At 39.1% G+C, this 144,179-nt stretch overlaps 1 protein-coding gene across 1 annotated transcript; it reads left to right on the top strand.

The window, feature by feature from the left end:
* The first annotated feature begins 25,255 nt into the window (after nucleotides 1-25,255).
* LOC146312656 (retinoic acid receptor beta-like) lies at nucleotides 25,256-143,140 on the top strand. Its single transcript, XM_084738376.1, has 8 exons — nucleotides 25,256-26,268; nucleotides 52,617-52,765; nucleotides 81,863-82,004; nucleotides 103,473-103,633; nucleotides 115,771-115,947; nucleotides 126,544-126,748; nucleotides 132,515-132,673; nucleotides 139,234-143,140. The coding sequence occupies exons 1-8, from the start codon at nucleotides 26,112-26,114 to the stop codon at nucleotides 139,530-139,532; spliced, it is 1,449 nt and encodes a 482-aa protein (XP_084594502.1). The 5' UTR covers nucleotides 25,256-26,111; the 3' UTR covers nucleotides 139,533-143,140.
* Nucleotides 143,141-144,179: the final 1,039 nt, after the last annotated feature.

Here is a 144,179-nt window from a genome sequence, read left to right as displayed (position 1 = left end):
TGAGGATCTATTGTTAAAATGGAATTCCATTTGAGACTTGACAGTCAAGACTTGGGACTTGACTTGGAACTAGTCAGTCTTGGCTTTTGACTTGAGCGCAAAGAATGGCCAAACAATGACTTGGTTTGTCACAAAATCTAAAAGCCAGGTTGCCCTCAAAATGCAGTGTGACATTCAACAATGTTCATCAGCAAAAGTCTTAGCCTCAGCCTACTCTCTCACCTTTGCACACCCAGCCAATCACTGCATGAATCGGGGATGCTGTCAGTTTCAAAAAATGATCGGACACACCACCAGTTCTGATGTCAGAAAGATGATCTAAAATGCAATGACAAAACTGCATACTGATGAGTTTTTAACTGCATCTTATGGTCTTCATTGATGATTGGAATATTTTCTTTGACACCTGCCATCTGCTACATCTCTCTGAGAAGAACCCATCCTTATGATTCTAGACTTCTGACTCCTTTTGAGTCTAAACATGCCCAAATGAAATGGAACCCAACTATGAAACTTTAACAACGTTTTCCACATGATGCATTTTGAAGCCCCAATTTAAAGTTAATGTCTTCCGCATGCTATATCCATCCCATCCATCCATGCATTGCTTGCTCCTTATCTGGTTCTTGGTCCACTTATCAAAGTAGTCCAGACGTCCTTCTCCTCAGCACCATCCTCCAGCACCTCCTCGGGGAATCCCAACTTGTTCCCAGGCTAGATGGGATTTGTTCTCCCTCCATTGTGCTCTGGGTCTGTCTCAGTATCTCCTCCACAGGGAGCCATCATCCATCTGATTAGGCTGTCTGAACCTCAACTGGCTCTTATATGAAGGAGCCTAGAGGTTCTGCTCTAAGCTTCCAGCTTTCCAGATATCTGAGCTCCTCACGCGTTCCTTATATCCATACTGATTTTTTTTTTTACCTCTCCGATTTACAGCACAACAGAAAGTGACATGGTGAAGTTCATATGCCTGTCCTTGTGAAATGACTGCAAAACATGACGTGTCTCTTTTTTAGAGCAGTTTCAGAAACATAAAAGTGTGAGGCCACGGTGATCAGAGAACAGGAGGACTGTGCACACCAGGTCGGAGTGAATTGCTGCCCCAGATGTTCAAGTATGTTTGGGTCTTGTTCACAAGTGATATGAAGATTCAACTTGACACTGACAGGCAGAAAGATGCATCAGCTGCCGTGATGAAGCTCAGAAACCTAGAAAGAACTAGAACTGGAAATGCTCCACTTTTTTGTTGAAATGTTCTGGTTGAGATTGTACGGGCATTTGATTTGGTGCCTTCTAAAAACCTCCCTTTGGAGGCTTTCTAGGCATGTCAAATCAGAAGGCGATCTAGGAGCAGACCCATAACATACTAGACAGCAATACAGCCTGGGAACATCTTGGAATCCCCCAGGAAGGGATGGAGTGTGGGAAAGAGAGGATCACCTTGCTTGGCTTGCAGCCACTGTGAACTGGATTTGGATAAGCAACAAAAATGGATGACTGGTGCACTGCAGCTCATAGGACAGCGTGCTTCTTTTTTGACTCTTCACTTCTCTCCATTCCTTTAAAGATCAGCACTGTCAAGTCAGTTTCAAATCTGTTAAACTCAAACTTGGACAAAAGTTGTGTATAATTAAAGAAATCCACCCACTTAAGTGACTCACTGATGGATCGCTCAAGGGCTGTCCACGCCAAGAGCGCTAACTATAACAATAACTACAACAGTGTGTGCATCCACACTGATGAATGATAATGTTCTGTAAAAAGTGGCACCAAGCCTGTGCTGCTCAAGCTGTGTCAGCAACTTAGGAAGATGAGTACTGATGAGCTGTTCCTGCTGTATGTTGCTCAGAGAAAGAAAAAGAAAACCAGAGGGATATGACCTCAAGTTCTTCAAAGACAAGTAGGGGTTAGAAGAACCCAACACTGTTACGAAAGTTATCATCTGTGAAGACAAATTTCATTCATACTTCTGTATGACTCAACATCATCAGTAAGGGTCAAACAACCTTCAGAGACCTAATCAGCACCAAAGACAGTTTGGCAGTATATCTAAGGTAAAATAATTTATCTTTCCATCCTGCAGTTTGCAGCCTAAAGTTACATTATAGTAACGTTTATTCTTTGTCTAAAGTTATGCTATTAGAAATGTATGGCAGAGACCTCAAAGTCCACAAAGGAAAAGAGAGGGAAAAAAATGAAAATAATTGCTGAAAACTGAGAACTATGTAGTACTGAACTGTGGAGTGTTGGACTATTGGTCACGATTTCAGTGTTTTGGGATTTTTTAGACGGACCAGAAACATAGTTCGGTGATGCGGAGCCATGGTCCCCCAACACTATATAAGGTCAACAAAACCAAACACAATCTACACCGCCTCACCCTCCCTAATGGTCAGTTCCAAAGTCCAGTCCAAATCAGCCCCGCAGTTCACTTCAGCTCACTTCAGTTCCAATAACCTGACACAGAAGAAAAATAAATACCATCCTGTCACAGTCCTGTCACGGTCTCTGGTGGTTCAAACATGTCTGGACATGCTGCTAGACAGACTGTCTATGTTTCAGGTCATCCTCAGGTTGTAGCAGAGCGGACACACCCCCAGCATTTCAGAGCAGAGAAAACTGCTCATTTTTTCAAATTTTTTAGACTTAATTTTATAGACTTAGTGATTTTTTTAATCATTCAAATTTGTCTGGGTGGTTAATAACAAGTTTCTGTGATGTGACAAAATCAGAACACACATTTATCGTCACTATACCCAATTTTTAAGATCTAAATAACACTGTGTTTCACACCAGGTTGATGTCAGGTTGTGTCAGGTTTGTAAAGATCTGATATGCCCCCATTAACATCACATCACTGTCAGACTATTTGACAGGTGATCTCTGCAAAAGAGCAGAGAGTGTAATGAGTAAAAAGTTGAGTGCTTAGCACCACAGATGGAGACAAAATACATATATTAAAAAAGAGATTAACTACGTTAACAAATGTCCAAGACAATCTTTTGCTGTAAGAGAGCAAACAAACAAGATTGTGTTAAACTGATGATGACATTAACATTATCTTTGGTACAATACGGAGGAAAAAAAACACACCCACACACGACACGCACACACACACACACACACTCACAGATTTGATTGGAAATGAAAATGATCCATCAGCCAGTGTTTTGCAGGAGACAGAAAAGTAAACAATGGAGGCAGTCACATTAAGACACTTAGACAGAAGTGTAATTACTGCTTCTCCATCGACCCAAATTTCCAGCAGGGGACCCATTGCTGAGGGTACTTAGGCTGTTAGGAGTAAATGAGCTCACTTTATTGCCTTCTAGTTTGTAATGGGTCTCTCTTCCATACCTCTGGCCAGCGCTACACGTCTTTAACCAATCACAGTCGGCCCGCACAGTCAATGTTTATTAGCTATTGTCTTGTACAGAGCAGACAATAATGTGCACTTGACTTGAAATGCCCTGTCATGGCCACGGGAGGCTGGCGCTTATAACTTTAACTTAGCACAGTTCAATCTCCGACCGTGCAGCTGAGAGGTGGAGGTGGTTTATTACACCGCTTGATCCATGTCCTCCACCCAGCTGCCAAATTAATCTACTCATGCATGTGGTGGGTTTTGTTTACGGATTTGCAGGTCAAAAATCAACAAAAATGAATCTTTTATTAAAGGTGCTGTGTGTAGCGTTCTACCATCTATTCATTTATTCTTATTTGAGTGCCTTAGATCATTTTAATTAGCTTTTTAAAATAAAGCTTGCGTCAAACCAAAGATGAAAAGTGATTTACACAAAACAAAACATGATTATGATGTAAAAGAGGCCATTGAAAGTGTAAGGATGTCAAACAGTGTGACAAAATATGACAATAAAATAAATAATATGTAGTTATTCTAGATCGAAAACAGTACAGATCATATCCAGTGGTCTCTATTCAAGTATAAGTACTGTTAGATTACTAAAATATTACTCAATTAACAAGAAAAAGTACTGGTGTTAGAAAACTACTTGAGTAGAAGTACAAAGCATTCCAGTCAAGAACTACTCAAAGTATTAGTTACTTTTTCATCAGTGGCACTTAGTGAATTATCAATAGCAGCATTCAGCTCAAACTCCTGCAACATTCTGCTCAGTGATCTCACTCACCTCTCCAAACTAGGGTTTCAAATTTTGTGCTTCATCCTCAACTGATAGCTGTAAATGCTAACATTAATTGATTAGTCACAGATCATTTCTAAGATACAAAATGCATGTTTGCATGTTTTCTTCTTCTTCTTTTTTTTTTCAATTCAAGTTTCCTTATTCAACAAATCAGTTGCGATTATTGCAATTTCTCAATATTTTTAACTGGTCAAATTCCAAACAGTTAGTCAATGAATGAATAATTGTTAACATCTGTATTCCAAACATGTGCCTGCTGCAGCATTCTGGGGGGGTTTCATCAGTATGTCCTGGTTTTCATTGGCCCGTTTGTGATCAGATCACCTTATTGGCTACAAAAATTTAGATGAAAGGTTTGAATATTAATTTAAATTATACCCAGTACTCAATTATGATTTTAAACTAAGTAGATACATAGTGTAATGAATACTTAAGTACAAGTAAAAGTACAGACTTGAAAATCTACTCATAAAAGGACAAGTACCCCAAAAAAGTATTTAATTACACTAATAATATTTGTAAATAGTTACTTCCACCCCTGATCGCACCTTAAAGTTAAAAAATAAATTTTAACTCATAGGTTTTTTTTAAAAAAATAGATCAAAATATGATATCAATATGATGACAGCCCTCATCAGCACTGTACATATTATAGTTACCATACAGTTCTTAAATAGGTGCACTGAACTTCATGCTCCGGTGAGAAAGGTTGGTCTTGTCTCATGCTAGGACTGTGTATCAGACTCAGTACTTTTAAGGTATTGAATTAAACAGCCCAGTACCAAGCAGTATCAAAACTTCTCCAGTCAGTCTCCAGTCACACTTCCAACTGATCCTTTTTTGTACCCAGACCTAGAAAAAAATAAAATAAATTTTGTGAAATTGTATAAATGCTTCCATTCACATGATGGGCATCACATGGAGTATTTTACTGTTGTGTACCGCGCACACAAATTAAACCCTGACATGGGAATGAACTGTATCTCATGTACACACATTTTGAGCGTAATGAAGTAAAACATGGCCTTGATATATATTTTCTTATATTTTATATATCTTATATTTTATATATTGTCTCTTTGGTCCGTGGCTTCGTACTGCCATGACTGAATAGAGCTGAGCCAGAAGTAGCACAGCTGACTAGCATGTTTGTGATCAACACTAGCTGTTGGTCTGTAGGGAAGACAGTCATGTTTGAGAAACTGCTAGCATGGCTATGAACTTCTAGTTTTGTTACTTGGGTGTCATCATGTTGGGTGTAGTGGCACATTTTCTGCTTAACTTTTTGCTGCTAGACAAACCATTTTACACTTTCTGAGATCCCTTTGTCACAAATGAATGTGTTTATTTATAATAGATGTAATGTATGTGGTTTATATTCACTTGTGCTTCCTCTCTGCTGCTGCGACACTTTAATTTTCCTGCATGGGATCACAGATGCTTAGCTCAGCTTCTCTCACCTCTCTTCTTGTCTTTCTGCTCTTGAGAGCAAACAGAAGCTACAGAGAGCAGGGGCAAGCAGAAGGTCAGTGAATTAACTAAGGATAAATGTAAATCTAAATTGTATTTTGGTGTCAGGACTCTGTTTCCTGTCACCTCCTATGAAGCTCAAGTCCAGAAAAAGTGAAAGCTGGAAGAGATCAATACCATCCTGCCATGTGGATGGATGTCGGTGGTTGGAGATGACAACCAGCAGCAGCAGAGACTGGACTGTGGGCACGAGAGTAACAGATTTACTAAACCACCCAATGGCAGCATGTGGTCTCAGCTGGACCGTCAGAAACACTGGAGTTGTCTGCATGAACCAGCTCCCTGTGTCTGCGTCATTACTGTTTAGCGTCGCCAGATGGGAAATGTTAAAGCACCGTACCAGAGGCTTATAATGATCGTATTTTTAGGAAAATTATCGTACACGAGTCATAACCAAGAGAATAAATACGTAATTTCAAAGGACATGGTCTGCTGCTACTGCTTATGCTGGCTGTAGGACCTGCTGCGTTCAGGGACTTGCCTTAAAGTCCCACTTTGAAGATACTCGTTCACAAATACAATTCAAAAAAACAGCAATCGTGCAACTTGTGGGACGTAGCACAAAAGGTTTGCCCTATACTAAGTGTTGCAAAGTGATCAGATTATTGTATATCAATGGACTTTTGGTGTTATTTACCGTACATCATACAGAGTTCAAAATGATCATACAACTACGATAATTTCCTACATCTGGCAACACTGTTACTGTTCTTAAAGACAGTAGGTTCAAATGCGGGTTTAAGTCACCCGACACAGGTTCATTTGTTGACGCAGAGGTTAATATTTTTAGCTATGCTAGCAGCAGATGTGGTCCTAAGTGATTTTTTCAAGCAACTCTTCTCTAGTGCCTAGTGCTTTTTATATTTCATGAATTTATTTTTCATGTTCCATATGAAACAAACCAGATATTTCGTGATAATTGGATAATTAGATGTGTTGGTAGGCATACTGCATGTGTTTCACTTTGGACAGAGCTCACTGTTAAACCTGCTTCCCTTACTTTACTAGTGCTGAGTTGAACATGTCATACTCCGGCTCTATGCTGAACACAGACATGAGACTGATATCAGTGTTAAATTTATCAAAAGTTTACAAGCAAATTCATCGTGGTGATCTGTATGGTCATCAATATTTTGGGATACTTTTAAACTTTTCATATGGAGCATAAACTCTGTGTGTCTGTAGAAAAGCAGGGTTTAATAATGCATAGACGTCCTGCTTCTCTCTATTTGAACGTTACCAGCCTGATCAGTCGGCCTCGTCCTGGATCCAGCAGCCTCATGAATTGCTCATGTTGGTTGTTGTCGCTTGTATTTGCTCATTAAAGAGATCATTTGCATTTAAAGTTTGAGATTCAGAGAACTGACAGCAGTTTGAACTGCTGGAAACAGCTGAGAGTGGAAATGATCGATCTGATTCAGGACAGCAGTGACTGCAACATAAATCTAACTCACATCACAATCAAACACATTCATGGAGTTTACATGGTCTAATTGACTTATGGCACTTTAAAGGATAACTTTGGTATTTTTCAACCAGGATCCTATTTTCCCATGTTTTTGTGTTTAAGTGACTAATGGTAATAACAGTTTTTGAAACTGGTCCAGTATTGAGTGACAGTGCTGTCACGAAACAGACTGCAGTGTAATCATTTCCCAAAGTATGTTCACTAAAAGTGCTGGTTTGTGTTTGACAGCATTATAGAGATGATCCCTACACTGCAAAAACAAAAAAGTTGAGCAAACTCAAAATTTTGAGGCAGTGGACTGCAATAGATTTTTGAGTTTTGAGCCCAACTCAAATTCAGAAATTTTGAAAAAGTTTAACCAACAATTGGTCTTTTGTTGAGCTGATTTGCTTTTCTTTTTTAGATAAATGTAAAGCTTTGAATTTTCTCAAAAGACTGTATTAAAAAAACATTGAATAAATTCACTGAAGTGAGAGTGAATGTTAAAATGATGATATTTTCTATTGTTACTATTACTATTAAATTTTTCAGGCACTTAAAAAAAAGAGAAATCAGACCAATTTTTGATTTTTTTTTTTTTTTTTTTTTTTTTGAAACTCAAAGATTCAAGTTATCTATCTCAACTAAAGATTGTAGGTCAGCAAAACCTTTTCAAGATAGGAGATTCTCTTCGGTCTGAAAAGTTGAAGCATTTATTGAGTTGTTGTCATGTTTTGTACGTGTAAGGTTTGTATTGCACAGCAGAAAGTATAGCGCACATTTCAGCAGCATTTAAAGTGTGATTTGACGATTGTAGGACAATGTTTAACATTATAAATTAATAAATTCTGCTAAATTTGAACTGCTCTCTGAGTGTTTTCTTAGTGTTAGACTAGTCGACTAGTCTTAATTAAATTTTGCGTTTAACTGACAGGGAAATTAGTCGTTAGGAACATCCCTAGTCTGGACAGACATGGATGTAAGCTGCAACTTGAGGTGTGCTGTTTTCTGGTGAATAAACATATTTCACAAAATATCAAACTGTTCCTTTAAGGAACCAAAGAGCCATGGAGTCCATAAAAGAAGGAGCTATTGTATTAGCTGTTTCAGATGAGGGCTGTACCAAACTCTGAATTCTATCAGTTAAATTGATTATTTGACAATTCCGTTACCTTGAATAAACTGTGTTATCATGCTCTCTGGTTAGCAACTGAGACTGAAAGCAGTCACCACATCATCAAACTTGAAGCACCACCGATTTGATGAGGACGTATGAATGAAGGTACTTGTGAGTGGACATTTAGACCGGGGAAAATATACACCACACTATGATGCACCAAAGCCAAAACAAGAAAAACTGCCATTGCAGCATCTTGCATCACTTCATTTTTGCTCTGTATGCACTATATCATCCTGCTCTGATTGTATAAAACACCTCACAAATAATTCAGACCCACAGATTCTGATCTGTGTTCTGATTCTTTGTATCATGACCTCAAAATGTGAGTCCATAATGACTCTTGTTATGACTCAGTACACTGTGAGAGAAGCATTTCATGTTAGTGCTGTAAAGAGCTTTATAAGGTTACCTTTCATGTCAAAGAGCTTGAATATGCTCTGCTCAATCACAGCTTGCACCATTTTACAATAAAATAGTAGTTACAGAGGGGAAATAGCTGTCCATAAGACATCAGCTGAGAGCATTGAGTCTGTTTTTATGATTGTTGAAATGTATTATTGTCTCTGAGTCCTCTGCTGAGCGAGAAGGAAGGGGACACAGAGGGTCAGGGGGTCACAAGGGGATGGTGAATTGCGCGACTGGAGCTGACTTCCTATGTTGTTATCAGACGGTACCTAAACCAAACACGCACACACAATCAGTGGAAAACAGTTCACAGTGCAGTCTCCTGACAATTAAAGGCCCACAGTGTCAGATTTAGGGGGATTTACTGGCAGAAATTGAATATAATATTCACAAATATGTTTCATTAGTGTATAATCACCTGAAAATAATAATGATTGTGTTATATCATGTGTCATTATATGTGCAGTGAGTGTAGTTCCTCTTCCGTGGAGGCTTTCTACAGTAGCCCAGAATGGACAAACCAAACACTGGCTCTAGATGCAGCCTTTCATGCTTTGCAGGTTTCACAGTAACCGTAGTTTCTCCCACACACTTGGAAGAGAGGGTGAGGTGATGTTTTTGCAGTCTGGAAGATCATCACTACATGAAAACTCAGTCATTATCTGCTTATCCATGCCAACAGAAGGTCAGGTTTAGTTTTTCAGTCCACAAAACTCTGCTGGAGTTTCACAGGAAAATGGTGTTGCAGAATCTCCCAAACAATGGAAGTGAATGGTGACCAGGTTTCAAACAAACAAACAAAAAAACATAAAATGCCTCCATACAGCTCGTCTGGTGTAATCCAAGTCTCCTAAAGCTCCAACATGCCAAGTTGACTGAAAGTCATCATTTACACCATGTCTTTAGCCTGAATCTTCACTGCAGATTCTAAGCTCGGAGCCACATTCATGTGTGCATGCGCACTACTTGAACTGTGTGTGTAGGTGAGCGTGCAACAGTGAACAGCATGTCTGGGCTTCAGGAGGCTTGGATTACACCGGTTGAGCAGGATGGAGGCATTTAACGTTTGTTTGTTTGTTTTTTTCTGTTTGAAAACTGGTCACCATTCACTTCAGTTGTTTGGTTTTCCCGTGAAACTCTAGCAGTGTTTTGTGGACTAAAAAACCTTCAGTCTGCATGAAGGTGAGTAAATAATGACTGAATTTTAATTTTTGGGTGAACTATGTCTTTCAGGCTTGTACTCTGTAATCTACACCTTAGGTACGTCGTAGCTGGACGAACTGGAAATGTATCTTGATGTCGCAGTGAAGTAGGCTGCAGTAACTGTGATTGGTTTGTTTTGTAGCACCACATTTCCTCCCAGACATTCCAGACTGCAATTTCATGAGTTTCTTGAGTCTGTGAATACGTACATTTGTATGACTCCTCTTTGCCACATTATAAAGACTGCCAGTGACAAACAACATTTATAAACTCCAGCATGATCCCCTCAGTTTCAGCCGTCATTGTTTGAAGTGCCAGCCCGTTCTCGTCCAATACCGATATTTTGTCACCGCCCCTCTGCATCAAACGCTGCAGGAAAGCCTTTTTGGAAATGTGGTCAGCGTTGAGAAGCAGTTGCAGTTTGGTTAGGTTTAGGAACAAGACTACTTTGGTAGGTTTATAATAAAACCATGTTTGAGGTTGCAATAACTAGGTTATGTACGTTGAGACAAAGGGGATGAATGTAATATTATCAACTTTACAACCTTTACAATTTTTGTGTGAAATGGAGAGAATTAGACCCAAAAGTGAGACCCAGACAGCTGTTCAGTTTTAAGTGGCTTTTATTTGAAAAAAAACAAAAAACAAGAATGGATGTCTTGAGTTGCTGCTGGGCTCTCAGGAGAAACAGGGCAGGCAGGCAGAGCGAGGCTGGAAGCAGGCAGCAGGCTGAAGTGGCAGGCAAATGTGTGTCGAACTAAGGCAGAAAAAGGACAAGCTTTAAGCAAAAATCCACAAGGGGGAAAAAAAGCAATCAGCAACAAGTAGGCGGTGGTTAGTACCGCGAGGCAGACTGAACGGTCTGGCAGAGAACGGACTGCAGAGCCGGGGTGTTTGTACTGCTGGAGCTGATTGGTGGATGGTTTTCAGGTGAGGAGGCAGATTGGCAGCAGAACTGGTGAGCCACACCCAGACACAGAGACACAGAGAGAGACAAACAAGGAACCACAAGAAACAAAGGGGAGGGGAAAACAGCTGACGCATGAGGAATGGAGGAAAAGGCAGACTATGACACTTGTAGCACTATGGAGCAATATTTTGATGCGTGGGTCCTTTTCCTGCTGCCAGTTCTGCAAGTATTCCACTGACTGACAGTTTCTGATGGTAACCCTGGAAAAAATGTTGCAATGTGCCAGGAAAGGCAGAGAAGAAGAAGAAGACTGTGAGCAAGTAAACAGACATGAGAGGATTCATATTAATGAGAAATGTTGAATTTAAATATAATTTTGTTTACAAGAAAACTCTCTCTTCAAATTTGAGGCCAGTGGAACCAGAGGTGTGGACTTGAGTCATATGACTTGAACTTGAGTCAGACTTGAGTCACAAATTAGATGACTTTAGTCAAATCAAAGCACCACTGTTTTGTGACTTTACTTGGACTTTTGATTTGAAATGATGAAAAAACAATTTCTTTAGAAACTTTGAATCCACAGTTCATTTCATTTCCCTTCATGTCCCGAATCAATAAACATAAACACTGTTCATTCTCAGCAAATACACACTTGATTCCCCAGATTCACTTTGAATCTGAATCTTTAATCTGACTATGAAGGGAAGAACCGTGAAGAACTAATGTTACGTGACCGGCCTCAAGTTGGGAGAAAATGATACCAAAGATAATATCAGCCTTGTGCAAACACTATGTGGTTTTCAACAAAAAGATGCAAAGACAATTGTGCACAGTATGTGCAGATCGAAAATTACAGATGGAGACGCAACAACTTTCAACTTAGTTTGACATTTGAAACATCTGGTAAAGAGCGAATTACGACTTGTTCAGGACTCGAAACTTCAAACTTCAAACTTGGGACTTGGGTTTTTACTCCTAAGACTGGTGCACTGATCACCATAAAAGATGCTGATCATAGTTTACATTAACTTTGAAGTTTCTCTTTGCTCATGCACAGTTCAGAATATACTTTCAGTATCTGTAAGTGAAGACAAAAATAGAGAAAATGCAAATAACCTGTTAATTAGCTGTTAATCAAGTTCCTCTGAGAAATGGTTGAACTACATTTGTACTGTCAATTCTATATTTACTTTTTCACTTTGGGATTATTGGTTTTCTAAAATTCAATTTTCTCTTTTTAACATGAAATGAAAATACTGTCTACTTATTACCTTTTTTAAATTTATATATATATATATATATATATATATATATATATATATATATATATATATATATATATATATGTATATATATATATATATATTTACCTGTAATGAAGTCTGAGAGATGGGATTGAAACCACAAGGACAATCTAGAAAGTGTACCTTGAGTTAAAGAATATTTACTCACTTTGGTTATGTTTCTTTTCATAACAGAAAAGTTTTACTGAAAGTAAAAATCACGCTGTATTAGTCAGCCCAATTAGTCAGAGTTGAAGGTAAATCCTCTCACTCTCGGCCCACTTAATGTTCTCAATTTCTTCAGCATCTCAATGTCGTTTTTGTGAATCAGGTTATCTTTTCCTGATGGGAAAATTGACTTTTTCTCGCTTTTTGTGCAGGCGGCAAATACGCATGCAAACGTGTCTTCATTTCACACAACTTTTGAGAGACTGTTTGACAGAGTGAGGACATGTAGTCAACAGATACAGTATATACTGTGAAGAAAAAAAATGTAGTGAAGGAATGATAAATATTTTTCTCAGGCCTTTGGGCTTACTTGGGTTGTGATTTTCAGAATAAAGCGCCGCTGTGTTTTCTCTCCCTCTTCACACGCTCTGCCTTATTCTGGCTCGCAGCTTTGTTCATTCTGCCTACAGAGGAGGAAGACCTCTTTGAATGAAGGAGTCACACCAGAATAAAACAACACTTTATAAAGAGATTTCTTCTTTGTTGTGGATTTTTCTTGACAGTATTAGGGGCTAATATAGCACATGTACTTATCACAAGTGCTCCATTTATTTTGGAAGAATGTTAATATTTCTTACAAGATCATATGCAAAAAGAACCTGCTTCAAATGATCCACTGATCAGTGCTTTAAATACAACCTGATAGAAGCTGTTGATCCTCACACCTCTGCATTTACTCTACACAAACAGAATATAAACATGTTTAAACCTTATATGTGTGTGTGCAATTCATTTTAATAAGATAAACAATTTCTGAAATTGGAAGGTATTTAAATCCGTGAATGCTCCCTTTACTCTTTGAATATGAAGAATTTATGCTAATGATGCAGACCAAAATTAATCCTAATCTTCAGTTTCACTCAGTGTATCATGTTGCTACACAAAGACATAATTCCGATGAACGCTTTGGCATGATACACAACCCGAGTGGAAAATATATTTGCTTCTGCCACGCAGCTTCAATTAAATTACCAATAGGCTAAGTGCAAGTGTAACTAAATATAGCGGTTTGAACGCGGTTTGACCCACCGGTGAATTCAGCTCTGCTCATAAATACGACATAAAATAAGGGTTCCGTTTGGAGAGGAGATGGGAATTAAAAGTGTACCTGAAGCTGCAGATTAGGTGGTTAAGTTATCCACTTAATGGTCGTGCTGGAGCTCAGTACAGAGTGAAAATAGCAGGGGCTGCGTGTGTGTCGTCCTCGGAGCTGTCAGGCTTTACCCGGCCTTATTAAATGATCAGCTACGCTGTGTATTGTCACAGCCTGGTGAGTTTTGGCAGCGGCGGCCATGAGCTGCGGAGCACTGATGCCAAAAAGCGGCTTATCTTGATGGATGGGTTCATTATCACCTTCTAATTACAGGTGGATTTTCAGGTGTATTCATTACCTGCGCTGACCGAGGTTGTGTGTATGTGGGTGTGTGTGAGTCCGGGGGTTACTGTTACACCGGCTGAACTGCGGGGGGTCAGCTGGTGTGTGTCGGGGGGGTCCAGGGGTTCCTGTTTCAGCTCTGCTGTAGGCTCCCTGCAATATTCATGAGCTCTGTGGGGATCAGTGTGCTGTGCAGCGCTCAGACCGCCTCTCCCTCTCAAACTGCCTTCTTTACTCCATCAAACACTATCACAAGTGTGAGTGTGCATCTGGCTTTCAGCACACTGACGACTGTGACTGCTCTATATATTCAGTGTATATGAGACTCCAGCTCTGTCATCATCATCATCTATGAGTTCTTCTTCATACATGAATTTCTGAGTAGGATTCCCGTGTGAATTTTGAAGTTATATTATATTTATATTTCTGGATTGAAGCTGTGAATATTGGAACCCCCTTTAAAATAAGCTAGTATATCTCAGGGGGGTGATCCAATGCAATAAACTTGTCAAACAATAGGAAATAGTTTCTGCTAGTTTTCCTTTAAATAAAAAGTTAATGCCAAATAAAGAAAGTATAACCAGAGTGTCAAAAAAAAGCCTCTTAAAACTGCACAAACTGATTCAGTTTTTTTGGCCACTTGGAGGCAGTGGACACCAGTTATGAAGTCTATGCTGACACATAATCAACATTTAATACGTCGAAGTTGTGAGAGAACAGTTGCTTATTTACACATTGAACAGTTAGAAAGCAGTTTTCTGTCTGATCACCTGATAAATTTAAGTCTAGTATTCAATCTCTTTTAGCTCTGTTTTTGGTCTCTACCAACTCCTGAGGGAAATATCTGGCTCTTTATCTCCTAGGCTCTACTATGTTTACCAGCTAGTGGGGTAATGCTGACATAAATTTTCTCCAACTGGCTCAATATTAAATCAAATACTGAACCAGTAATATCAATGTTCACCAGTAGGTGTTGCACATGACTCAAGCGTGCCTGGTTGGAGCTTAATGAGAGACATTTAGCCACAACACGATGTGTGCGATTAGTTGACTACATGATTAAATGTTGCCACCCTCGCTAGTCGTTGCCTCTAAGGTGTTATTCAGCTGATCACCACTAGTCGGGGCTGTGGCCCCACTGGACAGCAGTGGTTTGGCAGTGTTTTAATCTACAGATTTGAAAATAATGTTGAATGTAGGCTGTGACAGAATAAACTGGTATATAATCACTTGACTGGAGCAACATGTGACCACATTCAACACAGACACGGACATTAACCTGCAAGCAGAGCAGCTGCTGCTGCTAGCACTGCTAATGTTAGCCACACTGTGTAGCAGGCTGGCAGCTAATATCAGCTCTGGATTGTTTACCCCCTGACACTGTGATCCTCTGTGGTCTAAGATGAAGCATTTAGTGAGCTGTTGTCGTGTTTTGTAAGTTAATGTGTAATATTTGTATTTTCACACATTTCAGCAGCTTTTAAAACACGGTTTGGTGATTGCAGACTGTGATTAATGGCTTCAAAGGGGTCTTAATACATACAGTTTTTTTTGGACAGTGTTTAACATGATCAATTTATAAATTTTGCTCACTCATAACTGCGCTGATTGTTTTCTTACCGTTAGACTAGTCAACTAGTCTAAATTTTGATCAAGAGGGAAATCAGTCATCAGGAACATCCCTGGTAGACACCACTCTAAGAAGTCACAAGATAAATCTGAGGTGTCATGATATTAACAAGACACATAGGAAATAGGGAGAAAAACAAACATTTATGCTACACAAATTGGTCATTTTTGGTGTGTTTTTACCTTTTTGGGCCTCTACAAACTAAAAACTTATACTAACCTAGTCTGAGAAGTGAACATCACTGTTAAATTAAACTGCTCCAAGCTCACAGACATAGGCAGCATGTGACCACTGCTCATAAGAAAAAAAAAACAATTGGTTATCAGGGGTCACAAGCCAAAAATGGAACCAGTAATCTAAACCACTTATTTGGAAAAGAAGCCCAAGCTGTGGCTGAAAATTATTCACTCATTCAAACCTCACTGAACACTGGGGAGTTTTGTGCAGAGAGCTACAGGGGTTTTACTGAGTTTTGATTGGCAAAATCTAAAAACACTTTCGGACACGACCCGGGTCAGTATTTGTTGAAGGTTTTTAACACCGACACCACTGAAGCCACTGAGGACACTCAATTCTGAGAAAATCAAATTTTGAATAAGGTTGATGTCGACATATCGATATCACTTCTCTGCATTAAACCAAGAACATGAAATAAGTTCTGAGGTCCCTGATGTCCATCCTGTGAACATAAAAAAACAGAAAGATGTCTTTCTTAGCTCTATTAAAATGTCCAGCTTATTGAACATTCTCAAATGGAATAACTGTATGAATCAATGAAAGCATGTTTAAGTCAGTGGACATTAACTTGACAAAATGCTCCCTAAGCAACTCAGTTAGCCAAGAATGAATGTCTTTTTCCTCTTACTCATGTAGCAGCTGAAAAACAGCAAGGCTCATAACGTCAAGTATAATTCTATATCATGTTTCACCAACACAGAACGATGAACACTGATGGTGTAATTTATGGATCAAGGATGCTAACTGTGTTTGCAACAGTTTGCTGTTAAACTGGACTACCATTTAGCTTTGGATAATATCACTGGGTGTATGTAGTCAAACCTTACATACACTAAAAAACATAATGGTTTCTAAAGCCCTTTTTGAAGCATTAAACATTCAGTGTCTACAGGGATTTATTGGCAGAATGTGGCATAAATGGAATATAATATTCAGAAGTAGGTTTTCATCAATGTATAATCACCTGAAAATAAGAAATAGATCTCCTGACTTTTCATCTATCGTCATCATCAGGTTGAAATTTTGGTACCTGCAAAAATTATATTCCCATGAGCCTCTGCTGTGCTTAGTGCTAAATAGCAACTAATTAGCATGTTCAAACTCTAAAGCGAGATGGTGAAAATGGCAAACATTACTCACTAAATGTAAGCATGGTAACATTTTCATTCTTAGCACAATGCCAAGCTGCTGTTAGCATTTAGCTGAAGTGCCGCTGTGTCCAGGCAGCTACAGTCTCACAGAGCTGCTAGCTTGGCTGCAGAGTCCTGTTTGCACAGTGCCTCATTCCAGTTGAGCTTGTAAGTTGGAATTTCCATGTTCCCACTTGGAAATTTCAACTGGAACAAACCCTGAAATTGGATTTTCGACTCGGGAATTAGGAGGAACCTCTCCAACCCTGGCCTCAAATCCAAGATGGCTGCTGCTGCATGTATCAGCAGAAGTGAAAGCTGAAGTAGTATACCATTTGTTAGCATTTCTATCTTTTGTCTATTTAAATCAGTCATACAGAGTGCTGTACAACTTCTATCTGTGGGCATCTTGCTAAGGTGTTTGTATGCACAAATTACCTCATAACATTAAATTTTTCATGGTGCTGTTTATTTGTTCTTCAACTGGTTGTACTGGAGCACAGTCAGCTCAAGTGTGATGTCTTTTCCACACCCAAACGCCTTAATAGAAGGCAGCTTAAGTTAATCTAAGAGACATTTAACTCAAACAAACAAAATGTGTTTAAAATCTCTCAGACTGTGAACATAATCCGTTTGTCAGATGTTTAATCCTACATTCAGGACATCCCAGACAAATAAAATATTCCATTGCCACAAAATCATCTCAAAACACTTTCACTGAAGAGAAGCATCTGAATGAACTATGCTGACATGACCTTTTTCTTTTAAAATGAAAACAAAACACTTGTATGTCATATTTGCACAATGTCACAAACACATTAGTTCATGTGTGTGAAACTTGGAAGATGCTGCACTTAGTTGAAAAGTTTTTAAAAATATATTTTCATATTGTTTTGGCATAATTTAAATGTGTCCCATGTTGACAAGTGGAAATGAATAATTGAGAAACGTTTCTCCGAGCTCATTTTTGCCCCGGGGTCCCCTAAAGGATTAATCCAGCCCTGGATGTAAACTTGACAGGCGAGTTTCTGTCTACACCGAAGACAGAAACTCAGAGTAATAAAGATGTTAGAGGAGGTTTAACAGCTCCATGAGGCAGAATTCGACAGCTCTGACAGCAGGTTGGCACCGTTAAAAGTTTTCCCATCTGTCATAATGCTGATGGGAAACTCTGACCAGCTCCTATCTGATATTTCAGTAAAAGTTGTGTTTCAGCAAAAATGCATTGTTTGTGTCATTGTTTGATGAATGTTTGCTAGTTGTTTCTTAGTATGACCTTAGCTTAAAGGGATAGTTCACCCAAAAATGAAAATTCAGTCATTATCTACTGACTCTTATGCTGGTTGACGGTCAGGTTTAGTTTTTTAGTCCACAAAACACTGCTGGAGTTTCACAGGAAAACAGTGTTGTAGAATCTCCCAAACAACTAAAATGAATGGTGACCAGTTTTCAAATGTAAAAAGCAGCTGGAAAAAAAACATATATGCCTTCAAACTGCTCCTTTGGTGTAATCCATATTTCTTAAAGTCCTGACACGTGTTCGCACACCATCACAACACACACACAGTTCAGACAGTGTGCACATGAACGTGGCTCCAAGCTAAGGATCTACAGTGAAGATTCAGATTAAAAACATCGTGTAAATGACATTTTTAAAGTCAACTTGGCATGTTGGGGCTTTAGGACACTTGGATTACCCCAGACGAGCAGTATGAGTATTGAAAACTGGTCACCATTCACTTCCATTGTTTGGGAGATTCTGCAACACTGTTTTCCTGTGAAACTCCAGCAGAGTTTTGTGGACTAAAAAACTAAACCTGACCTTCAATCGGCCTGAGCGTAGGTAGATAATGACTCAATTTTTGGGTGAACTATCCCTTTAACCTAACGCACACATGGTTACATTTACAAATGCTTGTCAAAATAATAAGTATACAAAAGCAGAATTATGATAGTTCACCTGTAGTGGTCCTAATAAGTCATTATATATCATCACCTAGACATGTAATGCATTATGAGTTCCTGGTAATTGGTATAATCAGGTGATGACCACAGTTATAATAAGCATAATGTTCATAGTGTGTAGGAGGTTGAATGTTTAATGGAGCAGCTGAACAGTTAATGATAGGATAGGATATAATTAATATAATTTTCTGATGATTATATTCAAGGAACTGATCTTTGGTACTAATGGGCATATCTGTTTGTAATGTATCACAATGTGAGTCATATGTAAATGAAAAACAGTAAATGATAAAATGTCACAGTTAAACCATATGTGTATATTATCATTTTGCTGACTTCCAGTTCATGGAGCTCACAATCCTAAATAATGTGTCTCACGCTGTTGTGAATCAGTGTGCAGCAGCAGCTCTCAGTCAGACGGTTTCCCAACATATATTCATGTTTTCAGCATCAGCAAGTGGAGCTTTTCACTTGAGATGTGACAGCTACATGTAAACACACACTAAGTCTCAATGCAAAACCAATGGCAGCCAAACATAGTGTTTTAAGATATGTTTAAAGTGATTGATTGCTTGAAATGGCAGCTGCATCGCCTCTTGACGGCATGTGGACTTCATCTCTGAACGTGTAGTCTCATCACTGTCAGTGATGAAAGTAAATGCAAGTATTTGAGAAGGTGAATTGGAGGTTAGTGTGTGAAATGAGGTAGAAAGGTACCTTTTTTACTTTTGCAATGTGTACAACCCCAATTTTAAAAAAGTTTGGATGTTGTGTGAAATGTAAGAACAGAACGCAATGATTTGCAAAAACTTTTCAATCTATATTCAATTCAATACAGTACAAAGACAAGATATTTAATGTTCGAACTGATCAGCTTCTTTGTTTTCTGTGACTAACCAGAGGGAAGTAAAAAAAAAAACAAAGTTCACAATAAGATCTTGTCTTTGTCTAGCATCTGTTTCACAGACAAAAATGAGCTCAAATTACTTCTCAAATTTGGCTCTGGAGAAAAAGCCTTTGTCTCATCTCAGTCTGAGACTAATCTGAGCCCAACAGAAGATCTTAAAAAGTTCTTTTTTTTATGTCTCAGTGCACTGATCTTATATATGTCTTAAATAACCAGCTCTTTAGATAATACTGAAATTTAAAAGAAAACTCTTTAATCTTAAATGAGATCTTAACTTTGTCTTGGTGGTCAAGTGAAAGACTTGCTGCTCCTTAAAGTTGTCAAAGAGAAACATCTCAAAGAGAGACACCTCTGAGCTCAGCAAAAGATCTCCTGCTTTTTCTTTTCTTTTGCTCCTTTTTTTCTCAGTGAGTTCAAAATAAGAATCTCATTTATTTTTCATAAGACAAAGAAAAGACAATTGTGAGAAGTAAAATTTTCCTCTGGATATACCTGCAACACATTCCAAAAAAGTTGTGACAGCAGCAGGTTTACCACTGTGATACATCACTTTTCTTTTAACAACACTCAGTCAGTGTCTGTGAACTCTTTCACTATGAAGACATGCTGTTGGGACACATGTACAATGTGTCCAGGCATCGTCTCACTGAAATAACCAGGGACGTCTCTGAAAAAAACATTGTCTGGATGGCAGCATATGTCGCTCCAAAACCTGTATGTACCTTTCAGCATTAATGGGGTCTTCACAGATGTGACAGTTACCAATGATGCCATGGGCACTAACACACCTTCATACCATCACAGCTGCTGTCTTTTGAAGTTAATGCTGGTAACAATCTGGATGGTCCTTTTCTCTTCAGCCTGGAGGACACAATGTCCATGATTTGTGATAACAGTCTGAAATGTGGACTCATCAGAACACAGGACACTTTTCCACTTTGCGTCAGTCCATCTCAGATGAGCTCAGGTCCAGAGAAGTCTGCAGTGTTTCTGCATGTTGTTGATATATGTCTTTCTCTTTGCATGGTGGAGTCTTAACTTGTATTTGTAGATGTAGAGACAAACTGTGTTTACTGACAACAGTTTTCCAAAGTGTTCCTGAGCCCATGTAGTGTCCTTTATACAATGATGTGGGTTTTTAATGCAGTGCTGCCTGAGGGGTCAAAGGTCACAGACATTCAGTGTTAGTTTTCAGCCTTGACCCTTATAGGCAGAGATTTCTCTGAATCTTTTCCTTCTGTTTTGTTTTTAGAATTGTTGTTCTTAAACTGTTGGACTGTTTGCAGCTTTTCACACAAGTGGTGAACTTCACATTCATGCTTGTGATTTTTCAAGGACGCCGCTTTAATACACAGTCATGATACTGTCACCTGTTACCAGCTCACATGTTCACCTTTGGAAGGTTCCAAACAGATGTTTTTTGAACATTCAACTTTGACAGTCTTCAGTTGCTCCTGTTCCAACTTTTTTTCAAACATGTTGCAGACATCAAATTCACAGTGAGCGTATCTTTACAAAAAACAATAAAGTTTGACCATTAAATATCTTGTTTTCGTCCAGTATTCAGCTGAGTACAAATCCAAAAATGATTTGCAAACTGTTGCACTGTTTTATTTACATTTTACACAAAGTCCTAAGCATTTCTGAAACTCAAAGTTAAAATAACTCAAATCTGTACGTATAAATATATAAATATAATAATACAAATCTATAAACCATTAGCTGCCAAACTTTTCTTTATCTTTCTTTCTTTCCTGTAGTTAAAGTATTGCTGTCTCATAAATACATGTATCAGTAGTATTGGTGCTGTACATGTCAGTTACCTCTGTAGGAATGAACCATTTTCCTGTCACTTTGCTTAAAAAGCAGCAGCCTCAGAGAGCAGACAGTCAGAGCTGTAGGAAAACTTCTTCAGCCTAAAATAATAATAATAAAAAAAATCTTGTTTCAATTTGCGGACAGTAGTTGTAGTTTGTTCTTCCTGCTTTGAAAAGTCGAAGTGCTCACCTCAGAGATACAATATTTTCCTCTGAAACGTGGAGCAGAATTATTTCCAAAAGAATGGAAATACTCCAGAAGTACAAATACCTCAAAACTGTACTTGAGTAGTATCAGAATAAATAATAAGTTATTTAGTATCAATGTTTCAAAGGAGTTGAGCCACAATAAAACATCAGTATCAGTTCTTACAGCAGTCACACACATTTTACACATGAAATGCCTCCATAGTTTTTCAATCCTTGACTTGTAAGTATAACAGAATGTTATGTAAAATAATCAGTAAACAGGTTTTTCTTTTCAGTGTGTTAGAACTGTGTGACATGTTGATCCAAATCTAATCTTGTAATCATTGTATTTAACAACCAACCAGGACTGTCAAAATAAAGTTCAGTCCAAATCTTAAACAACAACAACAACAAACATTGTAAATCTAAATCTTGTCATTTTTATCATCATTTTGTGTCATTTCAGTGAAGAGCAGAAGCCAAACAGGAAACTCCAGAAGTGCCTAAATAAGGTTCCCTCCAGTAAAAAACTGAGAAAAATACTTCTCTGACCTCATGATCAATCACACTGCTGCATGTCGACAGAAACAGGGCAGATGAGATAAGATGCAGACTTTTCTTTCATTAGTTCTTTCTTTCTTTCTGTAGGACCGGGTCATGGGACAGACAGAGCTGTAGTTAAACTTCTTCCATATTCACACACACTCTATGAGGGACGTGCCTCCTTAATAACACACTTTTATATAAGAAGGTAGCATGTTTTTGCTGTAAATGTATTTGGTGTGATATGTTGATCCAAATCTGATGTTATATATCCATATATATATATTTATTATTATTGTAATAGACAGCTAAAACCAAGCAGGAATGTAATAACACAAATGTGTATGACCAAAGTTGTTCACATATTTTTCCTGCAAGTTTGTGTGTTGTGGAGTGGAATTTTCATTCAAATCTAAACTTTTTTTTAATTAATACAACTTAAAAAATTACATCAAAATAAAGTTCAGTTACATCCAACTATTGCAAATCAAACAAAAGCTCCAGAAATAATAAAATACCATTAAAAAAACATGTAATGTTTCCTTTAAAATGACACTTCTCTGACCTCATGATTGACATGTTGTTCAAGTCAGTCATCAGTCTTCAGTCACTGCTGCAGTTTGTCACAGAAATATGGCAAATGAGATCAGATAGACTTTTACTTCTTTCTTTAAAGTATTGTTATTTTATAAATACATACATACATACATAAATTGTTACTGTTGGTGCTGCACACAGTCATTTATCTGTCTAAGAATTACTGTCAGTGTGTAAAAACACCTTCAGAGCCGTGATATTATTCCTCCAGCTTAAAATAAAAAAGCTTGTTTCAAATGTTGGGGACCGTCGTGTATTTTGTTCTTTCCAAGAGAGAAAAACATATATCTTTATTATTTTTCTTCCTGCATTTCTTCTCTCTGTGTTGGAAAAAAAAAGAAGTGCTCACCTCAAAGGATACACAATTTCTCTGTAAAATTCTGCAGAGTATAAATATAAAGTAGCAGAAAATGGAAATACTCAAGCTATAACATCAGCAATTTTTCTTTGTTGCAGTTGTTTGGTGCAGTGTGATATTCTGATTCAAATATGATCTTGTATGGTTTTCTTTTAATTATTGTTATAAATAAACAACAAGCAGATAAAGTTCAGTTGAGTCCAAATCTTGTTTTTATCAAGACTTTGGTTCATTTTGATGAGTAGCAAAAGCCAAACAGGAAGGTCCACAAATGCACAAATGCTAAAGTTTCCATTAGTAAAACATTCAGAAAATGTAACCTTTCCTTTAAAATGACACTCAGCTGACCTCATTATTGATCCCACTGACCAGATAACAACATGTCAGTCACCTGACACTGCTGCAGTTTGTCAACAGAAATGTGGCAAATGAAATGAAAATGTACTTTATTTAAAGTGTTGTTATTGTGTTGGTGCAGTTATGGTCATTTATCTCTGTTGGAATGGGGCATTTTCCTGTCACTGTGGGTAAAAACACCCTCAGAGCAAAGACACTCAGATACTTCTTCAGCTTAAAATAGAAAACAAAAAACTTTGTATGTTGTTCTTTAGGATCTTTATTTTTTCCTCCTCTCAGTTTCTTCTCTCCACCTTCAAAAAATAGAAGCTCTAACCTCAAAGATGCAAAATTTGCGTGACTGCAGCAATCCCATGTTGCCTTGCATGATTTATATTCTTATTATGTGTCTTCTTTTTGCTCACGAGGAACTCAAAACTCCCACTGACTCTCATAACTCAGCCAATTAGTTTTCATATTGTTAGAAAGTCATCAGTCATAAGTGCTCACAGCATTCACATAAATTTCATGTGAGATATGCCTCTTTTTCAACAAGAATCTAGATACAGAATATACAGAAACTTATTTTCTATATTTTGTTTGGTATTATGTGACAGACTGATCCAAATCTTACATTTTTTTTAATCTTATATATATTTAATTATTGTAATAAACAGCCAAATGAAGCTCGCCTCAGTCCAAACCTTGACAAATCTTCTAAATTTTGCCATTTTTATCAACACTTTGTTTCATTTCAATAAGCTGCACAGGACGCTCCAAAACTGTCCAAATAAAGTTTCCATCTGTGAAACATTCAGAAAAAATTTTTTTTCTTTAAAATGACTCTTAACCGACCCGATGATTGATCCCAATGACCAGATAATAACATGTCGTCTGACACTGCTGCAGTTTGTTAACAGAAATGTGACAAATTCTGTGTTTCTTTCTTTTTTCTCTTTTTCTCTACTGTGAGTAAATTATTGATAGTTTATTAATTCTTCAGCATCCGTGCACATTTCAGAAGGGAACTGCCTCCCTAGCTTTTTGTTTGGTGTGGTGTGATACGTTGATCTAAATCAGATCTTGTATCATTTTTCATTACAACAAGCACAAATATCACAACAAGTACAGTTCAGTCCAAATATAATAAAATCCTTGTAAACGACCAGATAATAACACGTGAGTCATCAGTCACTGCTGCAGTTTGGCAACAGAAATGTGACAAATTAGATCATATACAAGCTTTTCTTTCTTTCTTCCCTGTAAATAAAGTATTGCTATTTTATAAATCACTCCCTCAATATATTTATGTTGTATATATAATACTAATTCAAGTGAATATAACATATAATAAGCAGTTAACATGTTTTTGTTGTAAGCTGTATGGTATGGTGTGATATAATGATCCAAATCTGACCATTTTCATTATTGTACCAGAAAACTAAACCAGGCAAAAATGAGAAAATAAAGTTCAGCTGAGTCTAAATCTTGTAAAAATATTGTAAATCTCAATCTTGCCATTTTCCTCAACACTTTGTGTCATTTCGATGAAGAGCAAAAGCCAAACAGAAAGCTCCATAAATGTCTTTTCTTTTTTATCAGTAAAACATTAAATAATGGAGTTTACTTTTTTTTAAAAAAGACACTTCATGCTTGACCAGATACAAACATGTCATTTATTTGACGCTGCTGCAGTTTGTCGACAGAAATGTGGAGAATTAGATTAGATACAGACTTCTTTTTAAAAAGTATTTTCTATTTTCTAAATCCATAAATCAGAACTATTTGTGCTGTTATGGTCATTTATCTCTGTCGGAATGGGGCATTTTCCTTTCACTGTGCGTAAAAACTGCCCCAGAGCGCACAGACTCAGAGCTTTACTGATACTTCTTCAGCTTAGAATAAAAAAGCTGGTCTCAAATTTTGGGGACCGTCGTGTATTTTGTTCTATCCAAGAGAGACAAAAAAAAAGATCTTTATTATTTCTCCCCCTGCGTTTCTTCTCTCCGCCTTGTTCCGCGCTGCGGAGCTGCAGTGATGTCAGCCTGCCTGGGTCATTTGAAGGTCAGCAGCCTCGGAAGGGTTCATACAAAGTTCACTCGCATATATTAGGCAATTCAATCTTTCATTCTCTGTGGCAAAACTAGTTGGAAATGAGCTGCACGGGGGGACGGAGAACCCATTCGTCATCGGAGAGGAGAACGTGTGCTTTTAAACGCCGTCCGTGTTATTTTTGATAAGAGGAAAGCGAGATCCTCCGGTTCAGGCGGGCTCTGCCGCTGCGTTCTCTGCTGTCGGTAACCGGGACGGGGCTGACTGAGAGCAAACACGTCGGGATATTACTGTTGTTATGATGGAGGAGTCCCGTTCACACGTCCGCGGCAGCGCGCTGACCGGACACGGAGCGAGAAAATGGCAAACGAGCATTTAAAAGAAGCCGTGGAGCGTTTTTTTGGTCCGAAATAATTCATGATTCCGGTGCGGGACGAAGGAGAAGAGCGAAATCTGCCGTGCCAAGAAGAAGAAGAAGAAGAAGACGAAGGAGAAGAGGAGGCGGAGGAGGAGGAGGTGGAGGAGGAGGAGGGGGGAGAAAACAGAGGAGTTTGATGGAGTTGTGCGCGCTTATGCCGGCGATTTTTATCCATAACGCACAAGAGTTAAGTTGAACGCTCATCATGTTTGACTGCATGGACGTGCTGGCCGTGAGTCCCGGGCAGATGCTGGATTTCTACACGTCCAGCCCGTCCTCCTGCATGCTGCAGGAGAAGGCTCTGAAAGCCTGCATCAGCGGACTGGCGCACAGAGAGTGGCAGCACCGCCGGAGCGCACACTGTAGGTCCAACTTCTCCTCATCATCATCTGTTGTTATTGCTGCTGCTGCTGCTGCTGTTGTGGTTATTACCTCACTGAGAGAGAGGTGTGTGAGGATGAGCTGAGTCCATGATCCACACCATTCACTACAAGTTGGCATGAGGGGCCTCCAGGGCTGAGAATTAGAATGAAAAGTCTTTCATTTTCTAGGATTTTTCCTTTAAAAGTGGTAGGAAACTGTTGGAAACTAGGGCGCATGACGCATCAGCCGTTTCATAAAAATTAGGAGGAATAAGCACATATAGAGAATATTTATCAACATCTTGGTGACATGATAAATGAGCAAATTTTCTGGTGCTTGTCTGATAAAAAGTAATTATATTTTTGATGTTAGGTTCAGGGGAAAACTTCCCAAACGTCATTTTTCACTCCTACCGTGCGCCCTCATAAATTGTCAGCAGCGTGGATTGGAAGCAGCCCCCGACCTGCTGCTGATGTATGGCTCGTCTCAGATGGGTTCAGTTCAGAGAGCAGCAGAGCAGCAGCAGGCTGGAGGAATGCGGAGAGTAAACACAGGCGGCGTTTCCACACCTCCTCTGCCCGGCCGCCGTACATGACAGGAGGGGCGGCCTGACGAGCTGCGACCTGCGCTCCTGACACTGATTTAGATAAATGACCCCCGCGCACTTTTCAACCAGATTAGCGCGCGGAGGCTGACTATCGAAACATGTCAACCCCTCGCGCGTTTTGAATGTGCCGAGGCTGATGGATGGACTGCTGCTAGTTTTAGTCCACCAGACTGAGTGCAGGCTTTAAAGGCAGCTGCATTCCCAGGAATTTTACGAACAATTCCTTTAAAATTCACCTTAATGTTTAAGGTGACACTAAAAAAATATGAAGATAAAATCCTCATAATTATTATATTAAGAACAAAGAAAATGCAGGCTGGTGAACAGTTTGTAAAATGATAGAATTAAGATTATTACTGCTAAACAAAAATCAATTACCTTAAAATGCAGTGCTCGAAAAAGTCCCTTTAACTTCAGCAAAAGTTCTAATAACACTGTGCAAAAATACTCAGTTACAAGTAAACGTCATGCATTCAAAAGTTAAAAGATACAAGTATTACCATTAGAAAATAATGAAGGTAGCATAAGTAAAAGAACTCATATAATAATAGTATTAACAAATAACATCAGTGCTTACAGCATTCACACGCATTTTCCATGAGAAATGTCTCCCTGGTTTTCTATCCTTCTTCATAGTGTGGTGATTAGTTTATAAGGAAAACTGTAATTTTATGACATGATGTGAAATTAAGATTATTTATGTAAGTAAAAAATATATTCAGATATCTGACTAATGGTGTTAGTTCCCCCAGTGTCAGTGGAGTGTGAAGAAGTATCTTTAACTTAAGTAAAAGTGGTTATACTGCGGTGTAAAAATACTCTGTTACAAGTACAAAATTAGCGTTGAAATATAACTGAAGTAAAAAGTAAAATTCAGAACTCATTATGTAGAATGGCCCATTTGAGAATCATATGTATTATATTACTATTATCCATTATAATCAGTGCTTACAGCATTCACACACATTTTACATGCAAATTGTCTCCCTCGTTTTTTTATCATTATTGATAGTGTGGTGATTCATTTGTAAGGCAAAATGTAATTTTGTTACATTATTGAAATTTCGATTATTCCTGTAAGACAGATGCATTCGAATATCTGACTAAAAGTGTAACTCCAGTGTCATTAGAAACTCTAAAATGCAGTGGTCGAAGAAGTCTCTTTAACTTCAGCAAAAGTTGTATTAACACAGTATACAAATACTCCGTTACAGGTCGTTTGTTCAAAATCTTACTTAAGCAAAAGTAAAAGTAAAATATACTGAAAGTAGCAAAAGTAAACATGCTCATCATGCAGAATGCTCCATTTCAGAATCATATGTGTTACGTTACCAGTTAGTACCAGTGCTTACAGCATTCACATGCATTTCACATCGGAAATGCCTCCATAGTTTTTTTTAATCCTTATTTGGTAAATTAGATCAGATACAGACTTTTCTGTCTTTGTTTAAAGCGTTGCTGTTTAATTAATACATCGATGAGTTGTATTGGTACGTGGTCATTTAGGGGCAGCTGCATAACGTGTGATTCCTAGAAAGAGACAGAAATATTGAATCCATATTAACATAAAGGTAAAAAGAATGTTAATAACACGAGGATAAAATCATCACCATTATTATCATGAAAGCAAAGAAAAGGCAGACTGGTGATTACTTTTTAGGGCAACTGTAATTTTGTGATATGATGTAGTTTTACATTAAGATTATTCCTTAAAGAAAAATGTGTTAAAATACCCGACCAGCCCAGTGTCATCAAATGTTGTGTTCTCAGATCTCAGGTCTTTAACTTAAGTAAAAGTAGTAGCACCACGGTGTAAAAATACTCTGTTACAAGTACAAGTCCTGCTTTCAAAATCTTACTTTTGGTATTTGAAGTACTCACCATGCAGAATGTCCAATTTCAGAATCATATGTATTATATTACTATTAACAGTTAACATCAGAGCTTACAGCATTCACACATTTTTTATCCTTATGTGGTAAATAATATTAGATACAGACTTTCTTTGTTTAAAGTATTGCTATTTTACAAATACATAAATCAGCAGTATTGCTACATGGTCATTTATTTTTAAGCCTGAAGGACAGCTGCAAATTTTGACTCCAAATAAACATTTTGGTAAAAAAAAAAAAAATGCTCATCATATGAAGACAAAGTCATTAAAATTATCATATTAAGTGCAAAGATAAAGGCAGGGTGGTGCAGGGTGAGCTTCTAAGGCAACTGAAATACTTTGACATGGCGTGAGATAAAGAAAAGAAAAAAAAATGGTTTCAGGTGTCTGGCTTCAGGTGTCATTAGACACTCGGAAATGAAATGGTGGAAGAATTACTTAGAACTTTTCCTTTTACGTATAAAAGTAGCAACACTACAGTATGAAAATACCCATTTGCAATGTTATATTGGCTGATATATATCAAAAATGACATTGCAGCACTGAAACAGTTAACCTTCACTTTTATTTTTATTATATCTATGAATAAAAACTAAAATAGAACAACATGAATAAAGACGAGGGATCAAATCTACATAAAATGCTGTCTACAAAACAAAAAAATAAAATAAAGAATGTATATTATGTTCTTCCGCTGTAACATATACACTGATACTTACATAGACCAATATAACTACTAGGATAAATTGAACCTATAATATTGGCCAACCTATATATCTGTCTGCCTCTAATTATATTGCTGGATTATAATTAGTGATGCATTAATGTGTTAATCTCTGTAATGTTGCCGCTGGTAAAAGTGAAGCTAATTTAGCTACTTTATATACCGCGGGGTCAACGAATTTATAATGATACGTCAAGTTTTATTAGTTGATTTATATTTGATTTATTCATCGTCTGAATCAGCAAAATAACTGATGTTGTAGATAAATGTAGTGAAGTAAAACGGATAATATTTGCCTCCAAAATCTAGTGCAGTAGAAATATAAAGTAGCAGATACTCAAAGTGCAAATACTTGAGTAAATGTAGTTACATTCCAGCAGTGTAAAATGTGTAGATGTGTGTGACTTTGATCCACTGAGTGCACCCATGAGGCACTTGTCACTGTTTGTTTTTCTCTGTCACCCTGCTGCTGCTGCTCTGTGATTTATCCCCATCTGATAATGACCAGCCTGCAGCTGTCATCCCTCACCGACTGTTTGCTCAAGGGCACTCAGTCACAAGACCGAGGAGCCTCTGCCTTCCTGTCAGCGGAGGAGGGAGAGTGAAGAAGTGACAACTGCCACTTTTAACCCCCTCCTCTCTGCTGAAGAGGCGCCCGGTAGAACATTTTGACAGGGTTTTTTTTTTTTCTTTTCTAGATTTATCCCTAAAATGTCAGAAAATGGTGAAAAACACCCATCATTACTCCTATAATTAACTTATTTAAACATAATAATGAATATATTGGTTGGTTAATGAGAACAGTATAAGATCCCAGAGTTGTGGAGCAGCTTGTTAAAGGTGTGGACAGACTTCAGCTTTAAAAATTTGCTGCAGTGGCCGCTCTATAACAGGGTCATGACCGGGATTCTAACAATACTGATTATTATTTACTCGTTTTTTATCTCTTAATCATCAGAAGAAAGTTAAAAAACGTCCGTGATAAGTTCCTGGAGGGCAAGATGGCATCTTTACATGACTTTTGTCCAAGCAACTGTCCAAAATCCAAATATCTTCAGTTCATTGTTGTGTGTGACCGCGGTCTGAAGTGAACTTTTTGTTCTGAAGTGAACTTTTTGTCCTTACTTGCCACTGTAGCAGGAGACTGAACATTTTTACCGAGCACTCAGTCCTTTTGAAACCCATGTAGAACACCTTAGAAATGTAAACACTGAGCCAGAAGTATGGACTATAACATGCAAACTTAACCCCTGACCATTTTTTCACATAGGAAAAACTTTTATTATATAAAAAAAGGTATATGCCACGGCAACAGGTAAGCTGACATGTTTTACTTGTCACAGACAACATTGAGCCTGTATTCGGCAGGTGACAGGTGGATAGTCTTCAGTTAAGTAGCTGGAATCTTCACATTATTTGAAGGATTAATTAACAAAATAGCTGCCTGTGGATGGTCCACTCATTTATTAATCATGTGATCTTTTAAGCTTTTCAAATCAATAATAATTTGATAATAACAGTAAGTGAGCTGTGTTGTTTCTCACTTTTAAACTTGGTGACTCTTGTGCGTAAAAATAATATAAAGCGAAGGGAAAGTTATTTCTTTAACATAAAAGTTAGATTTAATTGTACGTCATGCACAGTCAGAGTTCTAAGTAAAATTGGACACATTTTTGTAATTTTCAAACTAAAGGAAACTTTGATTTTTGCCAGTAAACTTGTTTTGTATTACTGTCCATTTTCTCACACACTCTTGTGTCCAGTTTGAGGATCTTTGACAGGCGGCGGTGGACATGAGTCCTCCAGTGCACCTGTCCGTCCCCGCAGAAAAGTTTGATCAAACGGCAAAAAGAAGGTCTTTAATGTTTTTCCTTAATCATTTCTTTATGTGTTGAACTATATCATCTTTTTAGAATTCCTCATGTGAAAGCGTAAATGCGGCCAGGCATCATAGAATTGTAGATAATTTTATTTACTTCATGAAGTTTTACAGAGCTTGTTGAATTATGAATCGCTTATTGTTCATTACATCCATAGTAATCAGGTAGAAACTGTGACATTTGTGGCAAAACATCCTTTAAAAATGTCCTTAATCATGTGAACATTTGTGAATATAACTTTAAGTTTCTTTAAATGCTTCGAAGGAACACTTAAATAAAAGATCACGAAATGAAATTATTAAAACATAATGAAGGAATAAACAGACAGAGGAGAATAAGATTTAGAGTTTGATTTTGGTCTGTTAAAGATCAATTTTCCAATCCTTACATAGATTTATTCATGTGCAAAGTGTGTGTAAATGACCTGTGACTCCTCCGTAGGTGTGAACAGTTGTAGAGCGGCTTGTTAAAGGTGTGGACAGACTTTAGAAAGCTGCTGCGGCGGCCGCTCTTTAACACGGCCGTGTCCAGGATTATAACAATACCGAGGTCAAGACCAGGTCCCTCCATGCAGCCCTCACCCACCTCACAAAATACCAACCAGATACCAACATGAAGCTTTTTCTGCTTTTCTTTTGTTGTACTCGCATAAAGGTCGAGGTGGTGCAGAAACTCTTACTTCTTTACTGACAAAATGAAACGAATTGCAAAAAAAGAGATAAACTCCCTATTTAATATCAATAGAACCTGATACTGGAGCTTGAGGGCCAATAAATCAATATTCTTTACTTGTGTATGAACACATTTTTTTTGCAGTGATCCCTCAAATGTGGTCATCAAACACAAGACATGATGGAGGCAGGAAATTTTACAGTTTAACAATAAACTTTAAGGTCCAGAATGACACTTAAACAGTAAACTCACACTGGTATTTTAAATTATTATAAATAACTATATATTTTTTAAAATTCAGCGCTTATCTGACAACATATCTACCAATAACAGTTGCCGATACAGCTGTGATAAACCAGTATCATCTGTCTAAAATATATCAGTCGTGATTAAAATTAAAAATTGAGACAACACCAGTTTAATTGATATTGATACTAGAGTCTGACCAATACTTATTTTGGGGTTGATCCTGAGAGAAAGTTAAAAAAAAATTCTGATATCGCTGTTTTGGATGATATTTTTTTACATACATAAACAGATATACAATGGAGGCAGGATATTTTACAGTTAAATAAGGAACTTTATTGTCAAAAATTATTTCAGGGCACTGAAGCAGTAAACTTTCACCGGTATTTGATAATTAGAAATTACTATGAATTAACAAGAACGTATACACCCATACTAATATGTTATGTATGTAGATGTTATAGGCTAATATCCACCAACTGATATATTGGTCAAGCTCTAATAGATATTCCCCTGATTGCACAGTAAAAAATGAAAATAAAAAAATGTTGGATTGGAGTGCACCAAAAACATGATTTAGGAAATAGATAAAAACAGAGATATCTATTTTTGCCAATGAATTCTTCAATTGACTCTGAAAACACTTTCCACAGGTTGTTTAAAGAAAAAATAATAATTTAATATAATAATAATAATGGTCATTGATCACTGCTCGTTCCTGTTGCTGCTGTTAGATCAGATTTTCTTTATTAACTAAGTTAATTCAGTAAAAGTAAAAGCCTGAGTTAACTCTCAGGGCATTTAACATAATGTTTGGTGTACGCAGGTTAACCCAGTGGTTCTCAAAGTGGGGTTCTGGGACCTCCAGGTGTCGGTGGCTCTCTGCCAGGCGGTCCATGAAAAGTCTTATTCATTTAAATTATCATGATATATATAAAAAAAATATTTTCACAGTTCAGTGAACAATATTTTCATTTTTAAATCTAAAATTTATAGATGACATCATAATCTAACAACCTATAACTCAATATAAATTTCTTTCTAGTTTTCTTTCAAGCACATGTCACCTATTAATACTAGAAACCAGCTCTCTGTACATTATTCTGAATGCTGTGCTGTCATGGTTTAAATATTATGTCTAATATCTTTATATTTCTCTTGTGTTCTTCCACATAACTAAATAGAAATGTATAAAAAAAAACAAGCTACATGAAATCCTTCTGAGAGACACACATGAGGGGGCCCCTGTCTTGTCAGGGGTCCTTGGCTTTGAAAATTGAAAACCTCTGGGTCAACCCACATGAAGTCATCTTCCATGAGCAGCACGCTGAGGTGTTGTGATTGGCCACGTAATTAGACAATCAGTGGCCTTTAACAGAAACGCTCGCAGTGGCCTTTAAGACAGGACTAATGAAGCACTAAAAAGGGGACAAAAGCAGATTCTGGTGATTTTCTTTTCACCTATTCTCACCATGACTTCGTCCTCGGCCCCCGTAAAGCCGCGCGTTGGCCTTTTGTGTGGCGTCGGACGGGACGCCCCTGCTGCCCTCGCCCCTGTTTGAATAAGACGCTGTTTAAATAAGACTTTGATTTGAGAAAGCCTCTCGCAGGGTCATTGAAATGTTGCTTTATTAATTTATTTGTTCGGGATAATGGAAACCTCCTGGGTGTTAATTAGCCGCGTTGACAACGAGCCGACCATTAATGCACTTCCTCTTCCAGTTTAGATGTTAATTAAGAATGATCAAGGACCTTCTTTACACAGATAAAATGGGCTTTGCGGCTGCACACCATCCCCACGCTGTGTAAAGAAACACTTATTTTATCTCATCATAACAAATCCAGAAGCTATCAGACAAATAAGAGCAAATAAACACGGCTGCTATTGTGACTTAAAAAGACTGAGTGTGATATGTGCTGTACAGCTGATGTGTGTTATGGGATAATTGGGGCCTTTTTGTCTTCAAGGCTGAAGCGCCTCTGATATGGACATGAAAGGCCATTAGCACAGCTTGCACACCAAGCTAATTTAGTGGGCGTGTGAAATGAAAGGCGGACGGGGGGAAATAAAGAGCGGTGTACAACAGTGAAATGAAAGGAGGGCTCTCTGATGCCAGGCATGTTTAATCGACATGATTAGGACAGTGTTAGGGTCCCACCAGGGTTACACTGATACTCCGGATCTGCAATGATACTGGCCTTTAAGAAACATCGGATACCATGTCCTGCTCCACCACAGCTGCACGAAACAAAAACCTTTTCATGTTTCGCTTCTCGAAGAATGACTCAGCCTTTAAAAAGCTACTGGACTCTAAAATATATATTTTTAATCTGGCTCCCATGGAGAACTTTACTGTCTCGTGATGGTTTAACTGCTGTTTCAGAGGCTTTCTCAACCTCATAAAAATAAAACACTTCATTTTTTGGCATAAATGCAAGGCGAGTTCATTTGTACAGCACCGTCCGACCACAGGGCAGTTCAAAGCGCTTTATGTAAGACATAAAAAGGTATTAGGACAAGACGTAAAAGAAACAAGAGACAATGCAAAAAGATGCATTAAAATACAGTTTAAAACAAATATTTAAATCAAATAAAAATACAGAGAATAAAGATAAGTTAGAAATGAATAAAACAGAATTATTAGAAGAATAAAAACACATACTGCAGTAGAAGATAAGAATAAATAACACCAGAATGAAACATTTAATTTAATAAATGGTTTAAAAGGCATTAAAATGCAGTTGTAAATAGGTATATGAGCAGTGGAAGAATTATTTAAAACCTTTACTTGAGCAGTGTGTCTGCAAGGTTTTGAAAAGTATTTAAAGTTGATAAATAATAAAAGCCCTCAAAAAATATCAACAAGTCTTAAACACCACTTTCCAGGAAATTACAATTTGTAGCTTGGTTTCAATATGTGTATTTATCCAATGAGGTTGTGCGCATGATTAGATTCTATGAAGTTTGTTTAAGGTTATGGAAACCTGCTCATCTTTAAAGGACAACGCTGTTAAAAATTCACAGAAGAATTTAGTGATTTCAGCTAATCTTTTCTAAACTTAAAGGTCCAGTGTGTGAGATTTACGAGAACGTATTGGTAGAATATGGCAGAAAAGGAAAATATTCATAAATATGTGTTTATTAGTGTATACAGTTATTAATAACCTATGTGAAAATAAGAATTGTATTTTTTTTATCTTGAAAAAGTGATTTATATCTGCTGAGGGTGTGGCTTCTCTTCCATGTAAGCCGCCCTGTTGTGCCACCATTCTACAGTAGCCCAGAATGGACAAACCAAAAACTGGCTCTAAATACAACTTTTCTCATCTTCTGAAAGTTTTTTGGCCACCATAGCTCCTCCTATACATGTCTGAAAGGGACGAGTGAAACAAGGTGTTTGCAACTATGCAATGCGATGCTGTTAAATCCTACCCACTGGTCCTTTAATGTAAATTTACAAATTTTATTTATTCAAGTAAATTATACTTAAAATTTCTAGTATTTCTTTTCATAACACTTCAGAACTTATAAAAATGAGTTCATCTAACTCGAAGTCTTTTGATGTGAAATGTTGAATGAATGAGCTGTACAGAGTTCAGTCAACTCATTAAGTTAACTTCCTACAGAAACATAATCAGCACATTAGCAGACTTCCCAGCATGCATTGTTCGCTTGTAAAAGAAATAAAATGCATTTGTAACATTCATCAGTGTGACCGAATCTTACTTAAGACATTTTCTCAATTACAACTAAATTAATATCAAGTTCATTTGACTTTAAAATTTTGTTACAAAATTATTTCAACTTGTCTTTTCAAATTCAGTCAACCTAAAATTTTAGGGCAGAAAAGAAACAAACTTTTTAAAGTTAAAACAATTATTTACAGTTTATTTTTACACTGAATGTGTCAATCATCAGTTGCAGCTGGTAAAGATGTAACTCATTTATACATATTATATTATTATAACTGCTGGGTAGCTTCTATAATTTTGTATTAATAAACAAAATCTGTAAAGCGGCTATGACTAAAGCTTTAAAGTACATGTAGTAGAATAAAAAGTACAATATTTGACTCAAAGATGTAGTTGAGTAGAAAATCACATAAGTAAAGTACAAGCCTCACCTCTGATTGTCATTAATTATCTGTTTATACTGCTTATGAATGATAAACGGGGGTTTAAAGTGAAGTCTTGTCATATAATTGCTGGCAAGCAAACAGAGAAGTTTTGAGCCTCGACTGGAGGAGTAAACTTCCAGTTTTCTGTGAGTTTGATCCAGATACTGTATGAGGCGTGTGTGAAGTGAATGCTGGAGACAGTAAGCAGACGTGACCCAGAGCAGCTGAGAGGGTCTGGATGGATACGAGCGCAGCAGTAACACAGGAAGCCGGAGCAAAGATCTGAGAACTGGACTGATGTGTTCCACTTTTCCTGGACGAGCCTGGCAGCAGAGTCCTGTATGAGCTGCAGAGTCCCGAAAAGACATGCTTAGTGTATTCAGCTTTACTGAAGATCAAAGCATGGACAACTTTTACAAGTCCTGCTGAGACGTGTCCCTTAATACTCACTCTATTTTTCAGTCACAAGGACAGGTCAGTTTAGGCCACAACAAAACCTTTCTGGCCTGGGTTGCACTCTTTATATTATAGACTGCCGTTGAAGAATGACTTTTATCATTTTTGTTTGATACCAAATTTAATTCAATTTTAGTGCAGTTCACAGTAAAAATACAATCATATAAGACTGTGAGAGTTTGAGAATAGGGGTTCAGACTGTACTTGCCAATCCTCTTGATTTCCCTGGGAGAGACCTGTTTGTCTTTGTCCTCCCAGGACCACAATTCTCCTGTATTTCTTCCCATTTATGTCACATTTTCTCACTTTTACTTCAACCTTTTCATGATTACAACCTGTTTCTGACACCGTTCGGTGCGTATAAGCCCTGTGACTCCACCCAGACTACAATACAGCTGCACCAAACCAGACTTCCTGGAAAGAATTTGTGTGTCTTCAGGAAAGTTTTAAAAGAAGGGGGCATTTTGTCAAAGTCAATTTTCTTTTAGAGACAGGGGCAAAAAAAAAAAAAAATAATGAAAGAAAACTGATGACTAATAGTTTATGCCACAGCGAGTTCACACCAGAGGGCAAATCATTCTGCATTCTATCCTGAGAATTAAAAGTTTAATTATGTAACAATAAAACTATGTTGCAGTCTATCTATAACTTTTTTTATTTTCATTCTTTAAAAATCACCAGAATGCAAGAAACAAAATCTTTGAAACTCAGTCTTCCCTGGTTTTAAGGTCTCGAGGTTTGCAAGTATGGCCCAGACACTAAGCAAGTAGTATTTAAAATATATGCTCACTAACATGTTGTCTGTATTTTTACAGTAACATTTATAACCTACGAATCACCAAAGACCCTAAAAAGACTAACTGATACATCGGTTGAAGATACCATTAACAGAGACATAAAGCAAGTGGAAGTAACAGTACTAGTGGTTTAAATGGATTTAGTTAGTTTAGAAGTCCCCAGTCATTTATGAGTATTGAAGCTTTAAAGGGGCAGTTCGCCCCAAAATAAAAAAAATACACTTTTTTCCCTGGCCTGTAGTGCTATTGTGCTTTTGTGAGTTGCAGAGTTTTGGAGATCGACTGCGGGTCCTGTGTTGCTCAAATCACCAAATAAAAGATTAAAATTAGCCTATGTTTCCATAAATCATGACCCAGTTTCAGTTTCCTGTTAGGACTACTTTCTTTCAAGCAGAGAAAGTAGTTCATGTAGATTCTAAAGTATTTATGTTAGGTTCTACTGCAGATAGAAATATGGATGAGTAAACAGGGATAAGTAATAGCGAATTTCCCAGGTTTGGGATCAATAAAGCTTATCTTATCTTATCTTATCTTATCTTATCTTATCAAGTAGAACTATAGGCAAGAGGAAAACTATGTGATTTTGATTTTAGGGTGAACTGTTCCTTTAACATATTTTAACGGTAACTACTATCTTGAAGGCATAGTATGCAGGATTTTCCTGAAATCATTAAAATAATCTCTTGCAATCTTCATTTGTGACCCACTAGAATTGTGTTCTACTGTCTGGATCTGCAGAGAACCTGCCTCTTGCCTGTGTTTCCTTATTTTCTCATATTTCGCTTCTCGGGATGCTTTACAACCCAAAACATCCGTATCTGACACCCAGTGAATGCAACTATTTTATTGTGCGTTTATAAACAGCAACTGACAAATCCTGCATATTCTACCTTTAAGTTTTTTTTAACAACAGACACAGATAATGATGATTTTTATCATGTTATCAACTTCATTCTTATACCTCTGGACCTGTGCAAAGAACACCAGAACTCACACTCTTCAGTTTAAGATTTTTACCCTTTGTAAGACAGATAAACTGAAAATTACAATCAGTTGATGAGGTTCACTGTATGATGAAGGTCAGGGAGGAGTCTGGTCCTCAGCTGCCAAAAAACACTGAGAAAACCTGCTAAATGTCGTCCCCACATCTTCTTTAGGCTTTACACCAGGCAGAGTAGTGGCCAAACGTCCTTTAAAAACTATTGTACACTGTAAAAATGAAACAGGTGCAACATCTTTTTGAGCAAAAAAGTTTTATCAGTTTAACTTTTGTTGGGATCATTTACTTTTCTTCTATATATGAACTGGGACCAAATTGAACAGACCCAATTGAAATTAAAATTAAAACTTAAATAATTATTGAGTAAATTTATTGAAGTGAAAGTGAATCAAAATAATGACCATTATAAAGTTGTAACTGATGTTTCTAAGACTTTATGAATGGTTAATAAATACAGTATAGTTCATTTATTAACAGTAATTGTATGGCCATTACGAAGTTGCAACTTTTGATTATAAAACTTCAGTTGCTTAATTAGTGGTTTATAAAACATATAAACGTTGAGTTTCTAAAACTCAAAGATTCAAGTTCATCTTAAGAGTAAAAATAAATTATCTCAATTAAAGATTATAGGTCAGAAATTTATTATTTCAAAACTTAAGATTTCAAGTTGGGTTCAGAAATCTACTGCAGTACATTACCCTGAAATTTTGAGTTGTTTTAACTATTTTTTTTACAGTGTATGAGGCAGATTTCTGCATTCATATTTAAATAAAAATATTTACAAATTGTCTTCAGCCACTCCATAAAAATATTCTCTACATCTGTGTAGGTGAAAATAAACAGTTTTCCAAGTATTTTTTTTATTTTCCTGCTGTCCCTCATCTGAAACCTTTTCATTGTTGAATTGGATTTTTGCCACGCCCATCCCAGAGCTCCCAGCTTTGGTTCTTTTGACTGTTTTCTAACAGAGCCGCCGCAGAGTCCAGTTACATCTACGAGTGCTGGCAGAGGGAGAATAAAATCATCCCGCCGCTCTGCTTCTAAAGCCAGGAATTCCTGCGGATTAAAAAAAAAAAACCTCTCGCATTTCAGCCACCTTATTTCTCTCCTTCCTGGAGCTTTCTCCCTCTGCGTCTGCTTTCATGGCGCTCTTACTTTCTGGGCAGCTCGCTTTTTATGAAAGCTTTGAAGTGGCGTGCACCTGTTGTGTTCGGCGCTGCTGCTTCCCGTCAACGTGCAGTCTGACCCCGGCGCTGCTGTCACCCCGGGGTCGCTGCCAGGGCACGGAGGGGGTCAAAAAGAGAGGCTGGGGGAGGGTTTGGTCACATGACTGCCTGGGAATCCCCAAACCCAAACACTAGTTACCTAATAAGAGCCTGTCTGTACCCACAGTGGTAACACTTAATAATAACCAGCATCCTTAAATGCTAAATTGATAGTTAATTAAACTTTATTAAATAGTTATTTTACTGTCAAAACACATTCAGATAATATTAATAATAAGTAATAACAAAAATAAAGTATGTTTTATTGGTTTATAAACACTTAAATGCTTATAGATGCACTAGATACCATTTAAAACCATTGACAAAGTATTATAAACCTCAGTTGCATGATGTTTATTGATAAAAACATGTTTTTACTTCCAGCTCATCTAATATATCAGCTTGGTTAGTGACCTTAGGTTTAATGCTATGGATTAAAATAAGTTAGTATTTAGTTATGCAAGTTGGTTTTACATTGATTAAAATAAGTACATTACTTGCAGTCTGCCCTTATCAGAAAATCCATCATTTAGGTCAAATGTTCAAGCAGCTTATTCCGACTCACATTTCTGTTTATTGTGAATCAGTGGCCTCTAGTGGACGTAGTAAGTATGACAAGATAAGTACAAAGAGCGAGGAAGTCAGCATATGAAGGATATAGTGGAACAAGCAAAGGACTTTAAAATTATTGAGTTATTAGTTTATTATCTAAAGTTTTGTTGAGTACGTCTGCGTCACTTACATTACGTGACGTTCGTAATGCACTAATTTTAACCAAAACCATAACCTTTTTCTAAACTTAACCAAGTAGATTTTTTGCCTAGACCCACCCCCAACTTGAACAAGTGTTTCGTTAAATTGTCAGTTATGTCATGTGATTTATGTAACGTAGTTAAAGTAAGAAAAGCCTGTCACTGCACTCTTCAGCGGTATATGTTGTTTGTCACGTAATTGGCAGTCGACCTATTAGGTCAGTAGGTATGAGGATGTGTTGGTTACATAAGTAATGTAACATAAGTAACATACATAAATAAGGTATTGCAATCAGAAGTAGCAACTTTACAATAGCCGTCCAAATAATCACCAGTATGTAGACAGTTTGTTGGGCAATAGTTTTTTAAAGACTCACAAATAATTTGTCAATCATTGACAAATACTTTAAGGCAAACTATGCAGCCCCCCCCTCAAAAAAAAAAAAGGCCCAGACAAATGATCCTCCTAAATCCTCACTCATGACTCATTAGAGCTGTGTGGCGATGCCTGCATCTCATTATTTTGTTGCCTGGAATGTTTTACCAACCTAAAATGTCCTGGAAATGAGACTCAACAATCAGCTCTCTCTCTGGTGTGTTTTTACACAGCAACTGACAAATCCTGCTTATTATACCTTTCATATAATATGTAAAATGTAAAAACATGTGCAACAATAAACTTATTTTTCTTATTTAATCAGAATTGCGATCATCTCTTATCAGCTAAAGGCTGCGTATTAGCAAGAATGTCACAATACAATCATGATACAGAGGTTACAATTCAAGATATTGCAATACATTGTGATTGCACGGTGATGTATTGCTATTTTTTTAAAATCTAATTTAAGGAAACCTGTCAAAATATAAAGAATACAACACCATATGCATGAAAGTGAAAGTTTCACTTTTTTTTGCAATTCAAACACAATGATGATACAATGATATAATTGACAAAAGAAATTATTTTATATTACACAAACTAATGATAAAATATCAAATTATAGCATTACTAATCTTTATTAATGTAATAAATGATCATTTTAATGTTTGTTAACAGTGAAATAATTCATAACTAAAGTTGAATGAACTATCAATTTACCATTTATTAATGATGGTTAGTATAAAGTGTTACCTGTACAGTAAAATCTAGGAACAAAGTCAGAGTTGGGAGTTTTTTCTGAAGCCCTGATGAAAAGCAGATCCTCACCTCTCCTCTTCCATTTCCCCAGCAGACATGAAGTCAAATGAGCGCTCCTCATTGTTATTTTCTTTTCCTTGAGTGTTTAAAGCTCTTCTAAATATCCCTCTCCATAAAACGCATCGGAGAGCGGCACAAAGCTGCTTCTAATTTGGTGTACTTTGGGTGAACTTTGACCATTTCCTCTGACTGGGCCTGCTGTATGTGAGCTATGCGCTTTGCGCTCCTGCAGAGAAAACCTGGAGGAAAAACACTTCCAGACTGGACGGAGCGTCAGCTGAGTGCAGGAGGAGGAGGAGGAGGAGGAGGAGAGGGGACGGGGAGTAATATTCCTCTAATCCTCCCAGGCTATGCCCACCGCTCCACACCCAAATCACCACAGCTTTCTCCGTAACACAAACCAAACACACAAATACCCCGAGGAGCTTCAGGAAATGCCTCCCTTTCTCCTCCCCCCTCCTTCTTTTTGCTCTTTTTCTCCTGTTTCTGGGGATGTGTTGTAATTTGTCAGCTTTGATTCAATCACTGATTTATGCCTCTGCTTTCAATTGATTTTTATTTCAATTAAAATTAAGAACTGAAGTGCACCCTTTCCTTCCATTACGTGCAGCAGAAAAGCAGCTTTGTCCTCATTTCCAATGCGGCATCATTGTGTTAAATTGCCTGTGTGCAGCGACAGACTTTGCTTCAGGTTCTTTGCCATCTGTTGGTCATGTGGACCATGTGGGCAGAGTTTTACATGTCACTGGTTTTCAGACTGGAGGAGCTGGATGTAAGGACGTAGAGGGCACGGAGCGGATGGATGACGCTGCAGCTCTGCAGGTTACCTACGAGTAAAGCGGTTTGGGCTGAACCAGCGTCAGTGTTCGGGTTTTTCAGGCTGTCTGTGGAGCCAACTGTGTGTCTTTTGGGGGCTGCTGCCAACAGCCCAAAGACAATTTACTGGTAATGACCATTTTCTGTGGCATTACATTTGGTGCAATGGCACATTTTGTTTGCACAAATAAATTATAATTTGTAGAGAAATTATTATCACACTATTTGTGTTATAATTTCATTTGAGTGCAAACAAAAGTCCATTCTGTGTATTTGCTAGTATTCTCTTTTGTTGGGTGTCAAGTGGCTATCATTACTATTAGTAATAATAACATGGTACTCATTAACTTAATTGCTGATTATATATATGAAACATTTTGACATCAGAATTAAAATGGGCTTTGTTGTCTATGTGTACACACAGTGGAAGAATTACACTCTGGGTTTTCAGTAACAGACATGAAGCTAAGAATAGGATAAAAAAAAACAAAAAACTGAACAAATAAATGTAAAGAATGGTAGAGAATAAAGAGTGGTCAGACCCATCAAGTGCACAAGTATGTTTTTTTAAAAATAAGAAACGGTTAAGCTGTAAAGATGCCGTATAATGGTGCACATCGCATCTATGAACCCAAAATTTGCGCAACTCTCCCAAGAGCTTTTTTTAATGTTTTCAGTTAAAATGTTCACTCTCGCAGGATCTCACAGCTCTGGGGTTACCTTCTGTTGCCTGATAACAGTGACAGATGGATAATTGGACCGACAACATTAGACAGCGGCCCTCAGTAACTGATGAAGATACCTTTAAGGATGGCAGTGTTAACGTTCTTCAGATTTTACATACATAAAAGACAAAAAAGACATAACAATATGAAAAATACTTAAGACGAAAACAGCGTAAAAGTTGGTACAAGACCAAAACAATTTAACAAGATGAAAACAATACAAAAGACATAACAAAATAAAAAGGACATAACAAGACAAAAACAATGTAGAAGACAGAACAAAAAAGACATAACAACAAACAACATAAAAGACATAAGACAAAAACCTCATGAAAGATGTAACAAAGACAAAAACAATGTAAAAGACGTAACAAGACAAAAATGACATAACATGACACAAAATACTTAAAAGACATAACAAAAACAAAAAGATATAACAAGACAAAAAAAGACGTAACAAAAAAAAAGACGAAACATAAAAAGAGGACAAGATATAATAACACAATATCAGTGTAAAAGATGTAACAAGACAAACAAGAAATAACAAGACAAAAACTGATTTAAACACATAAAAAGACAAAATAGTAACAAGAATAAACAACCTCGAAGACGTAACAAGATGAAAACAACGTAAAAGTTGAAAGTAATAAGATGAAAAAAGACATAACAAGGCAAAAGTATAAAAGACGTAACAAAACAGAAACTGAGGTAACAAGATGAAACAGTTGGAAGAAGACAAACAAATGTAACAAAGAGAAAAGGACACTTGAACATGGAGAAAAGGTTTGGTTCAGTTAACTTTGCACAGAAACCTACTGATGAACCTTATAAATATCTTTCAGATGGCAAGTTTTTACTTTTGTACTTTGTGTAATTCAGAGCCCGTACTTTTCACTTTTATTGAAGTAGAGAAACTGAAGTGTAAAGAACGTGTGGACTTTTGCCACCTCTGAATATAAAGAGCAACACAGTCCACTTATTGAGGAGGTGGGGTGGATGGACGGATTAAGCGAACACAGGACTTTGACTCAGGAAACCAGGGATCATGTTCTGTATAAAACCAATAATCAATATTGACTTCTTTTTAAATGACATGCCATGCATAACTTAAGTAATGTATGTGAATTAACATCCTAAATTTAACTCAAACTGTGATCCAAACCTAACAGAGTTAAGTACAAAGTATTTTTGCAGCCTGTTGGAGTGAGATTGTGGTGTTGTAAAAGGTTCATTGTGTGATTTCATCATTCAAAAGTTACATTGTCTCTCTTATTAAATATTGAGCCTGTAGTGAATGTCAGTAATTGACACGACCGACTTGATGAAGTCACACCAGTGTCCTCATCTGATCAAGACATGATGAGATGATGAAATTGTGTCTTAATGTGATCAGTCAAAACAAATTGTAGTTTCAGAGAAAAGTTCATCAGTTGACGCAAAGTTTCCTTAGCTGGGGTTATTTCTGAGCTCATCCCTCACACTGACGGGCTGACACTTCATGAAAGTCTGTGTTCATCTGTATCCTTCTGGTGTCAGGAGGCTCAGTCCAGGCAGACGGGCCAATCAGAGGAGCTCTTTTCAGAGGTGGCAAAAGTACACACATTCTGTACTCAAGTAGAAGTACAGATACTTGTCTAAACAAGGACTCTGGTAAAAGTGTAACAGTAGAAAGTATCTCTGTGAAGGACATTTCTACTGTCTGTCTCTGTGCAAAACTAACTGAACCTCACATTTACTGCACAGCTGAATCTCCCTCTCTTGTCTGTTCTGTCTTGTTACGTGTTTTATGTTGTTTGCATCTTGTTACATCTTTTACATCGTTTTAGTCTTGTTACATCCTCGCACAATGTTTTTTTTCTTGCTATGTCTTCATTGTTTGGATCTTGTTACATCTCTCACATTATGTTAATGTTGTTTTGTCTTCTTACACTGTTTTAGTCTTGTTATGTCTTCACTGTTTGCTAATTGTTAACCTATTATATTGTTGTTGTCTTGGTACTTCTTACGTTGTCTTTTTCTTGTTATGCCTTAGTTGTTTGCATCTTGTCACATCTTTTGCATCGTTTTAGTCTTGTTACATCTTTATACGTTGTTTAAGTCTTGTTGTTTGGGTCTTGTTACATCTTTTACGTCATTTTATTCTTGTCACGTCTTTTTATATTGTTTTTGTCTTGTTATGTCTTCGTTGTCTGCAAATTGTTCACCTTTTATGTCGTTTTAGTCTTATTACTTCTTGTTAAGTAGATTTTTTTTCTTTTCTCCTATGTAACTTTGTCTTGTTACCTCTTTGTTGTTTTCATCTTGTTACGTGTTTTCATCGTTTTCATCATGTTTTACATCTTGTTACGTCTGCATGATATACACTGATAGATACACCAATCAATAATCTCTTCTATGTGTTACTGTCCAATCCATTTAGGTTGAAATTGCACACAATAACATGAAATAAAAATAATCAATAATTTCCCTCAAATACATTAAAACTAAAGTAGCAAGCCTGCTTTGCAAATTTAAGGAGAAAGAGCACATATTTTTGTTCAAATATAGGGAGCAAAAGTAAAAAGTTGCCGGAAAAATAAATTCTCAAGTGAAGTACAGCCCTGGAAACTTAACTCAAGTATTTGTACTTAGTTACTTCTCACCTCTGGCTGTTTTCTCTAGTCTTTCCCCTCATTCTGCCCACAGCCTCCAGCAGGGAGCGTATGCTTTCCTGTTTGACCCCAGCGGCAGGTTCAGCCAGAGGCTAAGGGTTCAGCAGCCTCTGCAGCCACAGATTCTTCTCTGCCTGCTCTTAAGCCAGACTGTCGGTGCGCCGCGGTGCGCACTTGTCTGTCGCCAGCCTTTATTCCTCTAATGGAGCTTTCTGTGTATGTTAACATGCAGGGAAGTCGACTCAAAGTTTAATCACGCAGAAAATGGAAAAAGGCTCCCCTGCACCTGATAGGGCCCATACACCACCGTACAGGTACCCATTGACCACCCCCTCCTTCCGCCTCCTCTCTCTCTCTCCCACACACACACACACACACACACTCTGAGGGGTGTAATGAATCTACGTTTATGCGTCCCATCTGTCTGCAGGTGGTCACACTGCCTCCCAGACGCAGCCATGAGTTTCAAATAGGCAGCGGGGTTGAATTGTCGGCGCTGCCTGTCCTCAGTGTGGGACTACCCAGCCGTCACAAATGCTCCGAAGGCATATCAGTAGCAAAAGTATTTTTCCTCTAGATGTATGTTAAAGTGCGCCGCACCACCTGGGGAAGGCTAATATACATTGTTTCTGTGCTCCAGTAGTCGTACATCCTCATCATCATCGCAGGTGAACACCTTGTTTCACTTATTACATGTTTGATAGAGGACGAGCGGTGATGCGACTGTTTCTCTGTGGAAAGAGGAGAAAGGGACGACTGCTTCTTTTATCTGAGCTACCTATCAAACAATGAATGACTGTATGAGACCAGAGATTTGGGAGTTAAGGATTATCATAAATCAGTGATGGAGGAGAGCACACGAATAAAGTGCTACCTGTGAATCATGCAGAGGAGGCTGTTGTTGTGTCAATATTGAGTTACACTTAAAGGAGCAGTTTGTCGCAATTGCAAGCAGAAATGAGTACAGTGAGTTGGAGCCACAGACTGTATATTAAATAGGTTGTAATCCTATTTAATATACAATCTGTGGTTGAAGCGATCGCTCCTCCTCACACTCAAAGGAAGCTCAGGCAGGCTGCAAGAACACTGCAGGAGTGCAAGACATGTACAACATCGTAAAATTGACAATAACAAGCGAAGACAAGTCCTCCGCTGTAAGCTGATCAGCTGTGAATTGTCTGTCAGTGTCGATAAATGGCTGCCTGTCTCACCACCTGCCAAACTCGATTTAACCGTGACAAACATCTACTCTAAGATTATTAATGATTTCTTACAACTCATGAACACACACTTACTCGTTTGGTAAATATTTGGCAAGTATTTCAACATGTTTCCTTGATCTGATGACACAACATTTATTTCATTAAATATATTACAGATTTCTCCTTAAAATTTTTAGATAAGTAATATTTCAGGTTACAAAAAGCTTTCCTTTGAATATTCCCTCAAATTATTAATTGATTATTCAGTTATATAAAATTGGCCACATTCTGGTTGAAGGATTTGAAGGATTTCTGTCCCTGGCAGTTTTGTAAATTGAATGTCTTTGGATTTTGGACTGTTGGTTCAGTAACATGAAAGTATAGATACACTGTACTGTCCATCTCTTAAACCCAGAGATGGGATGTAACTAAAAATAAATACTTTGTTCCTGGACTTCAGTAGTTTTTTTTTTAGGTATCTGTGCTATTTACTTTTACTCAAACATCTGTACTTTCTACTCCTTACATTTTCAAACCATGTGTGTTACTTTAGCTTTGATGCATTTGAGGGAAATTATTTATTTATTTATTTATTTACATCAATGTGTGCTGCCTTCCAACATCAAGACTGATTTCAACATAAATGGATGGAACAGTAACACAGAAAAGACAGTTCACAGGTGTATCCATCAGTGCATATCACATATGAGACACAAGATGAAAACAGCATGACAAGACAAGAAACATGTAACAAAATGAAAAAAGACAAAAGACAAAAAAGGTGGAACAAGACAAAAGATGTAACAATGTAAAAGACACGACATAAATAATGTAACAAGACGAAAAAGTTATACTTGTCAAAAAGACAGAAGAAGACAAAAAAGATGTCTTGTTCTGTCAACAAGACGAAAAAGGCTTGAAAGATGTAAAATAAAAATTGGATAGTGATGATATACAAATGAAAAAGATGGAACAAAATGAAGATAAGAAATTCCTTTATTATCCCACAGTGGGGAAATTTTCAGTATTACAGCAGCAAAGTGGATAGCAAAAATAGAGTAAAATCAATAAAAAGACAATAAATGGTGGGGAAAAAAAGACATAAACGATGTAAAGTACAAAAAAAGATGAAAAACAACATGAAAAAGACATAATAAGACAAAAAAGATGGAACATGGCAAAAAAAGATGCAAAAGACAGCAAGATAAAATAAATGCAACAACGTAAAAGACGCAACAAGACATAAATGATGTAATGAGATGAAAAAGACAGAACATGACAAAAAACAATGCAACAAGATGACGAAAAACATTAAGATGAAAAAGATGTAAAAATGAAAAAAGAAAAAACAAGGTAAAAGACGTCACAAGATGAAAGAGACAAAAGAGGAGGACTCAACTGCAGAAAAAAGCTGAAGTTCACTTAACTTTGCACAGAAACATATGGTAGAAATGTCCTTCAGAGGACGACTTTTTTTACTTTTATACTTCGAGTACAAGAAGTTCAGTCAGTACTTCTATTTTGGCCACAAGTATCTGTTCTTTTACTTGAGAACAAATTGTGTGTACTTCAGTGTACTGTGCAGAAAAGTGGATGAAATTGCATCTTGCGTTGACATGTTTAAAGAGGGCCTTGGTTATCTAGACAATTTTTTTTTGAGAAAAACATGTTTCTATTCTGTTTTACTTTTTGTATCAGTACTGAAACTCCAGACCAATTTGTACTTGCACTTGTATATTTATGTATTAGTTAGACATGCACACAGTGCCACAGCGTCCATGCTCCCTGTCCTCCCCTATCAGATGGCTTTGTGTGTCGGTCCACTGGCTCCCCTCCAGTGTGGTGTCTCTCCATACATCTGCTTTATGTGCAAGCTGCTTCTGACCGCTCTCTGCCAGCGACAGAGGGAAACCATTTGGAGCATTTGGAGCAGTGAGATGACCTGACTTCAATGAAAACAAATGTCTGTCTGTCTGTCCTCATCAGTGGAAGCAGGTCGCACTGCGGTTGTTTAAAAGACGGAGACGTAACATGGCCAACCCCCCCCACCCCCTGCTCAAGTTGTTTACTCTCAGATGAATAGCACTTGAAATTCAGACCAGCAAAGTTTTCTAAATCCTAACGCAGCACCATTATGTCAGCTTTATGCAAGTCTACTTAAAGATTCCGCAGAACTTTTTAAAGCAGTTGCTGCTGTCACTGCTTCATAAGGAGTCACTGAGACTTCTCCTTGCTGCTCCTCAAAGCCAGATAAGAGTGAGAATCGATAGATTTATAAATCATCTCATTCTAATTAACCTTGGTGCTCGTCTTACTTCCTCATCCCTTATTACAGAGGTAACATTTATCCTCACGTACGGCGCGGGCCTGTATGTGCCGCAGACTTGTTAAGTCTTCCCTCGAGCCACTGAAGTTGCCGAATGCAAAGCTGCAAATTCGACATGCGCAAAAAAAGTCACACAGGGTGAATGTAGCGGAAGATTAGATTAAACCGCCAGGGAATTCCATGCAAGGACGAGGGTCCAGTAATTATAAGAGCTTGTCCCTTACCATCAGTAATTGAGTTTACTCTGATGAAGTACGGAAGAAAGTAATCTAATCAGCAGAGATGCTGGAGAGACTGCTCTCCATTTTCTATTCAGATAGGTTCAGTGGATGTGGACAGAGGTTTGGTCTTGGTACATTCAAAGTCTGCTACATTTTCACTTCAGTGTGCTAAGTGTCCTATGATTGCTGCTTACGTCCGTCTTGAAGTACAGTTAGTGCTTTTGTGTCTGCAAATCATGAGCACACGTCCCATTAACAACTGTCTGATGTCTCCTACCTGCTTTCTGGAGAGACTGCTTTTCACCAAAGAAAAATGTTTTGTTTTTTTCTTCCTTTTTTTACCCCAGCGGCCTTTTACTACTTTTTCCACGTCTTTGCCAGAAAGCTTTGGCTCGGTTTATGCAACTAGCGTGGCACTGTCAAAATAATTCACAAATGCAAATTATCAGAATCAGAAATACTTTATTGATCCCCAGGAGGAAATTGTTGATGTTACAGGTTCTCCCGTTCCAGAATAGAAAATATATGTAAGCGTTATAATTATAAGAATTATAAGAATTATAAAAAGAAAATAAAAGAAGTATGTAAAAGTAGTGTTACGACCCCCAAGTTTAGCTAAAGGATGAGGGGTGTAACAATAAATAAATTTAACTGGGAGAAAAAGAATGAAGGAAAACTGACACAAAAATGCAAACAAAGGTTCTTTATTAACAAATTATGTGTAAAATTAAGTTAACAAATTAAATAAAACAAAAGGGTTAACTTAATTTACTAAAATAAACAACACCACCACCAACACACACACACACACACACACAAACAAAAGACAATGAGTGTCCATGCTAGCCAGCAAGGCTAACAAAACACAGAAGACAACAAGTGACTTCACTAACTGTGAGAGCTGGGCAAAGCACTTATCACTCAACCACCACAAGTAGTCTAACCTGCCACTGCAGGACCAGACTACAGACCTGCAGACTGTAGTCTGTCGAATGGCCCACTGACCCTGACCGGCTGCACTCTCCAGGCTTGTAACACCCAGGTCCTGATTGCAGAGCAGCTGCACCTGCAACTTCATTTCCAAGTTGTGTCATCAACTGGCGCAGACCAAAATCCCTCTGCCAACTGGACAGACCTACAAACAATCCTTCCAGGAAGTTGTGATCGTAACAGCTAACGCAAAATTCATCCAGTCCCCATAAATTCTACAATTTTGTCCAATCAGTGCAACTTTTCCACAACTTTTTTATCACCAGAACAAGTTTTTTTAATGAATTATAAAAAATGAAAATTAAATAAAGACCCACACATTTTTCTGCAATTTCATTGTAAAAAAAAACCCCATCTAAAATCACTGCAACGAGTAGCACAGTTGTTTAGAAAAGCTGCCATGAAATCAGACATTTTAGGCCACAACAATCACAAAAAAGGGGCGGTACAACTAATCAGGACAATGAAACAGGACGTGCAACCAATCAGACCAATGAAATGTGTGCTGTGGCGCAGAGGTACACGAGAAAGTTGGGGCCAGTGCTTGATGCGCTTTCAAGATAGTTGAGGTGAGAAATAAGCAACGCTATGACAAACTTTTGATCCATGTTTTATCAGCACCTGCTAGTTTGACAGTTTGATCAGAGTTTCATGAGCCTGGTGCGCCTGAAACATGTGACGTGTGATTTTTCAAGTCTCGGCCGGTATCACTCCTCATTCAGTTATCGCAAATAAACAGTTGTGATTGGTACAAAGAGATCCAGGGAATTGGGGAGGGCATCATTTATGATTAAAGTGTGTACTTCAGAAAACGTAAGGCTGCACTGGTTTGTAAGCAGCTCAACTACCTCGCATTTATTAATCCACAGACAATTTGGGGTTGGGTTGGGTACCAAACTCGTTACCTTTTAGGGTACTGACCAGATTACGTCAGGATTCCTGTACCAATTCACATTAAATCAACTAGTGCCAAATTTTGGTACCTGGGAGCACACAATTTAACTTTTAAATATCCTATCAACCACTTTGCTAAGAAATGTAAATTTACTCTTGGTCGTGTTTTTTTCTTTGGCTTCAAGAAAGCATGTAGTCGTTGGCCTCTTTCTGACTCAACTCTGCCTCAACATCCACCTTGTCCAAACTCGACCCCCTGTATCACTCAGCCTTGAGGTATGTGACTTTAGAACCCATCACTGTACCTTATGCAGAAGGTGGGCTGCTCAATCCTCACTTTGCGTGGCCTACAACACTTACTCATCTTCATCGCCAAGATTAGTTTTGGCAAGTTTTCATATATAATCTCAGGTCACAGAAATGGCTTCAGTCCCTTGTTCCCTCTGCCAGATCAGAGGCCTGCAAATCAAGCCTGTTCTACCTTGATCCTCGGGCCTGGATCATCTGCAGACCAGGCTTAAACTTGATGCCTGCATCTTTAAATGCAGAATAATGAAAGTGATAACCACCAGTTGCCTAAATATTGTTGCTTTGATGATGCACTGTATTCTGAAAAGTATTTTTATACTTACTGCTGCTGTTGTGATTTGATTTGGTTGTTTTTCTTGTCATGTCCTTCATGCTGCTATTTTGACCATGTCCTTGATAGGTCTCGCTTTTAAAAAAGGTAAATAAAGGTTATATATATGTAATACCATGCAGTGTCTGGGCCTATAAATTGTGAAGGCAGTTTTAAATCCTGCCTTGTTTCCTGGTTGAAATGTGAATGTTCCAGATGTCTAAATGAATCATTCAGTCATTTGAAAACAAGCCTCTTCATCTTTTCTTCTCTTGTTTGCATTCCCGGCAGCCATTGAAACGCAGAGCACCAGTTCTGAGGAGCTCGTCCCCAGCCCGCCGTCCCCGCCGCCCCCTCCCAGAGTCTACAAGCCCTGCTTCGTCTGCCAGGACAAGTCCTCCGGATACCACTATGGTGTCAGTGCTTGCGAGGGCTGCAAGGTAGGACTCCCGTACCTCCTCAGACTGAGTGACACGCTGTGTTTTTTCTCTGTGACGCTCAAACAAAGGCTGTTTTCACTCCGAGTAATTATTAAATACTTAGGTGGTTTTCACACAACTGGCTTCGTTTAGCCTTTGAGAGTGTCACGGCTGAGTGAAGCTTTGTTTCTGTCACGGTTTCTTCAAACTTTTTAAAACCAAATTGTGGATTTCTCTCTGAAACTGATCTGATCATCAAGACTCAAGATTCAAATTTCTGATCTTTGAGGGAAATGACTGCTTTTTTTTGTTACTTTTACTAATAAAGTTTCCTTTTAAATGTACAAAAGAAACTGCTCCTTCTCAGGTCCAGGCCATTGAAAACAGACTTGAAGTATAAGCACAAGTTTACCACCATGAAAGATCCAGGAGTTGCATTGAAAAGGTATAATCGCTCCTCTCTGTGGCCCTTTGTACCCCAGTCTTTTGAAATGTGGTGTTTCATGGTGGCTCAGTAGTTTGCACCGTAAACTCACAGCAAGAAGGATTTAAAGGACCTCTCTGTGTGGACTTTGCACTCACTCTGTATCTAAACTAGAGCCTGATGGATACACTTGCCTGGCCGCTGTTAGCTTATAAATGTATCATAGTGTATAGCTTCAAATAATGTATAAATATGTTGTTGATATATTCCAAAAAAAGTGTGATACAGTTTTCACATCTAAAAGTTCAAACCATAGACTGTATATACAGAAATGGACAACATGGAAGCTCCCTAAAAGTGAAGATACAGCATCCTGATCGCCCCCTAGTGGCTGGCTGCAGTACAGGTCATAAATCCTGCCTCCCCAATATTGTATAAGTACCAATAAATATATGTCAGATTTTTTCCCAAAGATGGTTTCTGTCATTTTAGGTTGTTCTTATCACACTGATGTTTGTTCAACTGTTCAACTTTTCTGATCAGTTTGGTTTTAATGAGTTATTTGATGATATAAAAATACAGCTGGCTGGCTGTGTGGTGAGAAACCCACGCTGGTCACTACTGCACAGACCCTTGCTCCAAATTACATTCCCAGCCAAAGATGACTTCAGTTTTTTACGGTTGGAGGAAGTGGAGATGTGTTGTCCATCTTCTGGTTCAAACCATGGTTCACATGTTATGCACTGGTTTCACATTTTGGTTTCACACTGCAATTAAATGTGAGCACACTAAAGAAAAGTACACAACATACCTTTGTCTTGTCATCACCTACTTCAATTTCATTCCTTTCTCTTATCCTCTCGGAAGATAAATGAAATGTGTCTGAATTTTCTTCTAATTGCCTCTGTATAAAGTTATCAGACCAAATGCTAATTAAACATTTGGACTCCTCCTGAATTTCCCATAGGTAATACAGAGAAATGTTATCAAATCTTTGAGTTAATAGCATAAATACCTTCTCATTTGAGTCTGATTTGAGTTACCATCGAAATGAATACAAGTCTGTAATAAAACAGAACAGATGTGTGAACTTTGTCAGTGCGCTTATGCTTCAAACTACAGTATGATGCTGTAGGTGTCCTTCTAGTGTCATTTCTGGAGTCCCCCCTTTAGCATGATATTTTGATGTGCCATCAAAGTCAGGTGACTCAGTATAAAGAGGAGGTGGGGTGGATGGACGGGTGAGAGAAACCTTTTAACCCCGAAAAGCAGGGTTTGTATCATGTGTGAATATAAAAGTCAACATTGACTTCATGTAACTAACAAACTGAACATGAACTATACATAATATAGGCATATATTACGTTATGTTGCAAAATTTTCCTTATTTTGACCCAAACCATGTAGGTTTGTTGCCCAAGCCCAAACATGTAATTGTCATGCCTTTATTTTGAAAGCCAACCCGGATATTGAATATTTATTGGTACTGACTTGTACCAATGCAAAACAGATGCTAGTGTGGTATCTTCAGTGTCATAGTTTGAAGCGTAGGGCCACTGACCAAGGCTTTAATGAGCGGTTCACTCAATTTACAAAAAAAATCTCATATCCTCTGCAAGTAATCAGCCATGCAGATATGTTTGGTTACATGTGCACAGATTTTTAAATGATTAGAGCAACACTAATTTTATTCCATTTACTCCAGGTGTAGCTGCAGAAAACCAAAACTAACGTGGATTAAAAACCAGTCGAGGTAACGACAATATGTTGTTTGTACTTTGGGTGAACTGCTCCTTTAAAACATGACAGTACCTCCTCTCCGTCTCAGCCTGCCAAACGTTCCACTTTTAGAAATTCCTTCCAACATCTGCCCTGCCAGCACTTGTCTGTCTTCTTCCACTTACAGCAGCTGTTGCTAGGCAACCGCTCACACACCCCGCATGCACATAGACATATACCGTATATATAAACAATATTCAGTAGGCTGGGAATTATACTGTACCTTTAAAAGCACAGCTAAATAATTATGTAGCATTTTAAATGTAAAGCAGCTGAGAGCTGTAAAGTAAATCTTTACATTACTTAGCGGGAGCAGTAATGGATTACAGTAAAACCCTCTTGAGAGCTGCACATGTACTCCTCGCAGACAGTCGATGTAATTCCTTCCCAGGAGCTGCAGTTTTCTCCCATGCAGCCAGACTGCGGTGTGATGTCCTCTCTCCTCCCTGCCTCTGTAATTGAAGCGGTGGTATGCCAGGAATCCTTTGGAGTTTTTGGCCCAGAGGGAGGTGGTGATCAGCTCACTCACTCGGCTCTGGGTCAAACCGAGTTCTCCGTGGACTCCCATGCCGTTTATGTGCCAATATAAGCCTCATCGTAAAGCTGTGCCGCGACCTCTGACCTCGCTGCTCTGCCCTTCATTTAAGAGGGGAAAAAAAGAGGGAATTTATCTGCGCTGCTCGGGAATTAAACAGTGTAGCATGTACATAGCTGCTTAGTTTGACACATACACTCTTAATAAAGGTTCCAAAAAGGTTGTTCCTGAAGGGCTGAGGTTCTACCCAGAACCATTTCCCTCTGTAGAACCCTTTGTTGAAGACAGGGTTCATCAAGTCTTTGTAAGGCTAAAGGTGCCATTAAAAACCCTTTTCATCCAAATAAACCTTTTTGGAAGAAAGAGTTCTTCAAGCAAAGTTTTGAAGAATTCTTTTATCAAGGGTTCTTTTTACCACTATAAAATGGGGTTCCAGGTAGAAATCCCCTAGGTGTGTTCTAGCTGAAATTCTTGCAATCTAAAAGAGTTCTCACTAAAATCCCCCATAAGATAAAAGTGTGATTGGTGGGACCCTGGTTGGCTCTAGATAAAGCCTTTGGAATACAATAGGGTTCTTAGAAGAACCTCCTGAGTGGGTTGTTGTTAGCAGATTTAAAAGGTTCCAGGTAGAACTCTTTGAAAGGATTCTAAATGAAACTTTTATAAAAGGTTCTACTAGCAACCAAAAATTTCAGACAAGCCGAAGAATCCTTTATGGTTTTAGATTTAGTTCTCAGTAGAACTTCCAGGGTGGGTTCTGTCTAAAACTCTTGGAATGCAAAAGGTTTCTTGTAGAACCCTGTGGATGGGTTCTAGATAAAACCTGTGAAATATAACAGGGTTCTCAGCAGAACCCATGAGTGGACTCCAGATAAACCCCATGGAATATAAAAGGATTCTCAGTAGAATCCCCTGGGCTGGTTCTTGTTAGCACCCTTAGAAGGTGGAAAGGTTCTTGACAGAAACCCTAGCGAAGGTTCTAGGTGGAATCACTACATCATTAAGGTTCTCTGTAGAACATCCATGACGGGGGGTTTGTGTGAAACCTTGGTTCTAGGTATAACCCTTTATGTTTGGTTCGAGGTAGAACTCTCTGAAAGGGTTCCAAGTGAAACTTTTTTGAAAGGTTCTACCTATGGCTACCTAATTAGCGCCTATATAAGAGTGTGAGTGAAGAACCCTCATCACATCAGTGGATCACATGGCGGCGGCTTTGAGCACCCTGAGTGCAGACTGTTCTCCCCTAATGACACACACAGACGGTGAATTAAGTGAAATCACTGTCAGAGTGCTTCTGAGAACACAGACCACACCATCCGCTCGCTCTGATGTAAAAATAGTTCAATTCATGGCAGAATGGCCCTGATTTTTGTAACATCCTGACTCAAGAGGATTAAGCAGCGGATTATAGTTTTTTTTCCTCCTGTGTTGTATTTCTGTCTCCATGGCGAAGGCATTGTTGTCTGCGGTGCGAGGGGCAAGCCCCTTCTATTGGGTAGATGCAACCAAGCATGCTGTACAGCTGTAGGCTTTTAGCCAGCAAGAAGAGCCCTTTACTGCCCAGTGAATGTGCCAATTAGAGCCACAAATAGACTCAAAGACAGAGAGAGAGAGAGACAGACAGAGAGAGAGGGAGAGAGAGAGATAGAGAGAGAGACACAGAGAGAGAGAGAGAGAGAGAGAGAGAGAGTGTTTTGTAGCTCACCCATTCTTGAGAATTAAGACAAATCATATCCTCCTAAACAAAAAAACCTTTAAAAATTATTAATAGCAACACTCTAATTCAATTTTTGTGTAAATGTTTCCTTTCAGGGTTTATATATGAAATATATGTAATTTATTAAATGTTACATTCTGCTTTAACTTTTCAATTTCTAAACTTGCCCTGTGCCAGAAAACACCATTGTCCCAAGACAAGAATTTAAACAATTTAAAAATGTGTCAAAAGCCTTCAAAATCTAAAACTAACAATACCTACGGATAACATAGGTATAAAAATGTGTTATTAGAATCATCTTTGTTTTAAAATATGTTTTTTATGAAAATGTTGGACCTTTAAAGTTGTGTTCCAGATCAGGCAAAAAAAAGGATTAGCGATACTCTAAAGACCCCTGTCTCACTTCCTGGTTTAAAAAAGGCAGGAATACAGCTCAAACACGGGTAAACTTTATATTTTTAGACAAACTGATTAAACGATATTTCTATCAGATGTGTTTCAACCATAACACGTCGACTCTGTAGTCCTTCTAAATCAAAGCTCACTATGACTATGCTGTAAAATGAAAAAAATGTAACATCTTTTCAACCATGTCAGATTTTCAAAAAAAAAATCCTGAACACAGAAATCGTGAATAGCAGTTTAACGTTCTAACTTCACAATCCAGTTCTATATAGTTCTTACTGTTTTCACATTTTCAGCAACAAGGTTCTACTATGTATAATGTGTTTAGAAGAAAAAACATTTTTTCTCTGCACAGACATTAATGTTACATATTATTATGTGACATTATCTGTGCATGCTTCACCTACACTGCTACAACTCCATTCCACGGGAAATACTGCATACACACACACAGGCATTACCCACACCCACTCAATCTAAGTTGATCTCTACTCCCAGATTCCAGCCATATCATCACATACATCATCGTAACAGCTTTGTCTCTATGTACTGTGTCCACTATGTCTATCTTGTGTGTCTTCTATGTCACTCTAAACCATGGAAAAGGCAGCAGCATGGCGGCGTCTAATGCAGGTTACTGATTGGATTTTTTTAGTATACTGTGCATGCAGCTGATTGGGAATAAATTCACTGAGACACAGAACTTTGCCACCCGCGCTCTGGTCCTGTACAGCACCATGGCTGCTCTCTCCACATAGGCTGCTGTCTTTTTTTGTTGTGCTCATTGTGATTGGAAAACACATGCTTCTACATGTGGGTTTGGACACTGAGAGCTTTGTTGAGTCAAAGACAGAAACAAAGAAAGACTACACACACCTGGTGATGTCATAACTTTTCTCTCTCCTAATATCGAGCTCTCCTAATATCGAGCTCCTAATATCGCCCTTCAGGAATACATCAGAGAGTTTGTGAGACTTCTTTGCAGGAATAAAAGATAACTGCATCATTTGCATACATTTGAATGTTGACTTTTTGGCATACATTTGGCAAATTATTAATACATAACAAAAACAGAAGTGGTCAGAGTATAAAACCCTGTGGGACTCCTGTGATGCCATTAACAGAGACACAATGCTTTCTGTTTGATAGGTATAACTTCATCCACTGGATCCACAGAGAAATTAAAGGAGGTTAATTTAGATACTTACATATCAAACAGCCTTTTTAAGTTCAGAAAAACAGCATCAAGAACAGTGTGTTTATCAAGTGAACATGTGATTTTTTCTAGAAGTACATTTGCAACAGATTCAGTTAAATGGTGGGCACAGGAACCAAATTGTGTGGGATGCAGGATGGTGTAGCCTTGTTCAGATGTTCAATTAGTTGTTAGTTAGTTGTTGGCAATCTATTTTTTTTCAGTAATTTTGATATAAATGGAAGAATGCTGATTGGCCCCCCAGATTGGTGTGGTCGTTGCCACCTTCCATGCTGATGGAACAGCTGATTGTTTAATTGATAAGTTAATCATATCTGTGATCAGACTTACCAAACAGTCTTTTTATACTCTAAGAAAGTTGGTGTCAAATCCATATGCATCCTTAGCTTTGGAGTTTTTTGGTGCACCAACAATATTTGACCCTATTATAACCCTAATTATTGTCAGTAATTATAAAATAGGATAGAAAATACATTCAGCTGGGGCAAAAAGCTGAGATATCATTTGAACAGAGGTGTGACTTAGCATCTTCATTTTTAGATGATAATTGATTGATTAAAATGGCTGTTAATTATTTTTTAACTCAAACTACTTATTATTCCAGCAGGAGACCAAATGCACAAACAGTAATTGGAACAACAGCATTAATACAATAGGCAGTAGTGGCACTTTTAGCAGTGTTTGGTTCCAGCAGGACTGAGTTAGCGTGTTGGCCAGCCTCGGCAGATCTGCTGTGTGGACAGAGCTGATTTGAATTGTTAAAACAGGGTGCAGGCATATGGGCCTCCAGAAGCACATGCATATGCAACAGATGACAGTTTCATCTGTGTTGACCCAAAGTCAAGAAATCTTCCAAAGTCAAGACAGCCTTCACATTCAGTCACCCCTACACTTCCTGGTCGTTCGACGTCTTTAACAGCGTCCTTCTGAACACTGACGATGAAAAGTCCACAGAATGTCTCTCTAATGTCTCTCTAAGACCATCTTAAAGACGGAAGACTCTGATTAAAGTTCCTGTTACTTTATCTGAGCATGATGTTTTTAGCGTTCACTGTAACTGACACTTACTGCTGTTCATTCCAGTGATGGACACGTCAAGGGAATGTTGAATACCTAGTATTCTATACTCCCTCTGGTTATATTTGACTTTCCAAGCATGAGGAACTGCTGGCTATCAGATATCTGTCTCCTGGTCAGCTCTTGCCTTTTGGCATCGTTTCCTGCAATTAACACTTTGCTCTTAATCAAGTGCACCAAAGTTCTCATGGAAGAGGGAACTTAGAGGGTAACTTAGGTATTTTCCGATGTGGACTATGTGACTTTCTTTCTATCTGCAGGCTGACATTGCCTCCACTCAAACCAGTATCCATGGGGAAGGGGATTACGTTCTCTCACCAAATCAATAGAGACCAACATGTCTGCCTAAATCATTTTAAGTTGACACTGAGTAAAGTAAAGTCATTGGTAATATAAATTGTTTTAGAACAGCCTCGATAGCAGAGTCTATCTACAGAGAGATGAAGTCATGCCCCTTCCGGTGTGCCCCATGGGACCAGATGTAGAAAAGAATATGAACAGTGGTCAATGGTGAGAGTCAAATAATATTTGATTCCGTCTGAACTGTGCCGCAAATTATGTGAATGGTCAATTCAAAACATAATTCTACAAGTCAAGAAAGTCTCTCTTTGTGGTAGGTTTGCTCTTTGTGTGAAACCACTCAGTGAAGTACATCTCTTGTCTTGTAAATATATGTCACCAACACCAACAAATCTCGCTGCCCCTTGTAACGTTATCTTACCTGAAGTGTTTTATCCAGTGACTCCTGATCCTTTAATGAGCCAGGAGGGGGAAGAAAGGGCTAAGACCCGATGTTGTATGACTACGGCTAATGTTAGCTTTTCAAGGGAGAAAATACTGATGTCACGTATACGACTTCTGAGTGTGTAGTTGTTCTAATTACTTCATGGTCTGATAGCTCAACAGTTTTACGTCAAACTAAGACTTTCTTGACTTCAAAAAATACCTTTTACTTCAAACAGGATCAAAAAAATAATTTGTCTCTTGCCACTGACTGCAGTTCATATGTTTTCTGAAGTCAGGCCCCTTGGTGGTCCACCAGAAGCAGCATAACTCTGTGATGTTAGTCGTGCCTGTGGTGCTGATTGGGTACGCTCATTGGTTTTTGAATGGAGAAACCGCTATGTTGTGTCACAGCGCCAGATGATTCAGTCAACTTGTTGAAGTGGGTGGATTCAAATGTCTAGATGTCAAGGGTCTTGTCTTGTCTTGTCTTGGCATTTCGTAATGGTCCCGAAATATAAAGTATAGATTTGTGTACGTGGACACAAATTCTCAAGACTCTTCCTGACAGTCAGTGACACATTTGAAGTAAGGACAAACGCGGTATAAAGACCTAGAAATTGTGTGTAGGTTGGAGGGTTGTGTCAAACACTAGACTGGGTTTCAGTTCCCACATGAGACCAGAAGTTAATGTTGATTGTTTTGAGGAACTATTTTTTTTTATCCCCCAAAACAGAATTTTCTTAAACCAAACCAAGAAGTTTTTTATGCCTAAACCTACCCAAGGCCTTGATTGCTGGATGAGAATGATGGTGGATAATACATTTGTTTGAAAGTTTTGCCAAGTGTCACGAAAAACATGGCAAATTGTACACAAATGTAATAGATTAAATTTCATGGCTACTTCATGAACTGTAGACAGTGTTTCTATGTCTAAATGACAAAATTAGTAAAGTTGAGGAGGCTTTTGTTAGCTTCTGAAGCGGACCAGAGAGAGTTTGGGAACCTACACACCATTTGTCTTAGTTGAATTAGGTCACAACGTCTACATAACGGACACCCATATTATATATCTTCAGTATCACAGTATTTTGTGAAGTAGTCATGAAATATAATCTTTAGAGGCATTGTGTACATTCACACAAATTGGCAACATTTAGATATTATTGATGCTAATTTGACCGTGAATAACAGTGAGAATGACAATGAATAAAACATTTGTTTGAAAGTTGCACAGTAATATGGAAAAATGGAAAATTTGTCTTCATGTACACAAATATAATAGATCAAATTTCGTGACTGTTTCACATACTTGAGACTGTTTTTCTATGTCTGAATGACAAAGTAACGAGTTTAACAGGATAATGTTGCATAGTCCATGTCTGAAAATTGTGTTCATTGTACTGAGGTGACAGAAATCTCAGAGACAGATATCTTAAAACATAGACGAACAAAACCACAACTATCTGTATGACTAGATATCACTAGAGGTAAGGTTATGGGATGGAATGGATGCAGAACAGTTTAGAAAATGACATCTTAACAGTATTTGCATAAGCCCTGAAATGTCCATAAAAGAAAGACGGCTTGAATCTGTACGCGTGTCGTCAGCGCTGACAGGCCTTTAGGGACGAGGACAAAACTTTGAGCCGTGAACGCTCCTCCCCCTCTATCTTTTAGTTGTTGGGTCCCGAGGCGTTGACACAGCAGGATTAGTTTGATGGAACTGGTTTGACAAGCGGGAGACCATAACCTCTTTGAATAAAACACAATTCAGAACTCTCACACTGGAAAAGAAACACTCCTCTATCTGAACCCGTGGCCCTCTCTGCTCTCCGTTTTCCCACCTTAAACCCAAAGACAGGGATGGAGTGGATGAATAAACTGACCTACATACACCTACAAATCTGATTTCTTAACAAACTAGAATCTTTTTGATAGAATGTGTCATTATTCCCATGAAGGGCTCACCTGACACTGAAGGCCTGACATCAATAATGGGCATGTACAAAGATAAGGCAGGCTCCAACTTCCACATAAAAATTGCATTGATAAATCTACTGAATACATGTAAAAATACACTGTAAACTGAACTTTCAGACTTGTAATATTGTTATATAGAAATTGGCAGAGAATGAAAACATTTAGAATTTAGAGATATTTGGTTTTACATCTCAGATCTTCCACAAGTTTCGATTTTTCAACATTCATCAAGGTATATGCTTGTTTTCATTCTGAGATTGCAAGATTGCAGAGTTGCACATGACTTTGACTCGAGTCAGATTCCAGCCACAAATTTGATGATTCAAGAAAATCAAAAAAGACTTGGATATAATGACTTGTGACTTCATTTGGACTAGAACCTTTTCCCCAAGTACAAAGATTAAAAAGTCTGTTATTTAAAAACTGTCAATCCACAAATCAATTTATTTCCCCGTACATTAACACTGTTTCACACACACATTCTCAGCAAGTTGACACACAATTTCCCAGATTCACTAATTGTTCTAAATCAATACGACAGAATTTAATCAAGTTGCAAGAGAGAACCATGAAGAGCTAAAGTAGTTGGAAACTCCAGCTGGAAAAAATGATGCCAAAGATAATTTCGTTAGCGTACAAAAACTATGCGGTGGTCAGCAAAAGACAAATTGAAGGATGCAAAATGTGCAGGTTGAAATTTACAGATGGAGAAACAACGGCCAACTCAACATTTTAAGTTGCACAAACAACAGTAAGTCAAAGCTCTGTTGTTAAAAGGGAATTCCATTTGGTGAGGAGTGCATTATGATTTGTTTCGGACTCAAAACTCAAAGTTTAGAAGTTGGGACTCATCAGTCTTGACTTCGGACTTGACTTTGGACTTCAGTGCAGAGACTTTAGACTCACTTGGTCTCACCTCTGCAAGACTGATACTAGTATCATGTATGCGTTTACGTACGAGCTGGAGTCAAGACATGGTTAGCCTAGCTTAGCATAAAGACTGAAAGCAGGGGAAAACAGCTGGTTATCATGTCGTGATCTTCTTTGCAAGAAAACATCTAGTTTTGAGCCAAGCCATTAAAAATCTCACAAAATTTCAAAAAGTTAGCCACACTAAGCTCAGACTAACTCTAAACTGAGAGCCATGTTTCCATGGTAACAGTTAGTAACAATAATAATTTGTGGTTTTCAAACAATGTTGTGAAGTGAGTAATGAGAAAGAGTTTTTAGTAAGTGCAGAATTTAGAGGACAAGCATTTGCTGCTGCAGTGAACTCCAGCCGTGTTTTTTAGTTTGGAAAAAAGTTTTAATTTACCCAGAATTCATGGCAAATGAGTCCCCCTTAAGATTGTCAGGGAGGAGGCAGCTTTGTATAATGGATGAACTTAAACTTAAAAATAACTTTTTAAAAATATTTTTTATTCTTTTGCTGAGTATGGAATGAATAATTGTGTTGTGTTGTTGATGCAGGTGTTTTGTCAGGGGGTATTTTGCACACTGGTATTGAGATATCCTGCTGACTAACAGACAAACACAAAGCAGGACTAAAAATAAAACCTCTTTGCTGTAACAATGCATTATGCAGGAGTTTATAAATCTGGTAACAAGATTGCATATGCATATTTCTGCTTCTGTGGACACAGACTTTTGGATATGCACTAATATATTTCCTATTATTTTTTTGTATCTAACCCTGGGTTTGGTACAAATATGTAGGTTTAATCCTTAATCTATGTACAAGTAACACAAATTTATACATTCAAGTAAGCATGCAACATGCAGGTGATCCACCAATGCTTCCCATAACTTCTGTGGAGAACAGATGCATCAAAATGCCACACATGAAAAATGTTAGGTGACACTGTATAAAGAGTGGCAAAATCCATGTAGGTGGAGTTTGGGGTTGATGGATGGGACGAACAAACACAGAACTTTTACCCAGGAGGCTGGTGTTTGCCTCGTGTAAAATCAACACCCGGTTTACACCTGATATGAAAATAGAACCTGTGTCTGGAATCAATATGGCAGAGATATACTTGCTTTTAACTTCACGTTCACATACGCATGATGTTGCCTGTGTCACTAATTACACTTGTGATGTTTGTCAATTAAAAAGATAATCTCTTGTTTCACACAATATTCATGAATGTCATCAACATCAATATCTCTGACCCTTGTAATGTCAAGTGTTTTATCCAGCAACTATTTACACCTTTCTTAACATTTGTTTTTCCTTATCCACATAACCTGTTTGGACACAGATCACATTTTAAAGTTCAAATGTTAACGTAGACTTGTTTTAACATAAGTTAACATATGTAGCACATTTTACTTGCATAATATACTTATATTAACCTAAACTATGACCTTCTCTTAAACCTAACCAAGTTGTTTGTTGCCTATACTGAACCAGCCTGCAACTGTTTCACATTAACCACCTATTCTTTTTTGTTACCACAATGAAAGTCACCATACAGGTTAATGTGATCTGCACACAAAGTGACAGCTTTTCAGTGTTTAGGTGCTTTTTGCAGGACCCAGAGAAAACTGAAAAAAAGGTAGCAGTTTTTTGTTGGATTAAATTCATTAAAACACCAATTAAATTCTCTTGATCGTAACACAATCATTTAGAACACACTACTGGTGTTGAAGGATGTGAGAAAACACATAGATATCCCATCTGTCCTTTCTGTTGGGTCTCCCCTGATGTTTAAGCCTCATGTCCTGGTGCAGATCGGGAGCGTTGGTTTGACAGAGTGGTCATCCAGTGACCTGTTCGATTCCGCAGGTCTGCTGATCCCTGACTCTCTGAAGTGGTTTGAGCAAATTAGAACAGATTTTTATATCCGTCACTAAGATTTTTTCAAGTTTCTCCAAATTTGTCATTTCACAGAATCTCTTTTCAAGAAGAATGGGGTTCATTTGAACTGTCAGAGTTAGAAGATATATTGATCTCTGTCAGGTCTCCCAAGGGTGCACTTTCAAAGTTTTATACTGTGCTGTGTCACTCTGACTCGTCTGTGTACGAGGCCCTGAAGCTGTTGTCAGAGCATGATCTTGGGGGTAACATTTAGCTCTGCCAACTGGACCAAAATCTGCAAGGGGATCTTTTCCAGTATCAGATATCAGCTGCGCTTCCTTTGGAGAAACTGACACATTATCTCAATAACAAATCGGAGCAATTCAGGCAACCTTTTCCTTCAGAAACTTTCCTATCCCTGGATAACTGACTGCTCCATCTGTTGAGGTCAACATCACATTGCTGTACAATTTATTTTTAAATTTATTTATGTATTCATTCTTGGTCTTAATATACTGCAGCGTTTGTTCTTTTAGGCTGGGGTTTTTCTGTTTTATATGAATATTCTTTCTATACTTTTTTTATTTAATAATTATTTTTAAATTGCTTTATTTCTTTATTTTCTGTGTGTCTATGTGTGGTTTATGTTGGTTGGTTTTGTTTGTTCATATATGTATAAGCTTTTTTTAGTGCAATTAAAAGAAAAGGAAAAAAAAAAATCCAAGGCCTCTTGTTCCAGGGAGAAGAAAACAGCATTGTTCAAAGTAACCTCACCAGGATTACAAAAATTCTGGCAAAATCTGCTTTGTTTGTAGACGAAGAAACCTGCATTGTGTTTCACAATGAGGCAAAATCTTATTTTATAAAGTGCACAGGGTATTGATAAATGCCAATAACAATAAAAAATGTGTTCTTTTCTGTACAATGACAATATAAAAATATAAATATATAAAAGTAAATAGAAGTAACAAAACTTCGACTGCTATGATTGGTAGAACTCGTAGGAAGCTACAGTGGGTGATCAACTTTGCGAAAAGGTTGTGGACAAAATTGCAAGGTCTTGCAGAATTCACAGGGATCGGTTGCATTTGGGTGACTTGTTGCGATCACAGCTGGTTATTTGTATGGAGGAGACTGTTTAATCAGTGGTAAAATGCACATGCAATTGCCATTTACCAATCATTGTCATTACTGATCTTTTCTGTTATCTCCCACTACACCCCTGTCTACACACACACAGCAATGTTTGGCCCAGCAGCCCCCCCCCCCCCCACATCTCAAAAGCCTCCTCCTACCATGTGCTTTTCATATCTTTATTTACTCCCCGCTGTCCGCTGCCGTGGCAGGACGGCGATGATGAAGAGCCCAGTTGAGTTGACAGTTTACTGCGGAGATAGAGAGCGAAAAAGAGGACATGGATCTGCCGGGCCCTTTCTCCGCCTGCGTTCTGCCTGTCACCATAATCTATACAGCTCCCCCCGGAGCTAACACACACTCCATAATGTGATTTGTCAACGTTGTACAACATAAAAGAAGCCCGAGCGCTAATAGAGAGAGAAAAATCAAACGGAGAGGGTCAGCAGTGCCACAGAGGTGTGACGGAAAATAGATATGATTGTTATGCTGCAGCATCTTTCTCGTCTCCCTGCAGTGCAATCTGCTGCTCAGCCGGTGATACCGCCGCGTGTCTTTTCCAGTCATCACTAGATGGCCAGTTTACAGGAGGACAGACTTGACTTCCGCGTGCGTTGTTTGTGCTTTTCCTGGAGTGCGCCCGCGTTTGCTTGTTGAGGATGTGTGAAGTGGAGCAACAGTATGTGAAGTGTTGTTTGGCGTACTGCTGTGGAGGGTGATTTGTTGTTTGAAGGATGAATCCTTTCTAGTGTTTGTCAGGAGAATTAGCACTCGCCTGCTCAAACAGCTTTCCTCGCTGTGACTGATGGTCCTTTAGTCCTTTGGTTTTATGTGTGAGATTGTCATTAAAGGTACCCTGTGGAGTTTTTATTGTAAACACATTTGCTTACTTGTTGGACTGCATTCCATCATTTACAAGGAAACTGCAGTTAGAGCATAAATCAAAGTGAAATGTTGTTGGGGGTTTTTATTTGTTTTGTGGGATTGAGATGTAACAATATATCACATATTGTGATACTGCAATAAAAAATGTATGAATACAGCATCAGACAGTTATAGTATCAACCTTGATGATTACATGGTTATTTATTAATTAATTAATTATTATTATTATTATTTTATCTGCTACTTACTGCTGTATTGTTTTTGTTCTGCATTCATTGGCAAAGACATTTCACGCCACTTTTCCACTTTTCTGCACATGCCTATTTCCAGGAGTGTCTCTAGAAGGGGGGTATGGGGCAACACTGACCACCTGGAAAAATCTACTTGCCCACCCCATAAAATGCCTGATTTTATGACTTCTTTTCTAAAAAAGAAAAAAATTGCGATGCATGTTATTCTGTTACAGCTACAGAAATTCTTGATTACTTATCCATTTAGTAAAAATAAGGATTATTAGAAGGATTACAATTTTAAAATGCATTTTGAAATAAAGAATTATACTGCTATACGTGGCAGAGTGGTGCAGTGGTTAGCACTGTCGCCTCACAGCGAGAAGGTTCTGAGTTTGAATCCTCCAGCTGGCTGGGGGCTGGGGAGTTTGTGGCAGGGGCAGGGCCTTTCTTTCTTTTTTTTTTTTTTTTATTATTTTTTGGGCTTTTGCATGTTGCCCTCATGTCTGTAGGTGTGAATGTGAGTGTGAGTGGTTGTCTGTCTCTATGTGTCAGCCCTGAGATGAACTGGGGACTTGTCCCGGTTGTACCCCTCTTCTCACCCAGTGTCAGCTGGGATAGGCTCCAGCCTTCCCGTGACCCGTCAAGGGTAAGCGGTTACAGATGGATGGACTACAATACACAGTTCACACACAATGACACATTTCACGAGTCACTCTGGTGAAACAGTATGTGAGATTTTTTTAGTTCAAAGCCTTAGTATGGTAGTATGATGAACAGGGAAATATTACAGTGTGCAATCACTGGACATTACACTGGCATACATATCCCACAATGCATTGCTGTAGTGACGACAACAGCAAGAACATAACAGACAAAGAGGAGCATCTACCGAGGCAACTTTGCAGTAACGCTTCAGTTTGAATATAAGTTTCACTTTCGTGGATGTGATATTTTTTAAAAGTAGCATGGCGCTGGCACAGGTTACCGTGGTTATGTATCTCCTACTGGCAAGGAGGCTATCAGATAGTGAAACGATACACGCTGAACAGTTTAAGAAGAGCAAATTCAAGTAGTGTATTCTTGTATGTAGTGGAATATTAAGTAGAATTAAAATTGTGGAAAAAAATAACCTTGAAATGCTAGAAATAGGGCAACGTATTATTTCAAATATTTGAAACCCCAGCTTTCAGCTGAGTAATCAAACTTTTACCCCGACCAAATCCCAAACACAGAACCCCCCTGTAGAAGTGAGGCTTGGCAGACTGTCTTTACTTTGGAAACACACCACAGTTGCTGTGAGCGCAGACAGGTCAGCAACAGGTCTGCTCTGTGTGGTGTGTGTTAATGTGTAAGTGAGCAGAATGGAGGCCTCCCATCGGAGAGCCAGAGAGCTTAAAGATGGCTTCTGATCACCCCGGGGGCCCCCGCCGGGTCCAGGGGCCGAAAGACGAGCGCTGAATGGCGAGCGGCAACCTGAAGAATAGGGCCACAGTGGGGCGTCTGTGGAGGACTGGGTGATCCGAAACCTCCTCATTCTCTCCTCCGTTGTCTTTTTATGCCCCTCGCTCGCTCTCCACTTGTGTGTCTCTGCAGCTATTCAGAGCAGGTTGGGTGAGTCACACAGCTCCTCTGTTCAAGCCTCTCACTCGCTGTCTCTCCTTTTTCTTCCTCCTCTTGTTCTCTTCCTCTTTTTTTTTTTGCCCTCTCCCTTCTACTTTCCCCGTATTCGCCTTTCAATCTGTACTGTATCTCCTGGTCCATCTGTGCACTTCAGGTGCTCGGATGGACAGATAAGCACTGATTGGGTTTCGGGGGTGGGTGGTGTATAGAGGAGGAAGAACAGAAGAGAAGAGTGGGGGTCTGACAGAGCTGCGTCTTGTTTTCCGTGTTGTAGCTGTTGACTGTCGCTCTGTTTGTGCCTTATCTGTTGAGGTTTCACATTTGCCACGGTAACAATGCAGCTCTTTGTGCAGTCCGGGCTTCTTTCTGTCCTGTTGTTCTGTTTCTTGAGTTGATACAGCAGGTGAACAACAGCATCACCTCTGACTGTCCCCATTTTGTGTTTTCAAAATGTCATTTTTAGTTTTGACAAAAACCTACTTGGCACAGATGCTCAGTCCTTGATGCATTCACTGGAGAAAGAGTTGTGCGTGGAGCAACTTATAAAAATGCTTAAGGTGTTGGCTGAAAACTTTCTATCTCAAAACTTCTATCTCAAGACTATTTTATAGTACATCCACTGTGAAAACATAAAGTTTTTAAATGATAATGCAGTCCCTCAGTTAAATGAAATGAAACTGAAATTGATTGAAACATTTATTCCTGAGCAACAGCTTGAATTTCAGTAGCAGTAGCTGATCAATAGCTCATTTTTGGAACAGTCTGCCCACTGTTCCGATGACCCGTTCGTAGTTCGAAAAATGTCCCATTGTACCAAAAGCCCATTTATCCAACAGCCCATTATCCCAAAAACAGTGCCCTGTTGTTATGAAAATATACACCCTTGCCCTTAATATAGTGTAGTAGTGTATTTAGATGTAGAGGAAAGGAAAAAGTCAGGTGAAATGGATGCAGTTGAGTGTGTATTTTCGGAACATTGGTGCTTGTTTTTGGACTAAAACAAACAGACAAATAAGCTTTTCATCTTATGGGGCATTTTCCTGACTGTTGGGTCAGAAGTCAAGGTTTAATTATTTAAATTTGTCACCTAACGTAATGCAACGTAACATGACATAACTTAACATACTTATTGGAACCTAAACCATATTTTCCTAGATCTAATCAAGTAATTTTGGTAGCTAAACCTAACGTTGACCATATGTTTAATATTATGTGGCTCATGTTAGATACTCTCCACATACTTGTCAACCCTCATGATATTCCCAGCAGTCTCCCGTTTTTCCTTGGCCCTCCTATTTTTTCCCAGAATCACAATTCTCCTGTGTTTCTCCAGATTTCTCATAATTTTTCACACCTTTCTTCCCTTTTCTTTATATTCTTATGACGAATTCCAATTCCCTAAGTCAAGTTTTAAAGGAAAGGGGCCCTCATTTTTTCTTGTTTATGAAGATTTATCCAAGATCAAGACAGAGGGACAAATTATTCTGTATTCTTTCCTGAGAATTAAAATTGAATTTGCAGTGTACTTATTATTTATTGTAGTTTTTTTCCAGTCCATCCAGGAAGTTTTAATGTTGTGATTGCAACAATTCACATGAAATGAATCAGTCCCTGTGAATAATGCACATCCTTGCAATTTTGCACAACTTTTCTACAAATTTGACCAATCACAATTGCTACTGTCATTCATTAAATGCCCCATGCACTTTTTAAAATAATGTTGTGCTGAGACTTTGCCTTACTATATCATTGCGGTTTGTAATTTTCTCTTGGTCCCCCAGTTTTATTGCAAAACATGCCTAAAAACACTGCAGACATGCCTTGCAAAAGCTGTGGTGATTCTGTGCCGCAACAATCCCAAAAAGTCTAGCAAAATATTGGAGGGACTGAATCCTCATTCTTTAAAAGTCACCTGCAGGAAATAAAGTCTCTGAAACTCATTGTTTTGGTATCTAATTCCTCCCTATGTTTGACATCTCAAGATTGCCAAGTGTGACTCTCCAACAGTCAGAAATCAACCTTTTCTGGACCTGTTGTTTTTTTTCAGTGATGTCATTAGGGTTTTGTTTCAGTGTTCTATTGTGTATCTTTAGGATGAAATCTTAAAAAATGGAGTTATGGAGCTGTATTGTGACAGCAGTCAGTAACTTCTTCCAGTTTCATTTCCTAAAATTGGACAAACTCTAACTTGTCTTCTTGCCCACACTCGTTCTGCCAGCCCAGTCCTCTTCCTGAACTCTGCCGTGTCTTTCCAGTGAACTGCAGGTGTAAGTAATAGCCTGGACTGGATAAACTGGATAAATATCACCCCACCCCCACCCCCTCCCTGCTCTTCACTCTACCCCTCCTCCTCATTTCTCTGGAACCCCCCAGGGTCTCCAGTGTCCTCTCCACTTTCCACGGCAGTGATAAGATGTCGACACGATTAAGAGCGAAAGCTAATCCGCCGCTCTGCCTCTCTCCCCTCGGCTGTACTGAATGCTCAGGCAACACAAAACGCCACGGCCGAGTCCAAAGAGCCGGACAGCCAGTGGATGGCAGGAACAGAGAGCGGAGAGGGAGAGAGAGAGAGAGAGAGAGAAAGAGGAGCAGGCCAGGTGGACAAGGGGTTGGATTGTAGCTAAATAATTAATGGGCGGCACTTTCGTTTTTTAATCTGTAAATGAGAAGGCCTAAGATGGCGGGGCCGTCGCTCTGACACCCTATCCCTGGCCCATTAAGATAACAAGATGTTGGATAATGATCTCGGTTAAGGTGCAGTTTATCAGTCCAGGGGGAAGTGGCCTCGTCTCCCAGGTGGCTGAGCCCGTGTCCCTTGATGCCCCGACATTACATCCCAACATGGCCTTATCTACAGAAGAGCACAGAGAGACTTCTGGTATGAAGAGCACTGTTACCCTTCAAGAAAACATTGATCATAGATGCTCCGTGAAACCTGATCATATAGAAACATAATGTACAGTACACAGTTTCATATTGTGTGACTTCATATATCATCTGTTTTGGTTGTAAAAATTTGTCTTAGTTCCAAAAAGTGTGCAAGGATTCAAGAGTGTGACTGTGCTTGGCCAACTTAATGGCTGTATTTTGTTTTAATTTTATTTGCAATTTTTTTTTAAGTGATGGATCATTTAGCGTAAACACGTTGACTAAAGTATTGGTAAAGACTGAACAGTGTTTGTTCTGAGTACACATCTAGATAATCATAGCTCAGTAAGCAGCAAGTAGAGGCTAAAGTATAGGATTTGGGCACTGCAGTGACTGTATTAAGTAAGATTAACAAACCTTGTGATTAACAAGTTAACTGGTTGATTCCACTGGGCAGGGCACGTCTGTGCCATGGTTTTGATCCATCCTTCGCGTCTACAGCCCCACCAGCAGCAAGTGTTTCAGCAGTGGACCACCTGATTATGTTTACTTGCTCAGATTTTGTTGATTTGGTCCTCTTTCCCTGCTATAAGAACATTACATAGTTAAATAGTCTCTGTTCTGTCTGGCTTCATGATCGCAAGTCTACACGGGGTCTTTTATTTTGAAATTTGACCGGTGTCTATTTTTTCTGTGTCTGCTACGGTGTCCGTCTACTTTTTTCTGCCTGCTCGATCTACTCTGTAACACGCCATCCTTCTAAAATAGACTCTGCGCATTAAGTGGATTTGAAGCGGAGCAGTTAGCTGCTTCTTGGACGCGCTGAGGTGCTGCTGGTAGAATCACAAGTATCGTGTTGGATGTGCAGCGATCAGCTCTGGCTGACGTGGTGCGGCTGTAGCACAGTTGTGCCTGGTGGAATTCAGCCATCAGTCTCAAGCCTATGCACGCTAGTAACAAGTAAAGACAGGGAAGTTCCAACAAGGCAGTAGATAACCGTTCTTTGTGCAACTTCAAATGCTCAACAAAGTTGGAAGTTGTTGCATCTCCAGCTCTTATTTTCAAATTGTTTGCAGTTGTATTTTGATGGTTGCATAGTTTTTGTATCATTTTTGTATCATTTTATCTGTAGCGCAATAAAGTTACATCAGTTCCTCCTGGAACACTCCTGCATTTGATTGGATGCCGTCTGATTGGCTCAAACATTGGAGGTAACTTTTAATTCAGTGCTCATGTTAATCCATTAGAGGTGGGTGAAATCCTCTATATCCTATATTCTATATTGGCATACCCATACAGTATATATTATGACTATATTCTTGTTGTTTTCTAGAAATAAGAGACATGTCTCTAGAAAAAAAAAGCCTTCCGATTGCTTTTGGCTAATTCAAAGGATTAAATCATTGACAAAATATATTTTGACTTAACATCACATGAAAATCTTCTTTTTGCTGATCTCATCTCGCTGCAGTGCTGTGCAGGTGAACTCCAGGACACCTGTATATAACTGTTGGCTGTGCTTATAGGTGCAGCAAAGCAGTGATCACACCCAACCACACGGGTGTGGTCTGAGGTGAAACTTTAAACCGGAGAAGACAGTGAAACACTACATTTAAGTCTGGTGTTAAGTTCCTCTGTAATGAATAGATACCTTGGTAGAGACAGTAAACATCTTGAACACTCATCTGACTCATCTCATGGTATACTGTATGTCATCATATTGCCCAAACCTATAATCCAGCATACTTTAAATTTGGACATGACACGCTTCTTCATGGGCTGAAACTATTTTACAGCATCTCAGGATCATGAGAGAGTTTGAAAGTCTTTGGTGACACATGAATAAAGCTAAAGCAAAGCTCTTTTTTGGGCTTTTTTAACAAAACATCAGACTTAGACATGAACGGTCACTGTTCGTTTCCTCTTACCAACCGGTTGTTTCCTGACCTTAACTACATGTTTTGGAGCCATGAAGACAAAGGTCCTTTAACCTTAACAAAGTAGTAATTCTAATCTAAATGATAGTGTTTTCCGAAGCTTAAATAAGTAACAAATCATGATCTTTCCAAAACTCTCAAGTTGTTTTTCTCCCTAAATTTAAAACCTTGTTTGAGTGTTCTAACATCAAGAATTGATTTATTTGTCAGCACTGGGAATTGGGACCTATTTGGCAGGCACAGACGAATGATGTTGTCTTACCAATAGGGCCATCAGAGCAGGAACATCTTGTATGTGTCATTCTAGAGCAGCATTTCCCAAACTTTTTACTTGGGGACCCACTTTTTAAAAATGACAAATTGTCGCGACCCAAGTCACGATAGGCCTTGTCAATAATACCATGGAAGAGTTCATTCTATGCATAAATGAACAGCATTTCAGCATCGTACTATATTATCTTGACACTTTATTGAAAACATATACATGTTAAAACTTTAGAAAACAATATATACATTTTTAAATATTTTATGAAAGCTGCACTGCACATATAAATCTTAAATTTGCAGAATTTCTTCCATAGTCGTTCTTTTATTTGGGGACCCAAATAAAACCCACCTGTGGGTCCCGACCCAGTCTTTGCAAATGACTGTGACATGGACGATGGACAGGTCCTTTAACCTGGAGGACTCAGGCAAGCAGTTTTTTCCAAAATATACAGTTGCTCAATATCTGGTGAAATAATTTACACTCATTTGCCAGTTTATTAGGTACAGCTAGCTAAAACTAAAGTTTAATAAAACAGCTCAGCAATAAATCTCCCTTTAATGACGGTGATGATGTAATGTTCAGCTTTTGTTGAGCTGATGTTGTCCCCTTTGAAGATAGTTTGAGGTATGTTGTTACACTATTCTATTCAGCCTCGCCTCACTGATATGAATGGGGTGGACAAAATAGTAGAATCACTTGTCAGTATAAGACAGTATGTTTTATGTTGCACCCATTCTTGAGAACTGGGACAAAACATAAAATAATTACATAACATAATTATATTTATATTATTATTTATACCAACAATTTTATTCCAATTGTTTTAATTTCTAATTGAAAAACCTTCAAAAATCTAAAACTAACAATACCTACCGATATCATGGGTTTAAAAATATGCTATTAAAATAGACTCTTTGAAGTTGTGTCCCAGATTTCTGTCAGATTTTTACAAAAACAAGATTTAATCAGGCATAAAAATGGTTAGCTGTACCCTAAAGACCCCTGTCTCACTTCCTGGTTTTAAAAAGGCGGGAACACCGCTCAAGCACTGATAAACTTTATGTTTTTCAACACATTTATTCAATAATATTTCTATCAGATGTGTCTCAACCATGACATATCGACTCTGTAGTCCTTCTAAATCAAAGCTAAATAAACATTATGGTTTAAAAATGTATATTTTGATTATCATTAAGAGAACTCTGAGACACTTTAAAAAAATAAAATGGCTGCTCACTACGACTCTGCTGTGAAATGAAAAAAATTCGACTCTGTAAGACGTTTCATTAGAAATGTAATTCAATGTAATTAGAAGGTTGGTCTGTTACAAGGTTTAATATCCAAGAGTTTGAACTTTGTCCATATTCTTAAAAAAGAGTGATAGAATAATCTCATCTCATCTTTCACATATAAATAAAATATGTGGTGTATACAATGCAGTTTAATTATTTTTGTGTCGTAAAACATTTTTTATTTTTGTGTGTGGAAAGCTGCCCTCCAAAACTGCGTTCATCGATCATGAATATATTGGATTATTTGTATTATCCTTGGTTTCTATTCCCTGCGGTGCTCTTTATGTTCATACCTACTGTAAACAAGGACAGGTTGAAGAAAACTGGATTTGAATCATGTTCAGTTCACGTTCAGTCTTGCCACAAAAGCCATTCAGCAGCTTGAACCCAAGAATATTAAGATAACCTTGAAGAAGTGATACTAGTTGAACTACAGACAGCTACTGTAGGAGGGTAAAGTGAGTTTAGCAGCTCTGCCCTCCTCTGCATCTGTGTTCATTCTCAGCGTGTCCCCGCAGCTCAAACTCTGATCCTATCATTTATTTAGCCCAGCAGCAGCCCCCCCTCCCCCCCTGCTGTACTCTAGCTAGGTAAACACCTTTGTACAACGCTCAGCTCAAGGGTGTCCTTTGGTTGCACATTTATAAGCTTCAAATGAGTAAACCCGCAGGACACGCGCTGGCAAATATCAGAGCAGTCTACAGTCTCAGGTCAAAACTGTTGTCCTGTGGCGGCAGAGAGGAATGAAAAGAGACGGAGGGAGACGGAAGAGACAGAAAATACAGATTAGCAACAACAACAACAAAAAAAGAGCCAGAGTTGAAGAAAAAAAAAAATCAAGGCAAAAGAGCAGATGTGATGATTGTGTGCGTCTCCGTGATGATTGTGTGAGTCTGCGTGATGATTGTGTGAGTGTCGGTGTCAGACGCCGGTGTTACCCCGGAGGCTTGTAGAGATGAAGTGCTCTGAGTCGCGGCATCTGTTCACTACTGCTGCTGAGAAACCACTGGAGCTACACAGTGTTACACAAACAGCCTCCTCTGCACATGCATTATACACACTACACAACACACAGCCTGCATACAGTACACGCGCTTTACTTATATATAATGTTGACTTGTCTTGTGGCAAGACAGTTGCTGGTTAAACTTTTCGGACAGTAGGGTAACAAAGGTGGGGATGCAATACAGCGCTAAAGTGACTTTTATGGATGTGGATGAAACTGAGTTACGATCTAAGTTCCCACACTGAGAGAAATGTAGTTTTTTTTAACAGTTATTGTAGTTAAAACTGCTAAAATTGCAAAGGTATAAATTTCTAATAGCAGCTGATATAAAGCCAGAAGTGGCAACAGTACACACATTCTTTATTCACATGGAAGTAGAAGAAGACTCTGGTAAAAGTAGAACGACTGATTCAACTTCTGCAGTAAAAGTTGCCATTTCTGCTCGCTGTTTCTGTGCAAAGCTAACCGTCTCCCTCTCTGTGTTTCGCCTTGTTACATCTTTCACATTGTTTTCGTCTTGTTCTGGCATTTTTGTCTTGCTGCATCTTGCTTTGTCATGTTACGCCATTTTTATTTTGTTATGTCTTATTACATCTTGTTATATATTGTCATTTTATTACATCTTGTTATGTCATTGTCATCCTGTTACATCTTGTTACATCATTTCCGTCATGTTACAATGTTCTCATCTTTGACAGATTTTGTCCGATTACATCATTTTCATCTTGTTTTGTCTTGTCATGTCTTGTGACATTGTTTCATCATTTTTACTTTGTTACGTCCTTTACATCTTGTTAAGTCTTTTACATCATATTTGCCTCGTTGCTTCTTTTACTTTATTTTCATATATTTATTTTATATATATGATGAAAAAGAAATTTCCAAAATATGCTTTGATCTTTTAATTTCTAAACTTGCTCTGTGCCAGAAAACACCTTTGTCCCTTCAAAATCTCAAACTAACAATACCTCCTGATAACATTATAATCAACTTTGTTTTAAAATTGATCTTTTTTGTGTGTCACAGATTTCTGTCAACTCTGTCTTATCTTTACAATAACATGATTTAATCCGGCCTTCTAAATCAAAGCTAAATAGGAATTGTGGTTTAAAAATGTGTATTTTGATTAGCATGAAGAGAACTCAGACACTTTAAAAAAATAAAATGGCTGCTCCCTACAACTGTGAGGTGAAACGAAATAATGCAACATTTGTTAGATGTTTCTAGATCTACATTTAATTAAAAAATTCAATCACTAGGAGGCTTGATAACCAAAAGTTTGATCTTTTAAAATATATTTTCCAGCATAACTGAAGAGTAAAAATCGAAACCCCCTAAAAATACAGTTCTGTCCCAGTTCTCAAAAAGGAGTGAGCTATAAAGTTGTTACCTGTTTTCCTCGAGTTCTTTCCCCATCAGTATATATATTTAATGAAATATATCCATAATATGGATGAGGAAGGTTTAAATGAGGAGCGTTGCAACTCGAGCCTTGAACTGCCAACAAACCTTCCCCAAATAGCTGAAGCTCACAAAATGCAAATCTGTCTTGGGAAACAGTCTGCAGTTGGTGCACAGCACACAAACTGTAGCAGCTCCGGCTCCCAGTATCACCCCCAGCAGCACACTGTACACCACTTATCTCACACACACACACACGCACACACAGATTTCCAAGGCTAAGTGACCTGAATGCTCTCAGCTTTGAATGACATAAGTATCTGAGCAGCCTTGGGTTCTGCACCCAACCTGAACACACTTATATGGCGGCTGATGGCGATGCAGGCCGCCCTCGTGGTCATCCATCAGACCCCACCAGGTAATGTCTACCAACACACTCGGCTTAGGATAAAGGCCTCTATTAAGAAAATGAATAATACCAACGGAGGGGAGGTGACCTCGGACCGGTCACGTGTTGCCAAGGCTGGGACACGATTGGCTGCTTTTGGTTACCATCCGTGCTACCGAGGGGGCGGTCCAGAGGTTGACGGATGCTCGAGGCCGAGGCGAGATGGGCTACAGAGTCAGCCGTTTCAGTCCTGTGATCTAATCTGTTACCCATCATGCATCCTGCTTCACTAATGAAACGGCAAGGTCCCATCCGTCACAGGCAGCTATGGTAAATGGAATTTTAAGCCCCCCGCTCCTCCTTATAGTGAACGAAGCTCCTCAGGCAAAAACGCCTGCAAACATGTGCAAAAGGGCCTGGATGATGGACGATCATTGCAAAAGACCACAGAGTGACTGCAAATTAATATCAAGAGGAGAAAATCAGCGAAGACTCCCGCTTCATATAGATGCTCTTCTGCTCTCTGTAGCTGCGCTTGGATCGGCCTCTGGTTCCGAGTACCAGGACTTTCACGGAGGATCCACATTGTCTTCATTATCGCTCCCTTTCAAGCATGCAGCTCATGGAGTGTCACACCACATGGTTAAATTTGGTTTTAGATGAAGAGGTCATTTCAGGCGTCACACAAGCGTAACAGCTACAGAATGAATTTAAAGAGTGTGTGCATGCTGTGTGTCCTTGTGCGCATTTTTGATGGAAGGTAGCATGATGACTGAAAGGTATTCAGACAAATGTTGAAAAAATACTAAGGGCAACAATAAGCTACTAAAATGGATATAAAACGTTGCTCCATTTCCACACTCTTTTATTTTTGGAACTCATTCTTCATTCAACACATAAAACACAAAGAACAAACAGTTTGGAGATGCCTAAACACCTACACTTGTTTTTAGCTCGTTCTTTTCATGTCTGTTCTGTTATGAAATTGTTCTTCTGCATTCACAGTAATAGTTTTACAGGTGCATAAGCCTGTAGCACCCATGAACTAACAACACAATGATTATAGTGTTCACCAGACTTGGGGAGTAATGGATTACATGTAGTTTTATTATTTATTATTTAATCTGGATACAAAAAAAGGTAATTGTATTCCATTACAGTTACAGGTGTTTCATCCGAGCTTGGTTAGGAGCTCAGCCTGAAGGGCCAAGGGTCAAAACCTGAAGAGATGAGTAGACCTGGGACTTCTTGTACCACAGTCAGCTGCAGTGCCCATTCAGTGAAAAGGCCAGGGCCATGTTCTCGAGTTTCAATGTGCCTTAGCATTCTACAAAGGTTTTTTCTAAGGTACACCTTTGCAAGGAAACTTCCTTTCCTACGAGTGTTTCCCAGACTGTCCCTTAGTGCAGTTTCTCAACCCTGGTCCTCAAGTACCCCTGCCCTGCAGGTTTTAGATGTTTCCCTGCTCCAACACACTTGATTCAAATGATCAGCTCATCATCAAGCCCCTGCAGAAGCTTGATAACAACCTGATCATTTGAATCCCTGAGGACCAGGGTTGAGAAACACTGCCTTAGTGGATGCTCTTAAGGCACAGCTGCTAAGGTACATCGTAAACTGCGAGCTGTCTCTCACTGCAGTGCAGGCATCGATTGATCTTGTAAGGGCTCATAAATGACATTTTAATATAATATATAGTGCCATAATCATTTTACCTCATGATAATATTACAACAGAGGAAGCTTTGAATACAAAAGATCATCTGCCGATCTATTGAAGAGTCGAGATGAGACCTTGTAATAGTTCCAGTAAATACTGTATGTAGCCTATCGCCTACAAAATGTAAAATAGAGTATTGGGACATAAGCCACAGTCTGGGACTTCTTCAAACGTCAGGATAAATGATATAGCTAAATGGGTGAATGATTGTGTTCTCATACAATCAAAGGTCGAATGCAAATTTGTTGTTGTCAATCACCTATAGCAGCATATCCATGTTTATTTGCAGTATGCGTGCAGGCACATGCACTGTTCAAATGCACAGATTTTGTTGATTAGGTCCTCTTTCCTTGCTCTTCGTGCGTCTACCATGAATAAGCAGACTACGTGGTTGAACAGCTTCCTTAGGTTTAAATACTTTTTTGTCTGTCTTTATGATTACGAGTCTGCAGGGTTTTTATTTTGAAAATTAGCCGCATTCTCCCTGCCTGTTCGATCTGCTCAGTCAAAAATAGACTCGTCACGTATTTTGAGCGGAGCAGAGAGCCGCTTCTGGGACGCTGAGCGGTTTCACAGGTTACCTTACGAAATTAACACTAAAACAACATAAAACATGGCAATATGTACAGCTTCCTAGTTTAAGTTGGTCACACTCTTACTGGCCCCCTTTTTTGAAGCACTTATTCATTCATTTAGCACACATTTACGTTTTAAACAAGAGGATTGAAAAAAAAAAAACATGAACATTGCGGTTGTTGCTGTTGCTTTCTATCCCTTCTGGCTGGCTTGACAAAAACACAGTATTGCCGTTATTGTGACAATCTGATCCTCAAACTGTTTCAGCATACTTGGATAGCAAAACATAAATCTTCACTGGGACGCTAGTCTCAGCCAACTCATCACCCAGACACTACAACAACCTCACCCTACCTCAGCCTTACCTCATAAACACACTGAAGTTGGAAGAAAGACTTCCCGACTTAGAAAATGGGACCATCTCAGGAACACATGAATGCAACATTCATCTTCTGAGCTTGATTTGAGTCACTGAGCTCAGCGCCTCAAAATGTAACAATCCCTTCCCTCAACATAGAGTTGATGAAAGCATGTTTTTATATTTACTTACTTATATTTCTTTTAGTAACCCTAAAAGACTGAATGAGCCCAGGTAAGATCCATTATTTAAGTGCTGCACCGCTGAATTACAATGAAAGAGTTCTTTTTTAAAAAAAGAAAAGTGGCTTTGGTCTTCCACAGAAGCTCAATGTCACCTTGTCAAGTTCAGACGTGGTGCTCCCCGCCCACAGCTGAACCAAAGTCCTCAGTTATTCTTGCGTACTGCACCAGCAGCCTCACTGTTTGATACCCTGAGGTTCTTCGCTCTCTGTTCCCACCAGTCGTCTGTTTCTGAGCTTAAATCCAGCATTTGAAGCTCCGCGGAGCTCCCAGCAGGGACACACTGACTCTCTTCCCTCGCAGCCTTAATGGCAATGAAAAGACAAAACCTCCAGCACATTGTTACACAGACTGTCGTGACATTATGATATCCAGTGGCAGGAGAATTTCACTGGAGCCGTGTGGATGTTTTTAAAATAGGCGGCTACAGAAGATTAGAAGCAGAATGAGGTTAACGTCTTCTTTTCATGAAGCACCCCCCCCCCCTCACTTTCTGTCTGTCTCTCTGTCTGTCCTATGTCTGTCTCCTCAGGGTTTTTTCCGCCGAAGCATCCAGAAGAACATGGTGTACACGTGCCACCGGGACAAGAACTGCATTATCAACAAGGTGACGAGGAACCGCTGTCAGTACTGCCGCCTGCAGAAGTGCTTCGGCGTGGGAATGTCCAAAGAGTGTGAGTTTCACACCCGATTTACACACCCTGCTGATATGGAATTCAATTAAATATTGTCATGGAGGGGCTGACTAACCACTGGTCTCTGCTGTTTCAGAGGCTTTGCCACCATTTCATTTAGAACACCAATATAAAATAGCTATGGGCATTGGTTGAAAGTTTTTCAATATTGTTGCCAATAGAGACAGCAACGCACCATACTCACACATGGTACCACAATATGAAAGCAAGAGCTTACAAACGCTAACAAAGTGACTGTAGCTGCTAAAAAGACATCAAAGGATTATTTTAGCATCCCGTGTCTGCCAGAGAGGAAAAGTTAAGCTGACAAACTCAATATTTCCACTAAAACTCAGTGTCCCTTCTGTTTACCTTACTTTTCTGTGAGAAATGATCCCACTGAACAGCCAGAGGCGAAATACTTTTAATATGAACAACTGTTTGATCGCATAACCAGGTCAGATCATCATTTAAAGGTAGTTCACCCAAAAATGAAAATTGAGTCATTATCTCCTCACCCTCATGCTGATTGCAGGTCAGGTTTACTTTTTCAGTCCACAAAACACTGCTGGAGTTTCACAGGAAAACAACATTGCAGAATCACCACGTTCACGTGCACACTGTCTGAACTGTGTGTGTGTGTGTGTTGTGACAGTGTGCAAACAACATTGCGGGACTTTAACCCTTTTTGACCTACTGCAGAACACGTCCGCTAGAGCATATCTTTACATTTTTACATGCTGTAGTGCCATTTTTTGGAGAATTTTAGCATTTTGCTATACATCAATACAACCCTTATATCCAAGATTTAAATAATATGTATGGATTTACATCCATACTAACTAAATGAATTGCTAAAAAGTCCAATAGCCACAAAAAATGAAAATCACCCAGGGTCTGGATTATAATGTTTTTGTTGTGTGTGCTTTTTTACTGGATTTCTGCAAACCCATTAGTGGAAGGAAACAGCGTTCTGAGACACGTTGAATACGTGATATGTAAGTGTAACTCCTCCAGTTTTATATGCAAAAAAGAACTATTGCTCTATCTGATTTGGCTGCAATTCTACCAGCATTTAAAAACAGATGGAAGCGTTGACGCTCCCGTAGGTGAAAAAGGGTTAAGAGACTTGGATTGCACCAGACAAACAGTATGGAGGTATTTTATGTTTTTTTTCCAGTTGTTATATACGTTTTAAAACTGATCACCATTCACTTCCATTGTTTGGGAGATTCTGCAACACTATTTTCCTGCAGTTTTCCTCCAGCAGTGTTTTGTGGACTAAGAAAATAAACCTGACCCTCAGTCAGCATGAGGTTGAGCAGATTATGACTGAACTTTCATTTTACGGTGAACTATCCCTTTAACCTAACAGGCCTTTCGTAGCCGACTTATCTTAAATTTCTACAGTTTGACTGGTCAAATAAGTAGCTGTAATCTAGGCAAGATCCCACATTCATTCGTCTGTCTCCACTTTTGTCCTCTTAAATTCAGTTTTTTTTTCAGTTTGCCAGCTCTGTTTGCTAGCAGACAGAAAGTACCAAGAGACACTGTCACACAATACAAGTCAGTCAGTCTCCTCCGGTGTGGGCGGGGCTTAAATACACTCTGTCTCTACATGATAAGTGAATTTCTGTGCTGACAACAAGAGAGGTCCTGATACCATTTTTTTCTCCCTGATTCTGATTCCAATTCCTGAACTCTGCGTAATCACACTGACTGAACCAGTGTGTTCAAAAAATATATCATTCTTTTTTTAGCAGCTGTGTACTTTTAATCCTGTATGTGATATGATTGCTATCATTAGTGTGTGGCTTGGCTTAGATTTAAAAAAAAAATGGAGTACGGGGCACTGATGAGCAGAGACGTTTTTAGACTTTATTGACTGCGGTGGCCCAAGAAGGACACTGACTCATGCAGGAACGGTGTGAAGAGAGTCACACACACACTCATGTTAATTTCTAATATCTACTTTAATTACTAACATTATAGCATCTTACACTTTCTTAGATACCTGTGCTGAAAATCTTTAATTTAAAACATAAATTTGCCATAAAAAATATAATATAAAGCCTCCATACTTTATTCTTTAAGTGCTCAAAAAGACATTGTACCTCCAGTATGCATCTAATTCCATTTCACTTTTTCCTTTTATCGATACAGGTTTTCCACCTTAGCCAAGCACATAAACTTTTTTTTGTCATATTTGAATTTGTTTGGAATCTTTGGCGTTTCCAGTACCCGCGCACACCGTGCTGAAGAGAGCTGTAATCAGGCAGCACGGAACACAATAGACCTTTTTTCACGGCAGCCATGCTGATATGAAATAGTAGAGTAAACACAGGTGTTACCGATGATATTAAGGTTCTGCTGCATTTAGTGAAGCAGAACCTTTCCAGTGAGCCGACGTGCACAATAGCAGCACCCAAACCTTACTTAGTATGATAAGTAACACCTGTGCTCCTGTCAGAAAGGTCTATTTGACATGTGACAGCAGGAAAAGCACGGGTGTAAATAATAAATTGAATGATGGCTAAATTTCACGTATCTGCTTCAGTCTCAGGCTCCTGGTGTATGACTTACTGAGACACTTGAGTAGAACTGAGTCATAGTTAATGTTATGAGTAACACCTGTGCTTTCCCCACTGTGATAAGTCAAAATGTCTGCTGTGAAAAAGAGCTTTTTTTTTCAGCCAGATTTTAGGTCACCACACATTATTATATTTCTTGCTGCGTGGAGACATTATTCAGCATTGTTTACAGTACGCACTGTAAAAAGGCATTACAGTTTCCAGTTATAGAGGGGAAAAACTGAGGAGAAAATTGGATATTAAATGCAAATGAACTGCAAATGCAAATGACTGTGAAGCACAGTGCTTCAAAGCAATGAGAAAAATACTGTAGTGCGCTTACAGTACACTGCAAGTGGCATTTAAATTGGATTTTGGCCTACATTTTTTATTAAAACTTTTTATTTGATTTTCTCTCGGTATTTTAACATTAAAAATAATGAGATCTGCTGATCTAATAACAAGCAATTATTTACAATGCTCCCACTTTTTTATTCACTGTGAGTTATCATATTGTTGGCAAAAACAGCCTGCAATCCTCTAATGAATATACAGTTGTCTTTGTATTGTATGTTTGAATACAGATGCAAGGGAAAGGTGTGAAGTTATCCATTTACACTGAAAGTACCAGAATTCCATAACCACTGGAACAGCCATAAGCAGTCATTGTCTCTCATGATAAATACCAGAGTTCAGTGCATTTCTTCTGTTAGTTTATCTTTTTGAAAATGAAATAACATTTTGAAAAATGTATTTATATATTTATCAATATGCATGACATCATGTGCAGTAAACCGTAGTGATTAATCTAGAATTATTCAGAGTGAGAAGCAATTAAATGTATTTTGTAATATCATAATCATGTGATTTTAACATTAATAATAACAAATTTCCACCTAGAACCATCACAAAAAATAATCACAGTCTATGGGAAAAAGGTGGAAATTACTACAAAAATAAAACAAAAAAAGGGGCGCCCCTATAGCTCAGTTTGTAGAGCTCCATATCCTGAGGCTGTTAGTCCTCTGCAGCGATCGCTGGTTTGAATCCCACCTGCAGCCCATCTGCTGCGTGCCGTCCCCTCTCTCTATCCCTTTTCTTGTCATATCCTCAGCTGTCCTGTTCAAATAAAGGCTAAAGCCCAAAAAATAATCCAAAAAAAAAAGTTCATAAACTCAAAAATTGAAGGTTATCAGAGCTTAAATATTTGGAGTTAGTGTTACATGAACTTTTAGATTACAGTGACATTAAAATTATTGATTAAGTCAGCTCAAATATTTACATTCACCTCTCTCATTGCAATAAGTTAATGGGACGGAATTTTATTAATTATTTCATTTTCAATAAAGTTTATATAAATTGAAAATTATTAGTTTAATAAACACAAAGAAAGAAAATTCTACTGATGCTCAACGTTTTTAAGTTAGTACAAAGATTTTACTCCTTAATTAGATTAATTAATTTGAGCCTTACTTTATACAGTGCAGCTGTATAAAGTAAATAATCCCAATTGGAAATTGAGACGACTTGTTAAGTTTTATTGACAGAGACGATGATAGTTGCTAAGCAACCAAGATGTATCTCAAACTGTACAAAAAGTAACAATATAACAGTGTCAATTTCCATGTGGTCAACATGCTGCCTACGGCTGATGAAGGTAAAATGATCAGTTTCTTTGCCTTTTGTGTCATTTATATATAAAATATTTAAAATGAAACTCCTGACACTTTGGGAAAAGTCAGGTATCAGCAGCCTTGTACTTTTTTATTCAATAAAGTTATTACACATATACATTTGAAAATGGCCAAAAAGGCTGCCTGGATGTTCTAGTGTTAATGTGAATGGACAACACTGTGTCTGTCAGATAAGATCTCATCAGGTCAACAGCTGCTCTGGATTATCACTGTAATGGCTTTATTGTTATCAGTATGATGTAGAGATGATCAATCATCTGACTTAGACCTGCTGCAGTAAAGTGATTGCTACTATAGCATAAGTGCTCTGACTATTAATCAATGTTATGTATCTATGTTCCCTGTACTGGCTGGTATTTCAGACGGTGAGGGGGAGAAGCATTCATTCAGGTTCTGTTGAACATCCACCCAGTGGGATCTGATGAAGAGATAAAAACAAATAAGAATCCACAATAAAACATGTTACTCATGGGTCTGATATCAGAGCTTTCAGACAGTCTGTATTTAGGAAAGCCAGTGAATGCTGCTGTCGGTGCTTTCATGTTCCCGCTGCTCCATTGTCATCTATAGGAACAGTTTGCATTTCACAGGTTATTGGCATCCTTTGATTGCATCAGCATTTATAGCTCAGGTCCACTTCATGTTCCATTAGCCCCGGGGGGGGACTATTCCTTTCTCTTATGCTGTTTCACACCTCAGCAGAGGAGTCATGGAAAACATGATGTCTTGATATCCTCGGGCTAAACCCCCCCACAGGGCTGCTGATGAGAAAGGGGAACATTCCCTTTTTTCTATATTCTATATTCATGGATGGAGCCTCCTGGTCTGAACGTGGACTGCAGAAGGTCCACGCCGACTAGAAGCTGCTTTCACCGACGTGCCAACAGGGATCAGGGAGATAAATCCAAGAGTCTGTCAAGCAGAGTCTAGAAGTGCAGAAGAACTGCATTTTTCAGATTTTTTGAGTTGGAGTTTTGGAAGACTAGGCTGATTTATCATGTTTCACATCTATCCTATGTCTGTATCCAGACAGTATTTTTTTAAAATACAAGTTGTCATGGTCAGTGGTTGTCCAGTCTTGGAACCCATCGAATTTTGTCTAGTGATAGTTTGGCCTCTAGGGGCAACAGCCAATGTTTTGGGGCTTCCAGCAGAGCCAGAATAATGGATATGGCATTGGCCATTGTTTGCAGTTGGATTAGCAATCTACACATGACAATGGAGTTGGGGGCTAATCTCTGCTAATATCGGCATATGGTTGCTGTATTGTTAAAAAAAAAAAACACTTATCTCCAAATTTAGTGATTTTGAATCTTTCACTAAAACTGCAGGAGAGAGTGCTCCTTTATCAGCTAAACAAACCTTTTACAAAGGCACTGGATCATCTGAAAAATGAATTGCCACAGATAGATGATTGTTTTTCCATTCAATTCAGAAAAAGCTAATAAAAAGCTAAATCGTAGTCAAGACAACAGCCAGTGGATTCTGAGACTGAACTTCAACCAGTGCGTTCCACCTCTTTCGCTGTCCACGTGAATGGTTTACATGCAACCAAAGCTTGCTCAAAAGTGATTGGTCACAACTACTTGGACTACAAGTGAACTACAAATGGAAACCAGGAAACTTCCCCTTGCAGATTATGCATTCAGCTGATATCTATTTATAGAGACGAGTAGTTGCCAAGATATCCAGACCAAAATGTTGGACTCTATAAGGTACTCAGATTGCATGCAAAGAATTGTTTTTTTATTCAACAAGATTTGACCACAGGAATGTTTTCGGGTTTCCTATTTTTTCCAACTAAAAAAAATTAGCTGTAGCTGTTAGCTAGCAATGTAGACAACATCTTGGCGCTAAATCTGACTTTCTAACATACCAGGAAGTCAATTTTTTTTCCTCTTTTGTGTATTTCTAGTTCAAAGTCTTTGTTCAAGTTGAAGTTTTGCCTCATTTCGCACCAGTTAGAGAGCATTCAATCAAGTTTATCCAATTAGTTTGTTTGCAATTGCATCAGCACTAAAATTCATTTGGTGTACAGGTTTAACATAACTTTAGGAAACACTTATATCAGGGCTAAAAATACACAAACTGCCCTTGTTGTACTTATCAAGCTATACTTATCAATATTTTTATATTTACAATGGATTGAATGACTGTGAGTAACTTGTTGAGTAAGGGTTGGTCATTGCGACTAGCTTAAATAAAATTATCACCCAACTCTGAAGTTCCTCAGTTCTGCATTTTAGTGTCATTCAGCTCATTGCTTTGGTTGTGTGGCACACAACTTAATTGTTTTTCTCCAGCCTCACCGCTCTCAACAACCTAGTTTCCAGTTGAAGCAGCCAGCTGTTTTCACAAAAAAGGGGGTGAATAAAGTTGATAACTTCCTGGTGAACATAACATGGAGTATTTAGCTAAAGAGTTAATGTGGTGGAGACCAAAACAGAGCAAAAAGAGAGTGATTTATTAGACTTCAATATGTCATTTGGAAACATGACTCAGAGTCTGATAGATATGTACATTTAGGCAACTGTTTGCTGAGAGTTGCCCACATCAGACATATGCAATATGATAATATGTTAGTGTTGTGTTTACTGCTTGTTATACTGCCCGAGGTGGTCCAAAAAATTATTGCTGCTTTAATTTTATAGCAGTGCTGAGCCAAATAGAATAAAACTTTCATGCTCGCAGCTCCTGGTCAAATAATGCTAGATTTTTATATTAGCCTACGTTAGCTGTGTGGCATTAATGTGTTTACAAGATAGATGGTTAGTGTCAGCAACAGATACTACAGTTCATTCATCAGCCAAGCAGACACCTAAACACAGTCAAGACAGAGCAGAAAGTCCCATTCACTTCTGAGTGTATGTTTAGAAACACTTGAAACCATTCTCAGCTTTTATTGTCCTGAGAGTTGGAGACATCAAATATGGCCACCACGGGCTATATATCATCTGAAAGCTTATATTTGTAGTGGTAGTTATTTCATAATAAAAGCAGGGCGCTGAGAGCTCAGTCTGAGGCCTGAGTCAGAAGATGGAACTGCACATCTGTTTTTGGATACTAGACTCGTGCTATCATGTGCCTCTGGAGATAACTGAAGTGCTACTTAGAGTGGAACACAAAGGGGGTATTGTTATGTGTGCGTGCGTGTGTGTATGTGTGTGTGCTGGACCAGCAGGTATGTGATTACACAAGTTGTGTCTTTGTATTTTTTTCATTGGTAGCAATCATGAGTCTCCAAGCATCATGGATACTGATGGTATTAATCTGGTGAATCTGCAGAGGAAGAGGAGGGAGAGGATGAAGACATGCATTGTGTATCTGTTATTGGATGAGTGTGTGTGTGTGTGTTTGTAGATATGTGTGTGTAAAAACATCTTTGTCATGGGAACTTCTGGCATAAGCACTAGGGTGGGGTACCAAAATCTGTCAGCAACATGGCACCGGTTCCCACACAACCAGTACCTACCAGACCAAATCACAACACAAATTTCGGTGCCTCATTTCGGTGCCATAAGCCTGACCTGAGTGTGTTTTTTTAATAGTTATAGCTAATTGTGGTGTGGACGTTACAAACAAATTACCAAATGTGCCTAGTTAACATTAAAGCAACTCTCACTCCATATGGCTCTGGCAGCAGGTAGTTCACTAGCTCGTTACCACAGTAAACACAGTTAAAATGCAGAACTAAATGGTCTAAACTGCCTACATTTGCCTTAACAATAAAAAATGTTGTGCTTTCATGTCATTGACTGTCATTTTGTGCTTGCATTTCAAAAAAGTTTGGTTCAGGCACTGTTTCAGCACTGTTGCTGTTTTAAAAGTCATTTTAGCAGCAGTATCAGAAAAAACCCAAACAATACCCAACCCTGATATGAACCAACCGTGTCAGGACCGGTAGTCCTTATGGGGACCAGGTCTTAATTAATCAAAACGTCACTTCTGAGGTCCTGGTTAAGGTCAGTGGTAGGGTTTGAATTTAGGTTAGGTTAAGGTTGGGCATGAACTGGTTATGGTTAAGGTTAGGGTTTGGTTTATGGTGAAAATGAATGGAAGTCAGTGTGATGTATCCTAAAAAGGATAGTGTGTTTTGCTCAGTTCAATGGGCCTCAAATATTAAGTGAAATCATGTAATTATACAGAGGAAAGATAATTATTTTTCTGCATTGTAGATGGACTGGAGACATCAAAACTATAGAAGATGTAATTATATGGAGTTGTGCAATAAGCAAAAAATGTGAAAACAAGACAATGTATGTACATATATATTTTTTGGTTTTTAAAAAGCAAAAAAGACGTGTGTCTTCTTTACTTGCAATCAGAGATTCACTAACGTTGTAAGTGCAGAAGACAGTGTGTGTCTGTGTTTTATTGTTGAGTGTGCAAAAGGTGTTTTGCTTTTTGATATTTTTGATTCTTCAAAGTAGCCACCTTTTGCTTTGATGACAGCTTTGCACACTGTCAGTGTAATCTGAACTGTTTCAAAAATCAAGAAACAACATTGAATGAGAAGTGTGTCCAAACTTTTTCTCTGGTGCTGTATGTCATGTTACATAGTTTAGTAATAGCTTAAAAACATGCATCATCATCACACTGATAAGTAATTAAGTTGTAAGCCTAAATAATGTTAATGTCATATGCTGCACAGTCACATGACCTCCTGTAAAATATGGTTGTGTATTTCCAATTTTGAAACATATGTAGTAGCATTCATACATTCATACATTGTAGAAGCTAATATTCTACTTTTTACTCTACATTTACTACTACATTTATTATAATTCAAAAATTAAATTAACTAGTAAAACTTGATACATTATTATAGGTGTAAATATATACAGTATATGTACCTCCAATGGACTCGGGTCGTCATTATGTACTAACTATTAGAAGCGTTTCTGTCTGACTGTTATGTTCAGTTAAGAGGATGTGACACCAAATGTACAAGGCAGAACATTCCATGAAGACCAAACACTCCAGAGAACAATAATCAATATCATTACCATTATAAGAAGACTATATGTGATAACGAGGTACACTACAGGATTCACAGACATGATCGGATAGCAAAGTCCTCATTGAGGCCCTCTGGGGTGTATGTATCCAGAACAACTATCTTTTTAATAATAATGTTTCTTACATCCCAATGACTTCAATTATGTAGAAAAAATAAATCTTAATATTAAAACCCTTTTTTTCTGCAGGATTTTTACTTGTAACAGTGTATTTGTACACTGTGGTATTACTACTTTAGTAAAAGATCTGACTATTTCCATCGCTGTTTTTCATCTGAGTCTGTGTTTAAGGCCAAACAAGCCCAAAAAAAGTTGCTGCTCTGTTCTCAGGACTGGGAGGGTTACTTTAAAATGTAATCTGATACAGTTACCAATTATCTGATTTAAAAAAATGTGGTAACTAACATAATCCAGGTTTCAGAATATTAAAGTAATGTAACTTGTTTACTTTCCCTTTCTTCTGGATTACCTCAGTATAAATTATTTTGAAATTGTTGAGCATAAAATAGTGTTTTTAGGGTTGCAAGTAAACATTATTTTCATCAGCTTTTAATCGGTCGATTATTTTCCCAATCAATCAATTAGTTGTTCGGTCCATGAAATGTCAAAAAATGGTGAAAAATGTTGATCAAAGCTTAAGATGTCATCCTCAAATGTCTTGTTTTGTCCACAACCCAAAGATTTTGAGTTTACTGTCAGAGAGAAGCTGAAATCAGAGAAATTGGACTTTTTTTATTATTATTATCAAAAAATGACTCAAAATGATTAATGGATTATCAAAAGAGATGCAGATTAATTTAATAGTCAATTAATAGTAGATTAGTTGTTGCAGCTCTGGGTGTTTTATATTTGTTGTTAGGTTTTTTAATTTACCCAGCTGTTCCTTCCTTTTTTGATTGATTGATTATTTGATTGAAATATATTACTAGAGGTCATGATGAAGAATTTGCAGCTGTGTGATCTCTATTTATTTTAAAATTGTAATCCTACTAATAATCCACATTTTTACTAAATGTACCTGTAATCTGATTACATCTCTGTAATGGAATACAGTTACCTTTTTTTGTATTCACATCACGTAATCTTGTTACATGTCTGCTCTTTCCTTTGATTGGTCATGATGAGATCAACATGAGACCATTTTATCTTCTCTCCTCTAAACTGCTCTCTCTGTGTGCCACTCTCCCCTTTCTGCTCCAAGGTCAGAGTTTCACAATGCAGGTTTCCCATCTGACACCCCCATCTCCCTCCCCTTCAACCCCCGTGTCCCATCAGGACCATTAGCTTAAACTCAACGCTCTGGTGGCAGCAGAGAATTATCGCCGTTGCTCGACACCCACCTGGTTAGTGTTCGAGAGCTGCCATGTTAAGTGCCGTGGCAAGCGGCCCGGGCTGCACCACGTGGCCTCCAGATAGATAGTGTTTATTTACCGTTGCATCTGTTTGCTCAAAGAGACCCTGCGCGGAGCTTGGCAGCACGCAGATGGCTGGCCGGCGGCTTCTCAAAAAAACGGCTGCCGTCCACGCCGAGCCACACAGAATCCCGATAAAGCGGTGGAGCAGTGCGAAAAAAAAAATCACCACGCTGCACCAGGAGGCCGGAGGCAGCCGTGAAAAAAGAAATCAGGAGGAGGACAAAAGACAGAGGGCGGGACACTGCTCATTGACTAAAGGAGGCCGAGATGAGTGTCTTGGAAAGCCGAGCGATGCGAGTGTGACAGTAGGCATCGCTGTGAAGAGTGTATTTAACAGCGTGTCTGAACTCCACTCAATGACCCTTCATCCCCTGGTCTAACACTCTGGAGAGCACTTCAGAAACACTCGACACTCGCTCATTCACTGCGCTCCATCAAAGCCTCACAGAGTGGCTGGGTGGAAGGAACACACACTTCTTCAGCTTCTAGTTTGGACTGAAATCTGATGGTTCTCCTATGTCACAGTGTCAGAGACCCTTTATAAACCCATCATTTCAGTAAAGTTAGACTTACTGACCTGTAATGTTACCACCAGTGAAGAGAGGTTATAATTAGTGTTAATATGTGTCTGTATACAAATTGCACTGATGCTTGCATCAGCTTGGTAATGTACAATATGTAAGCTACAGTAAAGTTATAAAGCAGCATTTATATTATGTAACACCACCACATAAAAAACAGAAAATACATAAATTAATGAAATAAAATAAAATAAAACCTCAAACCAGGTTAGAGTACATGGACCACTCTTTTTTCTTCTTTTCTTAATGCACTTGATGCTTGTAATATTTCTCCTCATATGATTTCATATTGAGTTGACTTGTTCTTTTCTATATTCAAATAACATGTTTGTTTTTTTTTCCAGCAGAGTAGTTTAGGGGGGTATGTATAGTATACTTTTAAAAAATAGTGGATACTCTACTGTGTCCTGAAACATATCTTGAAATATAGGAATTGATGGATTAACATTTAATTCTACACCCACCAATGTTCTATATCAAACCAAATCTTCTGAAAGGTCATGGCATATCAAATATGTGGAGTTCTACCTCCAACTGCCGAAAAAAGTTCTTTATTGTTTTCTTATGTTTTAATGATAAATGCAAGTGTGATGTATCAGTAGACTACTGTTCTTCAACACGTTTGGCATACAGTTTTTAAAAGGCCATAATATTTCATGTGACGTGCCGCATTTACACCTGGTATTAATATGTGATCCGTGTCTAGATACATTAACACATTTTCACTTCCAACTCATCAAATATGTCAGATTGGTGGCTTTATGCTTCAAACTGTGATGCTTTAAGTACCATAGATATATTATATGTAGACACAGCTTGTTGCTGCATTACATCAACATTATATTACATTATGTTCAAGGGTTTATGATCTACATGGAGAAAGTTGGAAAAAAAAACACCTTTTTTTTTCTTTTTTACAACTTCCAACAAAAACCCTTCTAGTTGCAGTTCTGCACATGCAGGGTTTCATAGTAAAGTTAGCAATTATAACATCCGCTTAGACTTTCAAAATAGAGGCGCAAAAACTATTTGGTTAGGTTTAGGAAAAGATCATGGTTTTGAAGTAGGTATGTTAACTTACATAATGTATTTTACATAAGTTAACATACATAAAGTAAGTTTTGTAAGTTAATGGATGTAGCTTATTTACATACATTAACATACGTAACACAACTTTATTACAAAAGTTAAAACACATAACTGGCAAAAGTTATGTAACTTTAAAAAAAAAGCAACATTGACTAATGGATTCATGTGGGACAAACCCTGGTCTCCTGGCTGACCCATCAACCCTGCCTCCTTCATACACAATCAGAATCAGAAATACTTTAGTGATACCCAAGAAAAATATATAAGCATAGAGAAATGATAAGAAATAGATGTATGTACAAGTATGTAGGTTAAAAATATAAGCATACAGGAACTCTCTCTTAATACTAGGGTTTTACTTTATACTGCTCTTTATACATCACTTGACTTTGTTGGCACATGAAAACATAACGCTAGAGGTGCCCCAAGAAATTACGCGACAGGGGTACCTGCATCATCATAATTGTAACCAAGCTGCCATATTTGACGCGTGGGGAGTGACAAGGGTCTGAATCCATTGTCAGTAGGTATTTACACTTGGTGTTTCCATACTACCTGCATTGCAGTCGGCTCTCAATATGGAAATTAGGTAGGTAGACTTGTCAACAAGCACGGTGCATCTCAGGTGAAGGGGAGTGCCATGGACAGATGTCAGTCAATTTTAGATAAGTTTTTGTGAGGGAAGACTTGCTATCTGCTGCTGCTGTTAGGAGTCAGGAGACAGATTTTTTCTTAAGAATTTGTAGATTATATTTACACCTGGCTGAGATCCAATCAGTGTGAGCCTGACCATCCAGATAACATACCCAGATTCAGATTGCAGGTGTAAATGGGGTACAGGTGTTCAGCTTCTTGTGAAATTGTGCCTCTGAGTTGCCAACACAACAGATTACTGCAGCTTTAAGTCATTTATCAAACAAAATTGTCAAACATTTACTGGTTCCATATTTTCAAATTTTTTTTCTCTTGCATAGCAAATTAAGGACAAGTTTTTACTCTTTTTTGTAGAAAATGGTGGTAGACTAGAAAGTCACTTGGAGAGCACAGACGTCCACCAAAGCCAAACACTCTATCTCGCAATGTTAACAGAACAGAAAAATAGTTTCTGTATCTGCCCCGTGATTCAAATTCACTCCACAGTTATATGGGTTCTTCCATGGCCCCTGCCACATCTTTCAAACTGATTTCATGAAAATTGGGCCATCAGGTTTTCAGTTATCGTGCAGACAAACAGACAAACAAACATAGTCTCCATGGCAGACGTAAAAATTATGAATAATTAAATACATATATATTTTCAAGGCCTAATTCTCTTTTAGTTCTTCAGCCATGCACAAGCGATGGAAGTAAAGCCATGATCAGAAAGACAACAGCACTGTATAACAAAATGCACCTTACTAATTTTTCTTCAATAAGAATATTTCACTGGTACGTGAAACAGCATGCCTCCATCATTCTAAACACACACTTGTAGACCATTAAAGATTCAAGTGCAGCGTCTTTTCATGTGTTAGTCAGGAGCAGTGATCACAGGCACTACATTACAACGAGAGTCCCTGCGCTGCATGGGTTCCCTCTTCCTCTTTTGTGGGTATTAAAAAGCCATATATTTCCATGGCCTCTTGTCCGATGCATCATTTGGATGTATCTGCTCATGCTCGCAGTAATTTGCTCGGAGTGCAGTGGTAATTGATTGCCCTGGGTGGGTTCGGCGGGGGGGTGGGGGGCTTGCACTTGCCACATCGCTGTCTTCCTAAATCACATCTCGTGGCTCGCCAGCCTCTGCGTGGACCGCAACCCCCTCGCCAGACACAGTTTGTCACCACACTATGACAAATGATGCACACACACACACACACACACGTGAACAGATTGTGGACCATCCCCCGGCCCCTTTCTGTACCATTATTCTGCACCATCCCCCTTATCCATGGGGCAAAGTGTTTTTGAATGTTGTGTATAGAGAGAGGTCCTGGTTTTGTCTTCGGCTGACCACCATGACTGCCTGTCCTCTGCTGCTGAAGTTACAGAGAGTTTTAAAGCTGGAGTTCTTTTCTCACAACACTGCGATCAGGATAAGAAGACCATGACAGTGGGAAAATCCTCCATCACTCACCTGAGATGGATATATTAGTACAGAGGGTTGAGCTGCAATATCATTTACACATTTTCAGTCTCTCCCGGAAGGCATTTGGTTGCACTTGATCGTTCTTGAGAAAAGTGAAGGAAATAGTTTTGTAAAGAATGAAAAAGGAGAACAAAGGAGAGCTGCTTACGTTCTCACCTTACACATGTGAATCAGGGTTTCTGTGGCTTTTTTTCTACCGTTCAACAAGCAGCTCTGCTAAAGTAGACTGCCACTCAGTATTAGGGCTGCACAATTTGGTTAAAAAAAAGTCATATTGCGATTATTCTGACCGAAATTGCAACTGATATGCAATATGAGACGTGGAAATGATCCATTTTGCGTTACAATTTTCATGTTCACTGAAATCATTATGATGTGATATTTTTTTAACATGTTTTCTTTCATCTGCTTCTGCGATTTGGATATTGTACTAGATCATAATGTGATCTTACTGTGATTGTGATTAATTGTGCAAGACAAGATTCACATGTGATTTTATGGACATGTGGTTTTTATACCAGGGCTGTAGTGGCACCAATTTCAACAGTGTGGATAACATGTTTTGAAAACTGACCGTGTGCTTTTGCCGCAGTGTTGAATTCTACCTGCTTGTAATTATAGCCTGAATGGTATGACGTGAATGCAGCATAAATATAGTAACACTACTATTTGGAGTTAGGGTTATGGTTAGAATTCTAAGCTTCAATACAATACTAGTATAAAAACGATACTCAGTACCTCTTTTGATACCTCAACTTAAAGAAAAAAAAATCCTTGATATGTGTTTCTTTTGTATTAACAACCTGCACACAGTGCTGGAAGAACACAAAAGTCACTGTCTGGTTTTGCAGGACAATAAAGTCTGAACTTTTGATACAATGATTAAGTGATATTGTATCAATCTAAACATGTGGCATTGGAAAATTATTGAAGTACCGATACTTCTGACAACCTTACGAGCAGTTAAACTAAATGAATAATAATAACTGTATAATATGAATATTATATGGTATATTTTATCAAAACCATGAAAATCTCATACGATTGCAATCCTGTTTTAGACAGTTCATTTGGGACTTAAGGGGGAATTAAGCGCATAAGCACATGTGATTATTCAGAGATTTCACATGTATAATGTAAACATTGACATGTGAAAACAATACTTACACAATTTATATTATATCTGACAAATTTTGCACAAAGGGGAAAAGGGTTTATCTCAAACATCTGACTTCTGACAGTCAGAAACATAATTTCCACATGTGCTCTTTTTGTTGGGACAGTATTTTATGCATATATTGCTTCATTATCATCTAATTTCAGTTCTTTTATTGTTATTTACTTATTTTACTTACTCTTTATTTAGCAAGAGTATCTCCATTACTGCCTAAAATGCTGGATCAGTTGTGGTGAGCCTACACACTGTTCTGATATCACATAATTTAGTAACCCTGAAAGGCAGTGTCCCATGTTTCCTCCAGGATGATCATGACAAAATCATGTTCTGTGGCTTTCATGCTCTGTATATATTCCATGTTTTACAAAGGATTTAAGCTGGAATTAGTGATTACTTCAATTATCAATTAATCTTCTGGTTATTTTCACAATAAATTGATTATTGTTTAATCTGTAAAATGTCAAAAATTGTGAAAGTGGTCATCGTGGTTTCTCAGAGCTCAAAGTGACGTCCCAAAATTGCTTCTTTTGTCCAACCAACAGTCCAGAAACACAAAGACACTTCATCTCTTCATTTGAAAGAAAAGCAGCAAATCCTATTTAAGAAGCTGGAACCAGCACATTTTATTGACATTTTTTTTGCTTTAAAAATTGGTCTGAAAGGATTAATCAGTTCTAAAAATAGTTGGCAACTTTTCTTTTGATCAGCTGTTTGATTTATCCTCTAATCCTTGCAGCTCCACTGATCCAGGCCACACAACAATGAAAGCAATCATATCACATTCACACAGGGTTAGCAGTATGCATTTATATAACACTTTATTATCAGATTGATACTCATTATCGGTCAGGTATCAGAACTAGTACTTGGAAGGAAAGGTCCGAAAAGGTATCGGAACATCTGTAAATTTAAACATCTGTCACAAGCGTTTCCTTTTTTTTCTTTCTCTTTCTCCTTCCCATACCTGATCTGATAATAAGCCAGTATTGGGGCCATACTCGTTTTGTTCGTGTGCACTGGAGAAACGTCTGGCAGGTCTCTGCTGCTCCAGTCCGACCCACTACTTCGCTGCCTGCTTTATCTGCTGCTGCTGTGTTCAGTGATAGCAGCTTTTCTCTGTGGAGCAGCAGAGCCCAGGGCTCTCTGTCCTCTGTCAGTCAAACCCCTCCCACTGCCCCCGCACTGACATTATAAACCACGATGAGTTTCAATTCTACCATCACTAGATTCACTTTACATGTTTGAAGATTATCATTGGCAGGTATGAAGCGGGAAATACCATTAACATTTGATGGTAAAGCTCCAAAAACTGGTCCAGGATCTATTTTCTTTGTTCCTTCTGTTTAATCAAATAGTGGTCATGGTTAATGTTGATCTGTTCTAATGAAGTCATTAACATGCTCACTGTCAAAGTTTGCTTTACTTAACTGTCTGACCACAGTTGATGAAGTGGAACGTCTCTTACATATACATACTCCCATATAATGCACATATGGGTCACATATGTAGGTCACAATGTATGGAGCGATTAATGTCAGCACTTTCCTGGTGCCTCTCAGCACTGACAGTAATCAGCGAGGCCACGGCTGACCAAAACATTCAGTCTAATTCCTGGAAACAGAAAATCGTATTGACTCTTCTTTCATTTTGATGCATTGAGATGGTCCAGTGATGCGGAGGCAGAGCATGGGGGGGGTTTGTCCTATATTTCAAAATTAAACAGATATAACAGCATATGGACTCCCTGGTTGTGATTGATTTGTCTCTGACACAGTATGTATTTGAAAGTACGGACAAAATCTGATATGATCCCAGCTGTATGTATGATATTTGTATATAGTGAATTGTGTTGATGTATCAGGAGAGATTAGTTTAAGGATATAAAGTGTTGTTGATAAAACAGATGAGATATTTGAGGTAGACTCCATCTGAGGTTAATGCCTGATTATGGAGATAAGCACTATAATCGGTCAGTATCATAACCTCTCCGACCAGCAACACTCTAGTGTTGGGGGTGGAAAAGGTTGCCGTCGGATGTTAGCATTAGCAGCGGGAGCTGGTGGCATTTGCTGTGTCTCAATTTGTATACTTCCTGTCAGGCAAAGAGTTGTTTAACTATGCTTTTAAGTATGTACAGTCAGGATTGGGTTAGCCTTGCTAAGCTAAGACTAAGACTGGAAGCAGCACCCACTAACACCTCTAAAACTGCTGGGATGCTTTCTTTCTGGACTGAGTGTCTCCAGCGTTGCACACTGTGTACTCACTTGCACAGTGTGAACATTTTGTCGGGGTAGTTTTGTTTCAAATCAAGAACGGTTGTTGTGGTCTTACCACAAATTCCGATCACAGCCTCTTCTTCTTCGTGGGTGAACTGAAGCTGGGCGGTGCTTTACTGCCACCCGCTAAAACATCTCCTGGCTTATTTATTCATTTGTGTTCAATTTTACTTCATTCAGCATGAACGTCTCTTATAACAAAAAATCATATTACATGTAGTTTGATGACATCATGAAATAGAGTGGAATCATGGGAATTGTTGTCCTCATTGCCAATTTAAAAAAAAAATAGCTTACAGAAATCATGTTACAGGTATGGTTATATTACTTGTAGTCACTTTTGCCAAATTCCTTCCTCACTATCCCATGTATCCCATGTTTTCCTGAAAGATATAGCAAGTAGCAGCTAGCAGGAAATGCACCATTACAGTGAACATATTATGGATGCCTCTGGGTTTGACCATAGTTGGAAATATTTGGGATACTTTAAGTCCACAACTTAACCAAGTTGTGGTCAACAGAACACAGTCCATGGAGATTTGTCGATTTATTCTGAATCACACATCTGTGAGGCTCTGAGATCAGACTATAGACTGCATCAAGCTGAAAATAGTCACCTTTTATTAGGTAAGTAGGCTAATAAATGGATGTGGTACATGAGTGGATTTAACTCCCATGTAGGGTTGCAGTATTATACTGTTTCACAGTATCCTGTGGTCGGAAAATTGACAGTTATCATACCATATATAGTATTTAAGTCTACTACCTTTGTGTTAATTAGAAAAATAATAAATTCTACCTTATTAGTCCTAAAGAAAAGAATTCTACCATGTTAGTCTTACAAATAAATTATACAGTAATACGGCTGAACAACAAGAATTGTTCAACCCAAAAAGGTATTCTGTCTGAATTCTTTTTAATTCCTTCAAGAGTCATAATAATAATTATTGTGTAATACCATATACTGTGATATTTTCTGAGACTGTTATCGTATGAAAATCTCATACCATTGCAATGCTACTCTTATTATGGCCGTGACATGGACAAACTAAACTGAATCCTTTTTATGATGTAACAGAAACATCTTTAATCTGATTTAAATGATTATTTTGGTCACTTGACCTTGTAAAACAGAAAATTCTGCAGTTCCCATGAAAACTTATGTTATTCTTAACTGTAGTTTCTCCAATTTTTTGCTGCAAGCTCTGCCGTTTAAAAAGTTTACAAAGTTTGGTGTCCTAATTGAGCTAACCGCGCCCCCTTGACGTGTCCATGAACTTAGGTTTTGCGTAATGGTGTTTGTTAAAAGCTAATAAAAAATAGAAATACTGAATAAGCTCTACACAGTAACGTATGAATACTGCCTATCTGTTCTAGGAATAAACCCCAGCCGCTCTCAGCAGGTGTCCTCTCATCCCTTTCAACCATGTTCGAGCAATACAGGATCACGAGCTGGCTTTAGCGCGTGAATATAAAGGGTTTTATTGCAAACTAGGGCAGAGGATGTGACTGTTGTCAGCCAAGGAGGGTCCCTTGAGTGCCTGAGTGCTGACAATGGGCCCAGCTCTCTCTCTCCAGCTCCACTCCTTATTGTATTAAAGGGGAGCATGCAGCTGATCAGAGACTTGTGATGTTGGGATGATCATGCTGTGTGTTGAGTAATAATCCTGGTTGGTTTGTTTGAATCTCCTGCTGTGACAGACTTCAAAGATCTGCACCTAATGAAGCAAAGGACTCTGTGGAGTCCAGCCTCTCAGGGTGCACTTTACATACAACAAGCACAACAGCCTGGGCTTTGTTGTAGCTCCTGCCTGTTTGGTGCTGTGGGACTCCTTCCTAAGGGTTTCTGCACTGGTTTATTGAGGTTTATTTTAAGCATTTACATTCAGTGTATTATTCAGTGCTAGGCACAGTGTTTTCTTACTTTCCAGCTGCCATCATCTATATGACAGAAGATCTATGTTGATGAATAATAGTTCATAATCCCATATAGATAATTTTCATTTACTACCATACAGCTGAAGCAATCTCAAAGGTACGTAATATGTCCTCATACATAAACAAGTAGGTCATTTGCCAGTGCCTCCCAAAATTACTTATATGACCATTAGAGAGCACCAGTGGCAGGTCCTCGTTTAGGTTTAGGCACCAAGGCTCCTTGTTTAGGTTTAAGCACCTAAACTCCTCAGTTTTGTTCCAAGTTTTAGTCACAGAACTACTAGATTAGGTTGAGGCCACAAAACTGCTTGGTTAGGTTTAGGCAGAAAACTACTTGATTTGGTTTAGACATAAATCTCCTCGATTAGGATTAGGCACCAAAACTCCTTGGTTAGAATTAGGCACCAAAACTACTCAGTTATGTTTAGTCACCAAAAGTATTTGGTTCAGTTTATGCACCAAAACTACTTAATGGTTTCCACTAAAATAAGTATGGTAGCTATGTAAGTTATGTTCAAAAGTCAAGCTTCATTACGTACGTATAAGTTAAGTATGTTATGTAAGTAAACTTATGCATTTTGGTTTTACAGGGGACATGAACAGTGGTGTCTTGTGTGAAAGTCTGGGTGTGTTTGACCCATTGACCCACCCTGACCTCCTCCCTATGCAGACTTTGTCGCATAGACGATGTATACAGTCATTTTTCTTGTGAGGGCGGACCAGAAAAGCCTACATTTTTACACTACTCAGCTACTGCGTCAAAGTGCGCCCTCCTCACAAGCAAGTCTCAAGGTTAGGAATGATAGCTTGTTATTGGTTGCATAGCAACTAGTGGCACCTTGAAAGTGTCATCAATGATAGTGACGACTCACCAGCTTAATGTGATGGAAAAGTCACCACGGAAAAACACTATATGGTCAAGGAGAAAGAGAAAAAGTAAAAATGAATCAACTCTTACGTTGTTGGACCTGGGGGGACAGATAAAGTGATATGTCTTATGTGGACACAGGTCAATTCAGTGTTCAAGGAATTTTAAATGTTAAATGCCATTATAGGACCAATCACAAATCCTACAACAGTCTTGGGTTTTCCTGGTCAGCCCGCCATCATATTCTGGCTCTCTAAATTGGCACTCAGTCATCAAAAGTTTGAGAGCCCCTAGGGTAAACTTCTCAAGTAAAAAAGCACCAAAATAGTTCTAAGAAGAAATTGATCAAGGTAATTATTGGAGACTGGCCGCGCAAATCACACAATCCATTTGTGAGGCAAGTTTTCAGAGACACTTTTGTTTTCTCTCTTTTTGAGACTTTGCCAGTGGCACTAAGCTGACAGAGTCTAGTTGAGCTGACAGAGCAGACTGAAACTTTTTGTCCTTATGCAAGGTCTCAGTTTATAACTTGACAACTTGCTGCATCTCTTAAAAGTAAGCAGAAAAATGCTTGCTAGCAGCAAAGTTTTGTTGTGTCTCAAGCTGCCTTTTTATTTTGTTTCAATCCACCGGCATCCACATTTGTTTCAATGATCAAGTCATGCATTTGCAAGTCATTGTTGACGCTAATCCTAATCCTTTGTTCTCTTTCAGCTGTTCGAAATGACCGGAATAAGAAGAAGAAGGAGAGCCCAAAGCCGGAGCTGGCAGAGAGCTACGAGCTGACAGCAGAGCTGGAGACCATCATTGAAAAGATTCGCAAGGCCCATCAAGAAACCTTCCCCTCCCTCTGCCAGCTTGGCAAATACACCACGGTGAGTCCGCTGTCCTGTGGTGCCTGAAAAAAGACCTTTCTGCTGTACAGTAGATCAATAAATGTGTTTGGCTGCACTGCTTTTTGAATCATAAACATAACAGAGCTTCGCTGTTTCTTTGACTTCTTTGACCTGTATTGCCGATGGCGCTGCATGCTCCTTTGATCCGGTCTTGCAAACTAGTCATGAGTGCAGAGCTCATAATGATAATCAATCTCTTGTACTGTACTCTAAATCCCCCTCTAATGCAGCTCGAGAGTTCAGACGCACACCGCTGACTGTCCAGGCAAATCCTCACCAACACTTCTTCTTCCTCTTCTCTCAATAGCTATTGATTGGACATTAAGTGTGATGGAAGGACAGTAAAAAGCATGCATCATAATAGCACCGTGCAGCTAACACATCATGACTTCCAGCTGCCTCTGGTGAGACTGATCCGAGTTGGTAGCAGGGTTTGTTTACCCCACTTTTTATATGCTGCAGCAGTGAGAGGAGAAAGTAAAAAAGAGATGTCAGGACTGGAAGACGTTTGCAACTGCCAACATCAAACCCTCATCAGGGAAATGCTTGCCAGCCAGGCAGCTGCCCATCAGTCTGGTTGAGGCAGACACCAACTCGTGCTTCTAGTTTTTGACACGTCTGAAACGTGGAATAAATGTGGCTAATCCAACTTGCATCATTATCTGCTTCCGTAAATCAAAAACGAGCGCGGAAGTGACGGATTCGTGCAACAGCGCTAAGCTGGGTGTCGAGAATGCTTGTCAGGGTTTGTGAGGGCTTTATTCTCCCTGTCATCTCCCAGCAGACGTCAAGGTTGAGAGTTCTGCACCGTCCCTGAACCGCCCTCAAAACCCTCAAACGCCGAGCTCTGCGCTAAACTAACAACCCATGAAAGGCCAGATAGCGAGGGGATGCTAATCCACGTGGGACCTTGAAGAAGAATCTCGTCAGTTAGACACATCAGGCCCTTGCTTGTCCTGTCACAAAAAAGCGGCCGACCCTGTAAAGGACAGTATATTGGCCTCATATGAGTGACAACAAGCTTCTCTTAACCCCCAAGGGATGGTTCTGCACTCGTCATGACTCGGTGCAAAAGTTGGAGGTCATACAAATGTCGAGAAAGCCTCTAGAGCGAGTACGTGACGCTGCAAAGCCTTGTTCGGCTGAAGCTTTGACAGGCAAATGGTTGGAGCTGCAGGACGGCTGATAGCTGGATAGCAAGCCGAGATAGCGGCGCTTTGATTGACATGTAGGCATGGCAGCATTGTGCGGGGAGCTGACAGCTTCTAATGTGTTTGTTTTTAAGCTGACTTACATATAGATTACAGTCGGCGGGAGTGAGCTGTGATTGACACTGGCGCTCCACAAACAGTCTTCTGTGGGGAGTGTTGGAGAGCAGGAGGGGGGAGGTGTATGTTTAATGATTTGGTGGTGCTAGTTTTGGAAATCTCATGACACCTGTCAATCATGTAAAATAGTGTTTATACTAAGATAAACAAAGCCACTGAGCAGCCATAATGTGCGGTAATGTCTCTCTTGTTGCAGTGATGAAAATCATTCAGTCACTGACAATAAACTTTAAAGCAGAGGTGACTGAGAGATGCTTAAACACTTAGGCGTGCAGGTAAGACTGTGGCTAATCCCTCCTCACCCTGCACACAAACACAGACACACGCAGGAGGCTGTGGTCCATCAGGACCAAAACGTCACGCCTCAGAAATAGTCTTTACCTGTCTGCAGTTGGCCTAAACAATAAGGCCGGGAACCCCAAACAATACTGTCTCTGACCCCTTCACCGCCACCCACCCTCGCCACTGTACATAAAACTGCATTACGTTAACATACATCTCTTTACAGATAATCAATTTAAATGTAATTTATAAATACACAAAATTTTGCTGATTCTCAGAACAATATTTTGCATGTTCCCATAACAGTATTTTGTACTTTGTACTGTATGGCTTCTTCATCTAACAGATTTTCTTCCAGTGTTTTTATGATGTTATCACATAGTTTACTGTCAGCTGTCTATGTTGCTATTTATGCTCCCTGCTTCTTAACCTCCCTATTCATATGTCCTTGTGTTATATTTATTGTATTCACCAACATACCACAGCAAAATCCCTGTATGTGGAAACCTACTTGACAATAAAGCAGATTCTGATTCTGATTCTGATTCTGATTGGCACACAGTGCAGCTATTAGCTTTCCACTGTGTGCAGCTGTACCCTGCTGCTGCAGCTGCTGTCGTTTCAGTGTACAGTAAGCTTCCATCTCCATAACTCTTTATTTTTCCCCTTTCAATACCAGCACAAAGCTCCTAATCACTGTAACCCCTCTGTACTCCACCCTCATCCCATTCCCTCTCCCACGAGACACTTCCTGATTTGACAAAATAAACAGTCTGCATTGAGGCAGAATCCACAGCTGAAAATAGGAGGACATAATAGCAAAAATCTTGCTCCATGGTTATGATATAAGCCAGTGTTTGCTGTTTGTTGGAGTGGCAGTCGGGCCTCAGATAAAGCCTTAATCTGGATCAGTGGTAATTATGCTTGCTCACAGACTGTGAGAAGTTCCTCATTATTACAAGCGATTGGATCCTGATGCGCCTTTTGAGTCCTCCTCGTCGGAAACAGAAGAGGAGCTCCCGCGCCCCTAGATTAGGTTAAAGCTCCAATTATGTGGTGAAATATTCAAATCCTAGTCTGCAGTGATTTAGGAGTTCATTGCTGGGTTAGCGGAGATAGCTGCGCGAGTGAGAGGGCTTAGCTCGACAATGAATAACGCTTCATTGACAGTGATGGTGATGAAAAACGAGCCTGGCAGTTTCAAAGACAAAATAAAACATTAGCGCTCGGCGGGGCCGGCAGCTGCCGGCAGCGCCAGCGATGGCTGCTGCTCTACAGTACACGGCCCCAGCCTGGAGATATTAGCCACATTACAGTTTGTCCGCCGTCGCTATTCGTCACAGGTGCTGGCTGCTTTTACTGCCTTTTCTCTTTCTGCATCTGTACACACGAGCCTGCTGATGTACTGCGGAGCGCTCGTTTCTACTCTGCCAGCTTCTTTTCTAATGTCGCAACTTGTCTAATTTGTTTGGATAAATGTTCCTAAATGAAATTAGAATTCCCCGGCAACTTCCTTGTTTCGCTCTATTGAATTATGGGACTTGTGTAATTGACTGAGATTGCAGGGGGGGTTGTAAAAAAATCCAACTGCGAATTATCTCACCCTCCTTCCTCCTCAGCTCCCCCTTTTTTCTTTCCTTTCCCTCTCCACCCAGAGGGAAGAGCAAGATAAGTTGCTTTAATATCAGCCACCTCCACCCCCCAACATATGTGCATTGTGCAAACACACTCTCTCCCTCACACACACTCACACACACACACACACACACACACACACTCATGTCTGGGCACCTCCTCCTTTCCCATCAACTCGGACGTCAATCAGTGGAATGTGCGTCCGTAGTGCTGTTGTGTCGACTGCAGCTCGTTGTCTGTGATTTAAGCATGGCCCTAATGTGCCTCTCACTTAACCCCAGATCATATTTAATGATCTCTCTCTCTCTCTGCTATTCCCTGTCTCCCTTTATCTCGCTCGCTCTCTCTCGGGTGGCCACACAATAGATTGTTTCGTTGTGACAGTGTCCAGCAGCCGCGCTGCTAACTGCCTCTCAGTAACAACCTCAGGGGGATTGATGTGCTGTTGAGCAGAGGGCCGCTCCAGCTGTCTGCACAGTCACTTCACAGGGCTGGTTCAAGCCCTATCACACTCAAAGAGCTCCCGGGGCCGGGCTTAGACTGATGTTGAAGTTTGCAGACATATTGAGTACATATTGGATTTTCAATAAAGGATGTCATACTTGTTTTTCAGTTTTTTTACCTGCTTCTTTTTCTTCAACAGCGTCAGGGCTGTAAACTTGGTCCACCTTCCTGCACATGATCACTAGTCTGAGCTTTATTGTCCAGAAGCCACATCCTCTGTAACCTTTCTTTGTCTCACCCCTTTTGGAACCCTGGTCAGCTTTCTCCTAAAATCTAAAAATCTGAAATTAAAAAAATTCCTGCACTTAGATATGCTATGTTCTAACCCAAGACAAGAAACCCTAATTTTGAAGACATTTAAAAGACCGTGCTGGGGGGATTTACCTAGTGTTTTGTTCTGTAGAAAAACCCTAGCTAACTAGCTAGCTCATCTATATCAATCATTAACGAGCTAGTCATATCTGAAAGTTAATATTGGCAAAACACTAGCTAACTAGCTAGCTAATCTACACCAATCATTTTGCTAACATTAGCTAACTTAAGATATGAGTTTATACGTTGCTTTTCCATGTCCCCCAGCTACAGCTTTTAACCGGCTTCAAAATTAGATTTTCTTTTCAGCATAGGCGAGCAGATCACATAGCATATCTGAGTACAGGAAACAGGAAAGGAGTTGTTGAAAGTTAACCGATGTTAAGCCAAGCTTCCTCAGCTGTTATTGGAACACAGAGCAAAAAGGGGCGGGACTTAGGAAGTGGAGTCTGGCTGTCTGAGGAGAAGGGACAGAAAAAATATAAAGGGCACCACGTGCATTCAGTGGGGCACCGGCATGCAGAAAGTCATGATGCATTCATGGTGAAACTGTCCCATTCTAGTATGTAAGACTGGAAGAGCACCATAGAGGGCACTTTTCTCAACACCAGTGAGATGTAACTCAGGTCTCCAGCTGCAGTCAGGGATGTTGCGGTTGCACTGTATGAGTTGCAACCACTAAGCCATGGGGTCCTATATATTTCCCTTTTTACTGTGTTTTTAATTGATGTTTTCATGTATTTCTTTACTTAACGTAAAGCACTTTGAATTACCTCTGTGATTTAATTATGCAGTACAAATACACTTACCTTATCTTCTCTGATACAGACCTGTACTTTAATGTCCAAACACATAACCAACTTAATAACTTAATAATAATAAACATTACAGTACGTTACAGGTAAACCAGAGAATCAGAGCCAAAATGCAAACTGGGATACTGAGCTTCTTGTTCAAAAGATTTAATAACAAAAGTCAATGAACAAAATCTTACAAAACAATCCAACAAAGGCACACAATTCCAAAAGATGAGGCAGGGAAACTAAAGTCCAGAAAAAGCAATAATCCAGAAACTCAGAGGGGAGACTGGACAAACAGAAGAGACATACTGGCAACTAAAGAGGGAACAGACACAGGACAAAACACACAGGCAGGTAGAAATAATGAAGGACAGATGAAAACAATCACAACTCAAAAGGGCGGGAAAAGAGACACAAAGACAGGAAGTAAATCCAGAAACAAGAGGAAAGACAACTGCAAAATAAATGGCAATAACTAGTAACCATAAGACCATAGCAACATTTTGTTACGTTACATTACTCATTTCATGTGGCATAAGTGAAGTAATTTATGTGGCACAAGTTGCAGTAATGCACATAACATTCATCCATCCACACCACCTCCTCCATACGCTGACGATCTCATTCATTATACTACGTCACCTGATGCAGAGGGAGTTATAATGACATGAAAGCCTCTGTGTCTTATACAGTTAATAAAGTGTACCTTGTATGTCTGCATGAGACACTGAGCAGCTGTGACAAAACGTTGGTGTCAGACAACTTGGGAATGAGAAGAAACTGAAGCTCCAGTGTCGAGTTGTTGGTCTGAAGCACGTTCCAGAAGCTGTTCTTCTACCCTGACAAGAATGAAACCCAGACTAACAAATTATGTTATATTTGGCATACAGTAAGTGCTAGATTATATAACACCCCTGTGACCAACTTTAACAGAAATATTATAGTCTGTCTCTTTCTTTTGCTGTATTCCTCTGACAGCTGTGGGGTAGACGTGTGTGCTCTCTTAGTTTGACTGTTAACAGTTCAAAAGTTGAAAATCAGAATTTAAGATTTGACTTGTTAGATGCTTTCTCCTTCCTGTTCAGCTTTAATATTCCCTTTGTCTGAGTTTTGATAAACTTTCCTCATGTAATCCTTTACTTTCCCAGAGTCCACTGCTTCGTATGTTATTTTTATTTATTATTTATGGGTTTATACAATACTTTAGATTTAAAGCAGGGTTTATTTTAATTTTCATAAAAACACCTTTGGCTCTTTTCATAAAAATTAAAGTAGCAAAGTCATAAAAGTATCACAACTAAATGCTATAACTTTTAACAGGTCACTCAATAATATATCCTGTATATCCTGTTTGAATGGAGATACTTTGCTGCATGACTTCATTATAGTTATTTATTCTAAATAAACAACCTAAATGTCTAAGGAGTTTGTTTGGAGACACAAAACCCTTTTTGTCAATGTCTCTTTGCAGTTTGTATTTATGATCTGAAAATAAAAGTCTATGCAACAGTCAATTACAGCTGCACAAAGGCTTTTTTCCCCTGTCTCTCCTGAGGCCTGTGAATCACACTGTGTACACTCCTCACACATCACGATGTTTCTGCAGGCCCGGGCCGTGCCACAAACCTTTTTGATGCTGTCAACAGCACTTTTCATATAGTTGTTTACTGTTTGTTTATATGCTGCAGCTCCAGCCCTGCTGCTACATAATGGAAAAATCAGAGAGGCGAGGCAGTGGACTGGCAAAGGAAAACAGACGCTTATAAAAAGCACGAATATTACAAGAAAGAAAAGTGTTTCCAATCAAACACTCCAGTTTGCATTAGTGCCTGACTGATGACATCATGACTGATAGACAGTATTAGGCTTGTTTACAGAAGTCAGTATCTGTTGATTTTTACACTGTAAAATCTCCCAGTTGCTATTTATCTTTGTCATGTTTTTTTTTTTAAAACAGATAATTAGAAACATGACCTGGACCTGAAACATGACTCAGTGATGGACGATTAATAAGTTGTTAATAAATGGATCCAAATCCTCTACAGCCCTTTTCCTGAAAGTAGGTGGTCATGTGGTCCAATCAGTCACAAGCAGACAGCCTAAAATTTGTTCATATTAGTGGCTTATAACTGATCTATAAAGCATAAGTACATGATTTATTAATGATTAACAAGGCCATTAGTTACAAATAGTTAAAGCCTGTTATAAATTATGCCTTATGAGAATGTGGTACCAGTAAATCATGGATTATTTTATGGCTTATAGAAGGTCACAGAGTTCTTCTAGTTTGGTTTGACCAGTCTGTGATTGACACGTCAGTCACCAGTTTAGAGTGACAAATTTAGCAATGGCCTTAAAGTCTGTGTAAAGGAAAAGAAGGAAAAGGAAAAATCATTGCTGAAAATGTGAAAGAAACACTGTAGTACTGAATTGTGGAGTTAGACCATTAAACTGTTGTTCGCAATTTCTGTGTTCAGGATTTTTTGGGCAGACCTGAAGCGTGGCTCGGTGAAGTGCCGGAGCCATGGTCCCCCAACAATATATAAGCCCCACAAATTGACACATGATCTACACCGTCTCACCCTCCCCTCACCTATCCTAACAATCAGTTACAAACATACCGTCATCGACTCTCTCAGTCCAAATCAGCCCAGCAGTTCACTTCAGCTCACTTCAGAAAACTCACTTAAAATAAAAAAATACCATCCTGTCACTGTCCTCTGCTCATTTTTTCATGATTTTGAGACCAAACTTTATATACTTACCAATTCAAATTTGGCTGGGTGGTTAATAACGTGTTTCAGTGGTGTGGCACATTCAGAACGCATGTTTACTGTTGCTTTACACAACTTTTAAGTAGGCCCATGGACCATTAAATACATAACAGATACTTCTAACAGTGACTACAAGATTCTTGCATTTTGATTAATGCAAACCCTCTCTAGATAGTTACAACAGCAGGTACAATCAATGACACAAACAAACAAACAAACAAACACCGTCAGTGGCCTTGTGCTAATTAGCAAATGTTAACATGCTAGGGATAAACTGAAATAGCTAACATGGTAAACATTATACCTGCTAAACATAAACATGTTAGCATTGTCAGTATTAGCATATTAGCATGAGCTACAGGTAATATCAGGTACAGTGTTACATTATATTTCTTCTCATTATTACTACCAATAATACTTTCAGTGTCACTGCTAATACAGTTCTTTTTTATTTTAGTTTAATTTAGCTTGCTTTTTTCTTAACTTACTGTATGTTACTTCTATAGTCATTCTATTAGGCATAGTTGTTTTACATTTACTCTTTATGAACTTATTTTGATATATTGAAATATTTTATATTCACTTCATATACTACTCTGTTGTTTTCTATTGTTTATATTCCATGTTGCTGTAATTTTGGAGAATTTAAATATAAGATAAGATAAATACACTTCTATCTTATCTTATAATTTAGCTCAAAGCACCACTGTGCCTAATGCTGAAGTCAGACTGCAAGATATTTTTGTCTGTTAAAATGGTCCATATGTCATATTAGGCAGTTATGGAGACATAAATTCTTGCAATGTTGTGTACAAGAGACATGACAGACAACTTGTTGCTCCACAACCAATCATCATCTGCAGTCCTTCATGATGTGCGTGATGTCACCAGAAAAGAAGCCCTCACAACGGACTTCTGGGTGAAAGAATGCAAACAAACGTGGCATCCTGTGTATGACTATCTTGGCATAGAAAACCCTAAAAACATACGCAGCTCTATGAACCTTTCCTCTGTTTCATAGTTCCACCTTTCGACACCAACAACATCACTTCTGTTTGGCTTCAATGTGTTTACATTTGTGTGCGGATTGCTCTTATTGGTCAGCGTCACAGAAGAGCTGCAACCTGTCGTAGGAGGTAAAAACAAAATCAAACATGCTAAACCTTCTGCTGAGACAGACACAGTGTTGTTTATTATATTACGAGACACTACATGGAATTACACAATGCACAAATCAGGTCAGGCTATAATCAGGCTGATATTGTGTAGTTGGACCTCAACATTATAGCATGTCCTTAAATAGATACATTATATATATTGCTGTATTATATAAATAAATTGGAATTTAGAAATACTGTTTTCTTCTGTGATTTTTCATCTCGAGGGCCTCATAAAGGTCAAAAATGGTCAAAGATTTTTAAAAAACAAATGTTCCACTTTTAAAGGTCAATACAACCACAAGTTGGTCCTGTCTTGTCTTTTGTGGTGTCCAGCCTGTACAGACAGTAGATTTTTCCTCAGTGTGTCACCTCCTCCTCCTCTGTCAGTGTGTGTGTTCTGTCCTTGCTACATGTGGAGACTCACTCATGGAGAACAGATGGGCTATTCCATGTAAACCATCAGAAAACAAACAAATGATCATCAGATGCTGCCTACCCACCATCAGCCAGCACGCCGCGGCTTTCCCCCTCGCTCCACCCAGACAATTCCCCAACTGCTGCTCATTCTCCCCTCTGCCTCTCCGAGTCTGTCCATCATCATATCTCCTAGCTCTGATTGTCTCGTCTCTCCCTCTTTTTCCTCCTCCTCCTCTCCTCCTGGCTGTTTCCTGACATTTCGGATTTAGAGCAGCTCAGCTCAGAGTTTCACCTCAGAAACACTTCGGTGGAAATGAGGTCAAGCTGATATAGCAGATTGAGTTAAAGAATTATAAGGATTTGAATAGTCTGAGTTATTACTGGAGAGTTTGGGTGTCCTATCATGGTCTGACTGTTGTGTCTGAGGCTTTCAAACCTCAACCAGACTAAAACATTTGAATATTTGCACATTTTGGCAGAACATTTAATGCCTGAGGGGAAAATCTGCCTTTTCGATTCTTCATTTTGTCACCTTTGGCTCTTAGAAAATTGTCTTTTTCAACTATTTTTCGATGTTGTATAGACAAAATTATTATTAATTTTTAGACTAATTGGAAATATAATCAGAAAATTAATAGATTGAGTTGAACAAGTGAAGGGAAATGCTAATTCTGACATTTTATGTTTATTGTAATCACAACAAAATGTAATGTACTGGAAAAGGTTCCACTCAAAATTGTGCTCTTATCAAGGTTCAACAGCATCTGGACCAGAGTTCTGATCACCAGGAAGAAAGGATAATTCTAGTTAATCAAAACTTTCACAGTTTTGCCCATCATTTGAATGAGTAATATTACAGCCTGTTCTCACTCCCATTGTGTCAAATACAGCAGCTTGGTCAGTGCCCCTATGCTTCAAACTGTGAAGCTGTAGGTACCCCTCTAACATTTTATTTTCATGTGTTGTTGAAGTCAGGTAATGTAGTATAAAGAGCAAGAAAGTCTGCATATGGAGGAGGTGGGTCAAACAAGGACTGGTCTTTCATCCAGGAGACAGAGGTTCATGTCCTGTGTGAAAGCAATTGTCAAATTGACTTATTTTTAACTTATGTATTGTACAGGTAATGTATATGACACACATAACTACTTATTTTAGGTCAAATTATTTCTCTGAAACTAGCAAAGTGGTAAACTTCATGCAGAGCCTTGGACATGCAAAACTGAATCTAAAGGGCATCATAATTTGAACTGTATAGGGCCACTGATCAAGCTTCTGTAGAAGCTTACGTAAGAGGAAAAAAAATTCTCACAATATTTCAACATAACACTCCACTTTAAATTGAAACTTGACTATTTTGACTTGTTAAAACTGGAAACACAGATGATACATATAACTACAGTGGCTCTGATTTATCACAGTATCCCAGTAAATCATGGCAGTGTGACAGTGAGACAGCATGAATAATACTGACACAGATACATGCATTTCACCTGTTATTCATTTTATTATTTACACCTGTCCTTTTCCTACAGTCACATGTCGAAATATTCACATCTGAGTCCATGAAAATCTGTGGAAGCAGATGAACCCAAACTTGACCCAAGAGCCTAAGTTTTACACAAGACACAACCAAAACCCCAATGCTTTGTGGGGACCTGTCTGGTTTGGGTCAGGTAGAACTCCATCACATCATAAAAACAGTTCAGGTATGAACAATTTGGCTTTTATGGCCAAATAAAGTGTTTTAGATCATTTGCCTGCCTTGGCTTGAAAAGTACAAAGTTATCATATCTGATAAAATGATAAGACAAAATAAGTGGTAATAAACTGGAATTAGCCTTTAAAACCAGAGGTGGGACCAAGTCATTGTTTTGCTAGTCCCAAGTCTTTGTCCCAAGTCGAGTATCAAGTCAAGACTTGCAAGTCCCAAGTCCTCTGCTTTGAGTTTTGAGTCATAAACAAGTCATAATGTTCAGACAGTTTCCAGCCTCATTTGACTAATGTTAGCTAGCTAGCAAAGTAAAGCTACTTAGCTGTTAAGCTGATGTACAGCCAGTTACAGTATTTTAAGAGTCCAAGTTGATTTGAGTCCAAGTCATTTGGAGTCCGTATCTGTGTTTAAAGCTTATGTCGTTGAAAGCTGCAGAATGCTTCCTTTTGGCAAAGATCCAGAACAGTAATCAGACATATGAGAGGTGGACGACACTGGCTGTCATGTGATTTCTAATCAAAGGCCATAAATCAACAAACTGATGCATCAATCTCACCTCAGCTTACACATCAGCTCCCATGAGAACAACTCCCAGCATACACGCTTCTCTTCCCTCCCCACTCCCACAATGCCTCTCTGCTCTCACATACTTAACTTTCCTCCCTTTCATCTGTCATCTCCTCTCTTTCCTTCCTCTCTCTGGTGTCTTACAGCACTTTTAGTTCCACTTTTTCCTCTTTCTGCACATTGCGCTCTGTGGCTATGTCTTCATTGCTCCCTGGCTCCCACCCATCCCCGCTCCCCCTCCGCTGTTTGTGTAGGTTCTGGACCGTATAGCTGTTTTAATGGCACCTCTGGCTTCAAACTGCTCTGTGCTACCTGTCACTGCTCTGTTTCTGCATCCCATCATTGCCAAAGCATCCCACTGACACTGTTACGCTCATTATCGCAGGGCCTGGCCGCCCGGCTCGGCTCGGCGCATTCACAACAACAATCCTGCCAGTGTTTGTGAGAGCTCAGGTCTTATGGAGCCTATTTACTGTATGTAAGTGTGACACATATAGAGCAGAGTGAAGAGGGAGCACTGAGGAGATCATTAGCAGCAGTCTGTGCAATGACGAAAGGAGCTGCCTCCCCGCCTGACGCCTCGCTCTCCGTTTGTGTGTGTTTGCACGTGTGTGTGTGTGTTGCAGAACTCGAGTGCAGACCACCGTGTGAGGCTGGACCTGGGCCTGTGGGACAAGTTCAGCGAGCTGGCCACTAAGTGCATTATCAAGATCGTGGAATTTGCCAAACGAGTGCCTGGATTCACGGGGCTGACCATCGCGGACCAGATCACGCTCCTGAAAGCTGCCTGCCTGGACATTCTGGTGGGTGCTGGTGCTTTTATTTTGGAGGAACAAAAATGGTGTGTAGGGAAATAGACTCGTCCCTCTGTGGTTGAACTGGTCACACTGTGGTGCAAGTTGGTAACAAGTTAGCAACCTCAGAACAATAAATTCTGACATGCTGCAATCTGAATCAGGAGTCCTTTAGCCAATCAAAATGGCAATAATTATAATAAGCATGCAAAAAGTTAAAGAGGTGGTGAATATTGTCAAGAGAATGCACATGTATCTATCAATATATATGTTTTGTACAGTGGAAAAAAGTAATAAAAAGAAGTAAATAAAAATGTTTTTACCAAGGAGCTGCCAACTTATCCTGAGCCCCTTAAAATTATGGCAGATGCTATTAGCACCTAGGCGTCAGTAGCCAACCATGCTATTTGCACCCAGGGTGGAATATTCAATGTGGCTATTTACACCAGCATGGCAGAGACAGACCATGATCTTTTCCTGAACTTTATGGAGTACTTTAGTTGCCTAAACCTAACCCTCATGACATGACTGAAGACATGTCATGAGGGTGTAAATAGCCACACTGGCTATCCACTCTGGGTGCAAATTGTATTGTTGGCAACTTACTCCTGGGTGCTAATTCATCCCTAATTAGGATTTATTGGCACCTCACCATTTCGTTTGATTCTTGTTTCAATTCAGAGGGCTAAGATGTGATTATTAAATGATTATTGATGCATCAGATTTTTAGCTCTTAAGCCAGGGGCTGCCACTTGGACTCCATCCATATAAAGTTGTTCATGCTCAGGTATTCTCACCAAAACTCAAACAGTATCCTAGATTAGAACATAAACATGACACATGTGATGTTGGTTATGTTACACCATCTAATTGGCTTAGCTTTAAGGAACATACAGCCTATTGTTGAGAAATGAGTTTTTAGTTTCCTGTTAGTTACTTGTCTGCTTCAATTCATAATCTTTCCAGCCAGAATTATTTCCCACATCCCTAGTGCTAATGAAATCTGCCAAATGATCATATTAAAAAACTACTTTATATATTATATTCCTTCATCTCCTAGGTGAAAGTCATGTGACTGTTCTCATCTAGGTGCAAAATAGACCCTATCATTTAAAATCATTTTGAAAGCCATAAAAGAAAGCAAGCTCATGGTAATGTGTTACTGTGGTAGTGTTCTCAGATTTATTGCTACATCCACCAGTGGTTCCTAAACATTTTCTGGTGCACCACCCTTCATAGGCCAGAAAAACTTCAGCCCCCCCCACCCACCCTAACACCAACCCATAATTATTATCAACCATTAGAAATAACTGGTGAAGCAACAGATTAAAAAAGGATTCAAAAGTTGAATTTGAATGACATAAAGGTCCCAGGAGGGCCGGCCCCCTCAGTTTGGGAACCACTGAGATGCCCAGTTCCTAAAGGTTTTTTCGTGCTCATATTGCTCTTGGTTGTTTAGCAGAAGATGAATCAGTGACACATTTTTGCCCCAATTTATTTCCCAAATGATATATTGAATGTCTGCAAAGCGTATCGCCAAATCTGATCCACCATCGACCTGCTCATCCAAACCCGACGTTAATCATCTGTGGACAAATTAAAATCGGCTAGTGAAGAACCTGGCAACACATTTTTAATGTTCCAAAAGTATATTTTTGACAGTAAATTTATGACAGTATTGTGACTCCGTACAGCTATGTAGAAATAATCCGATCAGGACTTAGCTGGTTAGTTGGCACTGCGTTGCATAGGTATGCCAAAAGGTTTCTGGTCTGGGGATATTTTGACATGTTTGCATGGAGCACAGTGTTCCACTCCCTGTCTCTTTCCTGCTTTTTTTTTTTTAAAGTACATTAGTCACTGCTGTGAACCAGTTTCCTTTAGCAGACTAACTCCCAGATACACAGTTTAGATTCCTCTTCAGTGGAGTCTAAACTCTGTAAAATATTTAGTAATGAGCTAAAAACCTTCCCTGAACTGTTCACAGCAGTGACATAACACAGTTATATAAACATACCTCTCTCCCAGATAGGGAGTTGTCTACTTTAGTGTATCTAATATTTATTTTCTAATGTCCCTGTTGTTGCTCAGTGTGTAAGAATCCATTAATTCATTTAGACTGAGCGGTGAGTCAATAGCCTCAGATCTCCGGGGGATTGGTGGGTTCAACCTCAAGCCCGGCTCCCATAAGACCAATCCTCAAACCTTATTGGATGACCTACTCAGCTGGCCAGTAGGAGTCAGGAAGATCCAATTAATTGATCATGCCACTCAGTTTGATTCTTCATGTGGAGGAGCTGTCTGAAGCGGAGATTTGATTACACACAGAGGCATTATTCAGCCTCTAATCTTTTTTGGGGGGACAGTTGTTTTTAACATTGGACAGTGGCTGCATGTGTTAATGTTCTTTTTTATGGAGTACAGATGTGCAAATGTCTGCACGCAGAGTCGTCCGGCTGCGGCGGCTCGCTGTTTGTTTGTTATTTAGGACTTGTTAAGTGGAGCGATGTACTGGTCTAATGCAGCCGCAGTAATGAGATGGAAAAAAGGCAAATGGCTGCCTCTCTTCCTCCTCTGTCTCTCTCTCATGCATGCTTGGCTGTTGTAGGGCAGTGATTTGATTAGCATTCACTGCTCAGAGGGAGAGGAAGGAAGAGAAAGTGATGACAGGCTGCTTATGTGACCACGACTACAATACAGAGTTTAACTCGCAGGGCTTGGTGACATCAGCAGGCTGTTAGAGGTGTGAGTACTGGTTTATGTGTTACTGGGCCATTCTACAGAACTAGTTTAAAGTCGTCATTCAAGCCACAACGCTTCCCTGCCAATGATGAGATATCTCATCAATTGCTGCTTTCACTGCGAGGCGGTAGGGGACACTGTGACGCATTGTCTGACAAAAAAATTGTCACTCTAAGAAGAAGGGAACCACTGGAATTGGGCAGCAGAAGAAGATGGGGGTGGGACACACACACACCTAATGTTAACCACACAGGTGACAGTGATGTCACACACATAACATGAAGTGATTAATTTTTATTTTTTTTTAATTAAGAAGATGTTAGTCAGCACATGGTTAGCTAGCACAGTTTTCTGGGACAACAACCAGCAAAAAGTTCTTTAATGGCATCAATTCAGTAGAATTGCCCTATAATAGTAGCAAAGGTCTCATGCTGCTGTCAAATAGTGTGTACCGTGTTCATGAGATGAGTCCTTATGATCAGCCCTCTGGTATTCATGAGTTGTGATATGTTTGCTGATGTTTTCAGAAATGTTAGAGGTCCTGGGAGTTAATTTTTCATTGGATAATAAGTTAATATTGTATTTTTTGTCATAAAGAGTTTTTCTTCCTAATTTAATGATTATGACTATTATGATTTTCCCAGTGGTCTTACCTTGTCCTGCATCACCTGCTCACTAGCTTGCTAAAATGTTAGCTTGGTGGCCTCCTGACAGTTTTGGGGTCCATGTTGGTGTTGCCTAGCAACAGTGTTGTTATGACTTAACCATTTGAACGTCAAGCATATCGTGTGCACGACTTCCCATATCATAACCACAGCCTCAATGGAGAGTCTCCTATCCTCTAAATGAGGTCAATTGTGGAAAAAACACATACTTCTTGTTATCTTTTTACTGTGAAAATTACAGCGAACACAAGCATTTTGAGAAACAATTTATTTTCTAGCATCTCTTGCTGAGGATTAGGTGTTATTTGCAGCTAATAAAGATTTCATGAAGAGACAAGAGACAAACTCTCTTGTTCTCTCCACTCCTTTGTAAGGATGCCAGCTTGTGTATAGTATCACCACACAAACTGAACATACTGATTTGTGACTCACTTTGACAGTTAGATTAACTGCATGTGCCTGTGACTCACGATTATTTTGCGGTTTGTTGACTCCTTTGAGGAAAGTCGAAGAGAGGTGCACATGAACGCACCGCTCCTCCACTGTCTGGGCTGACGTCAGCGCCGTGTTTGCCTGCAGACACCCTACAGTCAGACACATCGTGAGGCTGAGTTTGATTGTGCTTCTCCTCCAGACTCTAACACACATTTATGATTATGTAACTGACAAAAATAGAAGCACGACTAAATTTCACTGTGATGATTTTGAAAGTTTCAAGTCACCGTGAGTTCTTTTTCATACTTCAGTGAAACAAACGGGAACGATGCTTGGAAGTTTGGAAAACGCCTTCAGAAAACAAAAGACTCTAGTTACAGTAGTACATACTCATCGTAGTCTGGTGTGTCAAGACATTTTTCCTCAGTGTCCCACATGTTCAACTTTCAGCTGTCTCACACTTTACAACCATTGTCTGCTGTTCTATTTTTTCATTCTGAAATTGCTGCTCATTAAATTCCTTAATTAAATTCCTTATGAAAAGTGCAATAGGTTATACACAATTACATAAGTGACCGATATGATGTAGCTCAATTAGCAGGTGCAACTTTTGTGGCACAGATATTATGACAAAGCAACCACATTCAACTTTTGTGACCATTAATAATAATAGCCAGATGTTACATACCTCACTCCAATCACCAAAAAAAAACCCCACTCATCTCTATAAACAGATATCTACATATGAATGATTGAATGAGTTAGTGGTTAATTACATTCACTGACTGTTAATAAATTTATGTCAGTTTAATGTTTTAATAAATTTTCAGGTGAGAAAGTAACCATTTAGATTAGAGATGCACTGATCGACTGGCCAGAGACCGGAACCATTGTTTACATCTGCTTCCACAGGAGATCACGTGAAATTGTGTCCTGCAAAATCCCGCAAGACTCCATGATCTCACGAAATCGCGTTCACCCCATTCATAATCTTAATATCAGACTATAATACGTCCTGGCTGTAACCTGGAGGACTTTGGAGAAAATCTAATCTAGTAAAATCTAAAAAAGTATTTAATGAATATTTAATAGTCAGTGTTTTATTATGAACATCCAATTTAATTTTTATAAGAAAAGTTGCAAAAATGTTTGTGAATTCTGTCAATAATAGTTCTTAGAAAGACTGAAAATTGAAATCGGCCAAAATTGGAATTGGCAGGTCAGACCCTTAAAAAAAAATTGGAAATCGGAATCGGCTAAGAAAAATGAAATGGTGCATCACTGCAAAATGCTACATCTCTAATTTAGATTCCCAGCATGTGGTCATTTTATCCAAATTAGCTCTATTTAAGGATTTGCTCCAGTATTAAATGAAATGAAATGATAAGATTCTCTGCTGTCCCAGAAATTAGGGATGTATGCGATTAGTCAACTAATGATTAAACACAACTCGATACCAGAAATACTAGTAGACTAAACTAATTATCAACATTTTATTCATGTACAGTGCCAGTTAAGTGTTGCCTCTAAGATGTTATGCAGCTGCATCTGCATCCCAGATGTTGTCATCAGCAAAGTGGGACAGATGATATCTCATAAAACCAGTGCAGTTCGGTAGTATTTTGATCTAACACAAAGTTGTATGCAGGCTGTGCAAATGACTACTCAACTGGAGCAATGCATTACTATATTCAGCGCAGGCATGTGGACTTTAACCTGCAGGGAGAGCAGGCTGCTGTTGCTACCACTGCTAACATTAGCCACACTGCGTGGCCAACAGCTAACACTGTGATCCTGCACATTCAGTCAGCTGTTTTCATGTTTTGTAAGATAATGTGCAATGTTCATAATGCACGGCACCAAGTGGTGCACATTTCAGTGGCATTTAAAGTACAGTTTCTTTATTGAAGAATGTGATTATGTGTATTATGTGTGACAGCAGCTTCAAATGGCTCTGAATGCATGGAATATTTTTGGGACAACGTGTAACCTAATCACTTATTAAATTTTGGCTGTTTTTTGCTTTCAGACTAGTTGACTACTCTAAATTAAAATTTCCATTTAATGGACAGGGAAATTAGTCACCAGGGACATCCCTACACCCTATCTTTGTGTCACAGGTGCTATTTTTATTGTCCCAGGGACAACAGGACATCCTTAATTTCGAGCGCTGGGTGTGTGCCCTTTAAAGGACATGCAAAATGAGAGCGAAGGTGTTACAGGGTACAGGATGATCTGCATTTTGGAGAGGAGGGGATGCAAAAATCAATGATTTATGCATGAAGATGCATATTCATGTGAGGTGTAAATGCAAAGTAGCTAAATCATATCCAGACACAAGCTGGATAAATGAATGCTGATGAAAATGAGGCCTGTACATGCAGTATTTGTTATTCAGCGTGTATGTTTTTAACAGTAGCAGTGTCGTATTAAAGAATGGTTTGTGGAGTTTGTAGTGACTAAGTCGTACTTGTCCGATGTGACAGAGCAGTGTAGTGAACTCCCGGGGACACAGAGGTGAGAAGTTGAAGGCCGGCTGTGATGACTTTCTGGCTCTCGCTCAGCCATCAACATCCGCTCACCAGCACATTTCTGTGGTGAAGGGCGTAGATACTCTGCACAATGGCTGGGTGAGGGAGTGTCAGAGGAAAGATCAAACACTGTGTGTGTGTGTGTATATCTGTGTGTGTGTGTGAGAGCGTGTGTGTGTCTAAACGCAGGCCTGGCCAGCCGGTGCGAGTCACCGCCAGTAGCCATGTTTTATTCTTTTTCATGTTGCAGACACGCCTGCCACTCACTGTCAGAGCCAGCCCACTCAAATAGCTTCAAAGGCTACTGTAGCTTCACATCCACCATCAGTTGCTTCATTAGGTGTACACACACACACACACAAACACACACACAGTGCAGCAGGGAGACCCAAAGGTTATTCTCTTTGAGTGTGTGGAAGGTCATTGTTGTGCTTGTGCTTGTTGTATCTGCTGCTCTTTATGGGAAACTTGTTAGACTTGCTTCAGACCACTGACATGGAGGGTTATTCTGGAGTCTACCTGCCAGTCATGGCCACAGTTAGAGCGATGTATCATATATAAATAATGCTGTAAAAAAAGCAAAGTCAGACATCACTAAGTGTATCAGGTGGTTAAAGCTGCAGCAAGTAAAGATGTTCCAATTTTCCAATGCGATTCAGATAGCTGAAGTTTTGTGTATCAGCCAACACAAGTGCTGATACCAGTGAGTTCTGAGAAATTATTATTACTATAGCTTATAAGGCTGGAGATATACTTGCTTTTAACTGTGCATTCACATATGCATCCATAAGCATCATGGCTGTCTTGTATATCCTTCATCCATTTGGAGTGATGGTTGTGCACATCCACAGAAATGAATCCCCAGCCTAAAGGCTCATTAATTCCCCCTTTACTTATGAAAATAGATGTAAATAGGTGTCAAACGATGTAACTGTCACTGCCCACAATGAAGGCTGGTTTATGCTCTACAGTAGATACATATACTGATATTAACGGAGCCTTCTGTCCATACTCTACAATAATTTTGTCTGTATTTCTGCACGTTTTCTACAAGCTTATGGATATGGACAATCTGAGCAGTAGCTCCAGTAGTCTTGGGGGCAGCAGAGCAGTGTAGCCACTAGCTCAAGCAATACACAACCACAGGACAACAAAGAAGTTTTAAAAATCCTTAAGTATTGAAACAGACCACTACCATCTACAACGCTGCCTCCGCTTTTGCTCCACCAGAGGGCACTGCTCAGTCAAAAGTTACCCCAAAAAAGAAGAAGATGAGTCAAAATACTCTGACAACAACAAATATAGTGCGGCTGGAGGAGGTTGTAATAATGCACCTGTAGGGAGGAGGCAAAGGGGAGACAGTAGATGATGGTAGTCTATGAAAGCATTAAATTAAGAAAGAAAAAGTATTTTCCAAGTGCTGTTAAACAGAGCAAGGAATTTTTAACAGCTTTTCCAAATATCCTAGTTTTATTTTGGATGCTTACATTGTTTTAATTTGCACACAGATACAAAATTATTTCACAAAAACCAAAAACTACCAGGGTCAAAATTAGTACCCCCCCGATTCTAATAGTAGATTGTGTATCCTTTTTGTTGGATAACAGCCTGCAGTCATTTGTTGTAGTTTTCCACAAGTCTCAGACACATCTCCTGAAGAATTCCAGCCCATTCTTCTTTGGTGAATCTCTCAAACCAATCCAGATTTGATTGATTGTCCTTAGCATACTTCAGTCTGACTTGAAGGTGTCTCTTCCATTCCTGTGCAGGGTTCTAGTGATTGTCTTCTTTGAGACTACAAGTCCTGACTTGATCAAGTCATTCATTAGTGTCTTGGCATTTGTTCTGGGCTCTTTAGACTCATCTCTCACTAGTTTTCTTTCCAGAGTCTTTGACATCTTTCACTTCCTCCCTCTGCCAGGCTTGTTCTGTACTGTGTGACTCTCTTTGAATTTCTTGATGATACTTCTCACTACAGTTCTTGACACTTGGAAACACTGTGATAACTTTGTTTCCTGCTTTGTGAGCATCAACAGTTCTTTTTCTCAAGTCTAAACTGATTTCATACTATGTGTAAATTGGAAGATAACCCTCAGTTTTAACTTGATTTTACGAGCTTGAGCATTAAGTTAAAGCACAACAGTGGTTTGTGCTGTGGCTCAATAAAAAGGTCAGTTCTTAAGGGGGCTAATAATATTAACCCTGGTCATTTTTGTTTTTTCTTAAATAATTCTGTCATTGCGCACAAATAGAAATAGTTTACGCTTTATAAAGAAAAATAGTATGTTTAGAAATACTGTTTTCAAAATTTCATAAGGGGACTCAACTGTAACCCTGTATGAATGTCATATAGCTACTTTTATTGCTGTATGGTCTGGCTCAGGTTTTAAAAAAGGTGTATGGGACACTTCTGGGAAGTATCAGAGTTCTGTTTCACAACTTCCAAATTACATGATATTGGATCAGTGTATAGACTTATATACTGACATACTGACATACTAGTTTGTTTTTTTTTGTTTGTTTTTTTTGGTGCATTTCCAGCCTTAGTTCACCCAAATCATAGACACACAAATATATCTTCTCACTTGTAAAGCTGTTTTAACTGATTGTTTTAGCCACTTGAGGAAGGAGGAACAAGCTGAAATTCATCGTGTCATATAATCTCATCGCACAAAGCTGCTCATTTTTCACAATGTTCACCAGGTCCTAACTTTGTCTGACTGCTGCTTGGTGTTGAGCAGGTAAAACAGCCAAAACAACGAACTAGAAGTGGCTAAAAAGGCCTGTAAAGCTGAGAGGAACTGCAGAGTCGGTGCCAGTTCTCTGCAGATTTGTCACTACAAGTTGCAGCTTTCATATTATACGTAGTTATTTGATCCATTGTTAGTACAAAAATATTGATTAGTGCAGCTTTAGATTACAATTTTCAGTGCTGTAAGAACCACAAACAGGCGGTGAAAGTTAAATATCAAAGACCTGAACAAATAAAACAAAAAGTATCAGTATGGTGAGATATCATAAGGAAGGTAATACATTTTTGTTAATTTGGGTAAACTGACCCCTCCACTCAAAAATCAATTTCCAGTATTCATTCTCTTTATCTGGTAACACTTAACTTATAAATGTTGATTATACATGAAATGGAAACTTAATCTGCTTTCTTTTGTGTATTTTTCAAATGGAAACATCCACTCAGCTGGTAGGAAAAAGCAGTGATGTAAGTTACCTCCCCTTCCCCCTCCTCAGTCTGGGGGGTTTACATGTAACAACATTATTATTATTATCTACATCAGGTCACGTGGGAAAACATTTTAAGGAGGGCTTGGGAAAATGTTTACTCTAAAACATACATAATTTGACTAAAAACAATACTTGAAGCTAGAGAATGATACAAAAACCTCAAAAATAAACTAAAAATAAAAATAATGTACCCATTTGTTACAACTAGTTACAGCTCATTATAAATGATGTCTTATAAGAATGTGGTACCATTAAATCATGCTTTAGTTTTTGGTTTATTTTAAAGGGATAGTTCACCCCAAAATTAAAATTCAGTCATTATCAGATTGAAGGTCAGGTTTATTTTGTTAGTCCACAAACACTGCTGGAGTTTCACAGGAAAACAGTGTTGCAGAATCTCCCAAATAATGGAAGTGAATGGTGACCAGTTTTTAAATGTAAAAAGAAACCTGGGGAAAAAAAAAGATAAAATGCATCCATACTGCTCGTCTGGTGTAATCCAAGTCTCCTAAAGTCCCGACATGCCATTTGCATGCTGTCACACCAGACACTGCTAACAAGCTAAAGATCTACTGTATATAAGTAATAAAACCAAACTTGATTTTGAACTTAATGTCCAAGAGTTCTTTTACTTTGCTTTGACCAGTCTGTGACTGACAAACATCAAACACAAGTTTAGATTGACAAACTCAGTGATGGCCTAGATGTTTTGTTGTTCACCACTTCACTCTATAATGAAGACTGAAGACTTTCACTCTGTAACTCACTGGCTTTTAGTGGCAAGATTTAGTGTCCAAATGATGATTTCATGCTTTTTTGGAGCCATTTTCACACCAACAAGAACAAGGACCTGAGGTGAACACTCAGTGCATGTCAGTTTTTGCAATAACTTCTCAACTATCTGCAGCTTCACCTCTGTAGATCAGCCCTCTATGACTAAGGTTTCTGTCCACTAAGTCCCTGCTGACTAATCCTCTCCCTGCTTTCCTCAGATCCTGCGCATCTGTACGAGGTACACCCCCGACCAGGACACCATGACCTTCTCGGACGGGCTGACCCTCAACCGGACGCAGATGCACAACGCTGGCTTCGGCCCGCTCACCGACTTGGTGTTCACTTTTGCCAACCAGCTGCTGCCCATCGAGATGGACGACACGGAGACAGGCCTCCTCAGCGCCATCTGTCTCATCTCTGGAGGTGGGCGAACCGGGGGCACCGTACCATGCATTCAGGGAGGGGAGGGGAAGGGAGGGGAGAGGAGGGGAAGGGAAAGAAGGACAAGATAAGAATATAACTCAAAGAGAAAGGACACAAACATCAGTGTAGTGCACTGCCTCCTCAGCATCGTCACGTTGCATATGTGAACAAGTCCATGGAACTTAAAGACGACGTAACGCAAATTGTCTTTGAATTCATGAGCAATCAAACACACCCTCACTCTTATTTTCATCATCGATTAATCCAGTGGTTCTCAAACTGGGGAGTGGGCCCCCCTGGGGGAGCACAGAGCAACTGCAGATGGGACGCAGAAGACCAGGGGAGAAATAAAGAGTGAAACAAGGTTGAAGGAGTACGATCGGTATAGAAGAAATACACAAACAAGAGATACAGCTAACCTTTTTTCAGATTCTGAAAGGGGGGCGTGCCAGAAAAAAATTTGAAACCACTGTGCTGTGTATCTGTTGATTATTTCCTTGATTAATTGTTAAGTTGTTTGGCCTAAAAAATGTCAGAAAAAGTCAGCATTGACTTTTGTCTAAAGTCACGTAACACAAAACACTGTACTTATTTGTAGGTCTGGGTTAAAAACATCTATTATCAATTCAGATTGATTTTCCTTTGCATGATCCAATATCAATTCATAAAATCCCCAAAATAGACCTTTTAATAAATGTCTTTTCTCCTGTGGATGTGTGGCACAGCCTGCAGTTATTACCCTCATGAGCAGCCTTTTGGGGAGTGACAGGAAGGAAGGAAACTTACGTTACTCTTTCAAAATAAAATTACCAAAGAAAAGTTTCTGAATAAAATCATCTAAAACTGGAGACTTCACAGTATGATGTAAAAATATTTTGCTTTGCTCAGGGAAGGGGGAGGACGGCAAAACAATGGTAGGGAGAACACAATTCTTAATGTAAATATTAATATTTTTAAGAATGCACCAGGTTAGAGGATTCCTTATACAACTGACAGTAGTAGGTCTCTGAGATTCTTTTTCATATCCAAGTAAAACTGCTGTTTTAACTAGAATATCCCTAATCAAATCAATACTGATATTGATTCGAATGGAATGGACAACTCCGACGTATCCTGTGAAAACACACCTTCACCTTGAATAAATTACAGATTTCTCTGCATTTGAAGATTGTTAGAAACATTTGGAGTAATGTAAGTGCACAACTCAACTAAATATATAAGATATGTCTCGCATTTAAATGTGAACATATTATATCAGCATATTCTTAGATTAAAGATATTTTTATTTTTCAGTATCTAATCATGTTGTGACTCCAACCCTGACGAGATATTGTGATAGATTTTTCATGTCGTTATATCATGATAAAGTGTGTGTCTTTTCCTGGTTTTAAAGGCAGCATCACTTTAAAGCAATGTCATTTTCTGAACTTACAAGACTCTTCTAGCTGTTCTGTTATTTGCCTTTATCCACTTAGTCAATAATCAATAATCATCCCCACAATATTGTCACAATATTGAGTATTTTGGACAAAGATGTTGTGATATTTACTCATTTTATCACCTCAGCTGCTTCCAACCCTGGAGTACACAACATGTTGTCTGTCACAACCTCCATGATCAATAATTATCTATAATGACCTACATGAAACTTCACCGTCATGAAAGGTTTTTCAGCTGTATTGCCCAGGCTTAGATTCACAATATGTTTTTTTTTTTCAGCCAATAATCAATAATGACTTGTCATGGCTGATACTGATAAGACAACAGATAATTTCACATTTTTGTGTTTTAAAAAGAAGGTCTTGCACAGCAGAGGATAAGAGAATCTAAGATGTAGTGAGCAAAGATGAATGATTTAATATTCTGCAGCTCTGACCGAACCAAATCACTATTATTAACAAAACAAGGAACAGTTCTGACTCTTCAAATGTTCTGTTTTTCTTGTGAAGTACATCAAAAACATGACAAACTTTTACAGCTGATAATTATTGGCTTATTTTATAATATAATATAATATAATATAATATAATATAATATAATATAATATAAATTTCCAATTTATTGTCCCTGGTATTTTCTGTGCATCTACATTTTTGTAAAGTATCAGAAATCTGTAACCTCAGCTCAGACATATGAGTGTCTGTCTGCAGAATCTCATCACACTCCTTCATTAAGATGGCTACACCATGTTTTTCAGCCTGATTACATCATATATTTAACATAGATTCTGATTTAAAGATATCAACAGAGTTGATAGTGTAGTCATGGAGTACATCAAGTGGAATGAATAAACTGATTCACTCCACATTCAGACCATGCCTGACTGCACTCCATTCAGCATAGTCAGCCTGTATTGATTCCTCCAGTTAAATATTGAGCGGAGCTGCAGCCCAGTTTGGGATGAAAGTAAGCCAGCCTCCACGGGAGCCTGAAACCAGGTCAACCACAGGTTGCTATCAGTGAGGCAGCACTATCCTGACTGCCAAACACAAGGAGAGGAGAGGAGAGGAGAGGAGAGGAGAGGAGAGGAGAGGAGAGGAGAGGAGAGGAGAGGAGAGGAGAGGATGACGTGCAGGTATGTCACAGCAGCGTCAGTTCACTGAGTGGATTGTTTGAGCTGCCCTCCCAGAGGAGATTATCCCGCTCCGCTTGTTTTCCTCCAAGATACCTGAGGCATGACTAACTCTCTCATGTCAGGATACACACACATTATCACACACACATACACACAAGTCTCTGTACTCGTCCCACTCACTCAAAGTTTTACTGTACGTCCACCAAAAGTTCCACAGCAGCCTCAGTTCTCATTATCACTCTCCTCTCTCTCCCCTCGGTGCTGCGGCTCCACCGCTGCTGCTGCGTTTTCGCTCAACAATATATATTTATATAGTCAATCCCAAGAGCCTTGGCAAATATTACAGGCTCTTGCATAATCCATGGACAGTGTGAGACACCTCTGATTGCATCTGTAATCACACACCTTGACGACAGGTCCAGCAGCTGCTGATTTCAGTGCACACACTGCCACCTTATGGCCTCAAAGTGTAGCATGTGTGTGTTTAATCTTAAATGTGTTACATGACATTTTTAAAACAGACCATCACATTTTATTATGTGAATTATTATATTATGAAATTTATTTAAAGAATTTTACTTGAGAGCTAGATTATCTGAACAGTCTACCTTTTTTAAAATAGGCTTGCAACTAACATTTACTTTTATCACTGATTAATCTGCTTAGATCTTATTTAAAATTACAGATTTTATTTAGCATATATAGCGTTAAATTAAGCTCAGATAATTGATTATTTGGTTTGAGTAATTTTGTTAAGAAAAAAAGTCAAAATTCTCTGATTTCAGCTTCTTAAACATGAATATTTTCTGGTTTCTTTACTCCTCTCTGACAGTAAACTGAATATCTTTGGGTTAAGAGTAAAACAAGACATCTGAGGATGTCATCTTGGGCTTTGGGAAATACTGATCGACATTTTTCACCATTTTCTGACATTTTAAAACAAAAAACTATTGATTGATTAAATGAGAAAATAATCGTTTGTTTCAGCCCCGCCCTACTGCACAACCACTAGGTCAGTGGTACATAAATATATTTATAATGTAAAACATTAGACAGATGAAGTGGACATTATGGATTGTTTACAGAGGATATTATTGTTTATATGTACATAAGAGCATGTAAATAGTGTTTAAAGACAGACAGATAAAGATGAATGAAAACCTATCCTTTAAATTCAAGTTTAGTTCCTAAGTTTCCAAAGAGCAAATATGTCAAACAGAATTTTGGAGTAATGCATATAAAATTAAATAAATGTTGCAGGAGACGTGTAATATTTCACTCGGTGAACAATGGTGCAGTAAAACTGTCAGTACTTCTCTCGGTGTCGAGGGTGACAGTAAAGAATGACATGATTTCTCTTAACACTTTGCACTGTTTTCAAATTTATATGTGCAATACTTCACTGTAGTGTGCAATAATAAACTTTGTTGAATTAAAAGCTACGATGCTGCTGGTACCTAAGTTTTCCTAAAAGTGTCTGTATTTACATGTAAAATGCTTAAGGCAAAGAAACTGTGATCATCTTGACCTGTTTCATCCACAGGCGCTCATACTGACCACATGGAAACTGTCACTGTTATATTGTTACTTTTTGTACAGTTGGAGATGCATCTTGGTTGCTTAGCAACTATCATTGTCTCTGGCAATAAAAATTCATAAGTGATCTTGATTTACAGCTTAAATACAAAAAGTCACTTAATTAGGCTCAATTAAAAATAAAGTAGGGGAGACCAGGGACGGTTATAACACTTTTTGTCTCAATCCCTATAACTCATTGAATTTTTATGTTGAAGCTCTCACAATTTGAAACAATGTACCCTCATGTATTACAAATGTATAACAACATATTACAACTTTTCTAACATGTTTATAACCTTATAAAATGCATTTAACTGTTTTTGTAATTCTAGATGAATCTAAAATTTGAATCAGTTCACTGATGGTTATTATCCTACAGAAAAATACTGCTGTGAATATATGTAGTCATTATGGTTTACTACACATGATGGCTGCATATTGATAAATATATGAATACATTTTATAATATTAACGTTTTTAAATGTGTTAAAGGGGTAGTTCACATGAATGTGACTCTAAGTTAAGGATCTACAGTGAAGATTCAGGTTAAAAACATGCTTTTTCAGTCAACTTGGCATGTTAGGACTTTACGAGACTTGAATTACACCAGACGAGCAGTATGGAGGCATTTCATGCTTTTATTCTGTTGTTTTTTGAAAACTGGTTACCATTCACTTCCATTATTTGGGAGACTCTGCAGCACTGTTTTCCTGTGAAACTCCAGCAGTGTTTTGTGGACAAAAACACTAAACCCTGCGTGAGGGTGACTGGATAATGGCTGAATTTTCATTTTTGGCTGAGCTATCCCTTTAATCTCTGGTAATTATCATGAAAGATAATCAAAAGTCAAAATGACCGCTTATGGCCATTCTAGTTATGGAATTCTGGCACTTCTAGTGTTAAAATGCTCCACCTGAAACAGTTAGTCAGAGGTATAAAATCTACTGGAGTAAAATGATAGAGGAATTATAACATGATAAAAATAAAATCATTGCTGGTGGCTGAATATGATGTTTAATAAACCAATAAACCTGATGAATGTGCAGGGACTCTGGAGTCACAGGAGGCTGCCTACTGAAAGTTCCAAAACAGTTTTTGATGGGGGATTTGAGCCAGCGTCTGTCTCTTTTCAGAGAGCAGAGCTGCTGGTGCATCTGACCACTGAGTCATCCCAGTAATCAGCGTGTGCAGAAGAGTGCTCTCTGAATGGATCCATGGCTTTGAATGCCACGTCTGCTGATTGGTTTTGATGCGTTCACTCGCTGCTTCCCTGCTGTTTGAGACTTTCAGACCTCACTTATCAGAGCTTAACACTCCCACTCAAAAAGAAAGGATTCAAATGAGTTTTCTGCTTGAGTTATCTAATTGTAACCATCTCTGCAATATCCCCTCTGCAGCGAATGAGTTGACATAATGAGATAAACTCTTCCTTCTTAATCAAACCAGGCGTCATGCTGCGATACATGTATTAGCCCACAGCTTGTCTCAATCTGATAAAACCAAGACATGGGTTTGTCATTGTGAAGCCTCAAGCCTGACTTAATGTGTGTGTGTGTGTGTGTGTGTGTGTGTGTGTGTGTGTGTGTGTGTGTGTGTGTGTGTGTGTGTTTCAGACCGTCAGGACCTGGAGGAGCCCTCCAAGGTGGACCAGCTCCAGGAGCCGCTCCTGGAGGCTCTGAAGATCTACGTGAGGAAGCGTCGGCCCAGCAAACCGCACATGTTCCCCAAAACCCTGATGAAGATCACAGACCTGCGCAGCATCAGCGCTAAAGGTGGGAAGATGTCCACTCACAGTTTACATTAGGTGATCGCATACAAAGATTATGACATTATAGAGGAGGACGAGATCTGCTGCAGGCACTATGGTCTCAGTAAATCCAGATGGTCGGAAAACCACAGTGAGCATTTAAACCTGCACTCAGTGGTCACACTTGAAGGCGGGGAAAAAGACTACTGTGTGTCTTTTGACATAATGTGATGAGGTCATCCTTTCTGAATTGCTATGTGATGAATTGTGGGCTAATATTTTGTTGGGAATGTCCAAAACTTGATGTTTTACAGTGTAGCATGCAGGATGCATACAGATTGCAATGATAGAAGCTGCAAGAGTAAAGGATGAAGATAAACAACATAGATGTACAGCACTGAGTGAATAAAGTTAGTTACAGTTTAATATAAAGATACAGTTCCTTGTCATTACCAATGAAGACAGCACTGATCCCTTTCAAAATAAAGGTCTGATAACACTTTAATGGTAAGCAAAATGCTACTGACTATCTTTACTACACTTTTAAATCAGCCCTCAGGCCACATTCTGCCCAGGCCTCCTCTAAAGAGTAAAAACTTCCCCAGAAAATCAGAAAAATACAGTACTTGAAAACAGAGATTGTAATACATAGAATAATATTACAATAATAATGATAATAACGATAATAATATATATTAAAATATGAATATAATAATATTTCTTTGATAACAAAGTCAAAGACTCTTTGCTTTGGTTTTATAGCCCACAAACTCAGCTCTCAACCTTGTTTTCAGGTGCAGTCAGCTTTAGTCTTCAGTCTTTAGCAAGAAAGATCCCTACCTGCCAACACCAAAACAAAGAAGGTTAGCACCTAGCTAAGAAGAAATTGGAAAATCTAACAGCTAAAGAACAAGATATTTTTCTTAGGAGATGGCAGAGACCAAAACAGAGGTAAAAGGGGAGTGACTATTGGACCTTGAAACACAGTTCTGCTTAAAATAAACTAGTTTGTACAACAAGTTGTAGCCATAGCTATTAAATGTCAGATGTAGTGTTTTGTTGAGTTCCCCTGATGCAGCATAAAGTCATCTCTACCATGGGCTGTCTAGATTATATTTGGGTCAGAAAAGGACTCTTGGCAGGAACATACAGAGTGGGCACATTACACTGCATAACTTCTTTAAACTGGCTGCATATGAAACCGTATTGACTTGAACTTTCTGTCTAACTTTTAATGCACATTCTGGACCGGCTCATAGTGCTGAGCCTTTAACCCTGTATGAGCCCCAGTGTACTTTGAGATCCTCAAAGGCCCTCGTGCCCCTTGACTTTAGAATGACTCCTCTGAAGAAGATATTGCAGACGTCCCTGTGCTTTCCATATCCCCTTTCTTTCTTTCTTTAAATCCTGTCTTTTAAACTTGCCTTTTAGTAATGTTGCACAGGTTTATCTGGTTGCCTTACTGGCTTATTTTCTTACTGATGCTTTTACTGTTTGCACTTGTTTTATTTGTTTCCTAATCCTTTGTGTTTTTTTTGAACAGTTTCATTTATTCTGTGTTTTACTCTTTGGTTTTATTGTCACTTCTTTATGCGGTATCCTTTAAAACAACTTAACATTGCCTTTAAAGTGCACTATCTAAATCAAATTACTGATGTAAAGTTAAAATAGAGGTTCCTGCAGCCAAACAGTCTTTTATTATTTTATACAAGACAAATAATGTTGAGTTTACTCAGTTGTAGACAACAGTCTAATAACATATGTTAGACATGACTTAAAGTGATCCCATTTTTATTACTCAAAGTGCAGCCCGCGGGCCAGTGGCAGCTCCCAGAGATATTTTGTCTTTTTAGCTTTTAGCTCTTTGCTAAGCTCCCAACTTTATGTTCAGCCAGAGGCAGTTGTCTTCAGTGAGAACCCTTTGATTCTATATATTCTACTTACACACAAGAAAGCCGAAAAAGAGGAACATCTAGCTGCTACAGAGCGGAATATTTTTCTTAAGGCTTGGTGGAGACCAAAGGTGAGCGAAAAGGACAGTGAATATTTGACTTATTTTCATCAGATGACCCGAAACGCAACTCTACAGAACTGCTTAAGGCCTCAGTATGACAAACTAGTTTGTACGATGTGTCATAGACATATTAACCTTATAAAGAGGTAGTTTTTTGAGTTGATTTTTTGAGTTCCTCTGACATAGCATGAAATCATCATCAGTGTTGTGCTATATTCATTGAGTAAGCTGAATTTTCCTGCTCAACAGTGCCTACATGTACTAAGATGCATTGGAGATTCTGACACCCACATCCATGTTGCCGTGTATCACCACCTTAGTATGTAGCTATTTCTTTGTTGGCAAAACCCCACTCATCCATAGTATGGTGTAAAAAATACCTACCTCATTTTGCTGCATTTTGTTGTTAACAAAAAAAAAAATCTTAACTAAGTGTGTTTTGTTACAAATAAGTTCTCATGTTAAAGTCTTCAAGTCTTATTCCTGTTTTCTGCAGTATTTTTAGGTGTTTCAGATGTTGGGAAAGTGTTTACCTGACTGTCAAGTTATATACAGCACATATAATAAGGACAGCACAGTGAAATGACGGCTTCCTAACGGGCGAGACAACGCAGTGCAAGCTGGCAGATAATATCAGCATCGTCACACGCAGCCAGTGGACGAGTGTCAGAGCAGTCTTCAAATAGATGTACTCCACCAGACTACGCCATGGCAGAGAAAGCATCTCCATTTAAGACACGCTCCTGTGCTTCATGTTCATCGAGTCCATCATCAATCGAGTCTGCTGCAGCCAAGGCAAGAGCGAGAGCAGAAGCAGCTAAAGCCCGCCTTTCCTTCGCCCAAGAGGAAGTTAGCCTACAGCTAGAAAAGGCTAAAGTGGAAGCCTCTATGGCAATGCCTAAGTATAAGAAAGAGACAGCTGCAGCTATTGCTGAAGCAGAAGCACTCGAAGCTGCTGTGAGAAACACAGCTGTAACTTGAATGTGGATTCTACCTTCTTGGGAGCCACACAATGCACTCAACAATATGTTATTGACCAAGCTAAAGAACGAGAGATAGAACCTCAGCAGGGTGGTGATGGTATCTCAGCAAAAACAGAGCCAAGCCCTAGTGACAGCATTTCGCCTTCACATCTCAAACCTGAAGCCAAACCCATCCTTCCTAACCAAACCAATACTGCTTCCCCATCATCTCATCCTACCTCACAGCAACCTCACATCTATGAAGATAATAGTGTACATGAGTCACGCAAAGTTAAGTTCGAGCACGACCATGCTACTCCCATGCCACATTCCAGCCCTCTATGATCCTCTTGGATTCGCAGCACCAGTCACAATCCAAGGCAAGGCTATTCTGAGAGAAATTACTGCCAAGAACGGTGATTGGGAACTGTGCATCTTCTCTGACACATCAACCAAAGCTATCTCTGCAGTGGTATATCTGAAAGTCACAGATGCTGCTGGGAATAATCATGTCGGGTTCGTCATAGGGAAAGCCAAGTTGGCCCCCTGCCCTGAGCAACAGTACCACGATTAGAACTCTGTGCAGCAGTGCTTGCTGTCGAGTTAGCAGACCTGGCCTCCACAGAACTAGACCTTCAGCTCAATGCTGTAACTTACTACTCAGACAGTAAAGTAGTTCTGGGTTACATTCATAATGAAACCAAGCGGTTTTATGTCTATGTTAGTAACTGGGTACTATGCATCCGAAGATCCTCCCGCCCAGATCAGTGGCACTTTGTGCCCACAGACCAGAACCCAGCAGATCATGCAACATGTTCTGTGGCTGCAAGGCCATTTAAAAGATTCCAACTGGTTAAGTGGAGCCAAGTTTCTGTCTACACCAGAACCAAGTAAATCTGAGAGCACCTGGGATCTTGTTGATCCAAGTTCAGACTCTGACATCTGGCCTCCACTTTGAGCACAAATACATCATCCAAGCAGCTTGGTTCCCTACAATTTGCCAAGTTCTCCTCCTGGAAGTCACTAACTCATGCTGTTACTCGCCTTGTACACATAGCCCGTCTTTTCAGTGCAACCCTGCCAAAGAATGATATTTATAAGGGCTGGCATTACTGCAGGGCAGAGTTCACTGTTGAGGAATCTAATCAAAGTTCAGCCATCAACATTCAAGCAGTCCAGGAGGAAGTCTACAGTCAGGAGATCAGATGCATACAAAAGCACGAGAAGATTCCTCGAAGCAGTCCTCTTAAGAATCTAGATCCCTTTATGGATGAACACGGCCTTTTGAGAGTTGGAGGTCATCTCCACCATTCAAGCCTTGATCAAAGTGAGGAGACTCCTTTGATTATTCCTGGGAAACATCACGTTGCAACTTTACTCATCAGACATCACCATCAGCAGGTTCACCATCAAGGCCAGCTCTTTACTGAAGGAGCTGTCTGTTCAGCTGGCTTTTGGGTTGTTGGTGGGAAGAGAAAAGTGAGCAGCATCATCCACCAGTGTGTAACCTGCAGACGGCTTAGGGCTCCGCTGAGCATCCAAAAAATGGCCAACCTCCCAGCAGCTCGTCTTTCAACAGAACCTCCCTTTACAAATGTCGGGTTAGACATGTTTGGCCCTTGGAATGTCTGCTCACGCCAGACTCGAGGGGGCCTTTCACATAGTAAACAGTGGGCTGTCATCTTCACTTGTATGAGCGTAAGAGCTGTACATATAGAAGTCATAGAATCCCTTGACACATCCAGCTTCATCAATGCACTAAGGCATTTCCTTGCTGTACGTGGACCAGTCAAACACATTCATTCAGACCGTGGCACCAACTTTGTTGGCGCTTGTAAGGACTTGAGGATACCTTCAAGCATTGACGGCACAACTGTGAAGACTTACCTGTCAGACCAAGGTTGCTCTTGGACCTTCAATCCTCCACATACTTCCCATTTTGGTGGAACATGGGAAAGGATGATTGGTCTTGCAAGGAGAATTCTGGACTCCATGTTCCTCCAGCTGAAAGACAAACTTACACATGAAGTGCTGGTGACCTTCATGGCAGAAATAGCGGCCATTATCAATGCCAGGCCTCTTGTTCCTGTGACAGTTGACCCTGATGATGTGTTTATTCTTACACCAGCTGCTCTTCTCACACAAAAGGTGAACATTTTTTCAGCTCCTGTGGGCAAGTTTGGAGCTTCAGACCTCTACAAGAGCCAGTGGCGTCAAGTCCACCATCTGTCCAACACATTCTGGGACAGGTGGTGAAAGCAGTTTCTCCCAACACTATAGCCGCGCAAGAAGTGGCAGTCAACTCATCCAAACATCAAACAAGGAAGTATGGTTCTCCTAAGAACAGCCAAGAACCAAGAAATGATTGGCCTCTTGGACTAGTAACACAAACCTTCCCAGGCAAGGACGGGAAGGTGTGCCAAGTCGAGGTGAAGATCATTAAACCAGGAGGACCTACTCTCTTCCTTAGACTGTCACAGAGATAGTGCTTCTTCTCTCTCCAAATGCCTAGGAAGAAGAATTCTCAAGGACTGTTGCGTGGCATGTAACCATGCCAGGCGAGGAGTGTTTTGTTACAAATAAGTTCTTATGTTAAAGTCTTTAAGTCTTTTTCCTGTTTTCTGCAGTATTTTTAGGTGTTTCGGAAATCTGTTGTGGTCACTTGAAGAGTCAGGAAGTCAGTGACAAGATCAGTAATCAGGAAGAAAGGGAGCATGGCTCTCAGTGATGTTGATGTATTGCACCTCAGTTAATCCAGTGCCATTTGCATATGTCTCAGGCCTAAAGTAGCATCGTCGGTATGTATATGTTTGTTTAATAATTACTTACATTTGCAGTGCATTATTTTTGGGACAAGGTTAAATTCGGTGAGGTTATTTGTAGATATGTACCAAGTTAGTGTTGCTAGTGACTATACTGATCCTAAGTTTTTGCAAGTTCATTAAAGGACTGTTACAAATAAATACATGAACAAACAATTGATTAGATTTTAAAAAATGTTATATATTTCATTTTTAGTTAAAAGTACGAGAAGGACATAAAAGCTATAACGGTAAAAAGAAAAACAAGAGGATTTAATTCATATGTATATCGGGTTGATATTGACTTATATTGTGGATATTGTACATGTTAAAATCGAGCACATGGTTAATTTTGCTTTCTGTATGTTTTAGTTTCACCTTTCTGTGCAACGTCAATAAACCTGTGGGCAAGAGAGCGACGGTCTTCAGAGTTTTGATGTTGGGAAAGTGTTTACCTGACTGTCAAGTTACATATAGCACATATAATGAGGACCGCACACAATGTCCACTTACTGGAGTTATTTTTTGGGGGGATCTTTCAGCTGGATCTCATGGTTTTCATCTGTGGGTGGAGTTTGCTCAGTTGTCATAGAGATGGCTCAGTTCGTCATGTGAAATAAGTTTGGATTTTACTCACCTAATCTGAGTGGTTGCAGAGGTCGTAACCTTGACCTGTCAACCATCATGATGAAGAACATGAGATGCGGTTGAAAGTTTAGAAGAAAGCCAGTAAGTGGACCTTGAGTTCAGTAAAATTTTATGCTCCAGTTATTATCCTTATTTTTTTGCCTTCATCATGGTCTTGCAGGAGCGGAGCGGGTCATCTCTCTGAAGATGGAGATCCCGGGTTCCATGCCGCCACTCATCCAGGAGATGTTGGAGAACTCAGAGGGCCAGGACGGCCAGAGCAGCAGCAGCAGCAGCAGCAGTAGCAGCAGCAGCAGCAGCAACAGCAGCAGCAGCAGCAGCAGCAGCACTACTTCGGCTGAGGCGGGGGCCAGCCCCAGCAGTAAGGGCAGCCCCAACGAGGACGCCACTGCCGTCGAGTCGCCGGAGTCTGTGGACAACGAGGGGGCTACGGCCACGCCGCCCAGCGACGAGCCCTAGGAGGCGCCCGCGGATGCCTCCAAAGCTCCCCTGACATTCCTTTTGCACAAAAAAGGAACCGCCGGGCAAGGCGCCAACCCCCTATAACCCCCCTACCCCCGACTCCTTTGCTTGGTATTACGTTATCTTTATATCCTCGTCCTATTTTTCTCCCCTGTTCCCCTGAAACCCCCTCCTTCAAAAGAAAACGTCAACACGGAGGCCTCAAAGGATCAGTGCTTTGTGTATAATTCTGAATTGAGCTCTTATTTGGCGTGGTGTCTCTGGGACAGGGACTGTGGCAGGAAGGGCGCGGCCCTTGCAAAACCGCCAGAGATGATACTCCTCAGGTCTCCTGTGTAAATTCTTCTCTGCATGACGGGAGTTTGATAAGTGGTTTTACTCCTCTCTCTTTCTCTTTCTCTGTCCTCATCTCTTCATCTCTCGTATTGTTGCATACGTACATTGTACATACCATTGTATGGTTAGATCTCTGTTTCTATGATGAATTTTGTGGTGCTTTTTTCATTGTCTTAAATATTATCTTTGAGGCGATACATCAAGGTTTAAAGCAGGACTAATTGTAAGTCCTTCAAAAAGTTATCTAGAATGTTATTGCATATAGACATTATGGAAGTCTAATATTTTATATTTGTTCCTATATTTAAAACTGTTTTTGTCTTTTATAACACTTCTCGGTTCATGTCTGTACATGAATGAGGTTACATCCACACCGCCAGAATGCAAAGCTTCTCTCCATATCGACAGCCGAGTCTGTTCAACTGTTTCCTCAAAGGAGGGAAGCACAACAGCAGAAGCCTTTGATACGCACTCATCAGATTGACCGCGTCTGTTTAACTCACGGTCTCGACATGAACCGCCGAGACCCGACGTTAGGAGATTAGATTTGGAAGAAGCCAGTCTATGAAATCAACTCATTTGGTGGCTGTATCTCCTCCGTAAATCAGTTTACCTCACTGTCACAACAAATCGGGAAAATTAGGTTGCTGATAGATGCCAGAGATTCTTCTGCAGCAGGCTGTGATCGAACAGGACGCTTTTTGTATCCATTTCACTGTTGCCCCATGCTTCAACTGGACCATGATTCAACTTAAACTGCGTTGCACTTTATTATCATCTTCATGGTCAGTTAAGAGGTTTAACAAGCAAATGTGCCATGATTTGTTCCCCTGGATTTTTACTGGTTTCAAGAAAATGTCTGCTTGCTATTTATAAATCTAATTTCTACCAGTCTGATTTCTTTGTTCAGGAAAAAATTCAAGTACAAAAAAGGCCTCATTGCCAGGGATACAAAGAGAATGCAGGGGAATACAAATGATGGCGCAGCATCAGTGGAAGGCAGATGAAAATAAATCCTTGAAACGGACGTCACATATCTGCATTGTCTTTCCAGACTGGCATGTTGCCGTCCTGTTAGCAGGCACAGCCAACAGGCTGCAGCTGTGCCTGCTGTAAAAGTGACACTATGTAAGTTTTGCTGAACAGCAGCCCAGGAGGCAAGGTAGAGATAAATGCTAAAGCATAGGATACCAGTCAAGAAGTCATTGACCTGACTTAGTCATTTCAGTTACACACAGCGGGGCATCAGTGTCCAATACTCTCAGGTTATCAGCCGAAATAACCCAGCAGTGGGTGGTATAGAAACTTCCAGTCTTACCGCATTGGATCCTTCTTGTACCCAGGGGCTGGTTTCACAAAGATAGACTTTGACTACAGCTTATAAATATAACAAATGGTCAGACTTCAGACTTCAGAGCAGTTTAGGTCTTGACTATGTTACAGAGGGGAACCCTGAGGGCCTTCTAGGTCTTCAGAGAAGGTCTAACATTTCAGTATTTCAAATGTTATATTTAAATATATTATATTTTAGGTATTTCATGTAATTATTAGGCTATTCTCTTCTTATTTTAATTTTGACCTCATTTTCCATTAACCTTGCTTTAGAAATGAAAAGATTATCCAATTAGATTTTTCTGTTGTATCTAGGCAGAGAAACATTAGAGCTGGCTCACTCATTGGTTAGGATGTCAATCACATTTTGATTTACAGTGGGTGGGTCCATAAATAATCCCCTTAGGCCTTCTACAAAGCCAGCGGCGTCTTGCTCAGGATGAAGTAGGCAAGACTGATGCTGTTGCTAGGTGGCTAACAGCGGAGCATCTTCGAAGGACTGTGTTATTGACAGAAATCACACCTGTCCCAGAGTCTGTTAGACATTTGAGTCTTATTTTTTAAAGCTCCTTCCAACAGCGCAGCACAGCAGACAGAGCAGCATTGGTAGACAGAAATAATCTAACTGGAGATCTGTGCTACATGTATGCTACATGCTACATGACTGAACTGAAGTCCCAGGTCTGGTAGTCCCAGTTTGCCACTCCTGTGTTGAGTGGGACTATGGCACAGTGAATTCTGGGTAAATTAAGACCTTTTTCAAAATTGAAAAAAATGGCTGACTCAGTGACCGCAACCAAGTCTGCTCTTTCTTTGGCTTACAGTGAGTCTTTATTTTTTTAAATGGTCTAACTTGCAATAGATTAATCTATGAGCAAATGTAACACTAGTCTAGTATAACAGGCTAGCCTAAAATATCTTTGTGAAACCATCCCCAGATCTAGAAAAAAATGACTGTTTGTAAGCTGTCTTCGATTTAATGCAATGTGTGATTGGCCCAGAACTACAGCAGCTACAGCCCATTCTGTCTAAAAGTTGTCAGTTCACCATCACATGATGGGCATCAAATGAAGTTCTTCACTGGTATCAGTATCACTTTAAGGCTACTGGTATCAGTGCTGGTAGTGTCATTTTTTTAAACAACACCTAGCCCTACACACAACAATCTAACGTTAGCTAACATTAGCTAGCAGAAGCCTCCACCAGTTACTGGTCATACTCTAATGAGATGTATGAAACCCGAGGTTAGCTCTTCATGTGTAAGACAGTTAATAAGCTAATCCTGCTTTCAAAAGTTACATAGCCTCACTCAGACTTTTAGTACAGTTTTATTACTATACTAATATAGTAATACTGGTCCTTTTTTGTAGTTCTGGTCATCATTCTCATTCATTCTCCAAATAAGTTTGGCTAACCCATCTGACTGTCTGACTTCTTTCTACAGATGTTCTCAGCTCTCAGCAGTTAAGTTGGTGAGTAGTTGTATTACTCACAGAAATGCTAATGCTATTAGCTCTGTGGTTTATGACAACATTATACTCACCAAAGTAATTGCTAAGTACCTCTTCAAGGTTAACCAAATGTGTTTTGAAGAGAAAGCAGTAAAATTATTACCTAAACAGACCAACTTCCTGGTTTAACTTTGGCTACCGTACTTAATGTAGTTGAGTCAGTTTTTGTACTGTGCTGTTGTGCTCAGTTTTTCTTGTGTAGTAAGACCTATTAGCTGCGCAACAGTTGCACTGACAGTTTTGCTTTCAAATAAACTTGTAGCTAATCTGGCAAATCTGCTAGCTTGTTTAGAACATATCTGATCATCTGACTGATTGTCTGTCCTGTTATTGGACCTGCTTTTAGCGATGTTAACATGTTCTGACCCATCCAGCTGTAGACAGCCATTGGGATTCTTCCATTGAATGTTGGCTTTTTGTAGAAAATAAGCTACAGTTTATAACTTCCCAAACGAACACATCTTGTATGATTTTTAAAGCGTAAATGCAATCACCAGAAGTAAAGAGCTAACATTTGGGTTTAAACAAACTTCGCCACGGTTGCATGACTTCGGTGTTGCCACCACTAAATGATTAGTGTTCAATGTGATGATCTTTAATGTGCCCGACAACCACTGTAGTCTCATTTGGTGACTTGTCAGCTTCTTCTTTGGTGAAAACAGCAGGAGATTGATAGAAATCATGGCCAAAACTACAAAAAAAACTCACCAAAATAGTAATAAACTGTAGTTTTTCTGTAGCCTCTTTGTTGCTTTATGTCACATGTAGCACTCTAGTGCCCTTTAAATGCTAACTTTCTATGTTAGCTAGCAGTTCAGGGTTTTGTGTTGGAGCTTTCAGTTTGATCACAGCCTGTGGCAGCTTTGACTTTTCAAAAACCACCTGAATGTCAATCTAATGAGTGTGTATCTGCCGCTAACACCATGTACTACCAACCGGGCTCTACAACGCACATATGGGCTCTGTTATGGCCTTATGAACAGAGCTCCTCAACCCGCTTTTCTCTCCCTTTTCAGAAGTGTCTTGTTTGAACCGATGAAACACGGGGGCAATGCAATCCTTAAAACACACTGATGACCGAACCACGTGGGTCGGGACGATTGTACACTTAACGTAGAAAGCACACGGTGGGGCGGGATCCGCAAATCCTCTCCGAACGTTCGCCTTGCTCTTCAGACTTGACAGTGTAAGCTACATTTAATGATGCAAAAGGAGATTCCAGGTGACCTCTACTCCGCCTAGAAGTGCAGTCGTGTACAGCTTCTCTTTGGACAGTAGACCCAACTGAGCTCTTAATCTCATTGGCGGGGAAGTAGGCGGTGTGTCTTACATCAGATGAGGTGGTCCACCTGAAATTAAAAGATGATCCTAGAAAGCTGCTTTTCTCCACAGCTGAGGTCACACATGATACTGAACAATACGAAATAAACTCATTCTATCCTCTTACAGGACCCAGATCCCTCAC

This window comes from Lutjanus erythropterus, chromosome 16 (assembly GCF_056507025.1).
Source record: "Lutjanus erythropterus isolate fLutEry1 chromosome 16, fLutEry1.hap2, whole genome shotgun sequence".
Taxonomy (NCBI): Eukaryota; Metazoa; Chordata; class Actinopteri; order Lutjaniformes; family Lutjanidae; genus Lutjanus; species Lutjanus erythropterus.
The sequence above is the reverse complement of the archived record's forward strand: the minus strand, read 5'-3'. Positions and strand labels throughout refer to the sequence as shown.

Excerpts from the sequence above, each read along its gene's own strand:
- LOC146312656 (XM_084738376.1), top strand. The coding sequence starts at position 26,112 with ATGTTTGACTGCATGGACGTGCTGGCCGTGAGTCCCGGGCAGATGCTG. Across the intron at positions 103,634-115,770 it reads AGCTTGGCAAATACACCACG|AACTCGAGTGCAGACCACCG; the intron begins GTGAGTCCGCTG and ends TGTGTGTTGCAG. Across the intron at positions 126,749-132,514 it reads CATCTGTCTCATCTCTGGAG|ACCGTCAGGACCTGGAGGAG; the intron begins GTGGGCGAACCG and ends TGTGTGTTTCAG.